This window comes from Thalassophryne amazonica, chromosome 10 (assembly GCF_902500255.1).
Source record: "Thalassophryne amazonica chromosome 10, fThaAma1.1, whole genome shotgun sequence".
NCBI classification, from domain to species: Eukaryota; Metazoa; Chordata; class Actinopteri; order Batrachoidiformes; family Batrachoididae; genus Thalassophryne; species Thalassophryne amazonica.
The window spans coordinates 14,287,531-14,409,426 of NC_047112.1; the positions used below are offsets into that span (position 1 = coordinate 14,287,531).

At 41.3% G+C, this 121,896-nt stretch overlaps 1 protein-coding gene across 1 annotated transcript; it reads left to right on the forward strand.

The window, feature by feature from the left end:
- The first annotated feature begins 58,074 nt into the window (after positions 1-58,074).
- On the forward strand, positions 58,075-121,473 carry cfhl4 (complement factor H like 4). The gene is made up of 24 exons (XM_034180788.1): positions 58,075-58,236; positions 58,315-58,497; positions 61,116-61,221; positions 65,110-65,186; positions 65,260-65,442; positions 69,487-69,669; positions 69,757-69,948; positions 70,045-70,221; positions 75,835-76,017; positions 76,105-76,299; positions 76,391-76,567; positions 80,601-80,786; positions 85,360-85,524; positions 87,170-87,358; positions 87,441-87,626; positions 103,250-103,423; positions 112,006-112,185; positions 112,577-112,682; positions 116,304-116,380; positions 118,202-118,393; positions 118,531-118,716; positions 119,261-119,440; positions 120,913-121,092; positions 121,195-121,473. Exons 1-24 carry the CDS (start codon positions 58,167-58,169, stop codon positions 121,383-121,385), a joined length of 3,918 nt encoding a protein of 1,305 aa, XP_034036679.1. The 5' UTR covers positions 58,075-58,166; the 3' UTR covers positions 121,386-121,473.
- The last annotated feature ends 423 nt before the right edge of the window (positions 121,474-121,896 follow it).

A 121,896-nucleotide genomic window follows, 5' to 3' on the forward strand; every position in this document is an offset into this window, starting at 1 on the left:
GGGGAGGGGCCCAGAGAAAACTACAGAGTCCGACATTGTTTTTGCAAAGTTACACACCGATTCAATGTTAATTTTAGTGACCTCCGATTGGCGTAACCGGGTGTCATTACTGCCGACGTGAATTACAATCTTACCAAATTTACGCTTAGCCTTAGCCAGCAGTTTCAAATTTCCTTCAATGTCGCCTGCGCTGGCCCCCGGAAGACAATTGACTATGGTTGCTGGTGTCGCTAACTTCACATTTCTCAAAACAGAGTCGCCAATAACCAGAGTTTGATCCTCGGCGGGTGTGTCGCCGAGTGGGGAAAAACGGTTAGAAATGTGAATGGGTTGGTGGTGTACACGGGGCTTCTGTTTAGGGCTACGCTTCCTCCTCACAGTCATCCATTCGGCCTGCTTTCCCGGCTGCTCGGTATCTGTTGGAAGGAAACTAACAGCGGCTAAGCTACCTTGGTCCGCACCGACTACAGGGACTTGTCTAGCTGTAGAATTTTCCATGGTGCGGAGCCGAGTCTCCAATTCGCCCAGCCTGGCCTCCAAAGCTACACTTATTATAAGTACCATTACTGCTAAAGGAGGCTGAGGAATAACTAAACATTTCACACCCAGAGCAGAAAAGTGCAGGAGAGACAGGAGAAGCTGCCATGCTAAATCAGCTAAGAGCTAGTAGCTGCGCTAAGCTAGCGGATTCCTAAAAACACACAAAGTGAATAATGTGTAAATAATTTAGAGGTGATTCAGCAGAGGGAGTGCTTTAGTTAAGGCACGTGAAGATTACACTGTGAAACAAATCGTTATCTAGTTAACTAGATCAATCTAACTGCGCAGATTAAACAGCTAACAGATACAGCAAAACACCGCTGTGCTCCGGAACAGGAAGTGATACAATACCACAGTGAGAGCCAACCACCAGTAGAGGCCTACTACTGGACATACTAGAGTGGGTATCGTGTGGATGTGGACATGTCATTGTTGGTATCGTTTTGATGTGGACATATTAACATGGGTATCATGTGGATGTGGACATATTAGCGTGGGTATCATGTGGATGTGCACATACTAGCATGGGTATCATGTGGATGTGGACACACTAGCGTGGGTATCATGTGGATGTGGACATACTAGCGTGGGTATCATGTGGATGTGCACATACTAGCGTGGGTATCATGTGGATGTGCACATACTAGAGTGGGTATCGTGTGGACGTGGACATGTCATTGTGGGTATCATGTGGATGTGCACATACTAGAGTGGGTATCATGTGGATGTGGACATACTAGCGTGGGTATCGTGTGGATGTGGACATGTCATTGTGGGTATCATGTGGATGTGCACATACTAGAGTGGATATCGTGTGGATGTGCACATACTAGAGTGGGTATCGTGTGGATGTGGACATGTCATTGTGGGTATCATGTGGATGTGCACATACTAGAGTGGGTATCGTGTGGATGTGCACATACTAGAGTGGGTATCGTGTGGATGTGGACATGTCATTGTGGGTATCATGTGGATGTGCACATACTAGAGTGGGTATCGTGTGGATGTGGACATGTCATTGTGGGTATCATGTGGATGTGCACATACTAGAGTGGGTATCGTGTGGATGTGCACATACTAGAGTGGGTATCGTATGGATGTGGACATGTCATTGTGGGTATTGCGTGGATGTGGACACGACAACGTGGGTGTGTGTAGTCTGACTCTGGATGTGTCACACACAGAAGGAAACATATCTGTGGATTTTCTTGGTGAGAAACACTGCAGAGAAAGAAGGTTGTTTTAAGCCTGATTTACTGAGGTCTGAACGCAAATAACAGTGAGAATCTGGCTGGAAAAAAAAATTAAGCTTATGCTAAAATTATGCTAATTATGCTTATCCAGCTTATGTCTGATTTGTGCCATTCCGGCTCAAGACAGATTCCCAATCCTAAGTGACTTGTCTAAATTCCATGAAATACCTAATGCACTGTGTGTATGTGGCGCAGAGATACCTCAAACTTTGTGCAGTTCAGGCTCAATCGCAAGAAATTAACTTGAATTAAATGTATTAAATGTGTGACAAGCTATTTCAAAATAAAGCACAACCATAACAAACACCGTGGGCGAAATCGGAAAAGTAAACAAACACACAAATAGACTTGTCAAACTGAAACAGAAAAGGTTTGTCACAAGAGTGGTGTGAGGAGGGGTGGTTGACAGGATTTTCTGCTGTGAGCGCAGCAGTTCAAGCGTTGAATTAAGTGCAGCGAGTTCGGAAAAATCCCCCCCCAACCCAACAAAAATTCCACATCCTGAAAACGAAACCACAAGAGGAAGAACAGCTTCAACCATCTTTGGTCGACTTTGAATTCCTGTTTGTTCTAAAACATTTTAAACTTCGGTCACTTTGCAGTGTGTGTGTGTGTGTGTGTGTGTGTGTGTGTGTGTGTGTGTGTGTGTGTGTGTGTGTGTGTGTGTGTGTGTGTGTGTGTGTGTGTGTGTGCATGCGTAATAGAAGGAATATGAAACGTCTCTATTTTGAGCTCTTGGTGCGCCGTGTTGCTCGCGAGGAGACTGTTTGTTTTCCCTTTGCTACTAAAAGAGTCTCTTTGCATTCCCGCAGAACTCGGAGGTCTCGTCTCTTCCAGCCTTGATATTGATGCAATTTGATGTTCAAATCTGTGTGTCTGTCAGCACTTTTTCCTGCAGCTGGTTTCTTCAAGCACAAATACTTCAGTTTCTGGAAATGTGATATAATTGGCTCAAATCCTGGTACGGTTGCATTTTTAGGTTAGAGCCATTAGTGCAGGTTAACAGTGAGGTTTGGCGTCACGTGTTTGCAATAAAACAGACCATCTTACTCTTACTCTGTCTTCTGCATCTTCAGAAGTCTGGAGTGACAGCAGGGAGGACACCTGCATGTCCTCCCTCACCGCATCCATAAACCTCCTCTTTGGCTTCCTTCTTCTCCATGTGTCTGGTGTTTCAATACAAGTGTCCTTCTCCTGATATGCCCTGCATCCCTCCTTTGCATCCATGTTTGACCTGCCATAGTTATGTCAAACATAAGCATTTTGCAGATGCTGGGGGTGCTTAACACTGAGGCAGCTGCGTTCTGGATTATTCATACATTCATGTGTTCATTCATTTATTTCCTGCTGCTTAGCCAGGTCCCCTATCCTTGAAAAAGTTCTCGACCACTTCCTGGCAGATGTTGAGGTATTCCCAAGCCATCTGGGGGATATAATCTCCCCCAATGTGTCTTGGGTCTTCCCCAGGGCCTCCTCCTAGTTGGATGGGCCTGGAGTACCTCCCAAGTGAGACAACTAGGGGTCATCCTCACCAGATGCCCGAACCAACTCAGGTGGCTCCATTCAATGTGAAGAAGCAGCTGCTGTACTTAGATTCCTCCACTGGGTATGTGGGCTTACACTCAGGGACAGGACAAGAAGCTAGAAGCTAGGACCATAAACTGAGTGGAAAATCAAGAGTCCTGCCTTCTGCCTCAGCGCTTTCTTCGCAAAGATGGGCTGTAAAACATCAGAAACAAGACCTAGAGATATTTAAACTCCTGCACTTGGGCCAATAACTCTCCACCCTTTTCTGACAGAAGACCATGGTCTCAGATATTATGAAGGTGCTGATTCACATCCTAGTGGTGTCACACTCGGTCTCAGACCCAGTGCGCATTGGAGAGATGCAATTCAGAGGTTCGTGAGCTGGACAGTGGACACCCTCCAGTCCCTGATTGCACCTTGAAATCCCTTCCATGAACATCACAAACAGGATTTGTAACAAGGAGGGGAGGCCACCACCTACTGGATCATGCTGACTTATTTATGTCCAGAGAAAGACAGCACATAGGCCAGTGCAATTGATATTCCTCATCTGGCAAAAGATAATAATAATAAGAAGAAGAAGAAGAAGAAGAATAAAATGTGCTTTCCTTTCATGGGGACTTTTGCCAAATGGAGAGATTAAAAAAACAATAGAATGAAAGTCTTCATTTGAGGGTACTGTGCCCAAGAAGGTAGGCAGAGACAGAATAAGACGTTTGACTACCAATATGTAGAACTGTGTTTCATCATGGTCACCCTAGCTGTCTTTGTCCTTGGACAAGACCAGAGGATCCTCGGTTCAAACTCCAGCCTGAAACTCACTAAGGGCCCTTGGGCAAGGTGCTTAATACCCAAGTTGCTCCTGGTGTGTAGTGAGCGTCTTGCATGGCAGCACCCTGGCATCAGTTTGTGAGTGTGTTTGTGTGAGTGGGTGAATGTGAGGCATAATTGTAAAGCCCTTTGAGCATCTGATGCAGATGGAAAAGTGCTATATAAATGCAGTCCATTCATTAATTCAATAACTATGAACTGCTTAAGTTATTCAGACCTTGTTGATGGAGATGCTGAGTTGTGGATTTTGGCAGGGTGGGGGTGTTTTAAGAGGCTTATTTTCACTTAGACTTTGTTGAACAGTTCATTCTGTTTCATGTTACATTTCCAAAAACATGCTGCCAAATGTGACAATGGACAGATTGCTGTGGAGTTTTCTATCAGGGAATGTTTGTATTCAGAGTATGTAACACTAATCCATGTATTATTTACTTTTCTCTCCCAAAGGACCAAAATTAGCAGCAGGTGACCTCCCTCTCCTTCCATTTTTTTAAAAAGTAGAATTCTTGATAATTAATATTAACAGCTGTTGTCAGATGAGAAACTCGTCACCTTCTCCTTTCATTAGATGCCCAAATTTGGATGGATGCATCCTTTAAAACGTCGCGTATTTGATGTTTTAAAAAAGTTATGCCAGGATGGAGTCGATCCAAACATCTTCTGGTGGGAGCCAAGGAAGCATCTTAGACACATTTCCAATTCAGCGGAGGGCAGACACACAGTCGTGTAGACAGTCGACAGCTGAGGAAGCTCATTTAACCGTTCGGCTCCTGAGCATCAGCCTGCTGGGAAACGTGAAGATAATAGTGAGCTGAAAAGAGCCTTTTACGTCTGGGGAAGAAGCAGATGTCTGTTTTTACTCCCATGACTGCTTTCAATCTTTCACAAACAGATTTTGGTGAAGCCACTGAAAGAAATTCAGCATGACATGATTCACATGCTGAATGTGTGTTGTGAATATTTTGTGGAGGATTTAGCCTGAGAAAGCTTCCAAAGGCTGCGATGACATCCATCTTTTAAATATTATAGCTGAAGAAAAATGCATTTTGTCCAACAAATATCTTTTTTATTGAGTACACATCATGTTTTTCCAAGGTTTGGAAAAGCCAATACATGTAAACTCTAAAATGTCATAAGCAAACAAAGAGATGAGTCCTTCCCTTTCTGTTTTATCACACAAGATCTCACAAATAATAAACACCATCATCTTCTAAGTCTCCAAATGATAAATAAAAAGCAAAACAAAAAAATACATTTACAGTAAAGGGAAAGACCCCCTTTAAATCTGGTAAATTTTGATGCACCAGATCATTTTGAAAATAAGCTGTTTTTTTGTTTGTTTGTTTTTTGTTTGGCATTTTTTTGTTGTTGTTGTTTGTTTGTTTGTTTGTTTTGGGTTTTTTTTTTTTTTGCTTGTTTTTGTTTTTTTTGTTTTTGTTTTTGTTTTTTTGTTTTTTGCAGATGTACAACCCCAAATAAGAAAAAGCTGGGGGAATATGGAATATGCAAATTAAGAAAACCACCCACAGTGATTCTTACATTTACTTTAACTTGTATTTCATTGCAAAGACTATGAGCCCAAGATATTTCATTCTTTGTATGGTCAAATAAATTTTATTTTATATGCATTGATTCATGTACTGAAGACATGCAATGCATTCCAAAAACAAGAAAAAGTTGAACCGGGTGGCTAGTAAACAGATAATAATCAATAAATAATGTTATTTCAAACAGGTGATGTCAACAGATAATTGTGATAGTGATTGTCACAAAAAGTGCTATCCAGAAAGGCTGAGGCTTTGAGGAGCAGAAAAAATTGTTGAATTTCAATTTATTTCATTTATATAGCGCCAAATCATAACAAAGTTGCCTCAAGGCACTTCACACAAGTAAGGTCTAACCTTACCAACCCCCAGAGCAAGCACACAGGGGACAGTGGTAAGGAAAAAACTCCCTCTGATGATTTGAGGAAGAAACCTCAAGCAGACCAGACTCAAAGGGGTGACCCTCTGCTTGGGCCATGCGTCCGACACAACTTACAAAATGAATATACAGGAAATTTTGCCGGTGCACAGGACGGGAGGGTTGCAGAAGTAGACACCACACCCATCTCTGGATTGAGCCACACCTTAAACAGAGACAAAAAAAAACAGAATCAGGTATCGGAAAGATAACAAATACAGTATAATTAGTCAGTTTAAGCAAGAAGAAAAACAAAAGAAATACTAAAGTGATCGCCGGCCACTAGCCCTAAGCTTTGCTAAAAGACCCAGAATTTAGATAAAGTTGAGGCTGCGGCATGCTCAGTTTCCTAATAAAATGAGTTTAAAGAGTGAAAAGCATAGGAACATACTATGCCAGTATGCTAGCCATACGAAAGGGAAAATAAGTGTGTCTTGAGTCTAGACTTGAAAGGCTCTACAGAATCTGGCTGTTTTATTGATGCAGGGAGATCATTCCACAGAACAGGGGCAAGATAAGAGAAAGCTCTGTGACCTGCAGACTTTTATTCACCCTAGGGACACAAAGTAGTCCTGCACCTTGAGAACGCAAAGCCCGGGCCGTTATTGTCAGAAATTACACAACTTTTTTGCTGTTTCAAATTCAGCAGTTGCTTGTGGCAAAATAATTGTATCCACACAAAAGATTAATTCTGGCCTATATAAGGTGCCTCAGCCCATTGAAGCTGACCCCCCCCACCCTGATTAAAAAAAAATCCAAGCAAACAGGCTGAGTTTGCCCTGCAATTTCCAATAGTACATGAACACAGCAGCAGCTCTCAGAAAGGCTTCTGTACTGTATGAAAACACTAAGCTGGTCGAACGAAGTCAAACTAAACCCTAACGTTACAAAAACTAAGCAAACGATTAAAAAGTCAAGAATGACAACAAAATGAAATACGGACGGATTGAGGATTTCTTTGCCTTTTGTTCAAATTTTTCGACAGTTTAAAATCCTGAGGAAGTGCCTGCTGCAGGAACAAAGCTGAGCAAAGGTGAAACGATTCCAATGAAAGTCAACGAAAGTTTCTTGTTTCGCTAGGGCTTTGTTGCCCTTCGTTAAGTGCCGTGTGACTGGGCCATAACGTAAACAACTATGCCATGTCTACTCACTGAGAGAGAAAGAGAGAGAGAGAGAGAGAGAGAGAGAGAGAGAGAGAGAGAGAGAGAGAGAGAGAGAATGATGTCTAATTCTTCAAGACATGGAGCTATGCTTACTGTGTCAGTCCTTTCTCTGCTAGTTCTGGATTTTTGGCCAGTCAGAAGGTCAGAATGACCCATCAGACAGCCACAGAAAAACAAGGCAAGCAGAGGAGAAAAAGGCAAACAAAAAGGACTTTTGTCTGACAAAAAAGCAAACACAAACAAATCAAATCAAATCAATTTTATTTATATAGCGCCAAATCACAACAAACAGTTGCCCCAAGGCGCTTTATATTGTAAGGCAAAGCCATACAATAATTAAGGAAAAACCCCAACGGTCAAAACGACCCCCTGTGAGCAAGCACTTGGTGACAGTGGGAAGGAAAAACTCCCTTTTAACAGGAAGAAACCTCCAGCAGAACCAGGCTCAGGGAGGGGCAATCTTCTGCTGGGACTGGTTGGGGCTGAGGGAGAGAACCAGGAAAAAGACATGCTGTGGAGGGGAGCAGAGATCAATCACTAATGATTAAAAGCAGAGTGGTGCATACAGAGCAAAAAGAGAAAGAAACACTCAGTGCATCATGGGAACCCCCCAGCAGTCTACGTCTATAGCAGCATAACTAAGGGATGGTTCAGGGTCACCTGATCCAGCCCTAACTATAAGCTTTAGCAAAAAGGAAAGTTTTAAGCCTAATCTTAAAAGTAGAGAGGGTGTCTGTCTCCCTGATCTGAATTGGGAGCTGGTTCAAGAGGAGAGGAGCCTGAAAGCTGAAGGCTCTGCCTCCCATTCTACTCTTACAAACCCTAGGAACTACAAGTAAGCCTGCAGTCTGAGAGCGAAGTGCTCTATTGGGGTGATATGGTACTATGAGGTCCCTAAGATAAGATGGGATCTGATTATTCAAAACCTTATAAGTAAGAAGAAGAATTTTAAATTCTATTCTAGAATTAACAGGAAGCCAATGAAGAGAGGCCAATATGGGTGAGATATGCTCTCTCCTTCTAGTCCCCGTCAGTACTCTAGCTGCAGCATTTGAATTAACGGAAGGCTTTTCAGGGAACTTTTAGGACAACCTGATAATAATGAATTACAATAGTCCAGCCTAGAGGAAATAAATGCATGAATTAGTTTTTCAGCATCACTCTGAGACAAGACCTTTCTAATTTTAGAGATATTGCGCAAATGCAAAAAAGCAGTCCTACATATTTGTTTAATATGCGCATTGAATGACATATCCTGATCAAAAATTACTCCAAGATTTCTCACAGTATTACTAGAGGTCAGGGTAATGCCATCCAGAGTAAGGATCTGGTTAGACACCATGTTTCTAAGATTTGTGGGGCCAAGTACAATAACTTCAGTTTTATCTGAGTTTAAAAGCAGGAAATTAGAGGTCATCCATGTCTTTATGTCTGTAAGACAATCCTGCAGTTTAGCTAATTGGTGTGTGTCCTCTGGCTTCATGGATAGATAAAGCTGGGTATCATCTGCGTAACAATGAAAATTTAAGCAATGCCATCTAATAATACTGCCTAAGGGAAACATGTATAAAGTGAATAAAATTGGTCCTAGCACAGAACCTTGTGGAACTCCATAATTAACCTTAGTCTGTGAAGAAGATTCCCCATTTACATGAACAAATTGTAATCTATTAGATAAATATGATTCAAACCACCGCAGCGCAGTGCCTTTAATACCTATGGCATGCTCTAATCTCTGTAATAAAATTTTATGGTCAACAGTATCAAAAGCAGCACTGAGGTCTAACAGAACAAGCACAGAGATAAGTCCACTGTCTGAGGCCATAAGAAGATCATTTGTAACCTTCACTAATGCTGTTTCTGTACTATGATGAATTCTGAAACCTGACTGAAACTCTTCAAATAGACCATTCCTCTGCAGATGATCAGTTAGCTGTTTTACAACTACCCTTTCAAGAATTTTTGAGAGAAAAGGAAGGTTGGAGACTGGCCTATAATTAGCTAAGATAGCTGGGTCAAGTGATAGCTTTTTAAGTAATGGTTTAATTACTGCCACCTTAAAAGCCTGTGGTACATAGCCAACTAATAAAGATAGATTGATCATATTTAAGATCGAAGCATTAATTAATGGTAGGGCTTTCTTGAGCAGCCTGGTAGGAATGGGGTCTAATAGACATGTTGATGGTTTGGAGGAAGTAACTAATGAAAATAACTCAGACAGAACAATCAGAGAGAAAGAGTCTAACCAAATACCGGCATCACTGAAAGCAGCCAAGGATAACAATATGTCTTGGGATGGTTATGAGTAATTTTTTCTCTAATAGTTAAAATTTTATTAGCAAAGAAAGTCATGAAGTCATTACTAGTTAAAGTTAAAGGAATACTCGGATCAACAGAGCTCTGACCCTTTGTCAGCCTGGCTACAGTGCTGAAAAGAAACCTGGGGTTGTTCTTATTTTCTTCAATTAGTGATGAGTAGTAAGATGTCCTAGCTTTATGGAGGGCTTTTTTTATAGAGCAACAGACTCTTTTTCCAGGCTAAGTGAAGATCTTCTAAATTAGTGAGATGCCATTTCCTCTCCAACTTACGGATTATCTGCTTTAAGCTGCGAGTTTGTGAGTTATACCACGGAGTCAGGCACTTCTGATTTAAAGCTCTCTTTTTCAGAGGAGCTACAGCATCCAAAGTTGTGCTCAATGAGGATGTAAAACTATTGACGAGATACTCTATCTCACTTACAGAGTTTAGGTAGCTACTCTGCCCTGTGTTGGTATATGGCGCTTTCTGAAAGACTTCTACTGTAATGAAACTTATTCCCCACTGCTGGGTCGTCCATCAGAGTAAATGTAAATGTTATTAAGAAATGATCAGACAGAAGGGAGTTTTCAGGGAATACTGTTAAGTCTTCAATTTCCATACCATAAGTCAGAACAAGATCTAAGGTATGATTAAAGTGGTGGGTGGACTCATTTACATTTTGAGCAAAGCCAATCGAGTCTAACAATAGATTAAATGCAGTGTTGAGGCTGTCATTCTCAGCATCTGTGTGGATGTTAAAATCGCCTAATTATCTTATCTGAGCTAAGCACTAAGTCAGACAAAAGGTCTGAAAATTCACAGAGAAACTCAAAGTAACGACCAGTTGGACGATAGATAACAACAAATAAAACTGATTTTTGGGACTTCCAATTTGGATGGACAAGACTAAGAGACAAGCTTTCAAATGAATTAAAGCTCTGTCTGGGTTTTTGATTAATTAATAAAATGGAATGCAAGATTGCTGCTAATCCTCCGCCTCAGCCCGTGCTACGAGCGTTCTGGCAGTTAGTGTGACTCGGGGATGTTGACTCATTTAAACTAACATAGTCATCCTGCTGTAACCAGGTTTCTGTAAGGCAGAATAAATCAATATGTTGATCAATTATTATATCATTTACTAACAGGGACTTAGAAGAGAGAGACCTAATGTTTTATAGACCACATTTAACTGTTTTAGTCTGTGGTGCAGTTGAAGGTGCCATATTGTTTTTTCTTTTTGAATTTTTATGCTTAAATAGATTTTTGCTGGTTATTGGTGGTCTGGGAGCAGGCATCATCTCTACTGGGATGGGGTAATGAGGGGATGGCAGGGGGAGGCTGCAGAGAGGTGTGTAAGACTACAACTATGCTTCCTGGTCCCAACCCTGGATAGTCACGGTTTGGAGGATTTAAGAAAATTGGCCAGATTTCTAGAAATGAGAGCTGCTCCATCCAAAGTGGGATGGATGCCATCTCTCCTAACAAGACCAGGTTTTCCCCAGAAGCTTTGCCAATTATCTATGAAGCCCACCTCATTTTTTGGACACCACTCAGACAGCCAGCAATTCAAGGAGAATATGCGGCTAAACATGTCACTCCCGGTCCGATTGGGGAAGGGCCCAGAGAAAACTACAGAGTCCGACATTGTTTTTGCAAAGTTACACACCGATTCAATGTTAATTTTCGTGACCTCCGATTGGCGTAACCGGGTGTCATTACTGCCGTTGTGAATTACAATCTTACCAAATTTACGCTTAGCCTTAGCCAGCAGTTTCAAATTTCCTTCAATGTCGCCTGCTCTGGCCCCCGGAAGACAATTGGCTATGGTTGCTGGTGTCGCTAACTTCACATTTCTCAAAACAGAGTCGCCAATAACCAGAGTTTGTTCCTTGGCGGGTGTGTCGCCGAGTGGGGAAAACAGTTAGAGATGTGAACGGGTTGGCGGTGTACACGGGGCTTCTGTTTAGGGCTACGCTTCATCCTCACAGTCACCCAGTCGACCTGCTTTCCCGGCTGCTCAGGATCTGCCGGAGGGGAACTAACGGCGGCTAAGCTACCTTGGTCCACACTGGCTACAGGGGCCTGGCTAGCTGTAGGATTTTCCAAGGTGCGGAGCCGAGTCTCCAATTCGCCCAGCCTGGCCTCCAAAGCTACGAATAAGCTACACTTATTACAAGTACCATTACTGCTAAAGGAGGCCGAGGAATAACTAAACATTTCACACCTAGAGCAGAAAAGTGCGGGAGAGACAGGAAAAGCCGCCATGCTAAACCGGCTAAGAGCTAATAGCTGCGCTAAGCTAGCGGATTCCTAAAAACACATAACGTGAATAATGTGTAAATAATTTAGAGGTGATTCAGTAGAGGGAGTGCCTTAGTTAAGGCACATGAAGATTACACTGTGAAACAAATCGTTATCTAGTTAACTAGATCAATCTAACTGTGAAAATTAAACAGCTAACAGATACAGCAAAACACCGCTGTGCTCCGGAACAGGAAGTGATACAATACCGCAGTGAGAGCCAACCACCAGTAGATAGCAGTAAGCAGAATCAGCAAATAGAATCAGTTCCTCATACATTTCCTTAATCCATCACAGTGTGACTAGGGCTTTTCAAAATAATGTTACTCAAAGAAAGGCTGGAAGGGATTTGCATTTCTCCCTCTACAGTGCATAATATCATTAAATGATTGAAGGAATCTGGAGGAATTTCAGTGTAGAAAACACAAGGGTCTAAGTTGAAAACACGTGGTCTCCGATTCCTCAGATGGCACTGCATCAAGAACTGTCATTCATCAATGGCTAATATATCCACATGGGCAAGGGATTACTTTCTGAAACCTTTTTCAAGCACTACAATATGGAGTTATATTCACAAATGCCACTTAAAGCCTTATTGTGCGAGCAAGAAGCCTTTACCTTTTACAGAAGCGGCATTGACTTCTCTTTGATCAGAGGCATCTGAATTGCACCATAACACAGTTGAAATGTATACAGTGGTCAGAAAAATCTGTATTCCAGACGTTGTTTGGAAGAAATTGATGACAAAATGGACAAGTCAGACTGTTAATGGCAATAAGTCCAAAAGCCATGGTTTGTCATGGTATGGGGTTGTGTCAGTGCCCTTGGCAAAGGAAATTTACAATTCTTTGATGGCAGAATTAATACAGACAATTGGGATTTTAGAGTGATATATGTTGCAGTCAAGACAAAATCTTATTCCAGCAATGTCCATGCACACATTACAAAGGCATGGCTGTGGAAGCAGAGGGTACCGGTACTGGACTGGCCTACCTGCAATCTTGACCTGTCCTCAGTATAGAATGTGTGGAGGATTTTGAAATGAAAAATGACAACCCCACATGGCTGCACACCTTAAGATGTGTTTGCAGAAACAATGGGACAAAATACTAACACCTGACAAACTTCATCACTTATCCTCAATACCAAATTGCTTTGAGAAAGAATGGCAACATTCTAAAGTAGTAAATGCTTCAGCGTCTCTACATTTTTTGTTTTTTAATGTGTTGCTGGCCTAAAATGCAGTAATGGATGTATATTAACAAATCAAATGAAATATCTTGGGTTCATTTTCTTTGCATTCCCCATACCATCCTACCTTTGACGGATTTGGGGTTGGGTTGTTAAATCCCATAGAGTCCATATATCCCATGTTTGCCACCTGCTGGAGTGATGATGGATTAGGAGCAGGTGTGACTGTCATTGAGAAAAAGAGATGCTGTTTTTGCATGAAATGTACTAAACCTCTGATGTGTCACACACATTCTAAAATTAAGATGGTCCAGACAACTCGGCAGAAATGATTCAGTATGAATTTTGCTGTGAGAGTAAAACAGCAAGGTACTCAGTGAATGGGGGGAAAAGACTGTTTCCACATAGAAATGTACGAAAAGAAATTTGTCTCATGATTGCACAGCAGTTACATTCAAGTTCAAATAACAATCAGAAGTCCACACAACCCCGCTGATAGAATTTTATATAAATATAGCTGAAGCAGACACTTTTCTCTCTCTCTCTCTCTCTCTCTCTCTCTCTCTCTCTCTCTGTCTGTCTCTTTCTCACTCCCACCACGTACAGTAGTGTTCAGAATAATAGTAGTGCTATGTGACTAAAAAGATGAATCCAGGTTTTGAGTATATTTCTTATTGTTACATGGGAAACAAGGTACCAGTAGATTCAGTAGATTCTCACAAATCCAACAAGACCAAGCATTCATTATATGCACACTCGTAAGGCTATGAAATTGGGCTGTTAGTAAAAAAAAAAGTAAAAAGGGGGTGTTCACAATAATAGTATGTATGGTTTTGAAGAGCTTGAAATGAGCTTGTTTCTGTCACTTCCAAAGCCAAGTTCTAGTGGCCACCAAGGCCACCGCTGCTTGTATATGAAGAAATTGTCACATATGGCAAATATGTACCAATGAACTTGTGTATCAAACCTTCACTGAGTTGAAATGTAGGTGGGGGCGCAACTGAAAAGTGCGGTGTAAAAATGTCACAAAAACACTGCCATCTAGTGGGCTCTTAAAAAACAGCAAATAGTTCATGAAGCCTCAGTTTGCCATCACTCGGACCAGAATGTCCCCAGCTTCTCAACTGTCAATGTAAATGGACAAATACCACAGGTGGGAGTAAGTCACTGTGAAGTCATTCTCAAGTCATCAATCTGCAAGTCCCAAGTCAGGTCTCAATTCAGCTTGCAAACAATTGGTTGTCATTATTTTTGGGACTCGCTGATTCATGACTTGAGAGTGACTTGATCATGATAACTCCCACCTCTGACAAATACTATGTTCAACCAGTACAATACTGCACCTTGTAGATAAAACTAGCAACCAGTAAACTGTCAGCTACAGTAGGAAGTCAATGGTACGATATATATCATCCATGTAACACCTTGACTTGTAGCCATAGATGAGACATGGTTTGGGTCCCAATGGGAGGTGCAGGTGTGGCGCACGGAGTCGCTGTAACACTCTGCAAACATATTGGATTTGTTAACGAGCATCTAGTCTGCTAATGAAAATTAAATAGCCTCTCAAGTGTTTATGGTCCTGGAATTGAATTTAATTATCTGTCCGGTTTTAAAAAAAGAAGCTGATTAAATGCTCAAAGAAATTTCTGGCTTGGTGACAGCGAAGCTCATCCAATCGAAAACTAATCCTGTTTCCAGTCTGCAAAGTGACAATTAACCGCTCCCTTCACTGACCCGTTACTCCCAACCACCACCGCCCCATCCTCACCTCTCTGGACTCTGCGGTTTTAAGACCTGCTCTCAGAGGTCTGACTGCCTGTAACCCTCCATGGTTTGATAAGTAGTCTGTCCCAGCTCCCCAAGGACCAAGAGTTTGGGTTCCACTTTTTTCTTCTCTCCCTTGTCTGGTGACCCCGTCCGACTGACCTGCGCAGAACTGACAGGATCAAAGGCAGAGCCACTGAGCCCAGGGAACACAAAGCTGTGAACACGTTCAGACTGGAGGAAAAGGAGGAGGAGGAGACACAACAGCTTTTCATGTGTATTTTTCTCTCTTTCTTCGAGTGGGTGATTGTTCGTGTGCGGACCGACACGCCGCTGCATGCAAATGTATTCAGACTGTCTGCGGCTTTGTAGTTTTCCTCGGCTTTGACACTCGCTGGCAGACGTGCGATGCGCTTGACAACAAGATGTTAGTGGCTGGATGTAGACTGAGGCACTGAACCACAAAGACAAGTGGGCGTGATTTCCCACTGCGCATTACGACTAATGGCGTGATATTTTTGACAGGCGTCTGTGGAATCCCACAGCTGTGGCTGTTGTAAGAGCAGCCACACTGATGCGTGTGCACATGGAGGAAGTTTGTTTATCCAGTTTCATAAATGCTACCTCTCATTAATATTCAGACATTCCTCATTAAGGATCCTTTGCACAGCTGGAATGGCTGTGTGTCAAACGGTGACTTAGGGTGACTTTGATCCACCATACAACTGAACTGCCTGGGTCCTGGATGGCAACCACCCAGGCAGAAAACCAGTCCATCCCCACCTCTCAAAAGTAAGCATCTATCTGCCACATTCAGGTGAAACATGGGCATCCTCTTAACCTTCTCCCCCAGTGGAGAAGGATAATTCCCCCCAGAGGATGCCCGTGAGGTGCCTACGTGCTTGATCCTGTCAAGAAAAATGAACCACATGGTGAAAATGTCATGGTGATAAAGTAGTGTTCAGAATAATAGTAGTGCTATGTGACTAAAAAGATTAATCCAGGTTTTGAGTATATTTCTTATTGTTACATGGGAAACAAGGTACCAGTAGATTCAGTAGATTCTCACAAATCCAGCAAGACCAAGTGTTCATGATATACACACTCTTAAGGCTATGAAATTGGGCTATTAGTTAAAAAAAAAGTAGAAAAGGGGGTGTTCACAATAATAGTAGTGTGGCATTCAGTCAGTGAGTTCGTCAATTTTGTGGAACAAACAGGTGTGAATCAGGTGTCCACTATGTAAGGATGAAGCCAGCACCTGTTGAACATACTTTTCTCTTTGAAAGCCTGAGGAAAATGGGACGTTCAAGACATTGTTCAGAAGAACAGCGTAGTTTGAATAAAAAGTTGTTTGGAGAGGGGAAAACTTATATGCAGGTACAAAAAATTATAGGCTGTTCATCTACAATGATCTCCAATGCTTTAAAATGGACAACAACAAAAAAACGAGACGCGTGGAAGAAAACAGAAAACAACCATCAAAATGGATAGAAGAATAACCAGAATGGCAAAGGCTCACCCACTGATCAGCTCCAGGATGATCAAAGACAGTCTGAAGTTACCTGTAAGTGCTGTGACAGTTAGAAGACGCCTGTGTGAAGCTAATTTATTTGCAAGAATCCCCCACAAGGTCCCTCTGTTAAATAAAAGACATGTGCAGAAGAGGTTACAATTTGCCAAAGAACACATCAACTGGCCTAAAGAGAAATGGAGGAATATTTTGTGGACTGATGAGAGTAAAACTGTTCTTTTTGGGTCCAAGGGCCGCAGACAGTTTGTGAGATGACCCCCAAACTCTGAATTCAAGCCACAGTTCACAGTGAAGACAGTGAAGCATGGTGGTGCAAGCATCATGATATGGGCGTGTTTCTCCTACTATGATGTTGGGCCTATATATCGCATACCAGGTATCATGGATCAGTTTGGATATGTCAAAATACTTGAAGAGGTCATGCTGCCTTATGCTGAAGAGGACATGCCCTTGAAATGGGTGTTTCAACAAGACAATGACCCCAAGCACACTAGTAAACCAGCAAAGTCTTGGTTCCAAACCAACAAAATTAATGTGGTTATACAACTAAATACTAGTTTAGTGATTCACAGGATTGCTAAAAAAGCAGTTTGAACATAATAGTTTTGAGTTTGTAGCGTCAACAGCAGATGCTACTATTATTGTGAACACCCCCTTTTCTACTTTTTTTTACTAATAGACCAATTTCATAGCCTTAAGAGTGTGCATATCATGAACACTTGGTCTTGCTGGATTTGTGAGAATCTACTGAATCTACTGGTACCTTGTTTCCCATGTAACAATAAGAAATATACTCAAAACCTGGATTCATCTTTTTAGTCACATAGCACTACTATTATTCTGAACACTACTGTACGTCCTCGAAATGCAAGTGGCACGCTTCACATTAGTGTCCTGAAGTAATCACTTGTCTTGTACAAAGTCATTCCAGCAGTACCCAAAGACCCTGCAAAGAGACCTAGTACCAAAGTTGCCACCTTAGATCACTGATCAGTGTAATTTTGGCTCCCTGGCTGCTGTCTACACATCTGTGAATTTTGGCAGTTCTCCCTTTCAGCAGCCACTGTGAGGGACTAACAGCAAGCATAGGTGTCAGCCTGACTCCACAAAGGACAAAGAAGGTGCAGGTTTATTTGTAACCACCAACTCCAAAAGGTGATTTCACTGATTAACAGCAGACGGGATGAATTCATCAAAGCCTTTGCTCCATCATGTGTGTGTAGTGTTGTGCATCCAGGTAACTCCGCTGTAATTCAGTCTGTCAGTCTATATTTATCAATATTCAAAATGTAATTTGCCTTCATATCTGTTCAGACAAGTGTTCTACCAAACAGCAACAGCACTGATAGAAATATTCTATTTAGGGTACACGTAAAGGTCAGAAGTGATTAGGCAATGGATTGAGCTGAATATTCTTTAAATATGACAACCACAATATCAGTCACTTAAAGGTGCTTCTTCTGAATAAGGTTTAACCTGACCCGTCCCCTGAGCAAGCACACTGGGAATGGTGTTCAGAAAAAAAAACGTCCTCAGGAATTTGGAGCCTCAAGCACACCGGACTCAGTGTGGTGACTGTCCTTGCACATATCTTGTACGTCCCTCATATACAGTGAGGAAAATAAGTATTTGAACACCCTGCGATTTTGCAAGTTCTCCCACTTAGAAATCATGGAGGGGTCTAAAATTTTCATCTTAGATGCATGTCCACTGTGAGAGACATAATCTAAAAAAAAAAATAAAAAAAATAAAAAAAATCTGGAAATCACAATGTATGATTTTTTTTATTATTATTATTTGTATGTTACTGCTGCAAATAAGTATTTGAACATCTGTGAAAATCATTGTTAATATTTGGTACAGTAGCCTTTGTTTGCAATTACAGAGGCCAAACATTTCCTGTAGTTTTTCACCAGGTTTTCATACACTGCAGCAGGGATTTTGGTCCACTCCTCCATACAGATCTTCTCCAGATCTTTCAGGTTTGGAGTTTCGGCTCCCTCCAAAGATTTTATGTTGAGTTCAGGTCTGGAGACTGGCCAGGCCACTCCAGGACCTTGAAATGCTTCTTACAGAGCCCCTCCTTAGTTGCCCTGGCTGTGTGTTGCTTCACTGTTGGGATGGTTTTCTTGGGGTTGTTCTCATCCTCTAAACATGGTAAGTGGAGTTGATTCCAAAAAGCTATATTCTGGTCTCATCTGACCATATGACCTTCTCCCATGCCTCCTCTGGATCATCCAGATGGTCACTGGTAAACTTCAAATGGGCCTGGACATGTGCTGGCTTGAGCAGGGGGACCTTGCTGCCCTGCAGGATTTTAAACCATGACAGCATCATGTGTTACTAATGTAATCTTTGTGACTGTGGTCCCAGCTCTCTTCAGGTCATTGACCAGGTCCTCCTGTGTAGTCTGAGCTTTCTCAGAATCATCCTTACCCCACAAAGTGAGATCTTGCATGGAATCCCAGACCGAGGGAGATTGACGGTCAACTTGAGTTTCTTCCACTTTCTAATAAATAATCATAACAGTTGTTGTCTTCTACCAAGCTGCTTGCCTGTTGTCCTGTAGTCCATCCCAGCCTTGTTCAGGTCTGGAGACTGGCCAGGCCACTCCAGGACCTTGAAATGCTTCTTACAGAGCCCCTTCTTAGTTGCCCTGGCTGTGTGTTGCTTCACTGTTGGGATGGTTTTCTTGGGGTTGTTCTCATCCTCTAAACATGGTAAGTGGAGTTGATTCCAAAAAGCTCTATTCTGGTCTCATCTGACCACATGACCTTCTCCCATGCCTCCTCTGGATCATCCAGATGGTCACTGGTGAACTTCAAATGGGCCTGGACATGTGCTGGCTTGAGCAGGGGGACCTTGCTGCCCTGCAGGATTTTAAACCATGACAGCATCATGTGTTACTAATGTAATCTTTGTGACTGTGGTCCCAGCTCTCTTCAGGTCATTGACCAGGTCCTCCTGTGTAGTCTGAGCTTTCTCAGAATCATCCTTACCCCACAAAGTGAGATCTTGCATGGAATCCCAGACCGAGGGAGATTGACGGTCAACTTGAGTTTCTTCCACTTTCTAATAAATAATCCTAACAGTTGTTGTCTTCTACCAAGCTGCTTGCCTGTTGTCCTGTAGTCCATCCCAGCCTTGTGCAGGTCTACAGTTTTGTCCCTGGTGTCCTTAGACAGCTCTTTGGTCTTGGCTTTGGTGGACAGGTTGGAGTGTGATTGATTGTGTGAACAGGTGTCTTTTATACAGGTAACAAGTTCAAACAGGTGCAATTAATACAGGTAAAGAGTGCAGAATAAGAGGGCTTCTTAAAGAAAAATTAACAGGTCTGTGTGAGCCAGAATTCTTGCTGGTTGGTAGGGGATCAAATACTTATTTGCAGCAGTAACATACAAATAAATTATTTAAAAAATCATACATTGTGATTTCCGTATTTTTTTATTTTTTATTTTTTTTTAGATTATGTCTGTCACAGTGCACATGCACCTAAGATGAAAATTTCAGACCCCTCCATGATGGGAGTGGGAGAACTTGCAAAACCTCACTGTATGTCTCTGCCACACCGGACTTCCTCATACAGTACAATACCACACCTTTTCTCTTGCCACTCTGTCATTAGCTTTCTTTAAGTCCACAAACAAACAATGCAAAGCCTTCTCTACACTTCTTCATAAGCACTCTCAGAGCAAATATTGTATCTGCAGTGCTCAGTCTGTGTAATTTAAAGCTATTCATGCTGAAAATTATGGAAAATTCTTCTTTGAACATGGGTGGTCTTTGATCGATAAGTTATTGAGATGTGAATTTTGTGCATTTCTATGCATCTAATTTCAGATTATTACTTCCCCACTTGTGGTACCAACATGTGACCGACTACTACGAAATTTGGCAAGCAGCTTTTTGTTAATTTTTCTGTGCCATTGGACCATGCTTCATGTTTATTGGACTTAATCATCTTAATGGCATAAACACGTGTGTCCATTGAATGCATGTGCAGGCTGTGGTGCAGATGACACTCATGACCAAAGCAAAGGTTGAAAAATAAGGTTTTACATTTGATGCAATTTTGCACAAAAATGCAAAGGTAGAAATGGACCTAGCGCATTGTAGAGTATTCAGTAAACTTAAGAGAAAGTGGGAACAGATGAATTTTGATTGTTTGTTTTTTGACTGATGTACAGTGTGGTAGTTTAAAGGCAAAATGCATTTTTCCTATATTATAGCACCAGTAATAAATGTTAAATGGACTGCATTTATATAGCGCTTTTCCATCTGCATCAGACGCTCAAAGCGCTTTACAATAATGCCTCACATTCACCCCGATGTCAGGGTGCTGCCATACAATGCACTCACTACACACCGGGAGCAATAGGGGATTAAAGGCCTTGCCCAAGGGCCCTTAGTGATTTTCCAGTCAGGCGGGGATTTGAACCCATGATCTTCTGGACTCAAGCTCAACACCTTAATCACTAGACCATCACCTCCCCTAAATGTAATTCTGTAATGCAGAATTACATTTGTAATACAGGAAAATAAATGTAATTCTTTGTATATGAGTAACACAAACAGACCTTTATCATCCATAAAAATTTCACCTTGCTAAGTTGTATGGTGTGGGCCACGCCCCCCTTACATATTATATGTCTTATTTAAAAAAAAACTGTAAAGTTGGACCAAATGTAAAAAGAAATTAAACGCTTCATTTCTACATTAACTTTTTCATGCAACTGTGCAATTCCGTGCACATATTTTCTTTTCAGATTACTCTTTTTGCATTTACAGCGACCCCTACTGACGTGTTTACCAAATTTATTACACAGCCTTTGCTTGTTCTTCTGTACCCTTGTAGCAGGTTTCATGTTTATATAAAGTACTGGAAGATAATAGTGAGCTGAAAGGAGCCTTTTAAGTCTGGGGAAGAAGCAGATGTCTGTTTTTACTCCCATGACTGCTTTCAATCTTTCACAAACAGATTTTGGTGAAGCCACTGAAAGAAATTCAGCATGACATGATTCACATGCTGAATGTGTGTTGTGAATATTTTGTGGAGGATTTAGCCTGAGAAAGCTTCCAAAGGCTGCATTCACATCCATCTTTAAAATGTTATGGCTGAAGAAAAATGTATTTTGTCCAATACTTTTTTATTGAGTACACATCATAGAACTTTCTACAAAATTTTCCCAAGGTTTTGAAAAGCCAATACATGTAAACTCTAAAATGATAAATAAAAACCATTTACAGTGATGAGAAAGACCTCCTTCAAATCCAGTGAACTTTGATCTTTTTGAAAATCCTTTTCTTTTTTTTTCTTTTTTTTTCTTTTTTTTTTGCAGATGTACAACCCCAAATAAGAAAAAGTTGGGACAATATGGAAAATGCAAATTAAGAAAACCACCCGCAGTGATTTGTAGATTTACTTTGTTATATTTCATTGCAAAGACTATGAGCCCAATATATGTCATTGTTTGCATGGTCAAATAAATTTCACTTAAAATACAGTGCATTTGGAAAGTATTCACATTTTTCCGCATTTTATCTTACAGCCTTATTCTAGAATTGATGAAATCCATTGTTTTCCACAAACTTCTACACACAATACAATGACAATGTGAAAACTCTGTTTTTCAGCGGCAGTGGTGGGCACAGATAACCAAAAAATTAAATCAAAGATAATGTTTTCATTATCAGATTATCTTTTTACATAATTTTAAAAAACATTGTCAGACTAATTATCTTCCGATAAATTTTTGTCCAATAACTTGTAGACCGATAACATAGTAAACAAAGCTGAACAGTGGCAAACATTTTTGAAATTTAAAATCAGTTGAGCACCTATCTGTTAAAAGTTTCATAACAGATGTTTAAGTGTACCCTCTGCAAACAGAAAAGAGCTGCTTCTAGGAGAAACTGCTCTATATGCAAGCAAAAGAGAACTGATCACAAAAAAAGAAAATAATTTCCTTTAACACCATACTGATACGCTGGCAATATCTCCCAATTCATCCAGAGGCATACATTTTTAACTTATGGTTCAAATTTTAACTAAACTAATTTCGGACAAGTTATTTAAAATTACTGTCACATCTGAAGTTTTATAAAGTGAAAATATCACATATATGTTTTAGTTTTAAAGTAATGTGCTAATTTTTAAGGTTTTAGTGAGCACATGGTGTGCCCAGCAGTGCATTATGGGTAGGATAGGGTAATCTCAGTACGTTCACGACAGGACAAATGCATTTCAGACACTCTGTTCAGGCTCCACGGACAACAGCATTAAACTCTTGTGCCTAAAACTCTTGTGAATATATTCTCTGGGTTTATAGACGTTGTTATTGTATTTGCGTTTGTTAAGATCCACGCATCTTAAATGTAGCAGACACAGATTATCTGGAATTTTGTTTTAGCAAGTTTTCAATGCCTCTACTGCCATCTACTGGCCAGTAGTGTTCATGGCAGTTCATGGCAGCATTCATCCTAAAGGTGGGCAGACACTGTATGATATTTTTAATCACTGTACTCGGTTTCCGTTCAAACTGTACCAGAGAACCGCACAATGTAAAAGTTCAGAGCGCACAATTTATGTTCTCACACACATTGTATGTTCAAAAACTAGACGTCAAACTCGTGTTTCCAGAAGCAAAACGTAAGCTTTTTTTTTCAAACTTAATTTACAAAAACTATCGATTGGAGACATCAAAGTTTAAAAACAAAACAAAACAACAACAAAAAACATTGCAATTACTGTGGGGGCTGCATATTGCATTACATTTCACTGGATTGTCTCATAAGTAGAAGCGGAGTTAACATTTGCTATTTTGGAGCAGCTGCAGATGTTTCAGTGACCAGCTTTTCAAATCCTTAGCACATAAAACTGAAACTCATCTTTGAAATGTTATTTTCTTTCAGATTTTGGGATTCTGCGTGGTCAGACGTTTAAAAAATTAAGCAACCGCAGAAGTGCCGAATGTAAGCATGAATGTATGAGGTGGGCGGTCCATGTAATTTTTTTTCTCGTAGGCCGAATAAGGTACTTATGCTTCATTCAGAACCCTCAGAAGGTCGGCGATTCCAACCTCTGCTGGAGCTTATCCCAGCAGTCAAGGGGCGTGAGGCGGGGTTCACCCTGAACAGGAAGGATAGGGGGTCAATGGGTAGGGGGTCAATGACAAATTACACAGAGGTCAAACTTTAAAAATGCTCCAGTCATGTTGAAAACAATATCACATTATTTGTCTGATCATAACGATTCCAAAAAGGTATATTTTGGACTATCTATGATGGAATGTTCTGGAGTTATGGGGTCAAAACAGCAAAAATGGTGACAAAGGTCAACTTCAGTTTGTACAGGGGTCAAAAGTTAAAGTTACTCCAATTTCAGCAAAACAATTATGCAAATTATTGGTTGAAATAAAAGGATCAATAAATGGAATAGTTTTGACTGTGTTGAATGCTTTGTCTCCAAAGTAAAGGTCAAACAAGGTCAACATCTATTGAACTCTAAGACATGTGACATATGTTACCCTGTAACATGATAACTAAGCATGACAGATGGTGCAAACTATTCCTTTTTAGAACCCTATTAACCCAAACAATAACTTGCATAATTTTTTACTGAAATTGGAGCAACTTTAATATTTGACCCCTGTAGAAACTGAAATTGAGTTTTGTCACCATTTTTGTTGTTTTGACCCTATAACTCCAGAGCATTCCATCATAGATAGTCCAAGCTATACCTTTTTGGAATCATCATGATCAGACAAGTAATGTGAAGTAGTTTTCAACATGATTGGAGCATTTTTAAAGTTTGACCTCTGTGTAATTCTTCATTGACCCCTACCTGGCTACAGCTACCAACCTGGGATGGCTATCATACATTTTTTTGTAGGCCATGATACACTGAGGCTGGATTCTAAGTGTCATTTTTTTTCCCCCTTAAGTGGTACCGAAAACCTGCTTGGCCCATGAACTAACATACAGACAAACACATTCACACCCGCATGCACACCTACAGACAATTTTTAAAGTTATCAATCCACCTAACCTGCATGTCTTTGGATGTGGGAGGAAGCCGGAACACTCGGAGGAAACCCACGCAAACACAGGGAGAACACGCAGAAAGGCCACAGCTAGGAATCGATCTCATGATCTTCTCTCTGTAAAGCAACAGTGCTAACCACTAGTCCACAGTGCCGCCCCTGAGTATATCCATATGTAAATAATTAATGCTCCCTTTCCTCAACAGTTCACACTGTAGTGGCTCCCTGGTGCAGTTCGCACTCGGCCCCTGGAGACTCCATCTGAAACCTGCTCTTTGGGGTCAGAACAGAAGGCAGCCGCTTCACCACTGTTATTTATAGATGACTGTGCTGCCGCGCTCAGCTGCAGCAACAGCAGCATCATGCACAAGAACCGGGTCACTGCACACGTGTTCATGTGTTCTTACTGACATGGCTGCTAATGAGCTCAGACACAGAGTTTGTGTAAAGCTCGAAACGTTTCTCACTGAGAAAATCTAAAGACTTTGAGGAGTCTGGCGGTGTGTTCTGACTTATCTCACAATTCTGACTTATTATCTCACAATTCTAACTTATTATCTCACAATTCTGAGTTACTATCTCACAATTCTGACTTACTATCTCACAATTCTGAGTTACTATCTCGCAATTCTGACTTATTATCTCACAATTCTGACTTATTATCTCACAATTCTGAGTTACTATCTCACAATTCTGACTTACTATCTCACAATTCTGAGTTACTATCTCGCAATTCTGACTTATCTCACAATTCTGACTTATTATCTCACAATTCTGACTTATTATCTCACAATTCTGAGTTACTATCTCGCAATTCTGACTTATTATCTAACAATTCTGAGTTACTTGCCAGACGGAGTTGTTACTGAGTTAACAACTCCGTCTGTTGTTAAGACTCATGGATGGTGGTGGCGTAGATTTACGAGCCACCACCATCCATGAGTCTTAACAACAGACGGACAGTTTCTCTGTCCGTGGTTATGCCAGCCATCCAGCACTTCTGGTGCATCCATCTGTAGCCGTGTTGTTGACTCGACATCTGTAGCTGCTGATGGATGAACTCCGCCACCTCGACAACATCCGTTTTATTTCACCTGCGCCAGAGATGGCTCCTTGCCAAAGTTCTTTGTAAAGTTCGGAGGCTTATTTCAATGTCATCCTTCTCATGTAATAGCGTCCAAATCTCACTGTTTGTGAAACCACACAGAAAATAGCTTTCAATGATCGAATGGAATGACCATGTAGGGGGCAATGCATTTCGTAACGTAAAGTATCTCAGAATTGCAAGATAGTAACTCAGAATTGCAAGATAATAAGTCAGAATTGTGAGATAATAAGTCAGAATTGCGAGATAGTAACTCAGAATTGTGAGATAATAAGTCAGAATTGCGAGATACTATCTCGCAATTAATCAAAAAAAACTTTTTTTCAAGTGGCACAAACGGGCTTCCATATATAATACCCCATAATGACAATGTAACAAACATTATTTTTGCAAATTTATTAAAAATTTAAAAAAAAACCTATGAAATCACATGTACATAAGTATTCACAACTTTTGCCATGAAGCTCAAAATTGAGCTCAGGTGCCTCCTGTTTCCACTGATCATCCTTGAGATGTTTCTACAGCTTAATTGGAGTCTACCTGGAGTAAATTCACTTGATTGGACATGATTTGGAAATGACACACACCTGGGGAAGGACACAGAAACATTTCTGCTGCTTTGAAGGTCCCAATGAGCACACTGGCCGCCATCATCTTTAAATAAGTTCAGATCCACCAGGACTCTTCCTAGAGCTGGCCCCCCATCTAAACTGAGTGATCAGGTAAGAAAGATCTTAGTCAGGGAGGTGACCAAGAAGCTGATGGTCATTCTATCAGAGCTCCAGCAATCCTCTTTGAAGAGAGGAGAACCTTCCAGAAGGAAATCCTTCTCTGCAGCAATTCACCAATTAGGCCTGTATGGTAGAGTGGCCAGACAGAAGCCACTCCTTAGTAAAATGCACATGGCAGCCCACCTGGAGTTTGCCAAAAGGCACCTGAAGGACTTTCAGACCATGAGAAAGAAAATTCTGAGACAAAGATTGAACTCTTTGGTATGAATGCCAGGTGTCATGTTTGGAAGAAGTGGCTTCAGGTCAACTCTGTGAATGTCCTTGAGTGGCCCAGCCAGAGCACAGACCTGAAAGAGGTGCTGCAAAGAGGAATGAGCAAAACTGCCCAAAGACAGGTGCACCAAACTTGTGGCATCATATTCAAGAAGACTTGAGGCTATAATTACTGCCAAAGGTGCATCAACAAAGTATTGAGCAAAGGGTGTGAATACTTATGTATGTCATGTGATTTCTTTTTTTATATATAAATTTGCAAAAATAATTAAAAAAAAATCTTTCTTTGTGTTGTCATTATGGGGTGTGGTGACTAGAATTTTGAGTGAAAAATGAATTTACTTCATTTTAGAATAAGTATGTAACATAACAATGTGGAAAAAGTGAAGTGCTGTGAATACTTTCTGGATATGCCGTATTTCTTTTCACAAACACAAAGGAGACTGCAGGGGAGTCTGCTGCTTACGTTTTGTGCATTAATTGCAATGCCATTTTGCAGGTTGGGTAGCGGCTCGGGCATCATTTTGTATTTATTAAGATACATTGGGTTGTAAAGCATCCAGTGAATTGGCTTGACCTACAGTTTAATTGGGGACACTGTGACTGGTTGATTTCTTTATACGCCTATAAACACCTATGAATAACTAACCAGATTAACCCATATATATAAATGTTCCATGCCATATGTCAAAAAAGTCCATTTCAGAGCAGTGAACTCACAGAACTGTAGAACATTAACCATATTTAACTGTACAGGGTGGATAAAAAGATTTTTACACAATTCATGTATGAACATTATAGACTTATAGTTTGTGTTGTTCCACAGAGATAAAATGTAGTACCAAGCCTGACAGTGAAAATGGAAATGTTCATGAAGATATATAAAAGAGCAGAAAGAGCACATAGTCCTGCATTTTGAGTTACTGAAGCACTGAAGGCAGACTTTCAACATGCATCAAAATAGGAATGAGAGCCTCTGTGGAGGCCTGCACCTGAGTGTGAATATGAAAAGTCCAGTTCATCCACTGAAAATGAATTACTGAAGAGCCACGTGGCCGAGCTAACTTCAGCAGGTCCTATTCATGACCAGTAGGACCTGCTGAAGTTCAAATCCAGCATCAGAATGGGGAAGAAAGGTGATTTTAGGTTGTTCGACAAGATGGTCAGATTTTTTTTTTCCCCACAAACTGTTGATCTGTTGGGATTTTCACACACAATCATCTCTTGGATCAACAGAAAATGTTCCAAAAAAGAACTAAGCAGTAAATGAGTGGTGATTCTCTGGGTGCAAATGATGACAGAGATGAAAGAAAAATGGGCAGATTATCGGAGTTACTGTTGACGTTCTATCAGCTCCAATCAAACAACAGAAGAGAAGAAGATAATCAAACCTCCATACAGCTGGTGAAGAACACACTGCGTGTCACTCCTGTCAGCCACAAACCAGAAACTGACACTCCATCTGAATAATAATAATAATAATAATAATAATAATCAAATTCAAAATCAATTTTATTTATAACGCACTTTACATTTACAAAAAATCTCAAAGTGCTACAACATAAAAATTAACAAAAAACATTAAAATTACACATTAAAAACCTTTCTAAATAAAAATGTCTTCAGCTGCTTTTTAAAAGCCTCCACAGACTGTGGCACTCTCAGGTGCTGAGGCAGGGCGTTCCAAGTCGTGGGGCAGCTGCCTGAAAAGATTTGTCCCCCATGGTGTGGAGCTTGAGCCGAGGTTGGCAGAGGCGATTTGACGCAGTGGACCGGAGGTGTCGAGTGGTGGTGTGTGGAGTGAGGAGCTCTGTCAGATAGTCCGGGGCATGGCCATGGAGGCACTGGAAGGTCAGCAGGTAGCACTTGTACTCAATCCTCTGCTGGACTGGATGGAGAGATTGAAGTATAGGGGTAATGTGATCATATTTGCGCCTCCTCATCAGGACCCAGGTAGCGCAGTTCTTTATGTGCTGGAGCTTCTGAATGCTCCTGCCTGAGATCCTGACGAGGAGGGTATTACAATAGTCTAGCCTGGAGGAGAAAAACGCATGGACCAGCCTTTCAGCATCACTAAAGAAAATGAAGGAGCAAAGCTTGGAAATGTTTCTAAGGTGGAAAAAATAAGATTTTACAAAAGTGGTGGATATGATGATCAAAAGAGAGGGTCAAACCCGACCCCGAGGTTTGTAACAGAGGAGGATAAGGGGATGGAGTGGCCTGAAAATGAGAGAGCTGTAATTGGGGAGGAGTGGAGCTGATGTGGTGTGCCAACAAGGATGGCTTTTGTTTTGGTGCTGTTTAGCTGTAGGAAAATTCCTGTCATCCACGCCTCTATCTCCTCTAGGCAGGATCTAAGTGTAGACAGAGCGGTTGCCGGGGATGTGGAGTCGGTTCGCAGGTAGAGCTGACTATCATCGTCATAGCAGTGGAAGGAAATCCCATGCTTGCCGATGACGTGACCCAGGGGGAGCATATAGATGGTAAATAAGGTGGGGCCAAGAATGGACCCCTGAGGAACCCCACAGGTAACAGTGTGGGGCCTCGACCTTGCAACCCCCAGGGCCACATACTCAGCTGTACCCGCGAGGAAGGACTGAAACCACTGAAGGACAGCTCCAGTCAGTCCAACTGTATGCTGTAATCAGTGGAGGAGGACCTGGTGGTCCACAGTGTCGAAAGCAGCAGTCAGATCTAACAGCACCAGGACAGATGGAAAGACCTGGTTCGTATGTACTTAACACTGGTTAGTACAGACTACCCAATCACTACTGTTTTATGTACTACAAGTACATAAGACTTTTCTGCAGATCTATAAATTAACAAATTGTTTCAACTTAAATTCCATTTGCTGCTCTTAGCCTTTTTTTAGGAATACATATGCTGTTGTGCTGACTTGGCCTCTGCTCTGCTCCCCCTCCCTTCCTGTGTTTCCAGGCATCACGTCACGGAGCTGATTCATCGCACCTGTCAGTAATCACCACCACCTGTATTTATACCCCGGTCCTGCTTCTCTACAATCGCCAGAAACTCAGTTCTACCTGCATGGTACCTGACCTCAGTGTTCTTAGCTTCCACTCTGTTGGCAGTTTTCGACTCCATGATTTTCAACAGTTTTTTCCTTGTGTCGTCAGCATTCCTGCCACCTGTCAGCTCCGTTGCGGCTGCCTGGTCCTGGTTGTGTGTGTGCATCTGCCATCTGGTTTGGGAAAATCCTCCACTCATCATTCTGATCCAGCCAGCCAGTGCTTCCCTCCACGGATTTGTACATTTAAAATCCTTTTTTTTTTTTCAACAATAAAATTGTTTGGCTTTCTTCATTCAGACTATTTGCATTTTTGGTTCCAACCTCGTTTTCTGGTCTCTTCCGTAATAATATATCATATATAAAGCATAAGTATCCCTTTTTTTTTTTAACTAGTTTGAGCGATGTATACTCAGTTGCAACTTATATACATAAAAATTATTCATAATAACAATTTTGATCCAGAAAAAAGGTGTGATTTATTCTCCAGTGTGATTTATGAGGTTTTTTTTTTCCTTTTCAAGACGTATTCTTTAACAGGTGTGACTTATACTCCAGAAAATACAATAAATGTAGCTGCTCAAGACTGTATTTTCATTTATCCCAGTGTAATCTTCAAATTTTAGGCAGTTTTTTTTAATCAGATTACATTGGAATTTTGGTAAATATAGAACTATATGGTATTTCTTTTAAAGTGGAAGCAGAAATGTTGCTCAGATTTTGTTTTGTTTGCATCTTTGTTTTATTGATCATTTGTTTGGTGTTGAGTTTACACCAAAAAAAAAAGAAAAAAGAAACTTCTTGAGCAAAAAAAGAATACTAATTTACTCCAAGGTTGAAAAACAGTCCGGTAAACCCCAAATAAATCTCCTGTGTCCAGTTTGAACACATTTTCATATTTCACAATATTAATGGTTTCTTTCTTTCCACCCAAGTTTGCTGTTATTCACAACTAGACTAATAAAGATTATTTCTGCTTCCAGAAATAAATATTTTCACTAATCAATGCCATCAGCTGTGAGCGCTCCATCAAAGTGACAATGCAAATGTTGCTTTGCCACTTCGCTGGTTAATTATAAAGCAATTGTAGAGAAAAAATAAAGCCATAATTCATATATTGGTTGTGTTGTGCACAGTAACTCCTCTGAGAGCAGTTTTCCCCAAAACTCTGTGACAAAGCAGCAGCTGTAAAGTAAGTGACAAGTACTTCTTATGGACGCATACGAGACATTCATCACGTGAATTGGGAACGTTATTAAGCTCAGTGAGAGAATCCCACACAGCAATTCTTTCAGTCTTCTCCGAACTAATGAAGAGTTATTACCGAGGTTACTCGACCAGAGGAAAACCCTGTCGCAGCCTCTCTTACTGAGGAATTAAAGTTAATTGACTGTACCGAGGATTAGTTATCGGCCAAAACCAAGTAGGTCTGCTTTTGAGCTGCAAAGTCATCGAACATCTTCAAATTGTTCATAATCAGTATCTTTTACGGTTGTCGCTTTGTACAAATGCACCTCCGCCCCGACATCACCACGCTCCAAAACTTTGCTTAAGCTTTGACTATGAAATCCGTCACTCTGTGAATCGCGACCTTTCTTAAAGAATGATAATTCTGCACTTATACTTGGCTATAATCAATAACTCATTCCGGCGTGGCGGTTTATTTTCCGGTGTCGTGCTGCCAACTGCTCTGCCGCTGATAAGTCTGCTGAATAAAAACACAGTCACAGCCTGCTGCAAGACAAGAATAATCTGTATAATTTTCACAATTATCTGGAAACTCGATGAATTACATTTCCAACCACAGCTAGGCCGTCCACACCATTGTCACTGAAAGGTCCTTCTATAATTTGGCCATTTTTCACAAGGACTCAAGTAAGCCACCAGCTGAGAAGCCGTCACAAACCCGACCACTGCCTTATATCCCCATTGATGGTGTAGAAAAGCTGATCGATCCTCGTGCACCATGGTTAGATGTGGAAAAAGCTAATCACTTGTTTGACATCCCTCAAGGGGGCATGGAAGATCACCTAGCTGGTGTAGATATGATTTGAAGAAGTAGTCCATGAGCCAAGCAGGTTTTCGGTACCACTTAAGGGGAATAAACAACACTTAGAATCCAGCCTCAGTGTATCATGGCCTACACAAAAATGTATGATAGCCATCCCAGGTTGGTAGCTGTAGCCAGGTAGGGGTCAATGAAGAATTACACAGAGGTCAAACTTTAAAAATGCTCCAATCATGTTGAAAACTATATCACATTACTTGTCTGGTCATAACGATTCCTAAAAGGTATTGTTTGGACTATCTGTGATGGAATGTAACTAGAGCTACCACCCTGGGATGGCTATCATACATTTTTGTGTAGGCCATGATACACTGCGGCTGGATCCAAAGTGTTGTTTATTCCCCTTAAATGGTACCGATTTGGTCAAAAGTGATGAGTGGCTCATGGACTAAAGGTCTATGACCACATCCCTTTGGGGGAAAAATAAGGCTTCAGGCGATTGTCTGTTTTATCTTCAATAGGTCTTCAAGGTGCAGCCAGTGATTAGACCAGTTCTTCAATTGGTATTTCAGGGTTGTATCTGCTTTTTCAGACGATGGAGTTATGAGAACAAGACCTCTAGTGCACACTGGGATATTGTGAGAAGAGACTCAGTGCCTCAAAGTCAAAAAGTACTATATCTTCCAAGTTTGGGTATTGGTGGTCCAACTCCCATGGCATAGATCAGGTGGCTCTGCTGGACTACCGAACAAACAATACCCCAGTATGGGCTTGATTACAGGTGTGTGCTTCAGGCTGACTGTCTGTGGACAAGACAGTACATCTGCATCGGCTCAATTCATCCAAAAAGGTACCAGCCTTAGCAATAACAATGTAGAACAGCAAAGTTCTGCCATACTAACAGCTGGCTTCATCTTAGTTCACAGGTTTTTCATGAAATTTGTATTTGAAGGCAAGCAATGCCATTTTTGACTTAAAAGTATTCTTACTGAATTGCTTTGTAGTCCATGTGTCTAGATATGTATGGCATCATTTTATCGTGGGAAGATGGACACCACTATTAATTACCCATATTTCTTTTCACAAACAACCAAAAGTGAAGACATGCATGTACACGTGTAGCAGCTGTTCTGCGTTGTGTTTTTGACTCCTCCCAATCGGGACACACACTCATGATCTCTGACATGGGAGGCGGATGCCTATTGACTACCATATGCACAGCGACTCCTGCTGGCCTCTGTCACACTTGTACGAGGTGTATTAGATAAGAAACCGACACTTTTTTTTTAACTATATGGATTTGAATGACATGCGATTACACCAATCATGCTTGAACCTTCGTGCGCATGCATGAGTTTTTTCACGCGTGTCAGTGACGTCATTTCCCTGTGGGCAGGCCTTGAGTGAGATGTGGTCCAGCCCTCTCGGCTGAATTCCTTTGTTTCACACGCTGCTCGAGACGGTGCGCGTTGCTTTATCAAAGTTTTTTCTGGACCTGTGAGGAATATCCGAGTGGACACTATTTGAGAAATTTAGCTGGTTTTCGGTGAAAAGTTTAACGGCTGATGAGAGATTATGGGGTGTTTCTGTCGGTGTAAGGACTTCCCACGGAGCGGGACGTCGCGCAGCGCTTCCAGGGGCTGTCGTCGGCCTGTTTCAACCTGAAAACATCCTAATTTAAGGCTTAATTCACCCAGGACGTCGTGAGAGAACAGAGAAGACTCAGAAGAGGCTGGCATGAGGACTTTATGCGGACATTCCACTGTTTAAGGACATTTTGTAATGAAAGACGTGCGCGCAAATTCGCTGAGTCATTTCCGTGATGACTCGGCGAATCTGTGTGCGCCGCGACAGGAAAAACACCTCCGTGTTGAAAACCATTTGTAAAATTCAGGCGGCTTTTGATGGCTTTCAACAAGTGAGTAACTGAGAAATTGTTTAACAGCTTGGGCATGTTCCAACTTGCCCGTTAAGGTTTCCAACGGAGGTGTTTTTCCTGTCGCGACCCCCCGCGGTCAGATCCGGCCCGACATGCGACTCTGCCCGCACGTTCTTTCATTAGAAAATGTCCGTTAACAATGGAATGTCCGAATAAACTCCTCATGCCGACTTCTTCTGAAAGTTCTCTGTTCTCTGACGACTTACTGGGTCAACAGAGCCTGAAATGTGGAAGTTTTCAACTTGAAACGGCGAGACGCTGCCGCCTCGAAGCGCAGATCGCCGTCAGGCGCCGTGGGCCGTCCTTAAAGCGACAGTTACAGACCAAAATCTCTCATCAGCCGTTAAAATTTTTACCGAAAACCAGCTGAATTTATCGAATGGTGTCCACTCAGTTGTGCCTTACAGCTTTTGAAAAAATTTTGATCAAACAAAGCAGCAGTCTCTGAGCCATTCCTAAACAATGAAAAATCGACAAGAGGGTGGGCCACTCCTCACTCAAAGACTGCCCACAGGCGAATGACGTAACCGACAGGCGTGAAAAAACTCTCGCATGCCGACGAGGGTTCAAGCATGTCTGATGTAATCACACGTGATTCAAATCCATATGGTTTTTGAAAAAAATAATAAGGTCGGATACTTTTCTAACAGACCTCGTATATATCGAGAAAGCTCCCACAAATATCATCCCAGCTGTTTCAGCTTTTTTCAGTGGGGAGACAAAAAGCCTGCACATGAGATTTGTTTGTATGACAAGAAGAAACAGCTCAAAATGATCTTGTACTTTATGGCAATAAAAAAAGTTCTCACCCTCAGCAGGAAGACAGCATCTGTCCAATTTGCTATTACAGATGAGATTTAGTTTTTATTTTATTTTTTCCCTCTATAGTGGTGGATTATACAGGCAAATCAGCAAAAATAAACCTCTTCTCCCAATTGTATGAAATGGCACTGCAGTGACCTCACAGCATCTTTCTGATAAGTTCAAGAATTTTCAACTTAAAAGTGCTCCCAGTGGCCACACAAAAAAGCAGGCCGCTTTAAAGGCAGCTGCATGCAGCCACATATACTCTGTTTTCATTTAGAGCAATTGAAAAAACATGCCAGCGCCCAGAAAAAAAAAATGTTATATGGACTTGGGGCCTAAAGGTTTTCAATAAGTAATGTTCCCAGTCTGGGCTTTTTGAACTCTACAGCGACCTCTTGTTTCAGCACTTTGAATCATTTATTATTCCTTTGTGAGCTCTGAGCTGCAGAAAAAGGTCTCAGCTGCTGAGGAAAGTCAGTCGGCCGTGTTTTAATGGAGCCTCTTTTCTTGACAGTCCAAGAAACATTCGGATGAAAGAAAGCGCAGAACCGTAACATAAATGAGAATCACATCCAGTCACAACAAAGCTTTTATCATGACAATCTGACACTCACACTAACCTGTGTAACGTTTAAAAGGAAATCTCCCCACCGGCTAAAAAAAATTAAAATCCTCTGCTTATTAACCTGTAGAAAGTGTGACTGCTTACTGTATATCATTAGCGTTAAGCTGAGCTCTTTAGGGAGCGTTGGCTGTTTGTTTGCTGTTGGCTTAAAAAGTCATGCCCATCCTGTTGGATAAACAGGCACGGATTATCTCAGAAGCCAAAGACAACATGTTAAGTGTTACAGAACAGCTCAACAACAATGTTACAATATTTGTTTCAGATAGTCCATACATAAGACACACTCTGTATGACCGGGTCCAAACCCCCCCCCAAGGTAACTGCCCCGTTTGTCCTTAAGCCTGGGTTTATCGCCAGGTGGAAGCAAATGGGCCCTGGACAAAATGTAGCCTATGTGCAGGATCTGTACTTCTACACCAGCCTGTAAAGGCATTTATTTGATGCATGGGTGGTGGACAAGTGGTTTGTGCGCTTGAGTTCCATGCAGAAGGTTCCCTGTTCAAATCCCACCCCTGCCACATTTCTCCAGGTAATGTGGAAGTGCATCAGGAAGAGCATCTGGTGTAAAAGTTGTGCCAAATCAACATGCAGAGCCACCTTGGAATTGCTATGGTGACCCAGAATGCAAACAAGGGAGCAGCTGAAGGGTCGTACTTTTACTGTAAAGGCATTTATTTCTGCTGTAAATTTAAAGATATTAACAGCAGTTTATATGGGAGAGTGACCCACTTTTGGGCCAGCATGGTGGATTTGTGGATGGCATTCTTGATTTACAGCAAGAAGATCCAGAGTTTGAATCTGGGCTGGTCCTTTCTGAGTGGGGCTGGCACATTTTCCCCATGTTTTTGTGGTTTCGTTCTGGGTCCTGTAGCTTCAGCCACAGACATGGAGGTACAATGGCTGAAAACATTAAAAATGGTGGTAATTTTGAATGAGTTGGTTTGTCTATATGTGTCAACCCTGCAACTGGCAGCCTGTCCAGGGTGAAACCCGTCAGTGACTACTATGACCTTAATTGAAATAACTGGGCATTGAAAATGGATAGTTGAATGAATGACTGACTTTCTGAGCCAAGGAACTGCAATATTTGACACCTCTGCATTAGCTTAATTTTTCAGCACTGGAGATTGGGACTTGGGTTTTTAGCCTTGGTTTCTCACCGCCATTCTCTGACTTATTTTGTCCTCCAGCATCCCCAGTTTCTGTGGCACCCAGAAGATATGTCATAGGTTTTATCTCTACAATGGCAGAAGCTTCCCATATTCAGGACTATGTGAGGTAACAATAAGAGGAGTTTTCAATTTAAACTTTAAGTGAAACACTTTTTAAAGCACTTTTCACAGCAAAATTACACAACAACAGTGCCAGAGGATCTGTAGCTCACCTGGATCATACAAGACATCACAGTTTAAGCTAGAAAAGTGGGCAAGGCCATACTCCAAAGATTGTATCAAGGTCAAATTTTTAAAAATCTTAAAACCTCTGCTATGTTTTGGAGCTACCTACTAGCTACCTTTTGTAACAAATGTCAGCTCAATGTATTTAAAAATTGCTGACCAATGGCTCTAAGTGGCATTTTCAATATGGCTGCCATGGCAGCCATATTGAAAATGCCACTTAGACCAAAATCTGAGCTCAAAACTGGTCTGACATGTTTTCAGGCTTGCTGTTTGTTACCAATATAACACATTTCAGCTCAGTTGCTGCATAAATGGCTAACAACTGGCTATATATGAGATTTCAAGATGGTAGCCATGGCAGCCATATTTGAAATCAGATTGGAACATCTTGAAAAAATTTGTGTGTCCTCATGGGCAGGAACATGCAGCTTCATTGGTCCAGTGGTTTTGAAGAAAGTCTTTACACACTACGACAACAAGGATGTCAACGGACACAAGCACACTGAACCTTTAGTCCAGGTGAACTAAAAATGGTTTTGCTGTCCAAATGATTATGAACCTGACTGTAGATCGGTGGAAGTATAAAAATAAAAAAGGACTCCAAAAAACTGAATTTATTGGACTCTGCTCTTTTATTTTGTCTTTGATCTCTAAGTTGTGCAACACAGAGCAACAAAAAGTGAGCAAAGATAATCTTCCTCAACAAACAAACAATTTAAAAAGTCCAAAACGGGGCACTCCTTTTTTTTTCCCCTTTGCATATTTTTTGTCAAACAAATGCAAAAAATGTGAAAAATAATTATAAACATCCCACCTGCAGCTCAATTTTGTTCAGATTTCACTCAGTTGTCCATTAATTATGCAAAAATCTGCAATTTAAAATAGTCCAATTGATTCCTCAATTTTTTTTTCCTTCTACCACATTTCACCCCTTGTTTGCATCGAACCCTCATTATGAACCACTTCTGCCCTCTAATGGAGAAAAGAGGAAACACTGGAGCTACAAGCTGATGTGGTTTAAATCTGGCATCATGGATGTTTAGTCAGTTCCTCCTCTGGGTTACATTTAAAATGTAGAGGGTTTTATTTAATTTTTTTCCTTCTATTTCTATGCACATGGAGGGGTGGCCATGTAGTTAGTGTGCTTAGTTTCAGTGTAGAAGGTTCCCGGTTCAAACCCCAGCCCTGCCACATGTCTCAGTATAAAACAAAGGAGCAGCCAAAGGGTCTTAGTTTCCTTCCATTTCTGTGGAGTCACTGCTGTTTTGGCCACTTGTGCACTTGTGAACAGTCAGGTCCAGTAGGAACTAACACAAGTTTGGAAGATGTGATGGGATTTAAATCTGCACTTTGTTTTTGCTGAACAACAAAATAAAACCCCAGTGAGTTGGAAAAGTTCACATATCCAACTATAGACTTATCTGAAGAAAACTGGCTGCAAAGGTGATGAGTTGTATTAAAAATAATGCTCATATTAACTTTGTCCAATGACTTCAGGCCTCTGAAAATGGAGGATGTGGCTGCGAAATCCAAATCGAGTGATTTCAACAGGCTCTTTGTTTTTCCCCATTGAACAAAAGCAAAAGACACTGATTGTGGAGATGAAAACATAATGGGGTTTTTCCAAAAATTTCAGTGTAATTCACCACATTCTGTGAATTCACTGGAATTACGAGCAATCTGTGCAAATTCTAGGGTCTAGAGTTTAAGCTAAGACAAGCCTTTCTGCTGCTGTTGACCTACAGGTTCAATACAACTGTTGCTGTTAATCACATCAAATTAAAAAATTTTCACAATTACACCCCATTAAAGATACAACAAGGGTGTGTGTGTGATATATATACATATATATATATGTATATATATATATAAAACCTGTCAAGTGAGTTCAACTCGACAGGTTAGGTGCGCATACGTTTTTTTTGTTTTTTTTTACATAAAATTCCAGTAATGTGTCTTTTCATTTTAAAAAAGTAAAGACTTACATGTACACTCTGTCTTTAAAGCAGAATATTGTCGTTAGATGATGGGGCGCTCAACTCGACAGAACACCGGTGTCGCCGACCGAACGGCCCCCTCTAAAAATTGGTCCGCCATGCCTTCACTGTGCCTTCACTGTGCCTTCACTGTGCCTTCACTGCGCATAAGTCTGACTCTTTGAGTCAGACTCTGTACACCCAAAGCCATCAAAAAATGTGATTATTAACCATCAGATGACAAAGTAATCTGTGAATCACTACTGACGCTCCAAAATGACGTAGGCGCAGCAGCAGCAAGTCGGACTCAGATGATCTGCTGTGGCGCTTTGATCGCCTCCCCATCTTTTATGATGAAATAATGCTGAATTCATGTCAAAATGATTGTTGTACAAATCTTCAGATATCTGTGGCTGAGATGGATGATGACTGGAGGCAAGTGTGAAGCAGAAATGAGGTGATAATCAGTGAATCACTGCTGATGCTCCGAAATGACGCATGCACAGTGAATGCAGGGTGGACCGATTTTTAGGGCAGACCGATTTTTAGAGGGGACCATTCGGACGGCGACACCGCATTTCCAAGCTAGCTTAGCTACTTAGCATGTAGTTTGCAAAGCAGCAAATCTGTTAAGTTTGTTTGCAGTGTATTCTGCTTAACTGTGCAGATAAAATTTGTGTTGTCTTTCTTTAATATCCTCATAGTTATCAACCACACGATTCCTTCTTTCTTGCTTTTCACCCTCCTTTCTTCATTCAGACCCCCAAATTCTCTTTTCTTCTGTCTCATTTGAAGTTTCCATATAGTCCATCCTTCTAGTTTTGCTGTCTGGCTTCCTTTTCCTCCACCCCATCTTTCCTTCTTCCCCCTTTACATGAACACCCTTCCTTTTCTGCCTCAGCCCTTCCCTTCTTCCTTCCTTGATCTCCTTTTCCTTTCTTTTTCTTTCAATCCCTGCCTCCTTCTTTCTACACTTACTTTCCTCTTCCCCTCAGCCCTTCCTTCCTTCCTTCCTAGCACATTTTACTGCATTTCTGCTTCAGCACTCAGATCAGCAATGAGCAGATGGATCATCTCAGGTAGAAAACTTAAAATCATCTTGATTTATGTTTGTTGCATTCTGCATCTCTCTAATTACGCAAAATCTGAATATTCACATCCATCTGCTTTAACCTCATTTCTGTACGATGCATACAGAAAGTATTCACAGCACTTCACTTTTTACACATTTTATGTTACAGCCTTGTTCCAAAATGGATGAAATTTTTTTTTTGCCTCAAAATTCTACACACAATACCCCATAATGACAATGTGAAAAGTATTTTTGAGACTTTTACAATTTTATTAAAAATACATGTACATAAGGAATCACAGCCTTTGCCATGAAACTCTAAACTGACCTCAGGTGCATCCTGTTTCCACTGATCCTCCTTGAGATGTTTCTACAGCTTAAATGGAGTCCACCTGGCATAAATTGAGTTGATTGGACATGATTTGGAAAGACATACACACCTGTCTACACATAAGGTCCCACAGTTGACAGTGCATGTCAGAGCACAATCCAAGCAGGAAGATAAATGAATTGTCTGTAGACTTCTGAGACAGGACTGTCTGGAGACACAAATCTGGGGAAGAATACAGAAACATTTCTGCTGCTTTGAAGGTCCCATTGAGCACAGTGGCCTCCATCATCCATAAATGGAAAAAGTTTGGATCCACCAGGACTCTTCCTAGAGCTGGCCGTCCATCTAAACTGAGCAATCGGGGAGAAGGACCTTAGTCATGGAGGTGACCAAGAACCCAATGGTCACTCTATCAGAGCCCCAGCATTTTTCTGTGGAAAGAGGAGAACCTTCCAGAAAAACAAGCATCTCTGCAGCAATCCACCAGTCAGGCCTGAGTGGCCAGACGGAAGCCACTCCTTAGTAAAAGGCACATGTCAGCCCACTTGGAGTTTGCCAAAAGACACCTGAAGGACTCTCAGACCATGAGAAAGAAAATTCTCTGGTTTAATGAGACAAAGATTGAACTCTTTGCTGTGAATGCCAGGCGTCATGTTTGGAGGAAACCAGGCACGATCCCTACAGTGAAGCATGGTGGTGGCAGCATCATGCTGTGGGGATGTTTTTCAGCAGCAGGAACTGGGAGACTAATCAGGATTGAGGGAAAGATGAATGCAGCAATGTACAGAGACATCCTGGATGAAAATCACCATCCTGGATGCACCAGAGCACTCTTGACCTCTGACTGGGGTGACAGTTCATCTTTCAGCAGGACAATGACCATAAACACACAGCCAAGACATCAAAGGAGTGGCTTCAGGACAACTCTGTGAATGTCCTTGAGGGGCCCAGCGAGAGCCCAGACCTGAATCCAATTGAACATCTCTGGAGAGATCTGAAAATGTCTGTGCACCGACACACACCATCCAACCTGATGGAGCTTGAGAGGTGCTGCAAAGAGGAATGGACCAAACTGCCCAAAGATAGGTGCACCAAGCTTGTGGCATCATAATCAAGAAGACTTGAGACTGTAACCCCCAGCAGATCCCGAACAGCCGGGAAAGCAGGCCGGCTGGGTGACTGTGAGGAAGAAGCATAGTTCTAAACAGAAGCCCCCTGTACACCACCAACCCGTTCACATCTCTAATCGTTTTTCCCCACTCGGCGACACACCCGCTGAGGATCAAACTCTGGTTATTGGTGACTCTGTTTTGAGAAATGTGAAGTTAGCAACACCAGCAACCATAGTCAAATGTCTTCCGGGGGCCAGAGCAGGCAACATTGAAGGAAATTTGAAACTGCTGGATAAGGGTAAGCGTAAATTTGGTAAGACTGTAATTCACGTCGGCAGGAATGACACCTGGTTACGCCAATCGGAGGTCACTAAAATTAACATTGAAGCGGTGTGTAACTTTGCAAAAACAATGTCGGACTCTGTAGTTTTCTCTGGGCCCCTCCCCAATCGACCGGGAGTGACATGTTTAGCCGCATGTTCTCCTTGAATTGCTGGCTGTCTGAGGTGGGCTTCATAGATAATTGGCAAAGCTTCTGGGGAAAACCTGGTCTTGTTAGGAGAGACGGCATCCATCCCACTTTGGATGGAGCAGCTCTCATCTCTAGAAATCTGGCCAATTTTAATAAACCCTCCAAATCGTGACTATCTGGGGTTGGGACCAGGAGGCAGAGTTGTAGTCTTGCACACCTCTCTGCAGCTTCTCTCCCCCTGCCATGCCCCCAATACCCCATCCCCGTAGAGACGGTGCCTGCTCCCAGACCACAAATAACCAGCAAAAATCTATTTAAGCATAAAAATTCAAAAAGATAAAACAATATAGCACCTTCAACTGCACCACAAACTAAAACAGTTAAATGTGGTCTATTAAACATTACGTCTCTCTCTTGTAAGTCCCTTTTAGTAAATGATATAATAATTGATCAACATATTGATTTATTCTGCCTTACAGAAACCTGGTTACAGCAGGATGAATATGTTAGTTTAAATGAGTCAACACCCGAGTCACACTAACTGTCAGAATGCTCGAAGCACGGGTCGAGGAGGAGGAGTAGCAGCAATCTTCCACTTCAGCTTATTAATTAATCAAAAACCCAGACAGAGCTTTAATTCATTTGAAAGCTTGACTCTTAGTCTTGTCAATCCAAATTGGAAGTCTCAAAAACCAGTTTTATTTGTTATTATCTATCGTCCACCTGGTCGTTACTGTGAGTTTCTTTGTGATTTTTTAGACCTTTTGTCTGACTTAGTGCTTAGCAAGATAAGATAATTATAGTGGGTGATTTTAACATCCACATAGATGCTGAGAATGACAGCCTCAACACTGCATTTAATCTATTATTAGACTCAGTTGGCTTGGCTCAAAATGTAAATGAGCCCAACCACCACCTTAGCCACACTTTAGATCTTGTTCTGACATATGGCATAGAAATTGAAGACTTAACAGTATTCCCTGAAAACCCCTTTTTGTCTGATCATTTCTTAATAACATTTACATTTACTTTAATGGACTACCCAGAAGTGGGGAATAAGTTTCATTACAGTAGAAGTTTTTCTGAAAGCGCTGTAACTAGGTTTAAGCATATGATTCCTTCTTTGTTATGTTCTTCAATGCCATATACCAATGCAGTGCAGAGTAGCTACCTAAACTCTGTGAGTGAGATAGATTATGTCGTCAATAGCTTTACATCCTCATTGAGCACAACTTTGGATGCTGTAGCTCCTCTGAAAAAGAGAGCCTTAAATCAGAAGTGCCTGACTCCGTGGTATAACCCATAAACTTGTAGCTTAAAGCAGATAACCCATAAGCTGGAGAGGAAATCGCATCTCACTAATTTAGAAGGTCTTCATTTAACCTGAAAAAAGAGTCTGTTGCTCTATAAAAAAAAGCATTCCGTAAAGCTAGGACATCTTACTACTCATCACTAATTGAAGAAAATAAGAACAACCCCAGGTTTCTTTTCAGCACTGTGCCAGGCTGACAAAGAGTCAGAGCTCTATTGAGCCGAGTATTCCTTTAACTTTAACTAGTAATGACTTCATGACTTTCTTTGCAAATAAAATTTTAACTATTAGAGAAAAAATTATTCATAACCATCCCAAAGACATATCTTTATGTTCAACTGCTTTCAGTAATGCTGGTATTTGGTTAGACTCTTTCTCTCCGATTGTTCTGTCTGAGTTACTTTCATTAGTCACTTCCTCCAAACCATCAACATGTCTATTAGACCCTATTCCTACCAGGCTGCTCAAGGAAGCCCTACCATTAATTAATGCTTCGATCTTAAATATGATCAATCTATCTTAATTAGTTGGCTATGTACCACAGGCTTTTAAGGTGGCAGTAATTAAACCATTACTTAAAAAGCCATCACTTGGCCCACCTATCTTAGCTAATTATAGGCCAATCTCCAACCTTCCTTTTCTCTCATAAATTCTTGAAAGGGTAGTTGTAAAACAGCTAACTGATCATCTGTAGAGGAATGGTCTATTTGAAGAGTTTCAGTCAGGTTTCAGAATTCATCATAGTACAGAAACAGCATTAGTGAAGGTTACAAATGATCTTCTTATGGCCTCAGACAGTGGACTCATCTCTGTGCTCGTCCTGTTAGACCTCAGTGCAGCTTTTGATACTGTTGACCATAACATTTTATTACAGAGATCAGAGCATGCCATAGGTATTAAAGGCACTGCGCTGCAGTGGTTTGAATCATATTTATCTAATAGATTACAATTTGTTCATGTAAATGGGGAGTCTTCTTCATGGACTAAGGTTAATTATGGAGTTCCACAAGGTTCTGTGCTAGGACCGATTTTATTCACTTTATACATGCTTCCCTTAGGCAGTATTATTAGAAAGCATTGCTTAAATTTTCATTGTTACGCAGATGATACCCAGCTTTATCCATGAAGCCAGAGGACACACACCAATTGGTTAAACTGCAGGATTGTCTTTCATACATAAAGACATGGATGACCTCTAATTTCCTGCTTTTAAATTCAGATCAAACTGAAGTTATTGTACTTGGCCCCACAAATCTTAGAAACATGGCGTCTAACCAGATCCTTACTCTGGATGGCATTACCCTGACCTCCAGTAATACTGTGAGAAATCTTGGAGTCATTTTTGATCAGGATATGCCCTTCAATGCGCATATTAAGCAAATATGTAGGACTGCTTTTTTGCATTTGCGCAATATCTCTAAAATTAGAAAGGTCTTGTCTCAGAGTGATGCTGAAGAGCTAATTCATGCATTTATTTCTTCTAGGCTGGACTATTGTAATTCATTATTATCAGGTTGTCCTAAAGGTTCCCTGAAAAGCCTTCAGTTAATTCAAAATGCTGCAGCTAGAGTACTGACAGGGACTAGAAGGAGAGAGCATATTTCACCCATATTGGCTTCTCTTCATTGGCTCCCTGTTAATTCCAGAATAGAATTTAAAATTCTTCTTCTTACTTATAAGGTTTTGAATAATCAGGTCCCATCTTATCTTAGGGACCTCATAGTACCATATCACCCCAATAGAGCGCTTCACTCTCAGACTGCAGGCTTACTTGTAGTTCCTAGGGTTTGTAAGAGTAGAATGGGAGTCAGAGCCTTCAGCTTTCAGGCTCCTCTCCTCTGGAACCAGCTCCCAATTCGGATCAGGGAGACAGACACCCTCTCTACTTTTAAGATTAAGCTTAAAACTTTCCTTTTTGAAAAAGCTTATAGTTAGGGCTGGATCAGGTGACCCTGAACCATCCCTTAGTTATGCTGCTATAGACTTAGACTGCTGGGGGGTTCCCATGATGCACTGAGTGTTTCTTTCTCTTTTTGCTCTGTATGCACCACTCTGCTTTTAATCATTAGTGACTGATCTCCGCTCTCTTCCACAGCATGTCTTTTTCCTGATTCTCTCCCCTTAGCCCCAACCAGTCCCAGCAGAAGCCTGCCCCTCCCTGAGCCTGGTTCTGCTGGAGGTTTCTTCCTGTTAAAAGGGAGTTTTCCTTCCCACTGTCGCCAAGTGCTTGCTCATAGGGGGTCGTTTTGACCGTTGGGGTTTTTCTGCAATTATTGTATGGCTTTTGCCTTACAATATAAAGCGCCTTGGGGCAACTGTTTGTTGTGATTTGGCGCTATATAAATAAAATTGATTTGATTTGATTGCTGCCAAAAGGTGTATCAACAAAGTATTGAGCAAAGGGTGTGAATACTTATGTACATGTGATTTCTTAGTTTTTAATTTTTAATAAATCTGCAAAAACTTTTAAAAAAGAACCTTTCTACCTCCACCAAGGAGATTATGTTTTTAGTTGCATCCATTTGTTTGTTGGTTCATACTCATACCTGGATTACTCAAAAAAACCTCAAAGGATTTCAATGAAATTTTTACCAGGGGTGTATTTTGGCCTAACTTAAAAGTCATTAAATTTTGGTAATGATCCGGAACACGATCCGGATCCAGTAATTTTTTTTAAGGATTCTTTATCATTGCAGGATAGGGCCAATTTCAACATTTTTGCATCTAACTTCATAAAGACCGGTCACAAAGGCTGAACAAAAATTAAGTTACGACACAACAATTATTTAGCATTTGTTTCTCCTCATTGAATAAACTTGTTATTACAAAATAAAAAAAATCTTGTGTAGTTGATGCAGTTTCTCTTTATAAATACATTTGCTGAAGATCTCAGAGTTTAACCACTGAATCTGAAACACGACGGCAGATGCATCAAACGATGTGGAATAAGTCTCTTCAAGTTTCATGTTATTATGGGGTGTTGTGAGTAGAATTTTGAGGGGAAAAAATTAATTTACTGCATTTTGGAATATGGCTTTATTATAAAAAAAAAAAATGTGGGAACAGTGGAGCGCTGTGAATACTTTCTGGATGCACCACATACCTGCCTGTTTTTCTGCCACTCACTGGTTAAAAACAAACAATCACATCCAAACAAAGGAACCAAACTGAATGCAAAACCTCAGGTTTTCCAGAAAAACACTCACTGCAGTCTGATATTATGGAACACACTCTTTATGGTATAAAATGTCAATTAATTTGTCCATTTCTGTGCTGGAGATGCGACATTTATTCAAATCCTCACGGGGGCACTGAAGAGCTATTGATGTGCCAACCTCAGCTGTTTGTGTGTATGTTGTAATATAACAGATGTTCCTGGTTGACCACAGAAATGCAGAAAACCTGAAGGACCAGAAAACCTGAAGGACTTCACCTCCTGGACCTTCAGCAAACATCGCTGTGGCAATTTACTGCTACTCACTGATTTACAAGTATTTGTCTTCACAGCTTCCAGCAACTGTCATCACATGGTCTAATCTGTGCAGCAAACCTGTTTCTCAGGCAAACCAGAGTTTGGACCTTTTTATTCTCAGAGGGCATAGAAGGAACGACCCCATGTCCATCTCAGTCATTTGCCCACATAGTGTTACTGTGAATAACATGGACGCCAGTGTCACAATAAGTAAAATGTTCTCTACAATGACGGAGATCAAAACGCAGGCCAGAGAAATTTACTTTATATTTCGGGCTGCAATGAGTAATCAATTAATAATTGACAACTAGTCAAAAACTATCTTGATAATTAAGAATTTGGAAACCTTTTTTTAATATCCAATTTCTGATTTCAGGTTCTTAAATGGGAATGTTTTCTCGTTTATTTTACCAGTGTATTTTTTCCTATCTTCAACAGAAAGCAATGTGTACATGTCAATGGTACTCAATCAGTGTAATAAGTGGTGTCCCACAAGGGTCAGTTTTGGGACCAGTATTATTCTTAGTATTTATTAATGATTTACCTGGTTCTGTAAATACACAGTGTAAAATATTTGCTGATGATACAAAGGTTTACCACCCTGTATTATCTCTAGTTGATTATAATAATTTACAAATAGACTTAAATAATTTAATTGATTGGTCACCACCCAATCCTCTCTGCATCCAACCCCCATGGCCCCCTCTGCAGGTGGTGAACCCACAGGAGGGTGGCGGTCGAGGGTGGGTGGCCCGGCGGCCCGGTCCATGCTCACAGCTCCTGGCTGTTGGGATGTGGAATGTCACCTCGCTGGGGGGGAAGGAGCCTGAGCTTGTGCTGGAGGTTGAGAGATACCGACTAGAGATAGTCGGGCTCACCTCCACGCACAGCTTGGGCTCTGGTACCCAACTCCTGGAGAGGGGTTGGACGCATCATTTTTCTGGCGTTGCCCACGGGGAGAGGCGGAGAGCTGTGGTCACATTGCTTATTGCTCCCCAGCTCAGTCGCCATGTGATGGAGTTCACTCCAGTGAACGAGAGGGTCGCATCCCTATGCCTTCGGGTCGGGGACATGTCTCTCACCGTTGTCTCGGCCTACTGGCCGAGCGGCAGTGCAGAGTACCCGACCTTCTTGGAGTCCCTGGAAGGGGTACTAGATAGCACTCAGACTGGGGACTCCATTGTTCTCCTGGGGGATTTCAACGCCCACGTGGGCGGTGACAGTGAGACCTGGAGGGGGGTGATCGGGAAACACAGCTTCCCCGATCTGAACCAGAGTGGTGTTCAGTTGTTGGACTTCTGTGCAAGTCACAGTTTGTCCATCACGAACACCATGTTCGAGCACAAGGGTGTCCATAAGTGCATGTGGCACCAGGACACCCTGAGCCAGGAGGTCGATGATCGACTTTGTAGTCGTATCATCTGACCTTCGGCCACGTGTCTCGGACACTCGAGTGAAGAGAGGGGCAGAGCTGTCGACCGATCACCACCTGGTGGTGAGTTGGATCCGCTGGGAGGGGAGGAAGCTGGTCAGACCTGGCAGGCCCAAACGTATCGTGAGAGTCTGTTGGGAACGACTGGCGGAACCCTCTGTCAGCGAGGTCTTCAACTCCCACCTCCGGGAGAGCTTCTCCCAGATCCCAGGGAAGATTGGACACATGGAGTCCGAGTGGACCATGTTCTCCACCTCCATTGTCGATGCGGCCACTTGTAGCTGTGGTCACAAGGTCTCTGGTGCCTATCGCGGTGGCAATCCCCGAACCCGGTGGTGGATGCCAGAAGTAAGGGATGCCGTCAAGCTGAAGGAGTCCTACTTATCTTTGTTGGTAGGTGGGACCCCGGAGGCAGCTGACAGGTACCGGCAGACCAAGTGTGCCGCAGCCCGTGCGGTCGCAGAGACAAAAAATCGGGTCTGGGAGGAGTTCAGGGAGGCCATGGAGGAGGACTATCGGTCGGCCTCAAAGAGATTCTGGCAAACCGTCCGACGCCTCAGGAGGTGGAAACAGTTCTCCACCAGCACTGTTTATGGTGCGGGTGGGGAGCTGTTGACCCTGACTGGGGATGTTGTCTGGCAGTGGAAGGAATACTTCGAGGATTTCCTCAATCCCATCGTCACGTCTTCTGAAGAGGAAGCAGAGACTGGGACTCAGAGGTGGACTCATCCCATGGCATTACCTATGCCGAAGTCACCGAGGTGGTTAGAAAGCTCTTCGACAGCAAGGCTCCTGGGGTGGATGAAATCCGTCCTGAGTACCTTAAGTCTCTGGATGTTGTGGGACTGTCTTGGCTGACATGCCTCTGCAACATCACGTGGCGATTGGGGACAGTGCCTCTGGATTGGCAGACCGGGGTTGTGGTCCCTGTGTTTAAGAAGGGGGACAAGAGGGTGTGTTCCAACTATAGGGGGATCACACTCCTCAGCCTCCCCGGTAAGGTCTATTCCAGAGTACTGGAGAGGAGAATTCAACCGACGGTCAAACCTCGAATTCAGGAGGAGCAGTGTGGTTTTCGTCCTGGTCACTGCACACTGGACCAGCTCTACACGCTCCATTGGGTGCTCGAGGGTTCATGGGTTCGCCCAACCAGTCCACATGTGTTTTGTGGATCTGGAGAAGGCGTTCGACCGTGTCCCTCGGGGCACCCTGTGGGGGGTGCTCCAGGAGTACGGGGTCCAGGGTCCTTTGCTAAGGGCTATCCCGTCCCTGTACGACCGCAGCAGGAGCTTGGTTCGCATTGCCAGTAGTAAGTCAAACCTGTTTCCAGTGCACGTTGACCTCCGCCAGGGCGGCTCTTTGTCACCGGTTCTGTTCATTATTTTTATGGACAGAATTTCTTGGGGCAGCCAGGGTGTAGAGGAGGTCTGGTTTGGGAACCACAGAACCTCATCTCTGCTGTTTGCGGACAATGTTTTTCTGTTGGCTTCATCAAATCAGGACCTTCAGCATGCACTGGGGCAGTTTGCAGCCGAGTGTGAAGCGTCCAGGATGAAAATCAGCACCTCCAAATCCGAGGCCATGGTTCTCGACTGGAAAAAGGTGCTTTGCCCTCTTCAGTTCGGGTGCAGTGTCCTTGCCTCAAGTGGAGGAGTCTAAGTATCTCGGGGTCTTGTTCACGAGTGAGGGACGGATGGAGCGTGAGATCGATAGACGGATCGGTGCAGCATCTGCAGTGATGCGGTCACTGTATCGGACCGTAGTGGTGAAGAGAGAGCTGAGCTGGCAAAGCTCTCGATTTACCGATCGATCTACGTTCCAATCCTCACCTATGGTCATGAGATTTGACTCATGACCGAAAGAACGAGATCGCAAGTACAAGCGGCCGAGATGAGTTTCCTCCGCAGGGTGGCTGGGCGCTCCCTTAGAGATAGGGTGAGGAGCTCGGTCACTCGGGAGGAGCTCGGAGTCGAGCCGCTGCTCCTCCACGTCGAAAGGAGTCAGTTGAGGTGGCTCGGGCATCTTTTCCGGATGCCCCCTGGACGCCTCGCTGGAGAGGTGTTCCGGGCACGTCCCTTTGGAAGGAGGCCCCGGGGAAGACCCAGGACACACTGGAGGGACTACATCTCTCGGCTGGCTTGGGAACGCCTTGGGGTTCCCCTGGAGCTGGGGGAGGTGTGTGTGTGTCGGGAGGTCTGGGCGGCTTTGCTTGAGCTGCTGCCCCCACGACCCGACTCCGGATAAAGTGGAAGAAAATGGATGGATGGATGGATGGATGGATGGATGGATGGTCACTTAAATGGTTAATTGGTTTTAATAGTACAAAATGCAAAGTTATGCACGTTGATTCCAAGAACCCTTGTTATCAATACAAAATGAGGGGAGTTACTTTAAATACTGTAAGCGAAGAAAAAGACCTGGGAATCATAATTACAAATAATTTATTTTCTAAGTATATAAGTAATGCAGCAGCCAAAGCTAACCGTGTGTTAGCTATGATTAAAAGAACTTTCAATTATATTAATAAAGAGTCCTTTTTGATATTATATAAAACGTATGTAAGACCTCACCTTGAATACTGTGTTCAGGCGTGGTCTCCATTTTTGCAAAAAGACAAAATCACGTTAGAAGAAGTGCAGAGGAGGGCTACCAAACTCATACCTGAGTTGGCTGATCTCTGTTATGAAGATAGACTTAAAGAGTTGGGCCTAACAACGTTAGAAGACCGTCGTATACAAGGTGACCTTATTGAGGCCTTTAAAATTATTAATGGAGTTGAAAATTTGGATTCTAAAATATATTTTAAGGAAAGAATTTATCCCTGTCTTTGTGGCCACCCTTTTATGCTGGAGGTCAATAAATGTAAACTAAATTTAAGAAAATATTTCTTTACTAACAGAGTCATTTCCCTTTGGAATGGTCTTCCTCTGTACATTGTGCTGTCAAAAGATGTTACAGAATTTAAGGTGACTTATGACAGATATTATCATAATCTTTAAATCTTGGGATTTATAACAAATTTGCAGAGTTTATTTTTGTAAATTAACATATTACTTTATGTATGCTGCTAGCCTCCTCCTTGGTGCTCATCTTATTTTTAATGTTTAATGTTAAACTATATTTAAATTTTTGTTTTATATTCAGTGTGTGCTTTTATATGTTCTATGTACATGCTCTTATCACACTAATAAATGAATTATGAATTATCTGCCAGTTAACTGAATGTTTTTGGGTTGTGGATAAAACAAGACACTTGAAGGCATCAGCTGGGTCTCTGGAAAACACTGATCAAAATGTTTCACCATTTTTTGACATTTTATGGTCCTGATAACTCAGTGATGAATTGATTCTAAAGATAATCATTGGTTGATGTTCTGTTTAGAACTGCTTGTGCTTGTGTCTCCATTGACATGTTTCTAGTTGACTTAATATTTGATACAAGGTCATTTTGTCCAGAATGAACCAATTCTGACTGCAGATTTTTTTTTCCTTCCCAGTGTGAGACATTATTGTTTATGCTATAAATGTCTGTGTCTGATTATCTCACTAGAATATCATCATACGAGTACAAGGTTGGGTGTCAGACTGTCGTCTATTTCAGTTTGTAACCATTCTGTGATTAGTTTTTATACAACAGCTGAGTGGATCCTTGTCATTTGATTGGTGCTTTGTATGTCACGTGACATGGATTATTCATCCCCATTTGTGTTTCATTGCATCTAGAGCGCAATTTGTCAAGTCAAAGTTTTATTTGCCATTTGTAGAGCACAACAAAATTGTACACATACATAGGAATTGTATTGTCACCCTTAGTGTCAAAAGAACATCTTAAAAATAAAATCTTAAAACATCTTAAAAATAAAAATAATAAAACAACGCTTGTTTCCAGTACATTTATAGTCTATAGATTGGCCATCAGCCTTACAGCTGCTGGAAAGAAGCTGTTGTAGAAACGTGTTTTGTGTGTGATAATGCTGTCTGCTCTAATGTGTCTCAGACTGTAGGGTTTGTATCTGGGCCTCAGTAACATGTGTCCTGTGTTGTGAAAGTGTAGGAACACGGACCCACAACAGGGGGCGCAATGAACGGACAATGGAGAAAGTAAATAATTTTTACTGTTGTGAAAATGCACAACCAATACAACAATTGACAATTTGGGTTTACACCGAATTCCACTGGTGTCGTGTGGGCAGGCTCGAAGGTAGGAGACGTCCGTCTCAGTCGAACCGGAACCACCCAGATCTCCTCTGCCACCGACCCCCGGAAATACTGGAACCGCCAAGTCCCGAATTCCCAGGTGGCCACTGCCTCCGCTCGTCGGATCCGGTACTGCTGGCAGGAGAGAGCAACAACACACAGGAGTGGATGCGACAGCACCCAGTAACGGAGAGGGGAGAAGCCGCCTCCACCTCTTGACAATATACAGCAGGAAGGTGAGTACTTATCCAAGCAATTTAGCTGTTAGTAGTCAGCAGTCCTGAAACGGTTTACAAATCTTAGCTGGTTATTCAGAATATGAAGGCAGAGAACGTTACCTCAGTCTTAAGGCGATATCTCGGCACTGAGGTGGAGACGCCGTCCTCCTGATATACCTCGGTGCTGAGTAGAAACAGCTGTGTTTGATGATGGGTGACAGCTGTCACCCAGATTACTCCCATGATGCGGTAGCGCCCTCTGGTGCCTGGAGCCCGCACTCCAGGCAGGGCGCCCTCTGGTGGTGGTGGGCCAGCAGTACCTCCTCTTCAGCGGCCCACACAACATCCTGGATGGTGCCTGTCTCTGATTATGGACTGAGCTTTTTTCTTGCACCGCTCTGTGTATGTCGTGGTTATGGATGGAAGGTCTATCCCAATGATCTTCTCTGCCGTCTTAATGACTCTTTGGAGTGACTTTATATCTGCCTGTGTGGCGTTACCAAACCACATCGTGATCATGAGGACAAGGTCATTTTCCTCTCCATAGACAATGATGTTGTTGACCTGCTCCCTGTACCCTGTCTCATCCCCACCCACAATAAGGCCCAAGATGGTCGTATCATCTGCATATTTGATGATGAGTGAGCTATTGTGAGTGGAGATGCAGTCATGTGTGTACAGTGTATAGAGCCTTGGGCTGAGGCAGCAGCCTTGGGGAGTACCTGTACTAACGAACAGGTTACCTGATGTTACCCCCCCCCCCCCCCCATCTTCACCACCTGCTGTCTGTTTAGCAGAAAGTCCAAAATCCAATGTATGTGGGTTCTAAAAAAATAACCACATGATCAGACTTCCCAAAGTGAGGTTTAGATGCATTTTTTAAATTACAATAGCAGTGATCTAATGTTTTGTCACCTCTGGTTGGGCAAGTCACATATTGCTAAAGTTTGGGAATGTCTTTTCGGAGATTACAGTGATTAAAATCCCGTAAAATTGTAAAAGCAGCTTCCGGATACTCATTTTCATGTTTACTGATTATGTTATGTAAAAGTTTTAGTGCTACTTCCTCCTTAGCAGAGGGGGGAATATACACCACAGTTACAATAATGCATTGAAGTTCCCTGGGTAAATAAAATGCTCTACACTTCAAGGTAAGATATTCCACGTCTTCGGAGCAGTGCTGAGAGATGACCTTGTTGTCAGTGCACCAGGACTCGTTTACTAGGATCCTCCGCGGCTCTTCCCGCAGTCAGCAGCGCACCTGTCGGCTCTAAAGATGGTATAGCCCTCCGGAGTGAGAGGCTCGTCGGGGATTTTCTCTTCCAGCCACGTTTCACAGAAACAGAGTAGTGAGCAGTCTCTCATGTACCGCTCCGCTGATATTCTTGCATGCAGTTCGTCTATTTTATTTCCCAGTGATTGGACATTTGCGAGCAGAATGGAGGGGAGCGTTAGTCTCCTTTTCCTAACAAGCCAACGGAACCTCCGCTCAGCTCCGCCCCGTCAGCCTCGCCTCCGCCTCGGGCTGTTGAGACCGGTGCGGCCGGCCCCCTGGATCAGGTAGTGGGCTTGCTGCGTGTTTTCTTGACATATCAGCTCCGGGTGTAGATCCAGCGCTTTGAGATCGTATACTCCCCATTTACTTTGGTCTTGTAAAGAAAGCAACGTATCCCGGTCGTACTTGAGACTGGGTCGCACTGTTGCCTTTACGTGGTGCGTGAGTAAAAGTAACAAAAACACCAACACCCTAAAGACTCTAAGGGCTCCTCGACGTCGCACACGGGGTTGCGCCATCTTTAAATCATCCAGGTATAATGGTTCCATACATTTGGTACCATTGCACTCTGCACACACACACCTGCGCACAGACCTACACACGCGCGAATGCACACACAACGCGCACAAAAAAAAATCCACTGCGCTGTAAGCCATCAATGTGATTTTTTTTTTTTTTCGCTGCACTGAGGAAATACACGGTCTTTGTTTTTTTGGTAGTACATGCGCGCACAAGCGCCTTCCCACTTGTGTGAGCGTGCGCGCGCTTAGCTTTTAAACAAACATGGCGGAGTTTGTTTTGCTGACAGATGCGATTTGATGCACGGCATAGCGGACTTTATCTTCAGAATTATTTTTGGACTCCTATTTAAAGTTTGTGTTGGATTGTTGACATCAAAGCAGCAGTGACGCACCAAAGCTGGATTAATTTCTGGCATTTTTTTCACTGCACTGAGGAAGTACCAAAATGTCTCTTTTCTGTTGTTTGTAAATTAATATATATAAAATGACAAGGATCTATTTTAGCTGTTATATAAAGCAAATAATGAATATTTTAACATTCTTTCAATGGAACGAATATTTAATTCTGTGAAAGCTGGAACAGCTTTGTTCCAGCTTTCACAGAATTAAATATTTGTACCATTGAAACATTCATTATTTGTATATTATATCTGTTTCCATCTTGTTTTGTGCCTTTTGAACTCTGTTTTGCTAGAATGGTCCAAACAGATGATCGCCCCACTGAGTCTGGTCTGCTGGAAGTTTCTTCCTGTTATAATGGGGGGGGGTTGTAGGGTGCTTTCTTCTTGTTGTGCTTCTCAAATACAGTTCAGAATCCAGATTGTAGTTTTTTTAAACTTTTTAGTTTTTTTTAGTGCCCTCTGTAAATTTTCAGTTTGTCTTCAGTTAATGGCTATTTTTGAATTTAAAACAGGGGAACAAACTATTCATCATAGATAACTGCCACTGACATGATCTGGACTGACTGATCCATCGAAGTCTTTATTGTCAGAACAGTGTGTTTCCATGGATACCACACGAATAAATGCAATGTGATGTAAAAATTGTGCAACTACATGGTGGATCTGTGTCAGTGACCGGCCAAAATATCTAACATCTGTATACAATGGAATTCTTAATAACCGTATTAGAAGTTGTATTTAAGTACTTTCATATTCTCTGTTTTTGGTTTTTTTTTTTAAAATTAGAATACTTTTCTCTGTGAAGAGATGGCCTTGGTGGCCAATACACCTAAGATTTGGAAACAAAAGAAACAACTTAATTTCAACATACGTATAACTTCACCCTCACCTGCTCCTACATTATGCACGTGACGATAAGACTGTTCCCTGCAACTGTCCCAGACGTCCAACAGGTGGCAGACAGGTATATAGTTTATTACATTAACAAATCTATTTAACATAAGTAGGCTGTTGAGTTAGCCTGGAAATTAAACTAGTTAATTATAGCATATTTTTTCACTCATTAGTGCACTACTTAACATGGTTCCGAATACAAAAATAACACTGGCAGTAACATTAATATCTGCAAAATACTTATCACTAATATTTGATTTAACTGTCAAATGTGAGCTCAAATCCAGTTTTAGAGTCGGAAACATTTTTGTATTTTATTTGATACACTTTAATTTGGGTTTTCAATATATGCACTTTATTTATGTCCATCTCTACTCTACTTATTGTTGTTCGAGGTTAAACAGCATTTATCATGTCATGACATAAATGCCACGGGTGCACATTTCTGGAATTTTTTCTTCTTCTTCTAACAACAAGAGTAAAATATCTGAAATCTAAAGTTTCTGTCTGAACGGCTGCATTTGAAGCCCGTATCAGGCAAACTGCCCACACCTGGGCCTGTTTATGTTTTATCAGCACTGCAGGAGCCAACTTGCAAAGCACGCTACTCTCAACATCCTCCAAGAGCCAACAGAAACGTCTCAAAACCACAGCAAGAAATTTACTTTATCGCCCATCGCCAAACGCTTCAACATGCATGAAATGAAACGATTTTGTGTTTCCCCACGAGGCCTTTAACCAGCAGGAACTAAAATGAACACATTTCACTCTCTATATTACTTCTTCCACATGTTGATTACAAACTACTATAACAGTATCTTATTACCAGCGGAGACGCATTTTGATGAGGTTTGCACAATCTGAGTGTTTATTGTGACTCAAACCCTTCTGTTGAAAACGAGAACAACAACAAGAAGCCACATTGTGAAATCAGACCCTGTTTCCTGCATTGCTCAACAGCTTTAATCCAGAGGTCAGCCGCTTCAGAGTTTGGTCCAGATGTTCTGATAAACGAAGCAGGTTTTAATGCCTTATTATAACTGTGCTTGTTGCATATTGTTTTTGGTCCTGTGTGTCTGCCCGTCCATCTGTGTGCGAGCCACATACCTCAAAGAGTTTTTGGTTTGACTTGGACCAAACTTGGTGGAATGTTCGAGGGTCAACCAAAGACAAAGGGATTTTATTTTGAGAAAAGTATTGTTCGGATACCACAGTGCTGTTTCAAATCATTCAATTTCAATTTATTTTATTTATACAGCGCCAAATCACAACAAAGCTGCCTCAAGGAGCTTCACACGAGTAAGGTCTAACCTTACAAATGCCCCTGAGCAAGCACACAGGTAACAGTGGTAAAGAAAACTCCTTCTGATGATAATGAGGAAGAAACCTCAAGCAGACCAGAGTCAAAGGGGTGACCCACTGCTTAGGCCATTCTAACAGCTACAAGGTTTTTACAGATTGTGCAAGCGTTTTTGTCACAAACAGAAGAAACAGAAGAGTAACAAAAACAGAGCCTTAATTGAAGCTAAAGTAGAGTCCATCTTGGGTCTCTACTACATAGGCGTCCATGTCCAGCACTGGTTGGCTGATGTCCAGCACTGGATGGCTGCAGGGCAGGACCTCCGGTCAGTGGTGGAACATGCGTGGTATACTGAGGTCAGGATCCTGTTCCGCTGCTAATAATATGATTTAAAAGGAAAGGAAGCATAGTTGCATACTACACCGGTATGCTAGCTATACAAGAGGGAGAATAGAAGTGTCTTTAGTCTGGTCTTGAATGTCTCGACAGAATCTGTGTGTTTTATCTCCACATGGAGATCATTCCACAAGGCAGGTGCATGAAAAGAGAAAGCTCTGTGGCCTGCAGACTTTATTTTTACCTTAGCCACAGTCCTGTGTTTTGGGAACGCAGAGCATGGGATGGTACGTAGGGTTTAATTACTGTAGGTCAGGTCATGAATAATTTTGTTAGTAACAGAAAGGTTCCTGTCATGAGTAAATTTAGTGCAGACTAACATTTAGTCTACTGCTGAACTACTTTATCATTGTGATTACAGTAAGAGGATGTTGATTTTAAAATCACACAACTTGACTATTTAATACCCTCCAATGTTCACCTTTAACTAAATCTCTGAGACAAACTGTTAAAGTCTTTGATTTGAATTTCAAAGAGTGACGCTTTACTCAAGATCGGTTTGATCCTGGCTGCCCTAGAACATATGTGAAGGACAACAAGACCAGAATTGGATTTTTTTTATTATTATTATTTTATAGAGAATCTTTACCACTGAAATCCATTTTCATAACATTTTGTTGCTTAGTTCTTTTATACTATCACTTTATATGTTTCCATCCCATAGAAATGGGTATCAATGCACTAGTTTAAAATAAGAACACACCTTAAACATTCTGTTTGATTTAATGACATGCCTATAAATACCCATGAATAATGAACCACATAAGCCCAACACGTTATACACACTAGACCCAGTTTAAACATCACGGAACGTGGCGGCATGGACTTGGACACACGCCAAACAGATTTATGTGTTTTAGACTATGCGGCCCTCTAAAGTATGTCCTGCTGCTTAATATTTACACCTAATTATATCTGAAAAGTTTCATTTTTATGGGCGACAACTATGACTTTTTACTTTTGTGATTTTTGGCGTTAGAAGCAGCTTTGCTTCTTTTTTTTCCACTGCATTTTAACCAAGTTCTGGATGGAATGCAACTTACTTTGTTTGTTAAATTGATTGCTGTAAATGATTAGTGAAGAGGAGAAACAGCAAATAAACTTTTACAGGAATACCCGCTTTAGTCACTCATGGTCAACACGGCACATCATGAAACACTAACTGGAATTGTACATTTAACATTTTTAAAGTAAAGTACTGAAAAGATCTGTCTTTTTCAGAAGCCACTGGTGACATTGTGCATTCCGTTCTTCATCTAACTTAGAGAATTTGCTGATCAAAGTGTTTTCCAAGGTCCAGCGTGTTGCACAAATAGTTGCATTTGCTCATTTCCTCATATTTTCTATTTGGAGGTTGGAACATACTTGTGTAAACCGTTGAGCAATCGTGTCTCCTGTGAAATCCACAGAGTCGTCTCTGGGTTCCAGTTCTAAATCAGAGTTCAGGGTAATGAAGATAAAATGTCCACAATAAGACGAAGCTGTGTCCTACTTCTATGGATGTACACACTGACCTTTGTGAAAAGTCAAGGTAAGACGCAAATACAGGACTTAAAAAGTCATCTGGAAGACTTGTTGTTAATTGTTTTTGTTAATTATTCCCCCACAGAGTGTACACTTCAACAGTTTAGAAACAGTGATCTGTATGACTCCAGTTTTGACACAACTAATCTGGAGGCTTCCTACACTGACGGGAAAACGGTGAGAGTCAGCTGTAATGTTGGCTTCAATGGATTTTTCAAACTGGTCTGCAGCAAGGGTAAATGGCTGTCTCGTGGGAGTAAATGCGAGCGTAAGTTATCATGATTTACTCTTTGTTAATTAATTTCTCTTCATTTTGGCATTATGAGTGCCAGAAATTGTTGTCATTTTGAGAGTAATACATAATTCATGTGTTCCTGTTAAGTGTCTTTCTGCAAAGGTATCTGATAGCTGCCACTCCTGTCAAACATTTTAGAGAAAGTAGTGACCATGCACCTCTAGATATGTGAGAAAAAGATGATTCCAAAAACATGATAAATTGGCAAACCGTACTGAGGAACATGTGTACAGAGAGTGGGAGTGGACCAAGAGTTGAGCCTTGTGGCACACCGCATGTGAAAGTGGGCTATTTACTGAGAAACACAAAGTTTACAGTGATGCTTTTGCATGCAGTTTTAGTTGTACCCACCCACCTTCTGAGCTTATCAATGAATAAACTGTTATTTATGTCAAAAGGAGAAGAGATATCGCAAACATTTTTGTACACAAGTTTTGCTTTCTGGAAAAAAAAAACTAAATTTTAGATTATGATAGACAATAGGGGTGCAACAATACACTAGTTCCATGATATAATACATATCACAACACATTGTTCATGATTCGATATGTGTCAAGATACATTTTTATGTAGAAAGAAATCTGTGGTGAATGTTTAACTTCAGAGAAATAAATTATTCTGAGGCATAAATTGTAATCCTTGATGTTATCTGGTACCTATTCATATATTTTACAAATAATTTAAGAGGTCATTATGTATTCTATATTGTAGTTGACTTATTATGATATTACAATGCTAATGCAAAAAAATATATATATATATTCAGTACAGGCCCAAAGACACCCCGAAAACTATACTCACATACTATGTACTATGCTCACGAATAGACAATGCCAAGATGAACACAAAAATAATTCCAGATTTGCATCACAAAGAAAGTTGGCAAAACATTCAGGTACAGGTATTGAAGTGTGTTTAATCACATTGTGCTTAATTGCATAGTGATGTTGATGCACTGCGAAGATCAAGTGAATCTGTGAATTGTTCTGTAATTTATGTCTGTAACATGGCCCAAGCAGAGGGTCACCCCTTTGAGTCTGGTCTGCTTGAGGTTTCTTCCTCAGAGGGAGTTATTCCTTACCACTCTTGCTCTGACGGTTAGTAAGGTTCGACCTTACTTGTGTGAAGCGCCTTGAGGCAACTCTGTTGTGATTTGGCGCTATATAAATTTAAATAAATTGAAATTGAATCAACTAAATGCTATTAAGTATACTCACTGTGTTATTACCTGAAGACGGTGTATCAACATGCATTCAAACAGCATCTGTAAATGTGGGCAGCTTTTAGAGTCATCCATCCATCCATCCATCCATCCATCCATCCATTTTCTTCCGCTTTATTCGGAGTCGGGTCACGGAGGCAGCAGCTCAAGCAAAGCCGCCTAGACCTCCCGATCCACACACACCTCCCCCAGCTCCTCCGGGGGAACCCCAAGGTGTTCCCAAGCCATCCAAGAGATGTAGTCCCTCCAGCGTGTCCTGGGTCTTCCCCGGGGCCTCCTCCCAATGGGACGTGCCCGGAACACCTCTCCAGCAAGGCGTCCAAGGGGCATCCGGAAAAGATGCCTGGAAAAGATGCTTTTATAGTCAATCCTCTACAATCTCAGCAAGCACAGGCATTCTTAAGACAACACACACACACACACACACACACACATATATGTATGTATGTATGTGATCACCTCGAAAAGTATCATAATGACAGGAGAATATTCAGTTACAGCCCATTCACACTATGATGTGAAGTGGCTGATGCTGCCTGATGTAGCAGATTCTCCAAAATCTCTGTGAAACCCTGGAGGAAAGGGTCCAAATTTCTTGTATTCAATGCAGGTTGATGTAGCTCAACAGAGCGTGATGTATAGGACGTAGTTCAACTTCACTGTTGGAGGGCGCACTTCGTGGAGCAGTGGCAAAGATTCACTGTCGACTCAATATTTGAGATTTCATGACATATCCTATATAAACTCAACATAACTGCCAATTTCATCACTTGGTACTGGTGCATCATCGAGACAAGTTCTTCTCCGTCACATTTATTCATATTTCTACACATTTCTTCATGCCCAAGGGAGCATAGCTGAACGGAGCAGTAACATCATACTAGCGGAGGTGATGTAGTGGTAGAGGAGCTCAACTCTTGCTGGCATTTTGAGCATGAGCATTGAAGATTTTAAGTATGTTATGATAAAATATTCCAGAAGCACAATGACCATCAGTATTGCCCAACTGATGTTGTCTTAGCTCCTGCAGAGTCTGGTGGACCTCACCACTGGTTGAGGTTTATCAACTCTTCACTCTCTGTCGGCAAATGCCGGGATAATCTTCAGTGTGTGAATGGACCCTTACTTTCAGGTTCATCTATTGCAATTATTTTGTTGCACTCAAAATTGGCTGGTCTGACAGAAAAAAATGTTGTTTAAAAAAATCTAGACAATGAAGATGAACTTCATATTCATCTATTGATGTCAGTGTTGCATGTGTAGCAAAAACTGATCTATTGGTCTTTGTATGTGAATAGTATCTGTGGGGATGATGTACTCAGCTTCTTTGTCCTTGTGCAATAATCGCTTGCATTCCTTATATTTCCAGCGAGGCCTTGTGGTCATCCTGGTGATGCCCCATTTGCAGATTTTCACCTGGAGAAGGGAGAGGATTTTGTGTTTGGGTCACAAGTCGTGTACACCTGTTACAAAGGGTATGAAAATACTTACTTATTTCAACTCAGCACAAACATGAATCAGCTATTCTGGAAAATGAATTAATAGTCCAAAACAACTGGAATGCAAAATAACAGTATTTCTTCTCAAAATGATTCTTTGTCTCACCTCGAGATCCCTCAGGAAGAGTTAGAGGACTTGGCCGATGACAGGGAAGTATGGGATGAGTTGCTTTCTCCACCACCACCTGAAACAGCAGAAAATGAATGAAATGTATTTTTGAAATACATAAATGTAAATAATAGTGCATAAAGTGATTCAGTATGAATGAATGAATGATTATTTATTTCAAACACATTAAAAATACAAAAAAGAAAAAAATACACTTTTATGAGAAATTTTAAAAAGAAACAAAAATTAATGATAAAGTTAATAATTCAAATATTACAAATACGTACTGTGATGAGGAGAATTGATGGCGAGAACAATCTTCTGTAAAAATAAGTATTTGAATTTGTAACAGCTATGCAATACTTTTTTTAAAGCTAACAGTTATTTAGTGACTGATCATTTTTTTGTGTATTACTTTCAAAAACAGTGATTATAAAGTGATTTAAAAATTCAGCATAGTAAAAACAACATAAAACAATTTTGACAATTTTTTTATATCTCCGGCACGAGTACAGTAAACACATTTACGAGGTCTGTTAGAAAAGTATCCGACCTTATTATTTTTTTCAAAAACCATATGGATTTGAATCACGTGTGATTACATCAGACATGCTTGAACCCTCGTGGGCATGCGAGAATTTTTTCACGCCTATCGGTTACGTCATTCGCCTGTGGGCAGTCTTTGAGTGAGGAGTCGCCCACCCTCTCGTCGATTTTTTCATTGTTTAGGAATGGCTCAGAGACTGCTGCTTTGTTTGATAAAAATTTTTTCAAAAGCTGTAAGGCACAACTGAGTGGACACCATTCGATAAATTCAGCTGGTTTTCTGTAAAAATTTTAACGGCTGATGAGAGATTTTGGTCTGGTAGTGTCGCTTTAAGGACTGCCCACGGCGCCTGACGGCAATCTGCACTTCGAGGCGGCAGCGTCTCGCCGTTTCAAGCTGAAAACTTCCACATTTCAGGCTCTGTTGACCCAGGAAGTCGTCAGAGAACAGAGAACTTTCAGAAGAAGTCGGCATGAGGAGTTTATTCAGACATTCCATTGTTAACGGACATTTTGTAATGAAAGAACGTGCGGGCAGAGTCGCATGTCGGGCTGGACCCGACCGCGGGGGGTCGCGACAGGAAAAACACCTTAACCTTAACGGGCAAGTTGGAACATGCCCAAGCTGTTAAACAATTTCTCAGTTACTCACTTGTTGAAAGCCATCAAAAGCCGCCTGAATTTTACAAATGGTTTTCAACACGGAGGTGTTTGTCCTGTCGCGGCGCACACAGATTGGCCGAGTCGTCACGGAAACGACTCGCCGAATTTGCGCGCATGTCTTTCATTACAAAATGTCCTTAAACAGTGGAATGTCCGCATAAACTCTTCATGCCGGCCTCTTCTGAATCTTCTCTGTTCTCTCACGATGTCCTGGGTGAATTAAGCCTTAAATTAGGATGTTTTCAGGTCGAAACAGGCCGACGACGGCACCTGGAAGCGCTGCGCGACGTCCCACTCCGTGGGAAGTCCTTACACCGACAGAAACACCCCATAATCTCTCATCAGACGTTAAACTTTTCACCGAAAACCAGCTTAATTTCTCAAATAGTGTCCACTCGGATATTCCTCACAGGTCCAGAAAAAATTTTGATAAAGCAACGCGCGCTGTCTCGAGCAGCGTGTGAAACAAAGGAATTCAGCCAAGAGGGCTGGACCACATCTCACTCAAGGCCTGCCCACAGGGAAATGACGTCACCAACACACGTGAAAAAACTCACGCATGCGCACGAGGGTTCAAGCATGATTGGTGTAATCGCATGTCATTCAAATCCATATAGTTTAAAAAAAATAAATAAAAGTGTCGGTTTCTTATCTAATACACCTTGTATATTTGCAAACTGTATAAACTCACAAAACAACAACGTAGCCGAGCATGAGGGGTTTTGATGTGTTGCAGAGTTTATTTTATTGCACTTTCTTATTAATATAGATTTTATACTGCACATCAAGAACTGCTGGCCTTTGAAATTTCACAAAACTGACAAAATTTAGTTTCTACTGAGATCCAAGCATTATAATGTCGGTTTGAATTTGTAACTGTTGGGGTTTTTCTGCCTGCCTGAACTTCACCCGGTAGTTTTATGTGGTGAACGAATTCAATAACTTACAGGAGACAGACTTTTAAAAAAACAGATGTTATGTTAAGAGATGCCTACACTGATAATAGAGTCACTAAGACAGTGCTGGGGTCTTGAAGCAAACATCACATGAACCATTGCGAAACAAGTGCCCCAACATTAGGGCTACGCTTGTCTTTATTCCTGCACTTAGCCCGCTCCCAGGTGGGCAGGTCTTGCCCTGCCGTCGTGTATCAGTGGAGCTATGTGATTGGCTGCAAATACTGGCGCGTTGGTAAGCAGGTGACGTGATTGTGTTGTTGTTTTGTTGTTTGTCCCAGACAGATATGAAGCACTTGGTTTTATCAGTTTCAATTGCACACAAAAGATGACATTTGGGCGTGCGTCATGACTGCGTAAATCAGTCAGATCTAATCCAGTTTGAAACATTAAGTGGTCTGAGAACATTTGTACATGCATCATGGAACATTCTGACATAATGCTGCAAAATTACAGCTCATTTTAATGACAAGAACATATTCATATTTATCTGGAGGGAATTCCATGGCGAATATTGTCTTTTCCTTCTAATTCCGTCATGCAGATGAACTAGGAAGTGCATGTGCGCAAGCATGAAGTTTTGAGATTACCTGTGACCTGATCCACTTGCTTGATGGGCATTCCCGAGGCGTGCACACTAATATCTGTCACATCGGAATGATGGATTATAAAGGATGGAAAACCTCGACCCTGTCACTTAGTTTCTTCTGTGCTTGCCTGCTTAATGGAATCAAAGTTCACATGATTTTTTTTCAGTCCAATGTCTTTCATGGTGACATTCCCATATCGCTAGTTACCAGGCTAACATAGCATAAGATGTCTAGTAAATCTCTCAGAAGTGTTATGTGGTTTCAAAAACAGCGTTTTGGATTTAGAAGTGTTCATTTCTTGCTAAGTTTTACAAAATATATGAGAAACATATTACATTTATGCAGAAATAAGCTCTTTCAGAGTGTTTTCCATCATTTTGTTCACGCAAGCAGCCAGTTAATGTCACACTGCCTTTCTTCACTTTGATTGGCTGTCACCATGTTCTTCCCAGCATCCTCACACAGATCGGGGGAAGGGTCTACCAAGGGTCTACCTATGATGTCTACCAAATACAGGCCATGGCACCTGATCTGTTGAATTTCTCCCATTCAGGGGTCAAAATTCTATATTGGTTCCAGACTGTGTGAATTTTGGATCATATTTGAAATATAGTGTTATTATTCCTTTATTTAAATGCTAAGTCATAAAAATTGAAGTGGTGCCAAATAAAGTTCTTTTGATGAGTTAAATCTTTAAAAGAACACAAATGCCGTACAGCTTTAACTGTGTGACATACATCATATAATCAACTCTATGCAGCATTGCTTAAAATATTCAGAATTTACATATTTAGTTTGCTCATTTATGATTTAATGTGTTCATTTTTCCTTATTTTTTCAAGACAAAAATGTGATTGTACAGCAAATTTGCAAATGTGGCTCAAATATTACGCTTTCCTTTTAAGTGAAAAAAATAATATAATTCTGTTTTCTCGTATAGTACAGTGTAACTGTTTTGTGTCTGGCTTCTCTTAAATTTTCCATGTTTAACTTATTTCAGTTACCAAATGATCAGTCGGTCAACCCGCCGGCGCTGCATGGCACAAGGGTGGGATGGTGTTGTTCCTGTCTGCGAGGGTAAGTGCTGACATGTCTTCTTCCACGGTATGGCGTGACAAATCATCGACCTAATTCTCCTATCATGTTCTAGCTATACAGTGCCCAGTGATTACGGTGGGACCTAACATGCAGGTGAACGGGGATGTGGAGGAAGCAACTTATGGCAACGTCATCCGGTTTAGCTGCATATCCAACTCTGACGTCCTCGTGGGTTCTTCAGAGATCTCCTGCAATGAAAATGGAGAGTGGAGCGGACCCCCTCCCAAATGCACAGGTACAGCAGGCGGACTGATGTGAGAGGTGCAGGTTTTGCTCGGGGTCACTGGAGCAGACCTGGTATGGATCTGTATGTTGATTTGGCACAGGTTGGATACCAGATGCTGTTCCTGCATGACCATGTGTAACCAAAGTAAAGGTCAGGTACATGGATTGATGCACATGACTGAATGGAGAGTGCAGCATGTGAGAATGGTGCACCACGGGCCTTACGTTTAGAAGGAAGCGAGCCAACCACGTGCACTTCAAATGCTGCCCCTTTCGTTTTGCTGAAGAAATTGGATTTCCAAAATTTTCAAGGAAACTCCAAAAGATTGGCGATGCAACAACTACTACTGACTTTTCAGGGTCCAGACAAGTATTAAAATGGACATTTCTTGTCTTCGCACCTTTCTGGGCAGAGACAACAGCTGTGGTCAGAGGTTTACATACACCCATCATGGGCAAGAATGTCATGGTAATTTCGTGATGTCTTTGAACTCTTCTTTTTGTAAGTATGGAAGTACTGTAGAGCACACAATCATTAATGACTTTACAAAAACAAGAACTGAGTGCACAAGTTTGAATTTATTTTGGATCTTTTCTAATCCACACAAGGTCAGAATTATACATACAGGCTTAAAATATACACACATTTACTTAAATCTTTTAATAAGTGATACTGAAGGTTCTACGCTGTCTTTTAATGTAAAAAGTCCAAGGCCTATTAACTTCTCGTCATTAACTATGATTGACTACAACTGCTAGTTTCTCTCTACAAGCATAAAAAGGATGTGTTTGACTGCACCCATTGGACTCACCAATACTCTCAACAATGGGAAAGTCCACCCAGAACCCAGTGACACAATAAGAAGGAGAACTGTAGATTTATGCACAAGTTGGGAAGGTCTCTGAGCCATTTCTAATAAACAACAACAGATTATTCAAAGATCATTGGTTCAAACAATTGTAGGTACATACAAGTTAGTCAGATGTGTCACCACTGTGTCAGGGTCTGGAAAAAGACCTAAACTGTCACACACACACACAGATGACAGGAAATTGGTTAGGAGTTTCAGGAACAACCCAGGAGCCACCAAGGCCTGCCATGAACTGGAAACTGCTGGAACATCAGCGTCACTGTCCACAGTGAAATGATTTTTACATCTCCATGGACAAGCCAAGTGCTTTCTGGAGAAAAGCGATGAAACAACGATTAACCTATTTGGCCACAGTGACAAGAGGTTTAAGTTTGGCGGTGTACAGGTGAGGCTTTCAAACCTAAGAACACTGTACCGTCAAGTATGATGGTGGTAGCATCATGTTCTGGGGTTATTTTACTACTAGTGGTACTGGTGTATTGAACCAAGTGGATGGAATAATGAAGAAGAAGAAGACGAAGAAAGACTACCTCCAGATTTTTCAACATCACCTTAAATCAACTAGATGGTTGAAACTTGGCCACAATTGTGTGTTCCAACAGGACAATGATCACAAACCATCATAAAAACTCATTGTGGGTTGAATAAAGCAAGCTAATATCAAGTTTCTGGAATGGCCTTCCCAGAGCCCCGATCTCAACCGTATTGAAGATTTGTGGATGACTCTTAAAAGCAGATTATGTGCCAGGAAATGACCTTATTTAAATGAACTCTACCAATTCCTCCAAGACAAGTGCTCAGATATCCAGTCAGAATTATGCCAGAAGCTTGCTGATACCTACCAAAAGTGCCTGGTGATGGTGCAGCCTGCTAAGGAACATTTAACCAAATATTACTGGGGGTGTATGTATATATTTGAGCCTGTACGTATAATTTTTGGTGCTGTGTGGATTAGAGAAGATCCCAAATAAATTCTAACTTGTGTCCCAATTCTTGTTTTTTAAGGTCATTAATGATCTATGCTGTACAGTCATTCCACTCTGGCAAAAGAACAGTACAAAGGCATCATTAAAAGCCCAAAATTATCATTACATGTCCGTAATGAGTGTATGTAAACGTCTGACCACAACTGCATGTGATGTCACCGTTGTTTCTCAAAATAATGTGGTAGAGTTATACATTTAGAATATTTTGCACAGTTACAGAGGTCGTATTTCACACATTTACAATATGATAATACAGATCTCAGACTGGCTTAAAAATTAGATTGCAATACTCGTAGATGCCTGCGTTATCTTGAATAAAATAATACCAGCACCCCTTTGAGTGTGGTCTGCTTGAGGTTTCTTCCTCAGAGGGAGTTTTTTCCTTACCACTGTTGCTCTGGGGGTTAGTAAGGTTAGACCTTACCTGTGTGAAGCACTTTGAGGCAACTCTGTTGTGATTTGGCGCTATATAAATGAAAATAAATTGAAATTGAAATTAATATATGGAAAGTTTTAACAAGACTTTTCAGTTATATTCAGCAGATAACATATTCAGCTTAATGACATACAAGAAATGTGAAATTCATGGTAGGAAAGAGCTGTCATATGTATTCAAACCCAAAAAATTTTTGGTGGAGGAATAATATTCGTCTCTAGCCCTATCAAGAAATCACTAGCTAATCATAGTTCCTACAGATTAAGGAAAGATAGATTTAAGATTTTTTTTGATGCCAGTCAGAGTTAAATTTAACAGCAATATTACAATAACAGGTGGGAATCAAACCCATGACCTTCTAGCTGTGAGGCAACAGTGCTAACCACTAAGCCACTGTGCTGCAAGGTTAGAAACAAATGTACTCAAATATTTACTGTAACATTGAACATAGCTAGGTCTTGAAATTGGACCAGCACCTCTTCTCCATAAGACTATTCCATCATTGTGATATCAGAATAATGAGCCACTTGAAATTTCATCTGCTTGTGTTGTTATTTCGACATCACGATGAGGTAAAAGCTTTGCATGGAATTGAGAGTGAATGGTGATCCGATTTCGGCACCACTTCCCCTGCAGGTTTAAAAATCTTTCTTGAAAAAGCAGTTGTCGATAAATTTATATTTCTGCATGTCATCACATAAGTTAAACCGAGCTAGTTGGAGTGGTCTCTGCTCTGAATGTTTCAGCAAATTTCTTGGTCCCTCTATCTCGCTTTAGGTAGCATTATGAGATGCGTTCACTGAATTATTGGGAAGAAAAAAGATATCGCCATTTATTTTGACATTTTTATTTGCTATGTCATAAGAAAACATGAATAAAATCTTATTTTCTATGTGTTGACATTTTTATGACTGGGAATTTTAATACCATTTAAGGTCTTATTTAGATTAACGTATTTAATGACAAAGTGCTTATAATCTAGATTTTCACGTTTCTAAAAAAAATGTCATGTTGCCTGTGCCTGTCACTTTAAATGGAAAGAAGCTGCTGCTGCCTACAACCGCTCTTCAACAGCCAGCAGTGACAGGAGTCTCAGACAGGACATCTACCCAGAAAGTTGTTCACTTTTTTCTTTTTTGAAAATCAGTTTTAATTAAATTATATCCAGGACATACAATAAATGTAGGCATTCTCATAGACTAGACATTAAAAACTTAATCTTTACAAGCTTACTGTAAGACTCAAGGACTAACAAAGTCAATAAAATTACGGTTAGTAACAGTCTACAAATAACTATTATGAGCAAAAAAAATGAAATGGGGAACCTTGTCTTCTTATTTTTTCTTCTTTTTTTTACACAGAACCAGGCAAGTTTTACTCTTGCCAAATTTAACTGTACAAGGTGAATAAAAAGTTTTTTTTTTTTACCCGAGGCCACCATATGGCTATCAGGTTTTGCGAAAGCTTTGCGTCCATCCATCCGTCTGTCTGTCTGTCTGTCTGTCTGTGCTCAGCATAACTCCAGTCCTATTACTGCCAGGGTCTCCAAATTCACAGGGAGCATTCTTGGGACACAGACCTTGGACAAGTTCAAAGGTGGCTAACCTTGACCTATTTTAAGAGGTCGAAAGGTCACATTCTGCTTCCTATTTTTATGCTCATGTGGCCTTACATTATATTTACACACTATGATTCCTTTAATCTTCATTCACCTCTTCATGTTTCAACATTATATCCATATTGCTTGTGTTCTTTCACAGTGATAGAGTGTTTCAAGCCTGACATTGAAAATGGAAAAGTTCCTGGAGATACAGAAAAGTACAAAGAACACGCAGTCCTGCATTACGAATGTAACCAGGGTTATAAACCCGCTGAAGGCAGAGCCTCAACATGCACCAAAATAGGAATAAGAGCCGAGTGGAGCCCCACGCCTGCATGTGAATGTGAGGAATCCAGTTCATCCACTGAAACGTAATTACTGAACAGCCACCTCACTGAGTTAACACGTGTTGAATTTTGTGACTTTGCAGTTGTAACATGTAAACTGACGTTGCCACTGGTCGGAGCAACCAGTGTTGATCCACCTTTCAAAAATGTATTCTTACCTGGTGAAACTGTAACCATCACATGTAAATACGGGTATTGGATTGGAGCTCGCACAGTCTCATCAGTGGTGACTTGCCAAGAGAGTGGAAACTGGGATCCTCAAGCAGTATGCCAAGGTATGAAAGTGTATCATCATATGATCCACAGTCGGGTTCAGATCATTTGTATTTATGTGGCTGATCATCCTCTAAATTGCTCCTTTCTTTCTGTAGAAGTTAGATGTCTTCGTCCCAATAACCGTCTTGTAGAGTACTGGTATGCGTACTGGGAAACCACAAAGTTGGATGACACTGTTTTTTACACGTGTTGGTCAGGCTACAGAAAGACAGGTGGTGTCACAAAGGCCACATGCACCAGAGATGGGTGGAGCCCAAACCCTTTCTGTCAAGGTATTGTGGTGTTAACGCTGCATCTCTTACTGTATTAGTTGGATTATTACCTCCGCCAAGGAGGTTATGTTTTCGGTCGCGTTTGTTTGTTTGTCTGTTTGTCAGCAGGATAACTCAAAACGTTTTGAACGGATTTTGATGAAATTTTGTGGAGTGGTTGGAAATGACAAGAGGAACATGAGATTAAATTTTAGTGGTGATCCGGATCACGATCCGGATCACGATGCTAACACGTTAGCATGTCTATGGCATTTTCACTGTTAAAAGTTAGCATTAAGCAGTTGCAGCTGTCATCACATTTGGGTGCATTTGTTTTCAAATTGTAACATTTCTTAAATTTATTTTTGTTTATATATTAATAATCTAATTATTATATACAATTTTAGAGAAAGAGACAAAAAGAAATAGATCACTGTGCCAAGGAGGGAATCTCTTTAGGGTCAGTGACCCTATGGCCTTGTTTAGAGAAGTGTTTCATAAATGTTAAAAAAATTCATATATTTGCAGTTTAGTTGAATAATAAATTGAATGTTGTCTCTTATTTGTTTTTGTCTATAAGCACATGCAATATCAATATCAGTGCTCAGATAACAGTAGCTTCTGGGAAAGGTGCAAGTTGCAATAAGCTGTGATGCCAAGCGCTAAGGATACATGCTCTCCAGTCACAGCAGATTAAACTTTTTTTACTACTGAGCAAACATCGTTAGCCTGTTTTAGGTTCAATGATTCCACGGCGTGTAGATGTTATGGCATCAGTGACCCCATGGCCTTGGAGGAGGTTTGCACTCTGAGTGCTTCTAGTATGTCATGAAACAGGGAAAAATATATGCGAGGTGCATTAAAAATGATCCAACCTTATTTTATCCCACGGTCCCAAATGCAGCATGTGAGGTGTCATTTGTTGGAGAGGTGTAGGGAACCTTCTTGCCCATCAAATTCTTCTCATCCACACAGCACGTCAGTCTCGTTGGTCATAAATGACCGTCATATCACCATACAAGAACTTGCGGAGGACATGGGGATTAGCACGCATTCCATTTTGACAGTTGGGATGGGCACGCACAGAGTGTCTGTGAAATTGGTGCTGAAGTCGCTGACGGTGGAGGAGAAGCAACTGTGTCTAGAAGACCCACAGTCACTCATTCTGCTCAGCTGATTCAGGGTTTTCCTGGACAAACAGAACACGCCTGTGATTCGTCACTGTCTCACACACACTTCTGTCAGAGGTTCTGCTATTGGCAGAAGCATTTCTGGAAGTCTGCTGGGCCATCGCATTCCGTGTGAAGTCTTCTCGTGACTCAAATCGAGTCCCTTTTAGTGTCGTTTTGAAGAGCCAAAAATCAGACAGAGACATATCAGCAAAGCAGTCAAAAGTCCTCGCCTCAAGTTGTTCCGTCATGTTAAAATCGGTTGGAGGCACAATGCTGGTCTGCACTCTTTGATTTGGAGCTTGTGACTGGCATGCGCTGCAGATGAGAAAAATTCATGCATGGGCAAGAAGGTTCCCTACACCTCTCCAACAAATGACAGCTGGCATGCTGCATTTGTTTCTGTGGGATAAAATAAGGGTTCGAGATATTTTTCGCTGCACTTCATAAGTGTCACCTGTCTGTATGTCATATTTTTTTGTGAAATGTGATGCAAGTACTTCATGCAACAAGAAGCAAAATGTATTGAATTGGCACATTATTTATAATGCAAAAAGACAGGCTAGTGAATGTTATTGTAGCAGGGACAACAAACTCCAGATTAAACTGCTTGTTGTCTCCACTGGCTAGATAAAACACCTGTTCAGAGCTAAATGTGTGTATCTTCACCTCACTAAATGTAAACAAACTTTTAAATTGATGACGCATTTTTCAAACATTAGAGTGAGCCTTACCTTAGCCAAGCTATCCTCCTCATTGTGTCTCTGGCTGTCCCACAAACTAGAAAAGAAGTGAAGTGCTTAATCATATTAAGGTTATTCCTTCTCTTTTTCAAGAACATGATCTTTCAGTTTAACAGTATGATTTAATAATGTCGCTTATTCTTGAAGACCCAGCACATTCTCCTCACTCAGGTCTTCTTAATCTTTTATGGCGACTAGCATCCAGCTTAAGGGTACATTCCTGCCACCGTCTGCTGTGGAGTGTGGATCAGAGGGCACCTCATTCAGATCAGTGTACAGGAACAGCTTGTTACTCGTGCAAATGATGCTCTCTTGTGGCCATAAATGATAATGCAGTATTATTTGACATATTGGCCACTTTGAAATATGTCACAAAACCAACCAAACAAGTCAGAAAAAGCGTCACTTTGTAGACTGGAAAATGTTCATATAACATCCACTTAAATATGCAATTTGTAATTTGGCAGGTGTTGTGTTCAGTAGGTGACAATTCAGTTTATTTAAATAGTGCCAGATCACAACAACCTCACCTGAAGGTACTTTACATGGATATGGTCAAACCTGACCAAGCCCCTGAGCAAGCACATAGGCAACAGTCAGTCAATCAATCAACATTTATTTCTGTAGCCCTTTACAGCAGCCAGACGGTGTCCAAAGTGCTTTACAGTAAAAATTAAAGATCAAGAATTCACAAAAATGAAACAATCATACAATAGAGTTTAAACGGCACATAAAAATTTGGCATTTTGGCATCTTTACACTGGCTCCCTGTCTCTGTGAGAGCAGATTTTAAGGTTTTGTTCTTGACTTATAAAGTTGTTCATGGACAGGCGCTGTCTTATCTGGCCAGTCTGGGGGAACCCTACGTGCCGGCCCGAGCTTTGCAGTCGCAGGATGCAGAACTTCTCTGCGTTTCCAGGGTGAAGATGAAGTCAGCGGGTCAAAGAGCCTTTTCTTATCGTGCACCTGCTCTGTGGAACGGTCTTCCGACTGCCACACGGTCTTCCTGCAATCATATGGCAGTTGGAGTCCATGGACATTTTTAAATCAAGACTTAAAACCTATTTTTATTCTCTTTCTTATGAATAGTTTTTAGCTTTTATCTGTTTTATTATTTTACTTCTGTTTTAATTATGTATTTGAATTTTTTATTATTTATTTATTTATTTTAATTTTTATGTTGCACTGTTCTGTGTGAGGTGCCTTGAGATTTTGTTGTCATTTGGCGCTTTATAAGCTGATTAAATTGAAAATTGAAATTGAAATTAAAAACAGAACATGTCACAGCACCACTTGGTATTAAAAGCCAGTTTAAATAAGTAAGTCTTGAGCTTTTGATTTAAAAAGTGCTGGGGTCAGAAATAGTTCCACAGTCTGGGTTCAGCTACCTCAAAAGCATGATCACCCCAGAGTTTGTATTTTGAATCAGAACATGTACATGATTAGACAGCTGATTAGACTCCCGTAATGTCCTATTGTAAGTGCGGGGACTTAAAATTTCAGACAAATAGGATGGTGAAAGGCCATTAATAGCTTTAACAACAAACTAAAATCTTAAAATCAATTCTAAAAATTAACTGGAAGCCAGTGGAGTGAATAAAGTACATATGCTCCCCTCTGGAAGTGGTCCTTAAGAACAGCAGTATTTTGCACAAGTTGGAGGTGTGCAAGAGAAGACTGGTTAACACCAGGGTAAAATGTATCACAGTAATGAAGTCTGGAGCTGATGAAAGCATGAGAGACCATCTCAAGATCACGTCTACTAAGAAAGGGCTTCACTGTAGCCAGGAGACATAGCCGGAAAGCAACTTGCTTTGACAGAGTTTATCTTTTGTTCAAACCTAAAACAGTGGTAAGGAAAAACTCCCTCTGCCATTTTTGATTTTTTTTTTTTTTTTTTTTTTTTTTTTTGAGGAAGAAACCTTAAGCAGACCAGACTCAGAGGGGTGACCCACTGCTCAGGCCATTCTAACAGTAACAGAAAATTGGTTAAAACAAAACAAACTACAATGCAGAAAACACAACATCCATAAAAAAAGTTAAACAGATTTTTTTTTTTTTAATTGTGGTTACTAGCTTATGTTGTTAAGCCTACTCCAGCAAGGGGTTTCTATGGGATATTAGATACTTTTGGGGCTAATTAAAGTTGCTTTTCAATTGATCTGATTCATGATACACCTCCAGATGTTTCAGTTTGTCTTTTTTACATGTCCTTTTAATTTGGAGATATATACAGATGATAGTCCTCACAGTTCTGAGTTATTATCTTCACAAGCTGAATGAGATGGGCTGGTTAAAAAAAAAAAAAAAATCTACTTTTTTTTCTAGAAAGTCATGATTTTTTTTTTTTCGGTCGACTTTTATTAATTTAAATAGACTTTTTTTAATTTCCCTCTTCAAAATGAGACTACACAAATAATATCATTAGTTATCTTTATTGGCATGTTAAAACAGAAAGGTGCACATACAGTACAACATGTACAAGTACCATTAATTAATGGTACTGATTTCATATTTCAGTGATGTTTTAAGTACTGATCTTTTTTGATTTTTTTTTTTGTTTGTTTGTTTTGTTTTGTTTTTTGTTTTTTACAGCGAGTTCAATCAAGATTTGAATCAGATGATTTAAATCATACAAGCCCTGGCTGACCAACCATATTAGTACAGCAGATAACTGTAAGAATCGTTCAAATCCGATTACAAGCACCAAAATTTGACTGTGTATACCTTTTGGTACATATTGTAGAAAAATAACTTTAGCAATTTGAATTTTCAATAGCGGGCCAAGTAGGGGTCAATTGAAGAACTGCATGGGGGTCAAAAAAATGTTCCAATCATATTGAAAGCTATACCATATTATGTGTCTGATCACAAAGATTCCAAAAAGGTATTGTTTGGCCTATCTATAACTGAATGTTAAGGGGTTAAAACAGCAAGCATGGTGACAAAGGTCAGCTTCAGTTTATATAGGGGTCAAAAGTTAAAGTTGGTCCAGTTTTGGTAAAACATGGTGCAAATTATTGGTTGTACTAGGTTTAACAAATGGAATAGTTCTGACTGTGTTGAATGGTTGGTCTCCAAAGTAAAGGTCAAACAATGTCGACGTCCATTGGATTCTATGACATGTGATATATGTTACCCCGTAACATGATAACTAAGCATGACACATGGTGCAAACTATTCCTTTTTAAAATCCTACTAACTCAACCAATAATTTGCATCATGTTTTACCATAATTGGAGCAACTTTAACTTTTGACCCCTGTACAAACTGAAAGTGACCTTTGTCACCATGCTTGCTGTTTTTACCCCATAACTCCAGAACATTCAGTTATAAATAGTCCAAACTATACCATTGTGGAATCTTTGTGATCAGACACATAATGTGGTATAGCTTTCAATATGATTGGGACATTTTGTTTTACCCCTAAGCAGTTCTTCAACTGACCCCTACTTGGCCCCCTATTGAAAATTCAAATGGCTAACGTTATTTTTCTAAAAATATGTACAAAAAGGTATACACAGTCAAACTTTGGTGCTTGTAACTGGATTTGAAGGATTCCTCTGAAAATATTCTGTTATCTGCTGCACTATATTTAACTGTAACAGGAACACTGAAAAACTGTTTTTGTGCACTATGAGCCCCCTTTAATCATCTGTTACTCTTCATTCGCCTATTCATGATTGAATGCTATACATATTGTTTGTATTGTTGTTCCACAGAGATAATGTGTTTCAAACCTGACATTGAAAATGGAAATGTTCCTGGATCTAAGATAAAGTACAAAGAAAACGAAGTCCTGCATTTCAAATGTGATTCAGGTTATAAGCGAACTGAAGACAGCCTTCCAAAATGCACCCAAATAGGACTCAGAGATGAGTGGAGCCCCACTCCTACGTGTGAACGTGAGGAATCCAGCTCATCCACTGAAACGGAATTACTGAACAGCCACATCGCTGATCTAACACGTGTCTAATTTTGCGACTTTGCAGCAATAACATGTAAACTGGCGTGGCCACAGATCAGAGCAACCAGTTCTGATTCTGGATCCAAAATTGTGTTCTTACCTGGTGAAAATGTAAACATCACATGTGACCGTGGGTATTGGATTTCTGAGCCTCACATGGCCTCTGCAGTGTTGACTTGCCAAGACAATGGAGAGTGGGATATCCAACCAGTATGCAAAGGTGAGAAAGTGTGTGTGATCGTTTGTTTTTCATGCTGTATTTATGTGGTTGATCATCATCTAAAATCACTCGGTCCTCTTTCTTGTTGTAGACGTTACGTGTGATTATCCACATGACACACTTGTGGAGGGCTGGACTCACAGCACGGAACCCAAAAAGTTGGGTGATGTTGTTATTTACAGGTGCAGGTCAGGCTACAGAAGGACAGGTGGTGCCGCAAACGCCACATGCACGAGAGATGGGTGGAGCCCAAACCCATTCTGTGAAGGTACTGTGACATAAACGCTGCATCACTTTCCATTTATTCCAGTCTATAAATTACAACAGAGTGTTTGTCACGTCTATCCAAAAATCTGTCAAGAGAAAACCTAGAAATAGAACTTCCTCCAATCTAAAAGTCACTTAATTTTGAAAGGTGGTGTGAATACTTCCTGCAACAAAACCAAAACAAATTTAGTGACAGATTATATAATTATAATGCAAATACAGCATTTGTGATGTAGTGAAATTAAATCATTTAATGATTATTTGGGATTAATTTTGAGATTAATGGCACCTCACACGGCGGCACCAAAATATATGTTGCGGAAATGGAAAAATAAGGTGCAGTAATTTGCAGTTAAATTTTAAACTTTGGGTACACACTGCGGCAACAAGCATGTTCCAGTATAATTATTAGGGTCCTAAATTGGAATAAATTGAACGGGTCACCAAAAGAATTCATTTTAAGATTTAATAATTATTTGGATGAAATGGGCGGACCAGAAATGCAAGGAATTTGAATATTAAGATTTATTTATCTTTAATATTGGAAGATCCTCCTTGGAAGGACCTAGGTAAGTCACACCACATTAGCAAAGCAATATTTAATTAGAATGATATTTAATTACCTTGAAATATAGGGAACCACCTAGTTTTAAAGACCAGGAACTTTAATTTAAACAACCATTAATTAATCAGTCTCAAATATGAAAGTCGTAACTTCTATGATACAATTGACCAGCACTGTTTCCATCTGAACTAATGGACTCGTTATTGTACCAGGCACAAAGAATTCAAGAATAAATTGCTTGTTGTTGCAATTGAACAGAAGAAAATGTCTGTTCAGAGCTAAATGTGTGCCTTAGCTTGGGCAGTGTTAGCCCAGCTGTCCCACTAAGTGCCAACAAGTGGAGTGCCAAGTAGGATGAAGGCTATCCCCTCTCTTTGTTCAAAAGTGTGATCTTTCAGTTTGAGAGCTTGATTTAATAAAGTCACTCATTCTCAAAGACCCACCACATCTTTCTCAATCAGATCTTCTTCCTTTATGGCAACTGGCATCCAGCTTAATAGTGGATTACTGCCACCTTCTGCACTGGAGTGTAGATCAGGCACCTCATTCAGATAAATGTACAGGAGCAGCTTCCCTATGCGCAGATGCAGTATTTTTTTTTTTTTTTTTTTTTTTTTTTTTTTTAGATATAGGTCACTTTGAAATATAAGTCACAAGAGAAACTAGAAAAGTTTTTAAAAAAACATGACTATAGGCCTTGTTTACACTGCCAGTTCAGATTGGATTTATTGCAAATATGATTCCAATCAGATCTCATTGATTAACCGTCCACATTGACCGTCCACATCAGGGGCATAGGCAGAAATCATAAAATGGGTGGGCCCAGAAAAAATCAGACGGGCCCAAACTTTGGGGTTGTAGGTAAGGTGTAGGTATTATAATACACCGTTTGAAAAAGTATGCCTCGTTTGGACATCGCAAGCAACGTTATCACTTAGCCTACAGCACTGGCAAAGTGAGCACACAGACGTGACATGTCAGACACAAGTACTCTTCATGGATAATGCAAGCTGCACTGCAGCGCCACACACACACACACACACACACATTCAGTGCAAGTCTGGTAGCCTACTTGGCTCGGCCTAAACCCAAAACGTCAATAGGTATTTAAATAAGGCATTGTTTCAAACATGAATTCCAAGTTTAATGATGAACACATCTCAGCCAACTGCACAGACGCTGTGTGCACAGTTACACAGACACAAAGTGTCAGACACAAGCACCTCATGGACAATGCAAGCAGCAATGCAACGCTTAGTCATGTAAAGTCCTTTAAAATAAAAATTCAAAATATATCCGCAACATGAAAACAGGTTGGCTCGGCGGCCAAATAATGAAACTGATAAACAATGGAAACCATGGCTCAGCGGCCAAATTAAAAACCATCAGAACGGACACCAACATGATTCGTGGCAGTTGCAATATAATATTAACAATTAGGCCTATTTAGAAGAAAGAAGTAATTAATGGTCTCACACTTACATTTGATGAATCCTTTTAATGCTACAGCAGGAGACGACAGGGTTTTTTGTTGAACTCTCTTATCACGTCATCATAGTCCAACGATTCGGTCAGTTCTCTTTCAAGGGAAAGCACGGAGAGTGCATTCAGTCTGTGAGTCAACATGGATGTTCTGGTGGACGTTTTTATCCGATTAACAGTAGAAAACAGCCGTTTGACAGTACATGTTGTTATTGACATTGTGATGAAGGCCTGCAGAAGACTATTTGAGTAAAAATGTGCTCCCTCGTTTATCGCGGGAGTTACGTTCAAAAATAACCCGTGATAAACGAAATCCACGAAGTAGTCAGCGCTATTTTTTACAATTATTATAGATGTTTTAAGGCTGTAAAACCCCTCACTACACATTTTCCTCAAACAGGCATTAACATTTTCTCACTTTTCTCTCTTGTGTAAACACTCTCTTTTTTCTTCTGGGCGAGAAGATTATAAACAGACACACGCAGAACACAATGCGCGTGCTCTCCCCTCACTCACTGCCTCCCAAGGTACGGATGCGGGACCCGCAAAGAATCCAAGTCCTCTCTCGGTGGTCACGGAGCTCTGCAGCTGCGATCAACATCCGGATCAAAACAGCGAGCATAGTCTCTGGACCTGTTGCCAGATTTGGTGCAATTCCGCACAGCAGACAGGAGGAGGTTGCCCTCTGCGGCGTTTACTGAGCACGCAGAAAGCGCATCAGAGGCAGTGAGAGCAATCGTGGTGATGCCGACCGGTGCCGTGACCGGCCCACCTGATAAGGACGCAGAACACAATGCGCCATTAAAAAAAAAAGCATGCAAAATTGCTCTAAAAAAAATCCGTGAAACTGCGAGGCCGTGAAAGGTGAACCGCGTTATAGCGAGGGACCACTGTACTCTGAAAATGAATTAATAAAAATCACAGAAGATGAACCAGATTTTTTTGACAAAATTTACTAATTGTCGCTCAGTGCTAATGCAATACCATATCATAGGAATACGATGAGGCAACAACAGGTGACTGTCGAGTGTCAACTCAGCCTTCTCATTGGATGGGGCGGGCCTGGCTGACAAGTGGGTGGGCCAAGGCCCATCCAGGCCCACCCTTGGCTACGCGTAAGGTCCACATACACTGTCCCAGTTTTTTGAGACGTGTTGCAGGCATCCTTTTCAAAATGAGCAAATCTTTACACAAAAACAATAAAGTGTATCAGTTTGAACATTAAATATCTTGTCTTTGTGGTGTATTCAATTCAATATAGGATGAAGAGGATTTGCAAATCATTATATTCTGTTTTTCTTTACATTTCACACAACATCCCAACTTCATTGGAATTGGGGTTGTACAATCTGGATATGTTAAAAATTAGATTTTAAGTGGTGATGTGAACAAGGCTTTATAGTCCACTTCATACAGACCCTTCAAACATAAAATTCAGAATTTAGCTGAGGGGGGCTTAACTACATAGGCTAGACCAGGGGTGGCCAAGTTTGGTCCTCAAGAGCCACCTTCCTGACACTCTTAGTTGTCTCCCTGCTCCAACACACCTGAATCCAATGAAACGCTCATTAAAAGTCTGCTAACAAGTCTTTCATTGGATTCAGGTGTGTTGGAGCAGGGAGACAACTAAGAGTGTCAGGAAGGTGGCTCTCGAGGACCGAACTTGGCCACGCCTGGGCTAGACAATATTGTTTGATCAGTTGATCTGATGTATTGCATTCACCAGTTTTAATTAGTTTGTCCTTCTTATGTGCTCTTTTAAAATGGAGATATACAAGATTATAGCATTTATAATCCACAGAAACCAAATGGAATTATCACACACCCACTCATTTTCATTGTTGCTGCCCCACCATATTTAAGTGTAAGACAAACATACAAATTGGGGCTTTTTTGTGCACTGTGGCCCCCTTTCATCATCTGTTACTCTTCATTAACATCTTCAGGTATGAACATTATAGCCATATTATTTTGTGTTTTTCCACAGAGGTAACGTGTCCAAAGCCAGACATTAGAAATGGAAATGTTCTTGGAGACAAGAAAGTCTACAAAAAACATGAAACTCTGCAGGTGGAGTGTAATTCAGGTTATGTTGCTTCTCACAGCAAACCGTCAACATGCTTCATAACAGGAAACCAAGCCAAGTGGTCCCCAACAATTACATGTGACCCACGTGAGTAATCCAGTTTATTCAGAGAAACTTCAGCACTGAAGCACTTGTCAACTTGACGTACCTTTAATTGTGCTACTGCAAGGACATGCAAAGTGTCATCAATGAGATGAACCTGGTCTGACCCTCTCAAAAGTGTGTTTTCAGTTGGTGTAACTGTAAATGACATACAGTATGTGACTGCAACTTTTTGATTTCTACATTTGAAGAGACCTCAAAGTCCCTGGAGAGTGGGATATTTCACCAGTATGCATCATTATGAAAAGAGTAACAGGGCTGTTGGTCCTGCAATAGACTGCCGTCCTGTCCATGGTGAACATTGCGTCTCACCCTGTAATTGCTGGGATACAGTAGGCTCCATGGTAACTCCATATTTCAAACCATGGATATGGAACTGAACGGGGTACCAGAACCCTGCAACACATGATTAAATCACTGTGTGAACAAGTAGCTGTGTCTGCATTCTCTGCATTAGATGGGACCCCTTTCTGGTGGGTATTGGGCTCCGCCAGGGCTGCCCCTTGTCACCAATCTTTTTTGTGATGTTCATGGATGGAATTTCTAGGGGCAGTCATTGACTGGAGGGTGTCCAATTTCGTGATCAGAGTTGCATTTCTGCTTTTTGCGGCTCATGTGGTTCTCTTCGGTTCATCAGACTATGAACTGTGATGCACACTGAGCAGGGCTGAGGCCGAGTGTGAAGCAACTGGGATGAGAATCAGCACTGAGACCAGAGTCCTCTGTCAGAAAAGGCTGTATGTCATCAGATCAGTGCCAAAACCACACTCGCGTAATTATTTTTATTTATTTTTTTTTTTTTGCCTTCTTGCTCTCGGCCGAGACGGTCGCATTTTTCTCTTCTCCCTCCCTCCTTATCTTTCCTGCTTCTGTGGCGTGTTGTCTGTGAGGCTGCCAGCTTTGCTTTTCTGGAAACGGCAAAATGGATCTGTTAAAGTGGTCTCTGAATGCAATTGACACTATTTTTTCTACAAGACACTCGGGAGCAGAGGACCCGACCTGTCCTGCCGGGACACATGTGATGGGTTACGTGATGGACAGTTGGAGGAAGTGGGAAGTCATGTGCCTGTACATGCTGTCTGTGGAGGACATTGAAGATGTGTATATATTTGGCACAGTGGTGACCGGGTTCCTGCTGTGTGGAGCGGGCATAGCGCTGGTTTACCGGAAAATTAAGAAGGTGGAAGCGGCAATAATTGGTCCGTCCAGGCTGCCCCACATGATTGATTCGATTGGAAGGGCAGTGTCAGCTCAGTCAGCGGGTGTTAACCGCATGTTGCAAACCATCTCGGGAAGAATAGCTGCACTAGAAAACCGCTTTGATCGTCAGTAATGACCACATCTCCTCTCCTAATTCAGATGTATTGAAAGCCACTCTGTCTCAGTCTATGGAATCTTTCAGGCGTCTGCTAATCTGGATATTTATTCGGCTTCCCAAACACAGCTGCACTTCAAGGCCGCTGTGATAAAAACCTTCTGGAAGAAGAACAACACTTATGCCTCACTCCCTGGTCTCCCCCCGCCCTCAGCTTCTCCAGCTCTGACGTTGACTGTGGACAGTGGACTGTTCAGGGCTGGGCCCCTCCTCCCTCCAGAATGGATGGACAAGGCCTTTGATGGCGCCTAAAGGCTGCCTCCGGAGTGTTCTGTCTGACAACTGGACTCGTACAAATCTCGGTCGTCGTCTCTCGTCTTGTTGTTGTGTGTGATCATTGTTCATTGTGCTGATGGGTTTTTTTTCCTGCGTTGCTGCTGCGTGATTCAACGCAGCAGCTATGAAGGTTTTTCTTTCCCAAGTTTTACCTTGTGTGTGCTTTTTATATGTGTTCACGTACTGGGCCGGCTTATGTGTGTTGTGTGTTATGTGTGTGTCGTCTGTTGTCATGAGGCCGGCCATGGTTTGCTCAGCCCTGCTGTTGACCTAAGGCAGGGATATATCTTCTTCTTCTTTGAAAATGCATTCACGCATAGATATTAACTGCGCGTGCAAAGATAATTTGTGTAGTGATAATTTGCTGAATTTATGTGGAAATGATTGTTGTACAGAAGCTTCAGAGATCTGTCACTGAGATAGATGATGAATGGAGTGACGTTTCAGGACCCCTTCACACATAGTACGATTAAGTATAAATCAGGGTGAATCACGGCGGAACCATGAAAACATCGAGCCAACAGGCAGTTGTGAATGAACCAGCTGCGATGGTGTCATGCACGTGACGGTGTCATGTGAGCAGGAACACAGTGCAAGCAGCTGGGACAAGGTGCACCACATCGCGCCACTGACGTGATGAACAATAAAATAAAAACCAGCTGAATAATTAGTGAATATCACTGGGTTGACATGAATAATAAATCAAAGTGGAGGCAATACAGAACCCCGAGGTTAAATAAACCTGGTTAATTAAAAAATAAATGCCACTCACAGGATTCGAACGTGCAATTTATAAAAGCTCTGATTACCAGACAGAAACTTTACCACTGCACTGCAATCACTGTCTTATAACAAGAGCATGAAATGACTAAAATCAACAAGCAGATAAACATATTTGTTAAAAAAAGAGAAAAAGTGCAGTTATACCTGACCAAATGGCATTTGTTATGGTGTATTTCTGCTGATACATGACTGAAAGTGGTGTATTTGTCGCACTGTTGGCTTGTCATATAGTCCTGCGCCACTCACAGGACATGTGTGTTGGGCTGGGCCCGTGCACATGTCCAGCCCGACACGTGTGTCCTGTCAAACAGACGTGACATTCAGATCACCTGCTGCGTGTCCACATGAACTAACAGTCCATTTCTCCAGCCCATCACAAAAGAGATATATGTTTTTATGTATTTCCACTTGAGGACAGCAAGCACACACACTCGTGTGTTCATCAAAACAAGGTACATGTTCTGCAGCTATGATGCCCAGGACAAGAGCAGCTGTTGACAACCAGCAAGGCCCTGTCCGTTCAGCGCACAGACCAAGGTGTCACTCTGTGATCAGATGAGAGGCACCTCGCATGAGGGAGAGCGCGAAAACCACATGCATGTGTTGGAGTGGAAGCGTGTGAAACACATGCACATATGTTGTGGGGGGAGCTGACACTCTGGCACGCCACATACGTACTTGGCAACTTCACAGTCATGGGGGCACTTAGACAAATTTCACTGCAAGCTCAAAAGTGATCGTCTGCTGACTACTTTCATGCTAATAGTGCGAATGGCCACACATTTCCTAAGTGCCAAGCGAACAGTGTAGATGTTCGTGTGTGTCACTTGGAATTTGGCTGACACCTGCTGCGAGAGGGTTCGATGGATTCCCACAGTGCACACTCTGTCTTTCAGTCGCTGGTTTGCGCAAATAGTTGTTGCAACAGGTGCACGAGGCATTACGATTTTACATGTATTGCATATGATTCCTGCTTCATGCGCAGTTCCACCACATTTGTAATATGTGTGAAGGGGCCCTTAGCGCCGTTGTCTCCGACTGACTTCCATGTCAGAGAGGAGGGGTGTCAATCAAACCTTGGTCTCCAGAGACGATCACTTACAGCAGAGCCAGTGCCGACCTGTTTTCCTCCCCCATAGTGCCATAAGTTTCAAGAGAGAGAGCAGGAATTCCCTGCGCATGAGCAGAAATCAACTTCGAATGGGTGAGGGGGGCGCGCTGATTCTCGCACACAGAGATAATTTGCGCAGTTATTATCTACGTGTCAATGCATTTTTTTTTACGAGAATGTGGTTTTGGCATTGGTCTTTGGCACCATAAGGGTGGTTTAAGTTGGAATGTGAGATAGACAGACAGATTGGGATGGCATTTGATGTTTTACGGATGCTGTACCGGACCATTGTGGTGAAGAAGATGGCATTCTCAATTTGTCAGTCGATTTACACTTCTATCCTCACCTATGGTCATGAAGTTGGGGAATGACTGAAAGAAGGTGGTCACGGGTACAAGTGGCAGAAATGAGATTGGCTTGTTGGGTATCTGGGCTTACTCTCTTGGGCAGGGTGAGAAGTTTGACTATCCAGCAGGAACTCAGAGCAGAGCTGCTGCTTCTTCACATCAAAAGGACCAACTGAGGTGGTTTGGGCATCTAGAGAGGATGTCCTCTGGTCATCTCCCTTGGGAGGTCTTCCTGACACCTCCACCTTGGAGGAGGCCCGTGGGATTATATTTCCCAGCTGGCATGGGAATGCCTCGGGATCCTTGAGAAGCATTAGATGACTTGGTCGAGGATAGGGAAGTGTGGGATCAGCTGCTTCATCTGCATGGACCTGGATAAATGGTCGAAAATGAACAAATGAATGAATGGATGTGAAATTGTGTGGAAAAAGGTCCAAACCATAAAAAAGCTGTATGGGTGGCTTTGAATCACTGACTTTGCTCTTGGGTTGCAGGTGCATTACCAGTGTACCATCAACTTACACCATTAGCAATCAGTCAAATTATGAACACAAGATATGGACTTGTAAAAGTATTTATTTCACTAACCTTCATTACTTTCTTTTGATTAGCAGTACCAAGTTATAGTATCTTATTTGTTTATTTTTGTAAATGTCTTTTTTGCAGGGACCACATGTCCAAAAGCTTATTTTCCAAATGGATTTACGGTTGGCCCGATAAATGGAACGCTCTACTATTCTTGCAATGAAGGTTACAAGCTTTTCGGGAAAGGCTGGTGGGGCGAAGCCAAATGCATCAACAGAGTGTGGTCTCGACTCGTGAAATGCATCGGTAATGCCTCTACAACTTCTCAGAGTGAAATTAGAATTAATAACGCTAGGCTTCAGAAATTAAAGAAACTTACAACCTAATTTCAACCGACATGTAACTTCAAACCTACACGTTGAGAGAGAGAAATGGGAAAGATGTCTGCTTCAGCTACATTCAAACACAATCTTTCCCACGGGGTTGTGTGAACTTGTGACTATATTATTTCAATTTTAGAATATAGCAGTTGTTAATCAGAAAATAACTGCATTTGTCTCCTGCCCATTTCTCTCATTGAATTTCAACCTTTTGTGTTGAAATTCATAAAAGATCTTTTCAACTGGGTTGTGTGGTGTTATGATGACATTTTCAGTTTTGCAGTTTATTTCAGCAGCACAAAACAACAGATTACTTCTCTTGTTCGAATAATAAACAAGCTGCATTTGTCTGACAGGGATTTGAACTCAGGATGTTATGGTTACAAGCATGATGCAGAGGTACCAGTGTTGGAATGTGGGAAGCATAACGGAAGCATGCACAACACAGAGTTAAAGTCCAACAGAGTTTATTCTTATTCTTATTTTTTTTATTTGGAACACATAGAAAAGAAAAAAACTATTTTCACAGGAGAAAATACTAATAGCAAAGTTAACAATTTCAGCATTATTACAAATTATATGTTTAACGAGGAGCAGGAAGATGTTTTCACTTATTTGTTTTTCAGAGTGGCTATTCGCCCAACCGTTGGTTCAATAAAGTAAATACGTGAGCATATACACCCAACCACAACCAACCAATGAGTTCACTTCCCTTTTCAACTTAGGAGGGAAAAAGGCAGATATTTTCTCCCTGACTGCTGACGCAGGGTTCGCAGCCCGTGGAGGGGCTGTGATCTAAAGCAGTTCTGTTTGACTCATCACACCCAGGGAACTGTGTCAAACTAACACCATCTTACAAGCAACAAGCAGCATTTTGTTAAAAAACTGTTTCGTCGTCGTTAACAGGCTTCCGTTCAAAATAGTTATGAAGTTTGTCTGCTTTCATCCATTGCGGTGTTTTCGCAGTAATAAAAGACAGCGCCATTAAATGTGTCAAACATATGCCGCAATAGAGCCTTAAAAAGTGGTGTAAAAAACGTAGTTTAGATGCACAAAATGTGTCAAATACACGATCACGGTTGGGTGAATAAGGTAAGACATTATATTAATCTGCCCAACGGTTGGGCGTGTAATGTTCAGTGTATGACTTATCTGTCCAACAGTTGGGCAAATAAGGTAAGACATTATATTAATCTGCCCAACGGTTGGGCGTGTAATGTTCCATGTATGACTTATCTGCCCAACGTTTGGGCGAATAGCTTTTGCCTTTGTTTTTACCCCTTTTTCATCTCATCACAATTCAATACCTAACCTATATACGTACATACTTTCCCTGCATACGACCCAACAATAACACGATAAACATTGATTCCACTTCCTATACAACGTGAATACATGTCTGTTTCCAAAACTATATACAATACTTGTGTCAACACCGTGAACACTCATTCTCTTCCACATACCTCTTTACTTTTTTTTACTTTAGAAATCAAAGCTTGTTTTATTTTAATAAATGTCTGAATAATCATTCCGTTACTGCAAACTAACTAAATTGTCATCAATTTTTCCAGCTGAAGATCAGTGTGGAGAAATACCTGTGATTCCTAATGGGAATATCAGTCCATCAGATCAAGCGTACAATCAGGGTAGACGCATAACAATTCAATGCAAAGATGGATACCGACCTAAGGCACATTTCATGACTTGTAGCGGTGGAACATGGCACACAAATAAGATTCCACCCAAAAATATCTGTGAACGTGAGTGAAATTCTGTCTTATATTATTCTGTGTTAAATTTGTAATGATGCTATAACATCTTCATTGTTTTGATTTATTCCAGCCATATGGAAGCCTTGCCCTCCCCCACCCAAAGTTCAGAATGCAGTCGTGATGTCGTTGTATCAGAAGCAGTACCTAACTGGTGCTACGGTAATTTATCAGTGTCGTAAAGACTATGAAATTTTCGGAAAAGCCACAGTCACATGCAACGATGGGGAATGGGAGTTGAACAACCTGCAATGTACATGTACGTATTCCAGTATCATAAACACAACGTTTGGAAAATAACTATTCAAGTTTGCATTTGCAAAGTAGGTGAATGCAAAAGTCCTGCTGGGCATTACTGGCACCTCTGAGTATTAACTGTACAACTTAAAATACTAGTTAATAGTACCCATTGCATTTCTCAATGAAGTATTCATGCACTTTAACTCATTGAATTTCCCAGCCTTCAGCAGATGATTTTTGATATTTTGAATGATAAATTTTTGAGCGAAAATCAATTTTATACAAGCTATTTTATACAAGCTGATATCAAAAAGGCAAAAGACATACTTTATTATTATTATTATTATTGAAATGTTGCATAATGTGACAGGATAGTCTGCACTTTTCACGTTGGAAAAAAGTCAATAAACACATTGTTTAAAAAAAAGGCAAAACACACGCATGCACGGAAACTTTTTTTTTATTAAAAAACCTCTGATACGTCAATTTAGGATCTACACCCTTCTACAGTCAGCAGCCCACGAAATTCTTCAGACTTTTAACCTTTCTAGCACGAGGGAGCCCAGACCGTTCTGAAATGACACTGTTCACCCCAAGCGGCGACTTCAGTCTGTTTCAAATGAGCTCAACGCGGAAGTTCAGTACTTTTATGTGTAGGCTCTCAGTTGTCCAGGTGGTTTCCATAGTAGAGAAGCTTGAATCTTCGACTGGACTGGGTTGCTTGACGCGAGGACGTTTCGCTTCAAATCGCAGAAGCTTCCTCAGCTAAAATTCTTGCTCTGGTAGTCTGACTTCTGTCTTGACTCTTGTAGAGAAGAATAAAACAGAAGCCACAAAAGCTGGGGTTTTAAACCTAACCAGTCCCCTCCTACCGAGAGGCCGACTGCTATAGGCTGGTGACTAAACAATAGCTCTAATTAGCACCTATTGTGCTCTAGTAAGCACCCTCCTAATGACAGGGCCACTGTCCCTCCTAATCATGGGACGGAAGCTTCTCCTGATGGCTCCCTTGATGACTTTCCTGATGACGTGAATGACTCATTACCATGAACAAAGACTGAAACTGCTTTGACCTGAGTACCCCATTGTAAACAGAGGACAAAGTGTGTCTCAGACCCCCTCCCCGGTTAAGGCTGGGTTTCAACCGTTTCACATAGAATGCCTCGTTGACCCCTCTCTCAAACCATTTCTTCTCTCTGGCTAAGATTTTAACTTCCTTGTCCTCAAACATGTGGTTAGTGTCTTTAAGGTGGAGATGAACTGCAGACTGAGGTCCACTGGCGCCATCTCTGCGGTGCTGGTATAGCCTTTTGTGTAAAGGTTGCTTAGTCTCACCTATGTAGTGTTCAGTGTAGTATGTGTAGCTACCCATGTAGTGTCCTTGCAGTCTGCAGTTACTAGAGCACAATAGGTGCTAATTAGAGCTATTGTTTAGTCACCAGCCTATAGCAGTCGGCCTCTCGGTAGGAGGGGACTGGTTAGGTTTAAAACTCCAGCTTTTGTAACTTCTGTTTTATTCTTCTCTACAAGAGTCAAGACAGAAGTCAGACTACCAGAACAAGAATTTTAGCTGAGGAAGCTTCTGCGATTTGAAGCGAAACGTCCTCGTGTCAAGCAACCCAGTCCAGGCGAAGATTCAAGCTTCTCTACTTCAGTACTTTTACTGCACTCTAAAAAAGGAACTGCTGTCTCAACAAGAAAAAATTATGAAATTGATGTTATTTTAACTTTACTTCAACTTTCAAGTGAATTAATGTTACAAGACTTCTCTAGTTAATTTGAAATAACTTAAAAAAAATCTATGCAAATTGTTACATCACTTTTTCTCGTTGAGACGGCAGTTCTTTTTTTTTTAGAGTGTGGCAGCTTGAGACCGGTGTTCTGTCGAGATGTCCGGTCCTGTCGAATTGTGCGTCTTGTTGCGTAAATGGACAGTTCCACATCCTCACATTATTATGCTTTAAATACAGCGTGCACATGTAAATTTTAACTTTATAAAATTGAAAAGACACTTATTGCTGTTGTATTTTCATTCCTTGATCGCTTGGTTGGGGAGTTCAATGTGGTAAAGAGAGGCACGTCAACCCAAAGGGGGGAAGTGTACAAGACAGAAAGAGGATTGGCCTCTCAACAAGAATGACATCTCCTCAGAACACCGGCTTTAAAACAGACCACTTTTCCATAGTGCTCTGTTTTAACGCCGTAAGTTCACATGCTCCGTAAGTTCCTTCGTCTGCTCCCTTGTTTTCACTTGGAGGCGCCACAGCAGATCAGCGGTGGATCTGCGGGTTGAATTGGCACAGGTTTAATGCTGGGTGCCCGTCCTGATGCAACTCCACATTGCATGGAGAAATGTAACAAGGGCCACCACCCCTACGTAGCACTTTCCCATAGGAGTCCATGATAAAATGTCCAACTTTATAGAGCAGAAATAAACATGTTTGCTGCCTGGTACAAAAAAGAAAACAGTTTTGGGATCTTTCAATAATTTCTGCCTCCATGACATCTGAGGGTGGATGAATTGTTTTCTAACATCTTAGTTTAAGATGTTTTAAGCCATAAAGTTCTGTATAATTGGGGGTGTGGTCACACTGATTGACAGCTGGTGAGGGGAGCGTCTCCGTGTCTCGTCTTTAGCTCAGAGTGCGCTCGATGCGGCTGCTCGGGGAGACTGTGTCTGCTTGTTGGAGTATTTTATGACAAACACCTGGAATAATCTGGCTTGTTGTGCGGTGAAACGTCGTAACGGATCAGACGTCTCTGTTGCAGTCGACACACCGAGTGAAACACTCGTCTGATTTAATGTTGTATGCTAACGGTCTTAGCACTTTTAGCAGCTGTCGGTAGCTTCACCCATTAGATTCACTTAATGCATGATTTCTGAGAAAATACACGGCTCATAACTTTTAAGGTCCACAACAAAGTAAACCGTTAGAAGAACCAACGCATAGCCCCCAAAAACATGATTTAATAAACACCCGAACCCAGGTTAGGTGGTTCAGACACCTGTTCAGACAGGTGTGTTCAGGCGTCTTTTGTAACACGTAGCACCACGCACACTCCGAGCATTTTGCTATTGCATCATTACACTTCCCCGCCCTCACCTCCTCTCAATATATTATTTATTTATTTGTTTATTTTTTTCTTATTTTATATATTGCTATATTTGCTATATTTCCCATTACAAGTAAAAACTGTTATAACACATAATTTGACAGCATGTTAGACGTGCACGTTAAGTTTGAATAATTTAGTTCAGTATATGAACATACTGAATAAGAAAAAAGAAACATGCCAACCAATTTTATGCCTCATAATAATTAAAAAATTAGATTAGAAAAGGATTTGTTGTTAAATTTTGCAGTGAGATGTGATTCTGAATATTCCAATTTTCTTCCACAGCTTCCAGTCAGGACCAATGATGCTGATTTTGGTTCCAAAGCTGTCTCAATAAAAATAAAAGAAAAACAAATCTGTTTTTTTTTTCTTTTTTCTCTCACATTAAAAAATTTTGGTATTATGAAGTGTGTCGTTCTTAAGTTTATTCTTCTTGTGATCAATTATTTGCCATTTATATTAACTAAAAAAATCAGCCAGTTGTTAGTATGATGGAGTTTTAGGGCCACATTGAATTTCTTATTTTTTTGGGGGGAGGGACTTCGAGAATAAAGTCAGAACATTACAAGAAAAAAGTTGTAATATTATGAGAATAAAGTCATAATATTACGAGGAGAAAAAAGTCGCAATATTAAGAGAGTAAAGTCATAATTTTAACATAATTTTAAATTTAAGGATATGATTCCTTCTTTATGTTCTCTAATGCCATATACCAACACAGTGCAGAGTAGCTACCTAAACTCTGTAAGTGAGATAGAGTATCTCGTCAATAGTTTTACATCCTCATTGAAGACAACTTTGGATGCTGTAGCTCCTCTAAAAAAGAGAGCTTTAAATCAGAAGTGCCTGACTCCGTGGTATAACTCACAAACTCGTAGCTTAAAGCAGATAACCCGTAAGTTGGAGAGGAAATGGCGTCTCACTAACTTAGAAGATCTTCACTTAGCCTGGAAAAAGAGTCTGTTGCTCTATAAAAAAAGCCCTCCGTAAAGCTAGGACATCTTTCTACTCATCACTAATTGAAGAAAATAAGAACAACCCCAGGTTTCTTTTCAGCACTGTAGCCAGGCTGACAAAGAGTCAGAGCTCTATTGAGCTGAGTATTCCATTAACTTTAACTAGTAATGACTTCATGACTTTCTTTGCTAACAAAATTTTAACTATTAGAGAAAAAATTACTCATAACCATCCCAAAGACGTATCGTTATCTTTGGCTGCTTTCAGTGATGCCGGTATTTGGTTAGACTCTTTCTCTCTGATTGTTCTGTCTGTGTTATTTTCATTAGTTACTTCATCCAAACCATCAACATGTTTATTAGACCCCATTCCTACCAGGCTGCTCAAGGAAGCCCTACCATTATTTAATGCTTCGATCTTAAATATGATCAATCTATCTTTGTTAGTTGGCTATGTACCACAGGCTTTTAAGGTGGCAGTAATTAAACCATTACTTAAAAAGCCATCACATGACCCAGCTATCTTAGCTAATTATAGGCCAATCTCCAACCTTCCTTTTCTCTCAAAAATTCTTGAAAGGGTAGTTGTAAAACAGCTAACTGATCATCTGCAGAGGAATGGTCTATTTGAAGAGTTTCAGTCAGGTTTTAGAATTCATCATAGTACAGAAACAGCATTAGTGAAGGTTACAAATGATCTTCTTATGGCCTCGGACAGTGGACTCATCTCTGTGCTTGTTCTGTTAGACCTCAGTGCTGCTTTTGATACTGTTGACCATAAAATTTTATTACAGAGATTAGAGCCTTTAATACCTATGGCATAGGTATTAAAGGCACTGCGCTGCGGTGATTTGAATCATATTTGTCTAATAGATTACAATTTGTTCATGTAAATGGGGAATCTTCTTCACAGACTAAAGTTAATTATGGAGTTCCACAAGGTTCTGTGCTAGGACCAATTTTATTCACTTTATACATGCTTCCCTTAGGCAGTATTATTAGACACCCAGATACCCAGCTTTATCTATCCATGAAGCCAGAGGACACACACCAATTAGCTAAACTGCAGGATTGTCTTACAGACATAAAGACATGGATGACCTCTAATTTCCTGCTTTTAAACTCAGATAAAACTGAAGTTATTGTACTTGGCCCCACAAATCTTAGAAACATGGTGTCTAACCAGATCCTTACTGTGGATGGCATTACCCTGACCTCTAGTAATACTGTGAGAAATCTTGGAGTCATTTTTGATCAGGATATGTCATTCAAAGCGCATATTAAACAAATATGTAGGACTGCTTTTTTGCATTTACGCAATATCTCTAAAATCAGAAAGGTCTTGTCTCAGAGTGATGCTGAAAAACTAATTCATGCATTTATTTCTTCTAGGCTGGACTATTGTAATTCATTATTATCAGGTTGTCCTAAAAGTTCCCTAAAAAGCCTTCAGTTAATTCAAAATGCTGCAGCTAGAGTACTGACGGGGACTAGAAGGAGAGAGCATATCTCACCCATATTGGCCTCTCTTCATTGGCTTCCTGTTAATTCTAGAATAGAATTTAAAATTCTTCTTCTTACTTATAAGGTTTTGAATAATCAGGTCCCATCTTATCTTAGGGAGCTCGTAGTACAATATCACCCCAATAGAGCGCTTCGCTCTCAGACTGCAGGCTTACTTGTAGTTCCTAGGGTTTGTAAGAGTAGAATGGGAGGCAGAGCCTTCAGCTTTCAGGCTCCTCTCCTGTGGAACCAGCTCCCAATTCAGATCAGGGAGACAGACACCCTCTCTACTTTTAAGATTAGGCTTAAAACTTTCCTTTTTGCTAAAGCTTATAGTTAGGGCTGGATCAGGTGACCCTGAACCATCCCTTAGTTATGCTGCTATAGACGTAGACTGCTGGGGGGTTCCCATGATGCACTGTTTCTTTCTCTTTTTGCTCTGTATGCACCACTCTGCATTTAATCATTAGTGATCGATCTCTGCTCCCCTCCACAGCATGTCTTTTTCCTGGTTCTCTCCCTCAGCCCCAACCAGTCCCAGCAGAAGACTGCCCCTCCCTGAGCCTGGTTCTGCTGGAGGTTTTTTCCTGTTAAAAGGGAGTTTTTCCTTCCCACTGTAGCCAAGTGCTTGCTCACAGGGGGTCGTTTTTGACCGTTGGGGTTTTACATAATTATTGTATGGCCTTGCCTTACAATATAAAGTGCCTTGGGGCAACTGTTTGTTGTGATTTGGCGCTATATAAAAAAATTGATTGATTGATTGATTGATTGATTGATAATTTTACGAGAAAAAAGTCTTAACATTACAAGAAAAAAGTCAAAATATTACACTCAACAAAAATATAAACGCAACACTTTTGGTTTTGCTCCCATTTTGTATGAGATGAACTCAAAGATCTAAAACTTTTTCCACATACACAATATCACCATTTCCCTTAAATATTGTTCACAAACCAGTCTAAATCTGTGATAGTGAGCACTTCTCCTTTGCTGAGATAATCCATCCCACCTCACAGGTGTGCCATACCAAGATGCTGATTAGACACCATGATTAGTGCACAGGTGTGCCTTAGACTGCCCACAATAAAAGGCCACTCTGAAAGGTGACCGTTGGGGTTTTACATAATTATTGTATGGCTTTGCCTTACAATATAAAGCGCCTTGGGGCAACTGTTTGTTGTGATTTGGTATAAAAAAAGAAGAAAAAGAAGAAGAAAAGGTGCAGTTTTGTTTTATTGGGGGGAGGGATACCAGTCAGTATCTGGTGTGACCACCATTTGCCTCATGCAGTGCAACACATCTTCTTCGCATAGAGTTGATCAGGTTGTCAATTGTGGCCTATGGAATGTTGGTCAACTCCTCTTCAATGGCTGTGCGAAGTTGCTGGATATTGGCAGGAACTGGTACACGCTGTCGTATACGCCGGTCCAGACCATCCCAAACATGCTCAATGGGTGACATGTCCGGTGAGTATGCCGGCCATGCAAGAACTGGGACATTTTCAGCTTCCAAGAATTGTGTACAGATCCTTGCAACATGGGGCCGTGCATTATCCTGCTGCAACATGAGGTGATGTTCTTGGATGTATGGCACAACAATGGGCCTCAGGATCTCGTCACGGTATCTCTGTGCATTCAAAATGCCATCAATAAAATGCACCTGTGTTCTTCGTCCATAACAGACGCATGCCCATACCATAACCCCACCGCCACCATGGGCCACTCGATCCACAACATTGACATCAGAAAACCGCTCACCCACATGACGCCACACACGCTGTCTGCCATCTGCCCTGAACAGTGTGAACCGGGATTCATCCGTGAAGAGAACACCTCTCCAACGTGCCAAATGCCAGCGAATGTGAGCATTTGCCCACTCACGTCGGTTACGACGACGAACTGGAGTCAGGTCGAGACCCCGATGAGGACGACGAGCATGCAGATGAGCTTCCCTGAGACGGTTTCTGACAGTTTGTGCAGAAATTCTTTGGTTATGCAAACCGATTGTTTCAGCAGCTGTCCGAGTGGCTGGTCTCAGACGATCTTGGAGGTGAACATGCTGGATGTGGAGGTCCTGGGCTGGTGTGGTTACACGTGGTCTGCGGTTGTGAGGCTGGTTGGATGTACTGCCAAATTCTCTGAAACGCCTTTGGAGACGGCTTATGGTAGAGAAATGAACATTCAATACACGAGCAACAGCTCTGGTTGACATTCCTGCTGTCAGCATGCCAATTGCACGCTCCCTCAAATCTTGCGACATCTGTGGCATTGTGCTGTGTGATAAAACTGCACCTTTCAGAGTGGCCTTTTATTGTGGACAGTCTAAGGCACACCTGTGCACTAATCATGGTGTCTAATCAGCATCTTGATATGGCACACCTGTGAGGTGGGATGGATTATCTCAGCAAAGGAGAAGTGCTCACTATCACAGATTTAGACTGGTTTGTGAACAATATTTGAGGGAAATGGTGATATTGTGTATGTGGAAAAAGTTTTAGATCTTTGAGTTCATCTCATACAAAATGGGAGCAAAACCAAAAGTGTTGTGTTTATATTTTTGTTGAGTGTATGTTGGAAGTGCTGATCAAAGCATTTTTCTCACTGAACTCTGAAAGCTCAAGAACACTTAATGATCTTAAAAAAATGAATTGATAAAATTCTCTTTTCCTGTGTTCTTTCAGGACCGAAGTGTTGTGGAAGCCCACCTCACCTTCCAGATGGAGACATAAAGACCTCTTTAAAACACAGTTATCAGCACAATGAAGAGGTTGAATACATGTGTATGATCTACTACACAATGGATGGGGACCCGCGCAGAGTCTGCAGAAACGGTGAATGGATCGGACAAATCAATCAATCAATCAATTTTTTTATATAGCGCCAAATCACAACAAACAGTTGCCCCAAGGCGCTTTATATTGTAAGGCAAGGCCATACAATAATTATGTAAAACCCCAACGGTCAAAACGACCCCCTGTGAGCAAGCACTTGGCTACAGTGGGAAGGAATGAGTAGGAACAAATGAGGTGTCTCAGTGAGTATTTGTCTTATAGTATTGGTTCCACCAAACCTCAGACTTGGAAATGAAAGAAGCTGACAAACAAACTCTTCTCCCTCTCCCTCTCATTTCTTGCAGAACCCTGCACAGTGGATCGCAACATTATGGAAAGCTATAATATCCAGTTTGCATACAGTTGGGACGATAAGTTGTATTTAGCCCACAATGATGTAATCGAGTTCATGTGCACAAAAGGAAGGTGTGTCGGCAGTCTGGGATTCCGGCAGAAGTGTATTGATGGCGTGATAAACCTGCCCACCTGCTCTTAAAAGATCAATTCCGCCGTTTTTTATTTTTGGAAACAGGCATAGTCTTAATGAATAAATCATCAGCAATCAAGCCTCAGATGGTTCAACACACCATTGGATGTTTTCTTTCTTTCTTACAAATCCTATATTTAAGGTAATTAGGAAAGAATAAGTTGTATTTAACCCACGATGATGTAATCCAGTTCATGTGTAAAAGAGAAAGGCATGTCGGCACGATGGGATTGCGACAGAAGTGTATTGACGGCGTGATAAACCTGCCCATCTGCTCTTAAAGGATCAATTCACCTTTCTTTTTTATACCCCACATCATAACCAAACATCATTCACTATCAACCCCTGAGGGTTAAACTTTCCATTGGATGTTTTCTTTATTTGCAAGAAATCCTGTATTTAATTAGGAATGAATGGGAGCAAATAAGGCAGACGCCACAGCATTACCAAAAAATACCGTACGCTCAAAATAGTAACAAATACCATGAGAAATCTACGACCCCAAATCAGAAAAAAAAATGTATGTATTACTTAATGATATACATTTGTTGATGGCATCATGAATTAATAAAGTATTCAAATAAAATAAAGTATTTTTCCTTTCACATCACTATGTGGTTTTGGGTTCATTTGAAAATGAAAATGAAAATGAAAATGAAAACTGTTTATTTCGAACATTTGATACAACAACAATTACAAGATAGATCAGTAAAGACAACAACAAAAAAGTTCCTACTGTGTACCCAACATGTCCGAAAAGGGGTAGGGTGAAGCATCAGCTTATTTATCCCTACCCCTTCTTCCCCACAACCAGTAATACCCTTTGCCACATATACACATAGAATCCTACACACCTAAATCGATATCAATATATATATATATATATACATATACATATACATACACATATATATATACATACACACATCAACATACATACACATATACATATATACACATATATATACACAAACATAAATATACACCTTCACATACCTACTTACATACAAAATACTATATATTTACAAGCCGAAGGAAACTACGATACACAACATATTTGCTGATATAGTCAGAGAAAACAAACAAAAATGCAAACCATCCGTAAATGACAAGCCAAAATATCCGTGTTACCGTTACTGTTAGCAGTTTAACAAAATAATTAGTGATAATGAAACAGAAGCTTTTTGGACCACTGAATCAATATGAAGCAATTGTTTTGAATTGGTTCAGTGTTTCGAAGTATTTAATACAATTAAATATGACATCTGCTGGCCAATGTTCAGCATGTGCATGGAACAATGAAGGACAATATGTCATGAAACAGTAAAACTAGATTAGATAGAACTTTAAGACTCCCTCAGGGAAACTGAGGCATTGTTATGTATTTTTAATTGTTGTATGGCTGGGGGGCCTGGCTGCCTTTTTGTTTCTGTCTTTTGTTTTTCCTTCCAGGTGGCTTGCATTTGGGACTGAGTGGCTGTGTAGCTGAGTTTATCAGGACCTCACCCTGATCACCTGCGGCTCGTCAGGACTCACAGCTGTGGTGCATCTACATGGATTGGAACATGGTGGCATTTAAGACTGGAGTACACAGTGTGTATTTGCCAGAGACTCGACCTTGTGACCAGACGGGTGAGATTGTCGTCTCGGGAGCCATCTCATCATCAGTGGATGCAGAGAACGTCCAGGTTTGATGCATGGTCTGTGAAAGAGGAGAGGGTGAGGTCTCACGCTCGTCAGCACACTTCCTGAGGTACGTTAGATTTTGTGACTAACATTTATACAGTCAGTAAATGTGGTGTCCCTCACACCTTATTATATTGAGCTGTATGTTGGTCGTTTAAATCAGCTTCCGCTGCAGTGAGTTTGTGAACTGGGTGTTCCATGCCTGCAGGGTGGGAAGCTGATTAGTAATTAAGCCAGGAAGTGTTTGCTGTTTGTGCACCTTTGAGCGTTCTCTCTGTGTGTTGAGTGTGGACTCACATAATGATTCCTTCTTTCACAGACTCGGTTTGTCGCGGCCACCTGGGGGGTGTCGGCGGGGTCCTTGGGTCCGAACCAGTTCTGGCTCCGGACCGTTAGCGCTGCTGGGAGCGCACCGCAATCCACCACGCCAGACCGCGCACTTTTATATTTTTCACAGCACTGTTATGTTCATTAAACTCTGTTATCCTTTGTACCGTGCTCTGCTTATTTTATACTGGGTCCTTCAAACGCTGGTCGGTTCTCCGGGCTGTGTCCGACACATAACATTTAATATTAAAGGTTTTATGTGCATCTTGAAATTTCTGACTATATTTTCATTTAAAGACAATAATATACTGTACTTGTGTTCTAATGTGATTGTGCCATCATAAATAAGTTGTGAAATGCTTGTGCAACTAGGGACTGTTATGACAATAGTTGTACAAACTGAAGGGGATTTGCAGTGTTCGAAGATTTTTAAAACAAGATCAGCGGTGTTAGGCTTGAGTCTGTTCTTCTTCTCTCCAGTTTTGGAGAAGACCCTCTCACACGGCACAGAAGTTGGTGGCTTATACTCACTACACAGACTATCACACAAACACTTTCTAATGTTCTCACACTCACTGTTGTGTGGGCCGCTGAAGAGGAGGTACTGCTGGCCCACCACCACCAGATGGCGCCCTGCTTGGAGTGCGGGCTTCAAGCACGAGAGGGCGCCGGAGCCACTGGGAGTGACAGCTGTCACTCTTCATCAGCACCAGCTGTCACTCAGCCAACTCATCACCATCTCCATAAAGGCCGGACTGCAACTCCACCTCCTCGCCGAGAAATCAGCTACCATCCAGGTAACTTCTCTGCTGACTTAACACTGACTAATAGTCTGAACTTCTTTGCAGCCGTTTTCCTGTGGTGTGTCCTTATCTGTGGGATTGGCGTTTGGTGTGATCAGCAACGGCTTCGCTTCACACCCCAACCAGATAAGTGGTTAGACAGGAGCTGCACGAGTGTGTGATTGGAGGTGGAGGTTCTCCCTCCTAATTGTGTACTGACTGTGGGACTACTGAGTGTGCGACCTCACACTCATCAGGACTGTCTCTGTTCTCTGCCAGCATTACCGGGTCTGACTGCTGAAGACAGCGGCCACCTGGGGCGCAGGGCTTGGCAGCTCCGGTGTTCTTCAGCTCCGTTGGCAGTGGAAGCTGTGTGGGATCCGGCTCTTCTCTCGCCAGGCGTCTTCTATTGTCGAGCCTACCCACACGTCACCTGGTGTATGATTGAGAGTCACCATATTGTTATTGTCTGTACGTCGTTGTACAATTCACAACATTAAATTGTTACTTTTGGCTTATCCATTGTCCGTTCATTAACGCCCCCTGTTGTGGGTCCGTGTCACGACACTTTCACAGCACTCACTTTACATTTATCTGCAAACTAACCTATTAATCTTTATCTGTATGTGTACTTAATATGTGTAATTATGTTTCTGTGTAAATCAGTGTGTATTATGTCTGTATGTCTCTGTGCCACTGTGAGTGTATAAATGTATGGTGATTTATTTAATCTGACCTAAATGGTTGTCAATCGATGAAACTATAGTAATAACATACACCAAAACTCTCCCTCTCAAAAAACCCACTAAGTATAGAGGGATTGCGCCCATTTATAAGCACGACGAGAGTTTGATAACTACTGCCCTGAATTCAAATCGGTGCGACACATCGCCGATTCCCGTGTGACATAATAAAGTTTCGTTTTTGGGAGTTACGTGATTTTTTCGCAGGGTGAAGCGAGGCATCCAAAGATCTTGCAGTGACAATTCTGCTTTGAATGATCGATACGGTATAGAGCCGTCTGCTTCCAACAAGAAATAGAATAGAATAATAATTGCATTGTTTATATGTGATAAGCCTCTGGGTACAGAGGAGGTGATGGTCTAGTGGTTAAGCATTGGTTGGGCTTGAGACCAGAGGATCCTCGGTTCAAATCCCAGCCTGACTGGAAAATCACTAAGGGCCCTTGGGCAAGGCCTTTAATCCCCTAGTTGCTCCAGGTGTGCAGTGAGTACCTTGCATGGCAGCACCCTCACATCGGGGTGAATGTGAGACATTATTATAAAGCGCTTTGAGCATCTGATGCAGACAGAAAAGCGCGATATAAATGCAGTCCATTTATTTACCATTTACAACATCGATATCTATCTTGTTGTCAATGTTTGTTTCTCTGTATTAGATTATGTTCCTGATAAACAAACAAACAATTTCAGATTGTAGCTTTTATGGACATGATCCTCAGCGTTACATCAGTTTGACAATATTCCCTTTTTAACTGCAGCATTGTTACCTTCATGTCCTAGTTTTTGCCACCTGCTCAGATATTATTTGCTTTATTCATATTTTGTTTATAGCTGAGTTTTTTTATTTATTTATTTATTTTATTTATTTATTTAGTTTTTTGCTATTTCCCCCTTTGACAACCATTATAACATATTTATTTTTCCCAACCAGTTGATGATGATTTCATTTTAACACAGAATGTGTTCAGGTACATACAAACAAACACACACGTCTTGCTTCTAAGACTGTAAGTTGTTGCACAAGAACTGCTGCTGATTAATAATAAATTCCCATATGACATTTCTTTGAATCTTATATATATATATATATATATATATATATATATATATATATATATATATATATATATATTATCAAAGCCACCCTTACTTTGCCCTATACTTTGCCTTAAAAAAAGAAGTCAATTTCACATAATAAATCCCATAAAGCATATAAAAGCTCTGACATACGACGGTGTTTTAGGGCCACATAGAATTTGTTTGTTTTTTTACTTCGAGAATAAAGTCGTAATATTACGAGAATAAAGTCATAATTTTAAGACTTCGAGAATAAAGTCATAATATTACAAGAATAAAGTCGTAATATTATGAGAATATAGTCGTAATATTATGAGAATAAAGTCGTAATTTTATGAGAATAAAGTCGTAATATTACGAGAATAAAGTCATAATATACACTCAACAAAAATATAAACGCAACACTTTTGGTTTTGCTCCCATTTTGTATGAGATGAACTCAAAGATCTAAAACTTTTTCCACATACACAATATCACCATTTCCCTCAAATATTGTTCACAAACCAGTCTAAATCTGTGATAGTGAGCACTTCTCCTTTGCTGAGATAATCCATCCCACCTCACAGGTGTGCCATATCAAGATGCTGATTAGACACCATGATTAGTGCACAGGTGTGCCTTAGACTGTCCACAATAAAAGGCCACTCTGAAAGGTGCAGTTTTATCACACAGCACAATGCCACAGATGTCGCAAGATTTGAGGGAGCGTGCAATTGGCATGCTGACAGCAGGAATGTCAACCAGAGCTGTTGCTCGTGTATTGAATGTTCATGTCTTGTCTAAAGTGCCTTGGGGCAACTGTTTGTTGTGATTTGGCGCTATATAAATAAAATTGATTTGATGTCTCTACCATAAGCCGTCTCCAAAGGCGTTTCAGAGAATTTGGCAGTACATCCAACCAGCCTCACAATCGAGACCACGTGTAACCACACCAGCCCAGGACCTCCACATCCAGCATGTTCACCTCCAAGATCGTCTGAGACCAGCCACTCGGACAGCTGCTGAAACAATCGGTTTGCATAACCAAAGAATTTCTGCACAAACTGTCAGAAACCGTCTCAGGGAAGCTCATCTGCATGCTCATCGTACTCATTGGGGTCTCGACCTGACTCCAATTCGTCGTCGTAACGGACTTGAGTGGGCAAAGGCTCACATGCGCTGGCATTTGGCACGTTGGAGAGGTGTTCTCTTCACGGATGATGCGAAGGAGATGTGTTGCACTGCATGAGGCAAATGGTGGTCACACCAGATACTGACTGGTATCCCCCCCCCAATAAAACAAAACTGCACCTTTCAGAGTGGCCTTTTATTGTGGACAGTCTAAGGCACACCTGTGCACTAATCATGGTGTCTAATCAGCATCTTGGTATGGCACACCTGTGAGGTGGGATGGATTATCTCAGCAAAGGAGAAGTGCTCACTATCACAGATTTCGACTGGTTTGTGAACAATATTTGAGGGAAATGGTGATATTGTGTATGTGGAAAAAGTTTTAGATCTTTGAGTTCATCTCATACAAAATGGGAGCAAAACCAAAAGTGTTGCGTTTATATTTTTGTTGAGTGCATATATATATATATATATATATGTGTGTGTGTGTGTGTGTGTGTGTGTGTGTGTGTGTGTGTGTGTGTGTGTGTGTGTGTGTGTGTGTGTGTGTGTGTGTGTGTGTGTGTGTGTGTGTGTGTGTGTGTGTGTGTGTGTGTGTGTGTGTGTAAACTATTAATTTTGAATATTTTATTTGGAAATTAGGCAGCCAACTAACTCACTAACTTAAGACACCTTTGTTTGTTGTTTTTGAGTTTGAACACATTTAGCCAGGGTGTATGTAAACCTGTAGCCACAGATAACTGATTATTTATATACATTTTGATCAATGAATATTAACAACAGTATATAGTTAAATACAATCAATGAAAACAAGAAGAGGCTTTTAAGAGTCAACATCTTAATAATCATAATCCATAAGCTGTCATTTATTTTTTAACAAAAATTATATATATATACATATATAAGATGTGTCACTGTATTTCAACACTCCCAAAATTAGACTTATTGTATATGTGAACACTGTGTGCTGGTGTGTGTGCATGTGTCATTTTTTGTTCAGCTGGTCTTGTGTAATCTCCCTGAGTGGTCCAGATTGTGACCTTTTTATGCAAACACAAAAGAATTCTGCTTGGAAAACAACATTTCTATCCTCAGAATTCAGTTTGTCGCCACACGGCTGAAGTCAAAATGCAGTGGTCTCTATTTCTTCTGTTTATTCACCTGTGGATGAACGTGGACATTTGTCTGTCCCAGAACGGTAAGAGGACTTTTATTATCACTGACATGTTTTGATTTGGGTTTGTTAATTAGACGCCTCTGAAAACCCTGATTATCGTTGAAATGGTGAACGTGACAGTTCTTGATTTTGTGCCTATTTTAACGATGGACGAAGGTTTTCCAATTTATTTTTTAATATGACTAAAAATAGCTCATTTGTGACTATAAAACATAAAGCATGTCCACAACAGTTTATCTCATTTGCAAAATAAAATGTGGTCCATGTAAAAATAATCTATTCTATCTAAGACACCTGAAGTGAACGTATTTTTTGCAATGCTTAATTATTTTTGCTTAGTTTTAAAAACTGCCAGATAAACAAGAATGTTGAGCTTTAATGACTTATTATTATTATTTCCAGGGATTCAAGGCAATAAGAAATTGATCAGAAAGATGAGTTGTCTGTCAGGGTGTTCACATGACACTTTCCTTTTAGGACAGGCCATCTGAGCTCTCCCCAAGTGCTGGCTGGCAAAAAAAAATGAATAAATCATATCAAATCAAATCAATTTTATTTATATAGCGCCAAATCACAACAAACAGTTGCCCCAAGGCACTTTATATTGTAAGGCAAAAGCCATACAACAACTACAGAAAAACCCCAACGGTCAAAACGACCCCCTGTGAGCAAGCACTTGGCGACAGTGGGAAGGAAAAACTCCCTTTTAACAGGAAGAAACCTCCAGCAGAACCAGGCTCAGGGAGGGGCAGTCTTCTGCTGGGACTGGTTGGGGCTGAGGGGAGAGAATCAGGAAAAAGACATGCTGTGGAAGAGAGCAGAGATCAATCACTAATGATTAAATGCAGAGTGGTGCATACAGAGCAAAAAGAGAAAGAAACACTCAGTGCATCATGGGAACCCCCCAGCAGTCTAAGTCTATAGCAGCATAACTAAGGGATGGTTCAGGGTCACCTGATCCAGCCCTAACTATAAGCTTTAGCAAAAAGGAAAGTTTTAAGCCTAATCTTAAAAGTAGAGAGGGTGTCTGTCTCCCTGATCCGAATTGGGAGCTGGTTCCAGAGGAGAGGAGCCTGAAAGCTGAAGGCTCTGCCTCCCATTCTACTCTTAAAAACCCTAGTAACTACAAGTAAGCCTGCAGTCTGAGAGCGACGTGCTCTATTGGGGTGATATGGTACTATGAGGTCCCTAAGATAAGATGGGATCTGATTATTCAAAACCTTATAAATAAGAAGAAGAATTTTAAATTCTATTCTAGAATTAACAGGAAGCCAATGAAGAGAGGCCAATATGGGTGAGATATGCTCTCTCCTTCTAGTCCCCGTCAGTACTCTAGTAACTGAAGGCTTTTCAGGGAACTTTTAGGACAACCTGATAATAATGAATTACAATAGTCCAGCCTAGAGGAAATAAATGCATGAATTAGTTTTTCAGCATCATTCTGAGACAAGACCTTTCTAATTTTAGAGATATTGCGCAAATGCAAAAAAGCAGTCCTACATATTTGCTTAATTTGCCAGCTTGCACTCGGCCGAGACGGACGCACTTTTCTCTTCTCCCTCCCTCCTTATCTTTCCTGTTTCTGTGGCGTGTTGTCTGTGAGGCTACAGCTTTGCTCTTCTGGAAAACGACAAAAATGGATCTGTTAAAGTGGTCTCTGAAAGCAATTGACACTATTTTTTCTACAAGACATTCGGGGGTGGAGGACCTGACCTGTCCTGCCGGGACGCATGTGATGGGTTACGTGATGGACTCATGGAGGAGATGGCAGGTCATGTGCCTTTACATGCTTTCTGTTGAGGACATCGAAGATGTGTATATATTCGGTTTGGTGGAGACCGGCTTTCTGCTGTGTGGAACGGGCATGGCGCTGGTTTACCGGAAAATCAAGAAAGTGGAAGCAGCTTTGATTGGTCCTTCCAGGCTGCCCTACATGATTGATTCGATTGGGAAGGCAGTGGCTGCGCAGTCGGCGGGTGTTAACCGCACGCTGGAAAACATCTCGGGTAGGATTGCAGCTCTGGAAACCAGCTTTGACCGTCTGTGAAGACCACATTCTACATTCAGATGCATTGAGAGCCACTATGTTCTCAGAACTGTGGAATCTTTCAGGCGTCTGCTAATCTGCTAATCTAATTCATTTGGCCTCCCCAACACAGCTGCACTTCAAGGTTGCTGTGATAAAACCTCCTCGGAAGATCAACACTTAAGCCTCGCTCCCTGGTCATCCCCCCTCCCCTCAGCTTCTCCAGCTCTGACGTTGACTGTGGACAGTGGACTGCTCAGGGCTGAGCCCCTCCCCCTCCAGCATTGTTGGACAAGGCCGTTGACGGCGCCAAATAGACTGCCTCCGGAGTGTTCTGATAAACTGGACATTCAAATCTCGGTTGTCGTCCTGCGTCCTTGTTTTGTCTAAGTGATTATTGTTTTTCTGTGCTGATGGGGATTTTTTTCCTCATTGCTGCTGTGTAACGCAGCGGCTATGAGGGGTTTTTTTTTCTCCTTTTCCCTCGTGTTTTGCTTTTCAATATATGTTTATGTACCGGGCCGGCCTATGTGTGTTGTGTGTTATGTGTGTGTCGTTTGTTATGGGTCGGTCTTGGTTTGCTCAGCCCTACTGTTGACCAAGGCAGGGATGTACATCTGGAGCTGGTCCCCGGGCACCTAATGGTGACTTCTGCACCTAACTGGCAATTAGGATGGGTTAAATGCAGTAGACACATTTCATTGTGCAGGGAACATGTTCTTCTGTGCATATGACAATAAAATTCCTTTGAATCCTTTGAATCCTTGAATCCTTGAAGGACATATCCTGATCAAAAATGACTCCAAGATTTCTCACAGTATTACTAGAGGTCAGGGTAATGCCATCCAGAGTAAGGATCTGGTTAGACACCATGTTTCTAAGATTTGTGGGGCCAAGTATAATAACTTCAGTTTTATCTGAATTTAAAAGCAGGAAATTAGAGGTCATCCATGTCTTTATGTCTGAAAGACATTCCTGCAGTTTAACTAATTGGTGTGTGTCCTCTGGCTTCATGGATAGATAAAGCTGGGTATCATCTGCGTAACAATGAAAATTTAAGCAATGCTTTCTAATAATACTGCCTAAGGGAAGCATGTATAAAGTGAATAAAATTGGTCCTAGCACAGAACCTTGTGGAACTCCATAATTAACCTTAGTCTGTGAAGAAGACTCCCCATTTACACGAACAAATTGTAATCTATTAAATAAATATGATTCAAACCACCGCAGCGCAGTGCCTTTAATACCTATGACATGCTCTAATCTCTGTAATAAAATGTTATGGTCAACAGTATCAAAAGCAGCACTGAGGTCTAACAGGACAAGCACAGAGATGAGTCCACTGTCTGAGGCCGTAAGAAGATCATTTGTAACCTTCACTAATGCTGTTTCTGTACTATGATGAATTCTGAAACCTGACTGAAACTCTTCAAATAGACCATCCCTCTGCAGATGATCAGTTAGCTGTTTTACAACTACCCTCTCAAGAATGTTTGAGAGAAAAGGAAGGTTGGAGATTGGCATATAATTAGCTAAGATAGCTGGGTCAAGTGATGGCTTTTTAAGTAATGGTTTAATTACTGCCACCTTAAAAGCCTGTGGTACATAGCCAACTAATAAAGATAGATTGATCATATTTAAGATCGAAGCATTAATTAATGGTAGGGCTTCCTTGAGCAGCCTGGTAGGAATGGGGTCTAATAGACATGTTGATGGTTTGGAGGAAGTAACTAATGAAAATAACTCAGACAGAACAATCGGAGAGAAAGAGTCTAACCAAATACTAGCATTACTGAAAGCAGCCAAAGATAACGATATGTCTTTGGGATGGTTATGAGTAATTTTTTCTCTAATAGTTAAAATTTTATTAGCAAAGAAAGTCATGAAGTCATTACTAGTTAAAGTTAAAGGAATACTCAGCTCAGTAGAGCTCTGACTCTTTGTCAACCTGGCTACAGTGCTGAAAAGAAAAATGGGGTTGTTCTTATTTTCTTCAATTAGTGATGAGTAGTAAGATGTCCTAGCTTTACGGAGGGCTTTTTTATAGAGCAACAGACTCTTTTTCCAGGCTAAGTGAAGATCTTCTAAATTAGTGAGACGTCATTTCCTCTCCAACTTACAGGTTATCTGCTTTAAGCTGCGAGTTTGTGAGTTATACCACGGAGTCAGGCACTTCTGATTTAAGGCTCTCTTTTTCAGAGGAGCTACAGCATCCAAAGTTGTGCTCAATGACTATGTAAAACTATTGACGAGATAATCTATCTCACTCACAGAGATTAGGTGGCTACTCCGCACTGTGTTGGTATATGGCATTGGAGAACATAACAAAGAAGGAATCATATCCTTAAACCTAGTTACAGCACTTTCCAAAAGACTTCTACTGTAATGAAACTTATTCCCCACTGCTGGGTAGTCCATTAAAGTAAATGTAAATGTTATTAAGAAATGATCAGACAGAAGGGGGTTTTCAGGGAATACTGTTAAGTCTTCAATTTCCATACCATAAGTCAGAACAAGATCTAAAGTATGGTTAAAGTGGTGGGTGGACTCATTTACATTTTGAGCGAAGCCAATTGAGTCTAATAATAGATTAAATGCCGTGATGAGGCTGTCATTCTCAGCATCTATGTGGATGTTAAAATCGCCCACTATAATTATCTTATCTGAGCTAAGTACTAAGTCAGACAAAAGGTCTGAAAATTCACAGAGAAACTCACAGTAACGACCAGATGGACGATAGATAACAACAAATAAAACTGGTTTTTGGGACTTCCAATTTGGATGGACAAGACTAAGAGTCAAGCTTTCAAATGAATTAAAGCTCTGTCTGGGTTTTTGATTAATTAATAAGCTGGAGTGGAAGATTGCTGCTAATCCTCCCCCTCGGCCTGTGCTACGAGCATTCTGACAGTTAGTGTGACTCGGGGGTGTTGACTCATTTAAACTAACATATTCATCCTGCTGTAACCAGGTTTCTGTAAGGCAGAATAAATCAATAGGTTGATCAATTATTATATCATTTACTAACAGGACTTAGAAGACAGAGACCTAATGTTTAATAAACCACATTTAACTGTTTTAGTCTGTGGTGCAGTTGAAGGTATTATATTATTTTTTCTTTTTGAATTTTTATGCTTAAATAGATTTTTACTGGTTGTTGGTGGTCTGGGAGCAGGCACCGTCTCTACGGGGATGGTGTATTGGGGGGATGGCAGGGGGAGAGAAGCTGCAGAGAGGTGTGTAATACTACAACTCTGCTTCCTGGTCCCAACCCTGGATAGTCACGGTTTGGAGGTTTAATAAAATTGGCCAGATTTCTAAAAATAAGAGCTGCTCCATCCAAAGTGGGATGGATGCCGTCTCTCCTAACAAGACCAGGTTTTCCCCAGAAGCTTTGCCAATTATCTATGAAGCCCACCTAATTTTTTGAACACCTCTCAGACAGCCAGCAATTCAAGGAGAACATGCGGCTAAACATGTCACTCCCGGTCCGATTGGGGAGGGGCTCAGAGAAAACTACAGAGTCCGACATTGTTTTTGCAAAGTTACACACTGATTCAATGTTAATTTTAGTGACCTCCGATTGGCGTAACCGGGTGTCATTACTGCCGACGTGAATTACAATCTTACCAAATTTACGCTTAGCCTTAGCCAGCAGTTTCAAATTTCCTTCAATGTCGCCTGCTCTGTCCCCCGGAAGACAATTGACTATGGTTGCTGGTGTCACTAACTTCACATTTCTCAAAACAGAGTACCATTACTGCTAAAGGAGGCCGAGGAATAACTAAACATTTCACACCCAGAGCAGAAAAGTGAGGGAGAGACAGGAGAAGCCGCCATGCTAAACCGGCTAAGAGCTAGTAGCTGCGCTAAGCTAGTGGATTCCTAAAAACACACAAAGTGAATAATGTGTAAATAATTTAGAGGTGATTCAGCAGAGGGAGTGCTTTAGTTAAGGCACGTGAAGATTACACTGTGAAACAAATCGTTATCTAGTTATCTAGATCAATCTAACTACGCAGATAAATGCAATACGCCACAAAAATCACAATAAAAATCAAAGATTTCCGTGCTGGTCTAAGAGGGATCATGTGACCACTGTGTTACGAACAAGTTGTAAACTTCAATGGCATCAAATGAAGCCTGACCAGAATTACAAAAAGTTGCAGTTCCTTGACTGGGCCACTTGAGGCTGGCTCCAAATGGTGAAGGAGACAGCTGGAAAGGTACTGGGTGTGACATCTGGACAGCAGAAGGAAGACAAGGAGACTTAGTGGTGGAACAAAGATGTTAAGGAAAGCATAAGTGGAAAGAGATTGGCGAAAAAGTTTTGGGATAGTCTGGAGAGATGAAGAAAGTAGGCAGGACTATAAGGAGAAGTGCTGTAAGATGAAAATAAAAGTGGCAAAAGCTAAGGAAAAGGTATATTGCGAGCTGTACAAGAAGTTGAATAGTAAGAAAGGAGAAAAGGGCTTGTACCAACTAGTCAGACAAAGGGACAGAGCTGGAAAGGATACACAGCAGGTTAGGATGGTAAAAGATGCTCATGGTAAGGTGTTGACAAGCGAGGAGCATGTGTTGAGAAGGTGGAGGGAATATTTTGAGGAGCTGATGAATGAAGAAAATGAGAGAGAGAAAAGGCTGGATGAGAGTAAATCAGGAACTACAAGACACTATTAAGGATGAAGTGAGGGCAGCTATGAAGAGGGTGAAGAGTGGAAAGGCAGTTGGTCCAGATGAAATTCCAGTGGAGGCATGGAAATGTCTAGGACATATGGCAGTGCAGTTTCTAACCAGATTGTTTTATAACATCTTGGTAATTGAGAGGATGCCTGAGGAGTGGAGATGAAATGTGCTGGTTCCTATTTTTCAGAACAAGGATCATGTGCAGAGCTGCAGTAACTACAGAGGCATGAAGTTGATCAGCCACAGCATGAAGTTATGGGAAAGAGTAGTAGAATCTTGGCTTAGAAAACAGATGAAGATCTGTGAACAGCAATATGGTTTCATGCTGAGAAAGAGCACTACAGATGCAATGTTTGCTCTGAGAATACTGGTGGAGAAGTATAGAGAAGGCCAGAAGGAGTTACATTGTTTGTTTGTGAATTTAGAGAAAGCTTATGACAGGGTGCCAAGAAAAGAGTTGTGGTATTGTATGAGGAAGTCTGGAGTGGCAGAGAAGTATGTTAGGGTAGTGCAGTACATGTACAAGGATAGTGTGACAGTGGTGATATGCACAGTAGGAACAACAGATTCATTCAAGGTGAAGGTGGGATTACACCAAGGATCAGCTCTGAGCCTTTTATTGCTCACAATGGTGGTGGACAGGTTAACTGATGAGATCAGACAGGAGTCTCCATGTGCTATGATGTTTGCAGATGACATTGTGATCTGTAGTAAGCATAGACAGCAGGTTGCGTCTAGCCTGGACAGGTGGAGATATGCTCTGGAGAGACGGGGACTGAAAGTCAGATAGGGCAAGACTGAGTACATGTGTGTGAATGAGAGGGAGCCCAGTGGAATAGTGCGGTTATACAGAGTCGAGATAGTGAAAGTAGATGAGTATAAATACTTGGGGTCAACTGTCAATAGTAATGGAGAGTGTGGTAAAGAGGTGAAGAAGAGAGTGCTGGCAGGGTTGAGTGGGTGCAGAAAGGTGGCAGGAGTGATTTGTGACCGAAGAATATCTGCAAAAGTGAAGGGGAAAGACTACAAGACAGTAGTGAGACCAGCTATTTGTACGGCTTAGAGACAGTGGTGTTAACAAAAAGACAGGAGGCAGAGCTGAAGATGTTGCGATTCTCTTTGGGAGTGATAAGAATGGACAAGATTAGGAATGAACATATCAGAGGGACAGCTCAGGTGGGACGGTTTGGAGACAAAGTCAGAGAGGCGAGATTGAGATGGTTTGGACATGTGCAGAGGAGGAACCCAGGGAGAAGGATGCTGAGGATGAAGACACCAGACAGGAGAACAGGGAGGCCAAAGAAGAGGTTTATGGATGTGGTGAGAGGGAGGACATGTAGGTGGTTGGTGAGACAGAGGAAGATACAGAGGACATGGTGAGATGGAAATGATGGATCTGCTGTGGCGAACTCGAATGGGTGCAGCCGAAAGGAGAAGAAGATGGTTTCTGACATTTGGGAGTGGGGGGGTAATCCACTGATGCAGTTTCAGGGCTGATTAAGACAGATCCCGTACCAGATTTTTAACCAGTTCTTTGTGTTTCCACATACAAAGAACTGGCTCCAAAAAACTGGTTCCAAACAGGCACCATCTCTTTGCTGGGCCAAGAGTAAGAACCACTTAAATTGTGGAATGTGGAAGGGCTTGGAAGTGGGATTATTGGGACAATGCTGTGTTGGTTATCACTCTTGCATTGCTGCAAGAACATCCTGGGTTCAAGGCCATTGTGGTGGAAGACATGTTGCATGAAAAAGTGTGTCCATACCAGGTTGTCTTGTGGTGAACGGGTGTTGTAGACACCTTTCCCACATCTTTTCCAAACCAAAAACATTGGATGTGTAGATAATAACAGTTCTTCTCCTGTGTTTCCATGTTGTCTCGTGTTCTTTAGCATGTTTGCAGGTCCCAGATGTTCCTCATGGCCATGTTTCAGCGGACACACATAAACCTGATTACCAACAAGGCGACGTGATACATTTTGTTTGTGAAACTGGTTATATATCAGGTCCAACCATCAGATATGTTTGTACAAATGAAGGTTGGAGCACGCTCCGAAAGGGAAAATGCTACTGTGAGTTACATTTCATGCCCAGTATATATGCTGATATTATTGCTACAATTATTAGATTCCAAAGTTGTTCTCTCTTTTTTTTTTTTATCCGTTTAAGACTGTTTCTCAGTAAGAAACTAAATTTTTGATTTAGTTTCAAATCATTTCTGGTTGCTGTTACACAATATAATGTCATTTTTTTTTTTAAAAAGTCACTGACAGATTGCATCAGCAAAGGGATCAAAAATGCCAAAAAAAAACTTTCCAAACTCAAAATCTGTCTCTGCCTCTAATTATTTTGATAATGTTTGAGCAGTGTTTATCTTCATGAACTGCTTCAATGTTGAAATGTACAGATTTTTAAGGAGATCAGTACAACTGCCATATCATTATTACTATTCTTTTCTTGCAGTGAAGCCGTGCGTACTTCCTGATGACATTCCTCATGGCCAGTACGAGTTGGTCAGTGGTGATGACTTTGTTTTTGGAACAACTCTCAAATTCTCTTGTGATGAAGGGTATGTGGGTCAAGAACAGTGTTGCCAAAGTAACTTTGAAAAGTTACTTCATTAGTTACTTTATACAGTTATATTTTACAGTTACTTTATACAGTTACTTCATTAGCAGCTGCGGACAAATTGTCGGCAGCTCTCACTCACTCATCTTCAACCACTTTACCGGGTTCGGGTCACGGGGGCAACAGCGCTAGCAGGGGATTCCAAACTTTCCCTTTCCCGTGCCACATTGACCACCTCTGACTGGGGGATCCCGAGGCGTTCCCAGGCCAGTGTGGAGATATAATCTCTCCACCTATTGTAGTCCTGGGGCTTCCCCGGGGTCTCCTCCCAGATGGACGTGCCTGGAACACCTCCCTTGGGAGGCGCCCAGGAGGCATCCTAACCAGATGCCCGAACCACCTCAACTGGCTCCTTTCAACGTGAAGGAGCAGCGACTCTACTCCGAGCGAGCCTCCCACGGATGACCAAACTTCTCACCCTATCTCTAAGGAAGACACCAGCCACCCCCCTGAGGAAGCCCATTTCGGCCGCTTGTACCCGCAATCTAGTTCTTTTGGTCATGACCCAACACTCATGACCATAGGTGAGAGTAGGAATGAAGATTGACCAATAGATCGAGAGCTTCGCCTTTTGGGTCAGCTCTCTTTTCATCACAACAGTATGGTAGAGCAAATGCAATACGGCCCCTGCTGCGTCGATTCTCTGGCCAGTCTCACGCTCCATCGTCCCCTCACTCGTGAACAAGACCCCGAGGTACTTGAACTACTTCACTTGGGGCAAGGCCATATTCCCTACCTGGAGTAGGCAATCCATCGGTTTCCTGCTGAGAACCATAGCCTCAGATTTAGAGGTGCTGGTCCTCATCCCAGCCGCTTCACACTCGGCTGCGAACCGATCCAGTGAGTCTTGGAGGTCACCGGCCGATGAAGCCAACAGGACCACATCATCTGCAAAAAGCAGTGATGAGACCCTGAGCCTTCCAAACCAGAAACCCTCCTCCCCCCGACTACACCTCAATATCCTGTCCAAGAATATTACAAACAGGATTGGTGACAAGGCGCAGCCCTGGCGGCCTCCACCTGAAATTACTCTGATTTACTGCCGAGCACCCAAACACAGCTCTCGCTTTGCTAGTACAAAAAAAAAATTCAGGAAATCACATTGTAGGATTTTTTAAATAATTTATTGTAAATTATGGTGGAAAATAAGTATTTGGTCACCCACAAACAAGCAAGATTTCTGGCTCTCACAGACCTGTAACTTCTTTTTTAAGAAGCTCTTCTGTCCTTCACCTGTTACCTGTATTAATGGCATCTGTTGGAACTCATTATCTGTATAAAAGACACCAAACAGCCTCAAACAGTCAGACTCCAAACTCAACCATGGCCAAGATCACAGAGCTGTCGAAGGACACCAGAAAGAAAATTGTAGATGTGCACCAGGCTGGGAAGAGTGAATCTACAATAGCCAAGCAGGTTGGTGTGAATAAATCAACTGTGGGAGCAATTGTTAGAAAATGGAAGACATACAAGACCATTGTAATCTCCCTCGATCTGGGGCTCCATGCATGATCTCATCCCATGGGGTCAAAATGATCATGAGAACAGTGAACAAAAATCCCAGAACTACACGGAGGGACCTGATGAATGACCTGCAGAGAACTGGGACTAAAGTAACAGAGGCTACACACTACACAGAGAGGGACTCAAATCCTGCAGTGCCAGACAGGATTTGAGAAGAAGAATGCTGAGTTGCATTCCAAAAACATCATATCTACTGTGAAGCATGGGGGTGGAAACATCATGTTTTGGGGATGTTTTTCTGCAAAGGGGACAGGACGACTGATCCGTGTTAAGGGAAGAATGAACGGGGCCATGTATCGTGAGATTTTTGTTATGTGTCGGACAGCAGCCCGGAGAACCGACCAGCGTTTGAAGGACCCAGTATGAAATAAGCAGAGCACGGTACAAAGGATAACAGAGTTTAATAAACATAACAGTGATGTGATAAATATAAAAGTGCGCGGTCTGGCGTGGTGGATTGCGGTGCGCTCCCAGCAGCGCTAACGGTCCGGAGCCAGAACCAGTTCGGACCCAAGGACCCCACCGACACCCCCCAGGTGGCCGCGACAAACCGAGTCTGTGAATGAAGAAATCATCATGTGAGTCCACACTCAACACACAGAGAGACCGCTCAAAGGTGTACAAACAGCAAACACTTCCTGGCTTAATTACTAATCAGCTTCCCACCCTGCAGGCATGGAACATCCTGTTCACAAACTCACTGCAGTGGAAGCTGATTAAAACGACTAACATAACAGCTCAATATAATAAGGTGTGAGGGACACCACATTTACTGACTGTACAAATGTTAGTCACAAAACCTAACGTACCTCAGGATGTGTGCTGACGAGCGTGAGACCTCACCCTCTCCTCTTTCACAGACCATGCATCAAACCTGGACGTTCTCTGCATCCACTGATGATGAGATGGCTCTCGAGACGACGATCTCACCCGTCTGGTCACAAGGTCGAGTCTCTGGCAAATACACACTGTGTACTCCAGACTTACTCCACCATGTTCCAATCCATGTAGATGCACCACAGCTGTGAGTCCTGACGAGCCGCAGGTGATCAGGGTGAGGTCCTGATAAACTCAGCTACACAGCCACTCAGTCCCAAATGCAAGCCACCTGGAAGGAAAACCAAAAGACAGAAACAGAAGACCAACAAAAGCCAGCCAGGCATGCCAGCCACAACAATTTTAAGCCAAAACCTCCTTGCATCAGTGAGACCATTGAAGATGCAACGTGGCTCTGTCCTCCATCATGATAGCTCGGGTAACAAAGGAGTGGCTCTGTAAAAAGCATTTCAAGGTCCTGGAGTGGCCAAGCCAGTCTCCAGACGTCAACCCATAGAAAATTTGTTGAGGGAGTTGAAAGTCCGTGTTGCCCAGCGACAGCCCCAAAACATCACTGCTCTAGAGGAGATCTGCATGGAGGAATGGGCCAAAATACCAGCTACAGTGTGTGCAAACCTGGTGAAGACTTACAGAAAACGTTTGACCTCTGTCATTGCCAACAAAGATTATGTTACAAAGTATTGAGTTGAACTTTTGTTATTGACCAAATAATTATTTTCCACCATAATTGACAAATATATTCTATAAAAATCCTACAATGTGATTTTCTGGATTTTTTTTTTTTCTCATTTTGTCTCTCAGTTGAAGTGTACCTATGATGAAAAATACAGACCTCTCTCATCTTTCTAAGTAGGAGAACTTGCACCATCAGGGGCTGAATAAACTTTTTTGCCCCACTGTACCTTATTAGTTACATTACTTATTAGTTGCAAATTTTCGGCAGATTCTCATAAAGTAATTGCATAAAGCTGCTAATGAAGTAAGTGCATAAAGTAACTGTATAAAGCAACTAAAAAAGTAACTTTTCAAAGTTACTTTGACAACACTGGACAAAAATGATGAATAAACTAAACTGTTGTGTTTTGAGTGACAAAAAAAAACAAAAAACTATATGTTTCTCCTCCAAGCAGTAAAATCAATGTTGTAAATGTACTCTTTTCTTTGTACGGAAATCAAAAGGTTTGTTTGCTTTTGGTTGCAGGTATCAGATGATCAGTAAACATGATACCAGGACATGTTTGCTGGACGGCTGGACCAACCATCCGCCAGTATGTGAACGTAGGTCAAAGTCAAATATTATAGCAAATTTAGAATTAGTGCAAAATTAAATGGCCTACATTATAATTTATTACTGTAGAGAGTACATTCAGGACAAAGGCATATACTGCATATAGCTGAAGGATTAAAATATATCCACCAGGGGGCAGATGATTGATGTATTTTTCTGGCATACATCATGGCTATGCACAGACATTTTAAAATTTTTGGAGCTAAAAATAAAATAGAAATAGCCTTAATTGCATTTTTTTAAAATTATTGCCAATCACATGCTGGTAAAAGCATAATCATCACTTTTAATGACACGGAAGAATAATTTTCCACAATATCATGAAGTTTGTCATCACTACCACCATTGTCGTTTTGTTGTTGGCTCAGTTCATGTTAACTTTGCATGGAATGAACTAGTGCTCAGATTCTTGTTTATTTTTTCCTAGCAGAGTATGAGCCATGTAACCTTAACATTTAACTGCTCCTGGAAAATTTAAAAGTAGTTTTGTGGAGTTATGGTCATCTTTACACAAATTACATGTTTTGTTGGAAAAGCTGCATGTTCACATACAGTGCATCCGTATTCACAGCACTTCACGTTTTCCACATTTTTGTTTTGTTACAGCCTTATTATTCCAAAATGGATGAACTTAATTTTTCTTCCTCAAAATTCTACACACAATACCCCATAATGACAATGTGAAAAAAGTTCTTTTTTTAAGATTTTTGCAAATTTATTATATTCACAGCCTTTTCCATGAAGCTCGAAATTGAGTTCAGGTGTATCCTGTTTCCACTGATCACCCTTGAGATGTTTCTACAACTAGGTGGAGAAGGGCCTTATTCAGGGAGGTGACCAAGAACCCAATGGTCACTCTGTCAGAGCTTCAGCATTCCTGTGCAGAGAGAGGAGAACCTTCCAGAATGGCAACCATCTCTGCAGCAATCCAACAGTCAGACCTGTATGGTAGAGTGGCCAGACAGAAGCCACTCCTTAGTAAAAGGCACATGGCAGCCCACCTGGAGTTTGTACAGAGACATCCTGGATGAAAACCTGCTCCAGAGTGCTCTTGACCTCAGACCGGGGCGATGGTTCATCTTTCAGCAGGACAATGACCCTAAACACACAGCCAAGATATCAAAGGAGTGGTTTCAGGATTACGCTGTGAAAGTCCTTGAGTGGCCCAGTCAGAGCCCAGACCTGAAAGAGGTGCTGCAAAGAGGAAAAATAGGTGCACCAAGCTTGTGGCATCATATTCTAGAAGACTTGAGGCTGTCAAAGATGTATCAAAAAGTATTGAAATGTCTTGAGGCAACCTTGTTGCGATTTGGCGCTATATAAATAAATAAAAATGAAATATTGAACAAAGGCTGTGAATTTTAATAAATTTACAAAAAATTCAAAAAACATTTTTCATGTTATTATGAGGTGTTGTGAGTCAAATTTTGAGAGGGGAAAACAATTAATTTACTCCATTTTGGAATCAGGCTGTAACATAACAAAATGTGAAAAAAGTGAGGCGCTGTGAATACTTTCCAGATGCACTGTACCTGCTCCTACATTCTCGTGTAGAAGTCTGTACTTGCAGACTTCTGTTAGAAAAAATAACAGATTGAGGTGTAACTTGTTGAGATGGTATAGTCAGAAAAGAAACAGTATTTGAATTTTGTTTACTGCAAAGTTTCCAGTCTTAGCAGTACTAGAAATACAGATATTTTATGAAGCCTATGTTTGAAGTACTTCATTGTATCATGATCTCAGTGTATCACTCCTCTACTTTATATGTAAATTGGACTTTCCTTTCACTGATTTGTTTTTTGCTGTCTCAGCTTTGACCTGTGACCCGCCACCTGTAGGCTCAGGCGTTACAGTGAAATGGTTAGCGGAAAATGATGATCCCATACTCCCAGACCGCTTCATCACATTCCGCTGTGAGGTTCCTGGGAAACGTCTGAATGGCAGCACAGTGCTCATCTGTGGTAAAAATGGACAGTGGGACAATCCGTTCCCTTCTTGTGAAGGTGAAACAAAACAGAGGTTTAACATCCAAATTTGAAACTTTACAGAGCCGTCACATAATGGCTCTGTATGTACGCCATTTGCTTGACATGTCTTATACTGTATGTTTCTTATTTGTGAATTCTTTTGTCCTGTTCAGACATCACTTGTGAAGTTGGCGTGATGAATCCACATCTCAAAGCTGCTGGACTCACACCATTAAACAAGACAGTGAAGGCAGGAGATAAACTACAATTTTACTGTGAAAAGTTCATGTTGGAAGGCCCTCAAGAAGTTAAATGTTTAGAAACTGGGCAGTGGAGCTCAGCATTTCCAACCTGCTCAGGTATGGTTTTGTTTAAGGGGGTGGGCACTAATTATAGATGTGTTGAATTTTGGAAATAAATGCCAGGCTGGTGTGTGCTTTTTTGCAGATGATGTTGTGTTGTACAACACCAGAAAGCAGATTTAGACTTTGGAAAAGGGATGATTGAAGATTAGTAGGGAAAAAATAAAATATACATATAAGGGTTAATGAATATCAGAACTCAGAAATGAAGACTTAGGTGCAAGAAGTACTTAAGTCACATTTTTGAAGAACATGAGCTGAAACCAGTACTGTACTTCTTAATGCCATCAGTTAGTATCAAAAAATTCACAAAATAAGTTCTTACGTTCGGTGCATTGGCCATTGGTGGTGAATTAACTAAAATGTCATGCAAGAAATACTCAAGTCCATAATTTTTTACCAAGAACTTCCCAAGTTATCACTGACCTTTGACAAATTTGACCTTCACGGGGAAATTCCAGAACCCACCTCCACATGCGACAAATTTTGTACACATTAAAATGACTGCTTTAAATAAAGCCGATTGTTTTTCTCAAATCAGATGGCTGTAGAATTCCAGAAGACCTTCCCAGCATAGGCCACAGAGTTCGACATGGCAATGCGCAAGTAGGACAGAAGTTAAAGTTCCACTGCCGAAATCAACAACACATTCTGCAAGGGGAGGCTGAGGTTGAATGTTTAGTGAGTGGAGAGTGGAGCAGTCCCTTTCCAACATGTGCAGGTAAATAAATGCTGACCTATTGTCAAGTTTTGCAGATTGTTTCATTCAGCTTTCTCCACCAATGCTTTCATTCATCTGCAAACTGCTTTGGCTCCTTCTCTGAATGCATTAAAGTATTACATAAATAAAGTTAACCTCAGTGTTACAGAAGGAATCCACAGTGCTCAAGGCTCTTGTGCTGTTTTTTTTAACCTCATAGAGTTAGAAAATGCTTCTCTGCCTCAAGGACCCAAAGAACTATGGTGGCTGGATGTTTCACCTTTTGGATGGTACAGGCATGCCAGGGTAGAAGACAGACAAAAAGGGTATCCTGGTCCTCCAGGGTTGAGGTTTGGTAGAGGGACAAAAGGATACCAACCCCCCCCAGAGTAAAAAACAGTGTTTGCCGAGCTGAGGACAACAGAATTTATTGATGTTGTTAATCACTTTGTATGAAGCATCTTTGTTTAAACTGAGACGCAACTGAAGCTCAGTCAGATTAATGGACTGGAGGCCCCATTTTTGCTTGGTCAAAGGTCACAGTGAATGACCGAACAGCCATCATAGTGAGGTTGCATCAGCTGCGACAACTTGGCCATGTTGAGTATGTCTCTAGGCATAACGCAGCATGCTGGTGCCTCACTGTCCCAGTGTGTACAAATAGGACATTCGCTCGAGTGTCTCTGTGTTCGCAGTTCTTTTCAACATAGTATATAAATTGCCAGATATTACATTTTTAAAGGGGAGTCAGACTAGCGGAGCTGCAAAGTGTTTTTCAGTATTTAACTTTCTGACGGTTCTTGCATTTGGATTTCTGAGAGCAGGGACCACCGAACCTGCTCCTAGACATCACCTACCCTGCACAATTTCAATTTATTTAGTTTATAGGGTCAAATCATAACAAAGCTGCCTCAAGGTGCTTCACACAAATAAGATGCAACCTTACCAACCCTTAGAGCAAGCACACAGACAACACTGGTAAGGAAAAACTCCCTCTGATGATATTGAGGAAGAAATCTCGAGCAGACCAGACTTACAGGGGTAACCCACTGCTTGGGCCAAAAAGGTTTACAATACAGAACACAACTGATGAGAGTCCATGCAGGCGTCCAACCAACATCAGGGGGGAGAGAAGGCATTGAGCCACTCATTAGATCTGCACATTTCTGTGAGATCCTGCTGTAACCACAGCTGATTAGTCAAGTCTGGTATTCTTGAGCTCTCACCTGGCTGAGTGCACCTGACGTTATGAGCAATAAGTGGAGCAGGACAGGTTAGGAAAAGATGATCTCCAGCAAACTTGGTGACCTCTGTTCTACAACTAGTGGTTGACTGAACTGATCACTGTTTCTAGGCCATAAAACATGCAACAGAAATACTTGTATATCGTGGAACTACTGATCAACGCATTTTTCTGACCGAACCCTGAAAGCTCACCGACACTTAAAGATCGTTATAAATAAATAAAATTCTCTTTTCCTGTGTTCTTTCAGGACCGAAGGGTTGTGGAAGCCCACCTCACCTTCCAGATGGAGACATAAAGACCTCTTTAAAATACAGTTATCGGCACAATGAAGAGGTTGAATACATCTGTCAGAACTACTACACAATGGATGGGGACCCGCGCAGAGTCTGCAGAAACGGTGAATGGATCGGACAAATGAGGTGTCTCAGTGAGTATTTGTCTTATAGTATTGGTTCCACCAAACCTCAGACTTGGAAATGAAAGAAGCTGACAAACAAACTCTTCTCCCTCTCCCTCTCATTTCTTGCAGAACCCTGCACAGTGGATCGCAACATGATGGAAAGCTATAATATCCAGTTTGCATACAGTTGGGACGATAAGTTGTATTCAACCCACAATGATGTAATCGAGTTCATGTGCACAAAAGGAAGGCGTGTCGGCAGTCTGGGATTCCGGCAGAAGTGTATTGATGGCGTGATAAACCTGCCCACCTGCTCTTAAAAGATCAATTCCGCCGTTTATTTTTGGAAACAGGCATAGTCTTAATGAATAAATCATCAGCAATCAAGCCTCAGATGGTTCAACACACCATTGGATGTTTTCTTTCTTTCTTACAAATCCTATATTTAAGGTAATTAGGAAAGAATAAGGGAACCACCAAGGGATTTAAAAAATAAAATGAATCTATCATAACACTCAAAATATGGTCGGTGCCGTTTTTCTTTCCATTATACTGGTTGCATGCACATTACAAGTTAATTAAACTTAATTTATACTTCAGCAGCAACCCAAAGATCATCTGTGACAATCCAGTACATATTAGGAACACACGCACACAAATAAACAAATAAATAAAAATTTTAAAAGTTTTTTTTAACCTGTGACGAACAGGGAAACACAGGGTTCATCGAGTCAGTCAGTGGAGCCACAAAATTTCTGTCAGCAACTTCAGCAAGCCTACTTCATTTTGCTCTGTGAGATTTTGGGTTCTGATGGATACAGGTCAGGACCG

What these genes read in the sequence shown, in the direction of transcription:
- cfhl4 (XM_034180788.1), top strand. Translation starts at nt 58,167, where the DNA reads ATGTCCACAATAAGACGAAGCTGTGTCCTACTTCTATGGATGTACACA. An exon ending in ACCCCCTCCCAAATGCACAG is followed by an intron (nt 65,443 to 69,486) that starts GTACAGCAGGCG and finishes GTTCTTTCACAG; the next exon opens with TGATAGAGTGTTTCAAGCCT. An exon ending in TCCGTTCCCTTCTTGTGAAG is followed by an intron (nt 118,394 to 118,530) that starts GTGAAACAAAAC and finishes TGTCCTGTTCAG; the next exon opens with ACATCACTTGTGAAGTTGGC.